Raw genomic sequence first — 131,755 nt, 5'->3', positions numbered from 1 at the left:
AATCAACAATATAATCATTTATACAAGAAAATGATGCATAAGCCCTACCAATTCAAGGTATACTTTATATTGAAGAATCCTTCATATTCTATCATCAACATTCATGAGTGTCAAATTGAGAAATAATCTTTCAATAGCAACACCTTTACGTTCATAACATGATCACATTATCTTCATTGAATTCTCATTCATATAATGTCATGATAACACTCCAATTTCTCATACTATGCCTTTAAGGCCCTAAGCCTCACATACCCATACACCAACAATACACCATAAAATAAGCATGGGTAATGACATACTTCAACAATCTAAAGACCTTTAAACAAGTTTGATTCATATACATTCATTATCTAGCAACCCACTTCATAAAGGCATAAACTAGGAATAAAGAGAAATCATGGGTTCATGGAGTATTTTCATCTTAAATCGTCAATACAACAACAATATAACCATAAAGTGCCATTAGAAACCTTTTAAAACCATTTGGTGGAAGAACCCATGAGATTGAGTGAAAACCTAGATTTTTCATACTTGAAATAACTTTGGATTTGGCTCCTTGAATGGAAATTTAGACAAGGATCAAGACCACCATACATTTGCTATGATATCCCACGAAATTTGATGAAGAAAGCCTTGAATCCAAAGCCCTGGCTCCCACTTTTTCTTCTTCTTAATGGAGGATTGTAGAGAGGGAAATGTTTTAGGGATATGAATTGAACTAATGGTATCTAGGAAATAATATATGTCCTTTGGAAGAATGGTCCAACACTTAGAAAAAAAATGAGGCGTGTGAACAGTAACCACGCCTACTGGAAATTGTCTTTTCCTGCCGAACAGATTTTACGAAAATGGGCATAACTTTTTCGTTCGAACTCCGAATGAGATGAAACGAAGTGCGTTAGGTAGCTAACTCAAAGGGCTTTCCATGGATATATTATTGGCCACCCAAATAATTTGTGTGCTAGGATATATGACCCTCCAAAGTAGACCCTCGAAAAAGGCTTCACTTGGAAATTTCGGATTTTGATACGGTTGCTCTAAAATTTGGGTTAGACCCATTTCCCACTCAATTTGATGCCCTAAACAAGAATATGAAGTCGAATTTTCGAAAAACAAAACGGATCTTTTTATATACAGCTAAACAAGTTTCCGGTAACTTCCGAAGCACATTTTTAAGAACTTTTTGGGTCAAATTCAAATATAATCATTTCATTAAATTCTCGACTCCAAACTCACATGTGAGGCTCTAGTTTCACTCTATCATTTTCTGGGTCGTTACATGGGTATCCAAGAATCTTCATTCTAGACGTGTTTAATGACAGTTTCTATCATACCCACTTGATGGAAACACTTGTTGGTATTGAATTCTATCTCATTTTCATGTCTAGCTAAAACCCCAATTCTTGGGGTGTGATTTTGTGAATATGGGTTAATTTCTTGTTGGGTATTGCTTATTGTTAGTCTATTTGTTGTTTAAATGTGATTTCATTTAGTAGTTGTGTTTGAACTTAATGGGATTGTAGTTGCAAATACGATTTCATCTTAGTATTTTTGGCTTGCTAAAGAGAGGTTTTAAAACTAAGACTACTAAATCGATAGCCGGTGGTTATTAGATTATCGTGGGTTCAACTCGAGAGAGTGAATCCTAGACCTTTTCCCACATATTCAGCTCGAGAAAGTGAATGGGTTAAGGCGGGGGATGTGCTTAAGTGTTGCAACTCGGTGTTCAAGAGAAATCGAGTTGATTCGGGGTCGAGAGAGAATTTACCCCCCACTAAAGTATAGCCTGGTTACAAATATTCAGCGATTTACTATCAATAGCATTTACCCAATAGTATATTTGTCTCATATTCCTATCACATCCCAAGATTCCCGTCTCCCTATCTCGTATCTTTATATATTTTGCTATTTTTGTCATTAGTTGAATATAAACCCCCCATTGATAATTGACATTCGTGTCACCTTTAAATTTAGTATGTTTTTAGTCGTTAATGTTTATAGCTATGATTGATTAGAACTTGATTTTACTTTTCTATTAATTCTTGCAACTACTCCCTTGGGACTCGACCCTAACCCATTCGGCTGAGTTATATTGCTGCACGTGATCATTGACATATGAATTGGAAGTCGTGTCTTTGATTACGCGTTAAACAAATCACTTACTCGTCTCTGAACTCAATATCTTAAGTGATATGATAAAATACACTTTTAACTCTATTTGAGAGATTCTTTAACCGACAACCATCACTATAAGCAACCTGAGGATACAACGTTTCGCCCACTATCTCATACCTTATCGGTATATATGACATCTTAACTAAGTAGATCCACTAAAGCTTTGCTCGAAAGAAATAATGAGTCGTTTAAAAATTTACCCATGTTGGCTACATGGTTTATAAGGAATGTGAGTTTTCTAAACTCATCCCCATATCGGTGCTCAATATTACTCCTAATAAATATATACTCATGCTCAAATGTATAAAACATACCCTTTCTCAGCTTGAGGTAATTGCTCAAAATATCCTCTTAAAAGAGGTAACTGCTCTGAAATATCCCTGAACTAATTAACTCTCTTAGAAATCAAAATTTCTCTTTTCTCAATGTAGAAAGTGATACCTTTGGGAATACTTAGTTCCCTTATATTTTTACTCAAATCATGTTTAAGACTTTTTCTCAGATCTCATTTTTTTCTTTCTAAAAAAACAGTTTAACACAAAAAGATTTACTTAAAAGGATTTTCAATACTAACTCAGTAATAACTCAATAATATGGTTCATGCTAAAAAATAGACATGAACAACCAACTCAAGAATCTCAATGCAAGATATAGTAACTCAATAATCAGAAAATAGAATTCAGAACTCAAAAAAGAAACTCATCCCAAGAATTATCAAAACTAAGGATGTAACACTGGATTATTCTTTACTTATACAAAGTAGATATAGTGTGTGAGGATGAACTCAGTCCATCACTATGATAGTCCTACATACTTGGAAGAACAAAGTTCTTGGCGAAATCGGTGAAAACTCGAAGAACACTCAAAACCCTAGATTTCTCCTTTTGGATACTTGCTCTAAGACTTGGAAGCATTAATGAATGTAAAATGATTGATTAACATTGTTTAAATCCTTAACTAGGTGTAAAAACGTTGTGGTTTAGATTTAGAAAGAGTGAAAAAAGATTATATTACCCCTCTTAAGAATTGAGGAAAACCTTATATGAGTCTATCTACGGTTCGTGGTTTGTTCTACGGACCGTAGATCACATCCATGAAATTTATATTAAATTTTATGGCTCAAAATATCATTATATGCCAACCAACAACCCGTAGAAGTTCCTACGACCCATAGAATGGAACCATAGGGGTTGGACCCCAAAATCTGACTTCTCTCAAGTTTTTGGCGAGTTGACAGTACGGGTCGTCGAAATTTCCACGACCCGTAGAAGCAAGTCGTAGTAACTATGTTCAGGAAACTCTGATATGATAGTCTCTAGTAAAACAATCATAACCTTTTACTCTGAACTTGAAATAATCCATACTTGGTGTCGTTGGAAAAAGGACTCATAGATGTTTATTTTGATAGGTCATGGGTCACCTAATTCATTATATTATGAGAGATATGATCATTTGAAGTTGACCTAAGTAGAATCTTATGTCAAAACTTAATCGTTTAGGAAGCTTTCAACTCAACTTTGTGCTAGGAGGTTCTAGTGACCCTAATTCATATCCAACTATGTTCTCATACCAAATAACTGACCTTAAAATATAAGAATAATTTAAGAATCACTTGATACAACCTTATACGCAAATAAAGAATGGTTTGGGTCTTAGCTTAGAAATTTTTGGGGTGTCACATGAAGATTCTTTAAATGAGTTAAAACTTGAATGAATTGAGATTGAATCCAATTCAAATTATCTTGAGCCCAACCATAAAATTCTAGACGGATTATCTATATTTAGGCTCATTTTGACACCCCTATCTATATGTAATAGAACAATCTTTGTTCTTGTTTTCCTCGAGTAATAGTTGGATGCACAATATTCTTGTAACATCTCGATATTAGAAAGAGTTAAATTTAGAAAGATCCAAATTGAGAATTTGGCAAGTTATGCTTAAGTTATGAGTTTTGGGTCAACTTCAAACAACCATAACTTTCAGTACATGATGAGTTAAGTGTCCCATAAGATATCAAATGAAAGGTATTTGAATCCTCTTTTCAACGCCACTGAGTTTTCTAAATTCTGAGATCGGATGAGGGAGATATACTTGTTTGAAGTCAGCATGTCCAGTTAAGGAAACTTACCCAATTTTTTCTTACCCCATCAGCTTTAAACGATTTTAGTATTATTTTAGGGGTCTAAACTGATTTGGGTCAGTTTTCACAATCCTAAAATACTCTTAGGGTTTTAAAGAGAAGTTGAAGAAGAGAAAAGAGGAGAAACTGAAGAAAGATCAAGATTTCTTGCGAATAGAGGATTTGTTTCGCTAGATTGAGGTATGTGAGTTCTCATAGTGTTGGGTTCGTTCACTACAGGCCAATCATGTGATTTTATCCGTAATTTTGTTCTTGAGGTTGAATGATTTGAGTTCTTGATGAGTTTTTCTTGAAGTTTCATTCTTAAATCGTTTATGATGGGTTTGATGAGTTCTTGAGATAATTGTTATGAGTTTGATAGTTATTTTTTGGTAGATTCTCGTGTACTTGTATTGGGTAATTGAATCTAAGGAAAATTTGAGGAAACCATTCGACTCTAGGCGAATAAGGGTCAGAAAACGAAAAACAAAATTCGTCAGGTTTTCTGGGCAGGGATTGGCGCGCCGTGCCAGAACTGCGCCTCTGAAGTTAAGGGTTGGCTCCCCGCGTCACTTAGTGCGCCAGAGTCACCTACCCCGTCCTGTTTTTAGTCGTTTTCTCCATCCAAGTTCTTTTACAGTGTACTTCACTCCCTTCTGATTCTAACTACTCTAAACTACATTTAAACATCGAGAGATCCTTCGTAACATGAATCATAACCCTTGAATTCATAATTCAAATTCAAGGTAGAGTTAAGAGTAAAGTCTTCAGAGTTCTTTCGAGTTATTTTGAGNTTCGTCAGATTTTCTGGGCAGGGATTGGCGCGCAGTGCCAGAACTGTGCCTCTAAAGTTAAGGGTTAGCTCCCCGCGCTACTCAGTGCGCCAGGGTCACCTGCCCCGTCCTGTTTTCAGTCATTTTCTCCATCCAAGTTCTTTTACAGTGTACCTTCACTCCCTTATGATTCTAACTACTCTAAACTACATCTAAACATCGAGAGATCCTTCGTAACATGAATCATAACCCTTGAATTCATAATTCAAATTCAAGGTAGAGTTAAGAGTAAAGTCTTCAGAGTTCTTTCGAGTTATTTTGAGAAGTCTTTTACAATCTTTTAAAACTTGTTTTTAAGACTTGAGTATGAGGATGAGTAGAGTTGAGTTTCATTTTTCAAAATGAATATATGGAAACTAAGTATTCCCAAGAGTAAATATTTTTACATTTAAAATGAAGAGAAACATCGATTTCCAAATGAGTTCATGAGGAGTTTTGAGTTCTATCTCTTTTAAGAGAAATATTTTGAGTAATAATCTCAAAGTTTGAGAATGAGGAAATGTTTTTTTAAACATATGAGCTGAGTTATATTTTGGGAGTCGTATTGAGCACCGATATAGGGACGAGTTCAAATAACTCAAAGTCCTCATAAATCATGTAGCCAACGTGGGTAGAAAGGGTCATACTTTTTAGATGATTCCTTATTGCTTTTAAGCACAACTTAGTGGATCCACTTAGTTGAGGATGTCTTATACTCCGGCAATGTATAGGATAGTTCTGGCAGCGTGGGCGAGACGTTGTATCATCACATAGCTCATAGTGATGGTTGTCGGTTAAAAAATCTCCCAAATAGAGTTATTTTGTATCTTTACATACAAATAAGAGTTATTATTGTATTTTTAAATACATTGAGTTGTTAGCTACTGTTTTAAATATTTTACATAAACTGCATCTTTATTGTTGTTTTTGTACTGTATTGAGTTGAGTATCCATGAGTTGAGGTGGGTATATTTCCTTTTTTCCAAGTTCAAGCTTTTATGTTATGTTCAGTGTTCCCCTTAAATGCTCGTACATTCAATGTATTGATGTCATTTGGCTTGCATCGTTTCATGATGCAAATACAGGAGATCATGGTCATCAACAAGCTTTGTTGATACCACTTCCAGTTCGAGTTTGCTTTGGTGAGCCTCCTTACTTCCAGAGGATTCCATTTAATTTTTAGTTTTGTTAGGATGCCATGGATCTTGTCCCGACTTCCATCTTTGTCATTTAGAGGCTTCATAGATAGATAGTAGAGTTTTGAGAAGTCTTTTCCATTTCTTTGTTAAATGTTTTAAAGACTTGAGTTGCTTATTTCTGGCTAGCTGAATATTCTATTATCTTCTGAGTTATTCATCTGAGACTTTTGAGTTAAAGCTTTACATTTGAGTTCATCTTGTATTGAGTAGGTCTTCCGCTGAGAGTTGAGCTAGGCCAAGGGTTCGCTTGAGGCAATAATGGTTCTCGAGTGTCGATCATGTCCAAGGTGTAGGCTCGGGGCGTGACAATTCTTGACAAAGATAAATATGTTTTGTATGCATAGTAAGTGTTTCATGTAGAGACACGTCATCACTTATCATGTAGGTTGAAGAAAGGCAAATGTAGGTTAAAGAAGAACTAGAGAGATGATAAAACAGAACATGACACAATTTTAGTCCACTGAGGACATGATTCTAGATAGAAAGGTGTGGAGGTCGGGAATAATAAGGTCAGAAGGTTAGTAGATATCAGAGTGTAGTTTCCTTTTCTTCAATAATGTGTATAACTTTTTCTGCTATTTCTTTTCTTCATTTGTTTTATACCTTACTATCTTTTTGTCATATTTTCTTGCTACCTGCATGTTTCAAATTCTTTTATTTCTTTCGAGCCTAGGGTCTTATCAAAAATAATTGTTCTATTCTACATCTTATCCTCCCCACGCCTCACTCATGAAATTACACTAGATACATTATTATTGTTTAATTTACAATCTACTAAAAATTTGTTATATAAATTATAAAATATTATGATTTTAAAGAAGTATAAAAAAAGATAAAGGCTAATAATGTAAGAATGGACATTTTAAAAAGCCGATTAGGGAAGAGGGGGAGAATGACTATTTCTCAAACTTGGGGTAGGGGAGTTTGATTTTTAAAGTAAGTTTGGGGAATGGAAATAATTTTCACCCTATTAAAAATGATGAATTATCTCGTGCATAGCAAACGTCATGATTGTAATTAAGGGGTGTCAACAATTATAATAATAATAAAAAATTATGAGGTTAATAAGACTAGAACACAAAATCTATAAGGAATTTTTGCAACGCATTAACCAATAGACTAAACCTATAACTTGTCTCAAAAGGTGTCAAAATTGTATATATATTTATTAAACCAAAATTTGACCTCTACATACAATATTATTTTCCGACTTGGCTAAGGGTGGGTCCGCCCCTGCCCTCGTGAAATGCTTTGGATCAAAAAAAGTTAATTATTGTCAATAAAATTTTAAATTTTAAATCTATTATAAGGAAAAGGGATAAAATTGGGAGATTTAAAGCAAATACACCATTTGTGGTCGTTTGATAGAGTGTATAAAAATAATGATAAATAGGGTGTATTAGTAATGCTTGCATTAGCAATGCATATTAGTTATGCTTGCATTAATTATACATAGATTATTTTTATGCATTGTTTGATTTGATGCATTAAAAATAGAATGCATTGCATTAAAAAAGTTATTTGCAAAAATACCCTTCACTATTATGGTGGAAAAGAAACAAAAAAGGTATTGAGGGGCAATTGGACCTTTAATTGAGTTGATGCATGCATTAAAACCATTACATTGCTAATACCTAGAAATCCATAATATTAGCAATACACACTTTAATACACAATAGGGTGGTTGAAAAAGAGTACCAAACAAGGTAATAGTAATACATAAGACTAATGCATGCATTATTTTTTTTAATACACTCTACCAAACGACCCCGGTGTGTATATACCCCGTCATCTAAAAAAATAGTGTGTGTTTATCATTTTCATTAACACAACTATACTCATTGAATTAATAAAAATCAATCAAAAATTTGTTAATAATTCCAAAAATTTCACGTGGTTTTAAAAAATTACCTCACCCTTTTTACTTATTCCTTCGAACCCGACCAAATGAAAAAAAAAAAAACTAATCTCCCTTCTACCCGATCATAAATGGATTTGAACCGTCGAATAAAAGAGAGATTCAATTATTATTTTTGTTTCATTGATTCAGGTCAGAGGAGTAAAAGAAATTAGTGTTGTGGTTTATTAAAGTTACGTGATATTTTTGGAATTTAAAATATAGTTCTACGTGTTAATAAAAAAAGATAAATTTATACCATTTGTAAAATTACAAAAATATATATGAATCATTTATTAAAGTGAAAAGGTACAAGTATCCACTAGACTATGACCGAAATTTTAGAGACACACATTAACTGAACTAAGGTTCTATTACCCTCTGAATCCATTTTTTGTAATTTTGTACCCCTCCTTTTTGGCTTACGTGACATTCAAATNTGGTGTCCACATGGCACTTAACACACCTCTGTTAATAGCAAGGGTAAAAGTGACCCAATACTTTAACGGAAGGGTATTTTTTAGCCAAAATATAGTTCAAGGGTAAATGTGAGCTATTTCCAATAGTTCAGGGGTATTTTTGAGCCTTTTCCGTAAAAATAATGATAAATAGGGTGTATTAGTAATGCTTGCATTAGCAATGCATGTTAGTTATGCTTGCATTAATTATACATATATTATTTTTATGCATTGTTTGATTTGATGCATTAAAAAAATTATTTACAAAGATACCTTTCACTATTACGGTGGAAAAGAAGCAAAAAAGGTATTGAGGGGCAATTGGGTCTTTAATTGAGTTGTTACATGCATTAAAACCATTACATTCCTAATACCTAGAAATTCATGGTATTAGCAATACACACCTTAATACACAATAGGGTGTATATACCCCGTCATCTAAAAAAATAGTGTGTGTTTATCATTTTCATTAACACAACTATACTCATTGAATTAATAAAAATCAATCAAAATTTTGTTAATAATTCCAAAAATTTCACGTGGTTTTAAAAAATTACCTCACCCTTTTTACTTATTCCTTCGAACCCGACCAAATGAAAAAAAAAAAAACTAATCTCCCTTCTACCCGATCATAAATGGATTTGAACCGTCGAATAAAAGAGAGATTCAATTATTATTTTTGTTTCATTGATTCAGGTCAGAGGAGTAAAAGAAATTAGTGTTGTGGTTTATTAAAGTTACGTGATATTTTTGGAATTTAAAATATAGTTCTACGTGTTAATAAAAAAAAGATAAATTTATGCCATTTGTAAAATTACAAAAATATATATGAATCATTTATTAAAGTGAAAAGGTACAAGTATCCACTAGACTATGATCGAAATTTTAGAGACACACCTTAACTGAACTAAGGTTCTATTACCCTCTGAATCCATTTTTTTGTAATTTTGTACCCCTTTTTGGCTTACGTGACATTCAAATATCTCTCACGCGCTTCAGTTGCGTGGAGTCACGAAGTGTGCTACGTAAGCCAAAAAGTGTACAAAATTTTAAAAAAAAATGAATTTGAGAATAATAAGGCCTTAGTTTAGTTAAGATATGTCTCTAGAATTTCGGTCATAATTTAAGGGTAATCGTCTTATCACTTTATTAAACAAAAAGTGTATATATATATATATATATATATATATATATATCACTGTGCGTTGGCAAGTGGAAACATTTGGTCCTCACAATTTCCTCCGGCAAGCTGTGGTTCTCAGTTCTGGATATTCCCACAATCGTTGGACCTTCCACATGTCACTAGACACGTGTCATCATCTTTCTTGTCTAGTTTTTTTTTTTTTCGTTCTAGTTAGTGATTGCAAATATTTCTACATAAAATTCATTACATTATTTTTACGATGCGTTTAATGCCCATTTTTGTTAGGATGTGATTACGTGCCTTCATTTTAAATTTGAATTTACCTTTCGTATTATATTTATTTCGTCAGAAACATTTATATGGCACACTTAGATATATGTGAGTTAACTTAGGTTTAATTTATGGGAATTTTACAAAAGAATCTTATTGGTGTTAAGAGCTAATTACATCACATCTCTATTTTTTTTCAAATTACAAAAATCCTTTAAATTTGATGGAGTCTGGATACATTCCAAAATGTCTTGATACATTGCGTTTCGATTTCGTACATCCATCAACGTCCCGATACATCACGTTTTGGTTTCCAATACATCGCTTAAAATGTTGTATCCGACTGATATATCGCGTAAAGTGATGTATATGAGAATAGGAAAGAGTAGGGATTTTTGTAATTTTTTCAAATGGTAGAGAATTTTAGAAATTATAGTAAAATAAGTTGTGTATTTAGGTAAATTTTTTTAAATTTATTCTAGATACATTGTATCCAATCGTGATCCATATGTATATGAGATACACTGATCTATCTCTCGCCTCTCTCCTTCTCTCAATTGTCATGTATCTGTCTTATATCAAAGATACATGTATCGAGTATCAAAAGATACATGTTGATTCTCTCACTATGTATTTGTATTTTATAATGTATCTGGTATCAAGGATGCATATATGTAGAATCTTTGACACATGTATCTGACTTGAAATCTATTACGAAACTATTAATCAACAAGACAATATATAATTATTTTCAAACTATAGAATGGATTAATATTTATGTAATTAGTTATTTTTTTCCGAAGAAATATTAAGTGATTTTTTTATGTTTATCCTAGCATTAGTGAACATATATAGTTTCTCGATATATTTATGTTAGTGAAAAATAACAAATACTCGTAGAACTAATTGAGGTGCGTGCTAATCTAAGTTGACATGCTTTGAGGACCAAAAACACTAGAAGAATAGGGGACATTTTTCTTCACAAACGCATAAAGTACATTGGTAGACGTGGTTGCTCTATAGACTCTCACTTTCTATCCACGATCAGTGATGATAATACAAAAGATCCCTAGCCTTAAAATTAATGGACACCATTCATTTTCTATAAAATACCACCATATCTTATAAGAAATTAATTGAAGTGAAATTCTCGTACATTTCTTCTTCTTTTTCATCAAAACTCAAAGGGAATTTTGAAGTTGTTAAGAATAAGCAATGGCTCAAACAATGTTGTTAACAGCCAATGCCAAAGTTGATTTGAGGAGTAAAGAATCTTTAGTTGAAAGACTAAAGCCTAAGCCTTTGTCTTCTTTATTCTTGCCTTCTCTTCCTTTGAGATTTTCTTCTTCTACTACTAATGCTTCTTCTTCAAAATTCACTAGTACTACTGTTGCTCTATTCAAGTCAAAAGCTAAAGCTCCTCCCAAAAAGGTAATACTCACTCTGTCCCAATTTATTTGACGTTTTAGTTTGACCGAACATGTACATATTTCAAAATTATCCTACACTTTTATAGATTTTTTGTCAAATAAGTGAGATTCAACGTGTATAAAATGTCGATAGCTATGTTAAATATTTATTTTTGAATTTCGACAGGTTGCACCACCAAAGGAAAAGCAAAAGGTGGAGGATGGGATTTTTGGTACCTCAGGAGGAATTGGTTTCACTAAGCAAAATGAGCTATTTGTTGGCCGTGTTGCTATGATTGGTTTTGCTGTAAGTATTACCATTAATTAAGTCCCTTAATTACTCTTAGAATAATTATTAATAATGATTTTCATAAATATGTATAATATAAAAAAATACTTTCATTATTCTATTAAAGGCTTAATATATTAAATGAAATTTAGTAGTACTACATAGATAGACAAATTGAGTCAAATCCCAAGGTCAATGTATTGTCCTATTGAACATGTATTGGATAATGCAACTCAATAATTTTTATGTAGATACTCTATTCATATTAGAGAATTCAGTAAATATGTATAAATATTTAATTAAAAAGCAATAACTATGATGATTATGAGTTTAGTAACAAATTAAGACTTGTACACTTTAAATTTGTGTTCCGCCTCTATCGTAACTAGTGGAAAAAAAATATACATATTAGTTAACAGTAATAGTTAAATGATAACACTGACATGTGTACTCTTTGTTACATAACAATTTTACCAGTTATAACGAGACTGATGTTTAATTTTGATGTATAGGCATCTTTGTTGGGAGAAGCAATAACAGGAAAGGGTATTTTGGCACAATTGAATCTTGAAACTGGAATTCCAATCTATGAAGCAGAGCCACTTCTATTGTTCTTCATCCTATTCAATCTTCTTGGAGCCATTGGAGCTTTGGGAGACAGAGGCAAATTTATTGATGACCCTGCCCCTGCTACTGGCCTTGAAAAGGCTGTCATCCCTCCTGGCAAATCCTTCAAGTCTGCTTTGGGACTCACTGAACGAGGTATTATAACTTTATATTTTTAAGTTCTACGCACTGTCGGTATAAAAAAAAAACATTTTATGTGACGTTGTTTGATTGGATATTGCAGGTCCACTTTTTGGATTCACAAAGGCAAATGAGTTGTTTGTAGGAAGATTGGCACAATTGGGAATTGCATTCTCCATTATAGGAGAAATTATCACAGGGAAAGGAGCATTGGCACAATTGAACTTTGAGACAGGTGTCCCAATCAATGAGATTGAGCCTCTTTTGTTGTTTAACATTGCTTTCTTCTTCTTTGCTGCTATTAATCCTGGTACTGGCAAATTTATCACCGATGAGGAAGAAGATTAGATATAGAGTACTAGTACTTTTTGTGTGTATCACTTATGTGTAGTTCTTCTTATAAGAATTCAAACCTCCTTTAAATTCCTTCAAAGTTGTTTGCACTCTCTTTAATTAATTTTATAAGTACACCCGATAAGGGGTGTGATGAAATGGTAACAGTTTACCTTACTCGCGATTTGAGCACTGAAATAAAGTCCTTTATGGGAGGACATAAAAACTTTTATATGGCGTAAATTCTTTGAAAACACTTGAACGAGGCTTTACACAAAATTTGAGACATTAATGGAGTGAAGTCAAAATTCAAAGAAAAGATCGACCTGGAAAACGTCAATGCGACAATGTATATCACTCTTCTATATGTGTATATCAATATATATCATGTACAGACTTTCATAGATATACAGGTATATGCATGATATACAATTGATACACATCTATACAAAAAAAAAAAGACACAAATATATAAGGGATATACACCACCTCGAAGACTAATTAATTTTCCTTGCATTTCACACATCATCCGCTTCATCAGAACCACAAAAATATCATACCTACCTACCATTTAACGTAACAATACAATTACTATTTCAATTAAACAAAAAAAAGCCCCTTCAATTAAAATTCGTAATTTAAATTGTATTGGGCTACAATATATAACTGCTAATTTAATTATCATCTCCAACTTCCAAACGTTTCTTATCCCATTAAGGCTATCTATAGCAGTTTCTTCTTGACAAACTTCGAATTAATGAACTTTTTTCATGGCGACCAACACCATTTTGATGTACCATATAATGTTAAAACAAAAAAAATACTATGCATTAAAGTATATATGAGACATGTATAATGAGAATCAAGGGGTTGGAGGCACCTTGGGTGTTCTTGCGGTATTGGTTGGGGGCCTAGGTGTCATGTCCCGCCACTCTAAATCCGTGACATAGGGCTCTCATACATTAGCGAAAAACATATCTATGTAATCTATTAAAGCACTATGGGTGGGCAGTATGGGCTAGGGGTGGCAGGGTGAACGATCAAGGGGAGGGTTTGGGGGGCATTGAATGGGTGAAGAAGATCGTGACAATAAACTTGAAATCTCACTTATGAAACTTGTTTCCCCTACTTTTATTATGAAAATCATTTTTCTCATTTTTAAGGAACATGTTTTACTAGGCAAAATATTTTAACCAACTAAATATTAGAAAGTTATAAACATTTTTCAGAAAGTATTTTCCTCCGGACCAAACACACCCTTAGTGCTTGCTCGTAGTATATGTGTTTATCAATGGTAATGTTTTGTAGTGAATAGTGATTGTTGGATGATGGTAGAAAAGGTATATGGTATGTTATTAAGGATTGTCCTTGTGAGACAACTCGCAATGTTTTTTTCTCGTGTGTCAAAGGTGATGCATGCCTAAATGGGAACTTGTAGAAATAAGTGATGTCTACATGCTCGTATCGCAGATAATATTTGGCGTGTATAATATACATACATACATATAACAAATAATCAGTGTTTGAGTTGTGAGTTATGCTTGAATCATTATTTAAACAGTGACATCCTACCCACTATCTCACAAGTGCAAGATAGCTTTTGTTTCAAGTTGGTTTCAAGGTATTGCATATCTAGAGTTTATCTATTAATCNGTTTTCCAGGAAAACATTTTATAGGAAAACATTTTCCTTCATACCAAACACACCCGTAATCTATTAAAGCACTATGGGTGGGCAATATGGGTTAGGGGTGGCAGGGTGAACGGTCAAGGGGAGGGTTTGGGGGGCATTGAATGGGTGAAGAAGATCGAGACAATAGACTTGAAATCTCACTTATGAAACTTGTTTCCCCTACTTTTATTATGAAAATCATTTTCCTCATTTTTAAGGAACATGTTTTACTAGACAAAATATTTTAACCAACTAAATATTAGAAAATTAAAAACATTTTTCAGAAAGTATTTTCCTCCGGACCAAAGACACCCTTAGTGCTTGCTCGTAGTATATGTGTTTATCGATGGTAATGTTTTGTAGTGAATAGTGATTGTTGGATGATGGTAGAAAAGGTATATTGTATGTTACTAAGGATTGTCCTTGTGAGACAACTCGCAATGTTTTTTTCTCGTGTGTCAAAAGTGATGCATGCCTAAATGGGAACTTGTAGAAATAAGTGATGTCTAGATGTTCGTATCGCAGATAATATTTGGCGTGTATAATATACATACATACGTATAATAAATAATCAGTGTTTGAGTTGTGAGTTATGCTTGAATCATTATTTAAACAGTGACATCCTACCCACTATCTCACAAGTGCAAGTTAGCTTTTGTTTCAAGTTGGTTTCAAGGTATTGCATATCTAGAGTTTATATATTAATCACGTAGAATCAATTCGTTTTTGCTTTTTATATCTTGCGAGGTGAGCAAAATGCACCAGTCTATTATTGTATGATTGATACAATTTTTTTTATTTTTTTTTAAACTATTAAGTTAATGGTAGCAAGTAGTTAGCTTTGTTAATAGTTAAAAATTGTCCAGATTTCTTTAAAAAAAGTGCTAATATATATCATAATTAATTGATTAATGCAGTTTAATTGAGCGCGGGAAATCTAAACGGAATGCCGAGTAAAATCGCGGGAAATAGCAACCACAGGTAACCTGTTACCGGCTATACCGGTTACCTAATCCTTTGTTTTCATATAACCAAGTGGGCCCCACAGCCTAGCAACAAAAGGTGAAAAAGAAAAAAAATAAGCAAAGGGGAAATTCTGGGGAGCCTTCTTCATTCAATTGGAATTCCCAATTTGCAAAAAACCCTAACCAAAGCTGATCCAATGGAGGATGTTGAAGCAGTGGAGGAAGGACTTCGTAGCAGGCGAAAGTTTGTTCAGTCGACGCTGTTTCCGAACAGTGCGAAGCAGATTCCAGTTAAAGGAGGAGCTGAGGAAGCTGAACAAAAGAGAGTAGATGAAGAAGAAGAAGATGAGGAGGAAGAGTGGTGTGCGAGCCAAGAAAACGGGAATAAAACGAAAGGAAAACAGAGAAAGACAAGAAATTCCAAGGCAACAACGCCGCAGACCAACTCAAGAGCTTCTAAGAAGGTGAGTTTTGTTGCTAGTTTATTACCTACAGTGCTAGTTAAGATACTTTTATGAGAATTGCGTTTGATTAGACCAATGTGATCGGATTAGCATTAGGATTTTGCAAGTGCTAGGTTTAAGAAAGGTGAACTCTCTTTAGAAGTTAGTTTTCTAGCTCGAATGTGGCTCTTAAGTAATGAAGTCCTGTTCCAAGTCCTTCAATCCCACCATTATTATATTGAAAAACGTATAATTCTGTATTATTTTTTGATGTTTGAGCTAGCTTGTTAACATATCGACCATTCCACTGGGTACCTACATCCTACCACCAATATGTGTATTGGTGTACTTCATCAACTAAGCAGATGGGATGAAATTACTTGGATTTTTTTACCACTACTCTGTCCTGCATATATTCATTCCAGCTTCATCAATTGTTAGGTCACACCCTTGGCCACATAAAGAATTTGTATTTCTTCTACATCTCTGCAACATGATCACAAAAAATAAATAAATCTTCCCCAGTAGTTGTGTCCTCCCAGTGACATATGCCTGTGTTGTCCATTTTTGTTTGCATATACTGGTCTCCTACTATCAACATTCCCTCTCTGCATCTACCTCTCTATATCAGTCTACCTATTTGTACAATTAAGTAGAGAGAAGAGAAAAATCTGGCATAGGAATAACATAGAAAGGGCTGTATGATACTGTAGATTTGATTTTATCTGTCTACTTTATAATTCAGGTTGCTCTAAACAGTAGAGAAACTTCAAGCAAGGACATGCCTGATGGAGACTCTTCAGTTGTTGTCAGTAAGTAAATTACTTAAAAAGATGTTCTTTGTCTTGTCCGTACTACAATAAAGTGGGTCTGGGAAGGGGAGAGAGGATTATAGATAATATATGGGGAAACAAAGAAAAAGTCAATTCTTTCTCCTTTGCTGAATTCTTGAATGCTGAAAGCAAAATAATGAGAGTTTTCTTGCTAATTAATGGAAAAATGATGCATTTTGTTGCTTATTTATACTTCTTTTTTCTGCAGAAAATGATTTCTTTCTAAAGCTTTCAGAGAGAAAGAATCAGAAAAGACAGCAAAATGAGCAGCTATACACTGAGTCACCTGAAAAGATCCAAACATCTTGTTCACCTCCTGAGTTTGCTGCAAGTATGCTTTATTCTTTTTTCCTTCAATCATGTCGTTTATAATTATTTTTCAGTCAACTAAGTCATCATATATTGATTTAGAAAAAGAAACTCTAGCATAATCTTGTGTCTATAATTTTTTAAAAAGAGGTATAGTTAGGGCTAAGGCCTGCGTACATCGTGCACTCCCCAAACATCACTTGTGGGATTACACTGGGTATGGTATGTTTTTCTTTTTAGGTATGAGATAGATAATGAAAAGGTAGTCCTTTAGAAAGTTGCATGTACTCTTGATGCTTCAATTCTCATTGTTCCTGTCAAATTCAAATGAAGTGCATAGGAGTACATTTAACATCATGTAATAATTTGGAATGAATTTTTCCTTGTCATATAAAGATGATATCGGACTGTAGATGCATCAATCCCATTTTAAAATCTTGTATAGAAGACTGAAGACATAGTCAGACGCTGTATGACAAGAAAACAAGGCAATAAGGGAAGTTTGAAGTATGCTTTTACCGTTTCATAAAATCTTATATTGTCTGCAACAGATCATTCTACAGAGTGCTAGAAGTTTATTCATTTATGGAAAAAGAAACCGGCAGTTTAGTATGAATTCTTTTAACCTTTCATAACTTGTGCAAACAGTTCTGCAAGCTCCCAGCTTCTGTTAGGATATGATAAAGTACTTTGCATTGACTTCTAATGTGTAGTTAATTGTTTTTCTATATTGTAGAGGCTTAAATCATTTGATACCCCTAATCAATAACTTAGCCACTTCCATGTCTTATACGAGAGAATACAAGATAATGATTCCACAACCTTCTCTTTGTTTCTCATTCTTTGGCCTCCTAGAAGGCTAGAACACCCACTTCTGCCAAATATCTGGAATTTTCTTTCCTCCCCTCTTTTTCCTGTTTTGTTTCTCTGAATAGTAAAAGATAAAAAATTATCCACTAATAACGTCATCTGCACAAGACAGGGAGGCCCTAAGGGTTTATACATATGATAGTCCAAAAGATCAGTTTCCTCATTCTTAATCTTATTGCTCCTTGTATGCTCACACATCCACCTTAACATCCTCATTTTCGCGACATACATATTTTGAACATGGGAGTTCTTGACTATACAACACTCCGCCCCATACAACAAAGTCTGTCTAACCACCACTTTATAAAACTTACCTTTAAGTTTGTTGGTTTCTTTTTATCACATAAGGCTCCGGATGCATGCCTCCACTTCATCCACGTTGCACCAATATCGTGTGTGTGATGTCATCATCGATGTCCCCACTTTCCGGTATTATAAACCCAGGTACTTGAAACTATCTTTCTTGGGGATAGCCTGAGTGCCAACCTTCACTTCCACACTTGCCTCTTGTATCAAATCACTGAATTTGCACTCCAAATACTCTAATTTGGTCTTGCTTAACCTGAATCCTTTAGACTCACAAGTTTGTCTCCACACCTCAACCTAGCATTTACACCGTTGCGCGTCTCATCAATCAGTATTATGTCATCAACAAATAACATATAACAAAGCACCTCATTCTGAATGGACTGCATCAATTCATCCATCACCAAGGCAAATAGGAATGGGCTAAGACCTAACCTTTGGTGCACTTCCATCTCAACTGTGAAGTGCTCAGAGTCTCCTCCCACCATTTGCACCCGTGTCTTAGCTCCATCATACATGTCTTTTATCCCTCTAGTGTAAGCTATCGTACCCCTCTAGCCTCCGGGCATCTAGAGGACGTCCCTTGGGACTTTGTCGTAGGCCTTTTTAAGGTCGATGAACACCATATGTAGGTCCCTTTTCCTTTCCCGGTATCTCTCCATCAATTCCTCACAAGATGGATGGCTTTTGTAGTCGTTCGCCCTGGCATGAATCCAAACTGATTCTTGTAAATGGACACACTCCTCCTCACTCACACCTCCATCACTCTCTCCCAAACTTCTATAGTATGGCTTAGCAACTTGATACCCTTGTAATACTTGTCCAAATCCTTATTGTTATCCACTTCACCCAACGAAATGGTCTCACACTTCTTGAGATTTATTTTGAGGCTGGACACTGCTTGGAGCCATGTAAAAACTTGTCTCAGTTAATTCAATGGGTAATAACTAATATCCGCATACAGAAAATTTAAAGTACTGTTTGGGAGCAAGAAACCTGAAACCCTCACTATATGTTGCTTTTGTTGCAAAAAAAGTCCGTCAAGTATTAGCATGCCTCAGATTTATCCATTATTCTGCTCAACCCGGCCATTACTAAAAGAAAGCGAATAGCATTGGGTTGCTCTATCTCAAGCCCCTTGAGTTGCAAAAGAACCACACAGATTGCCATTCACTAGGACTGCGAATTTGACTGTTATATTCGAACTTGATCCACTTCTGCCGCCTATCCTTGAATCCCCCATCTTCAACATTATAAAGTCCGGAAACTTCTTAATATCCAGTCTGTTTCTGAGGAACTTCCTAATCATATCTGATATTATGTGCTATTGAGATCAGTAAATTCATGTTTTCTATGTGAATGTACTTTGAAATTCTAGCTCTAAACTCAATAACCAGAAGGATTAAGGGTCTGGTCCTTTCATGAGACACTCGTGCTATAAACTTTTCTGTTTTCAGAGGTTTTGTCCTCAGATGGCCGTTTGGCCATGAGAATTATTCACTTTTTTCCGGATAATTTTTTTATTTTATTTCAAAGTCAGTGTTTGTTTTCCAACTATATCTTCATAAATTCCAAATAAAGTGCTCTCTTCTCTTCTTTGCAAAAAGTATAACCAAACAGAACTCCATCATCAACTCCAACTTCAAAAATTCCAAATAAAGTGAAACATATTTGGAATCTATGGCCAAACGCCTACTAATTTGTATGCTTTACATGTTACTGGAAATTTATTGCTTTTAATTGAACACTGTTTGGAAGATAAGAGGACTCCTCGGTCGAAGAAGAAGCTTGCTAGATCAACACCAGAGAAACGCCAACTGGATATTAAAGCAAGAAAAAACATGCTGATCAGTGGATCGACGGAAGCATGTTTGGTTCCACGCAACCTTATGGAGGATGAATCAATGTTACACTCAATTCCTGATCTCCGAATGGAGGCTAAAAAGACAGCTGAGGTTAATTGAAGTTCTTATATTTTGTTTACTTACAAAATGTGCATTACCTTGATTAAGTTAGAACTTTTTTTTTCTTTGTTTCTTCGGCGACACAAAAAGCACGATCCTTCTCAAAAAAACAAAAGCATGATGTTTTATGTGGTTGAGTTATGATGATTCTGATCCTTGAGATTCTTCATGTCTTTAGCACTTAATGCTGGATCCTGTTATGCTTCTTGTAAATGTTTTTCTTTTATTTTCTGTGATATTGGCATAGTTTTCCTTGATGTTGCTTTCTTCCAGATTTTGCAGAATAAGGTTCCTTTTCATTTCATAGTATCACACAACTGAAGCCACTGTTTTGTTTGGTTCTTTATAACTTTCTTTCCTTTCAACAGGAGGATTCCCGCAGATATGCAGGAAAACAAATACATCCTTTTTTTCAATCCTTGAAAATGGGTAAGAAGAGCCAAGAAGTGGTTGATGTGGAGAGTAACTGGTACTCTTCTGAGGGAGAGGGAAAAAGCCTTACTTTCAGCCCTATTCATGTATTTGAAATAGTTACGGTATGATGTTCTTCATTCTCAATTATACATTGTATTAACATGGTTGTCTCTTAAACTACTCTTCTAATAGTTTTGTCCACTTCTCTTGCTTGTATGATATATAAGACTTCCCTTTGCAGGAGGATGAAACTGCCTTTGATTGGGGTCATTGGATCTTTTCTGAAGCTTGTTTTCTCGATGCTGATGTTGTGCTAGAATGTGGAAGCTCTTCACTCTCTGATGGTTCCACCACCTCTCTACAATTTGACAACTTTTCTTACATCTCTTATCCGAAGAGAACATTGTCACAACTAAACAAGATGGCACTGAATCAACATGCTATTCCACAAGATGAAGTGGTCTCTGATCATTCATCTAGAGAAACAAAATTATATCATCCAGCATTATCTGTAGTTGCTGAGGAACAATTCAGCCACTCTGAGCAGCTAAAGAATGTGGGAGTGGTACGCTCTGACATAGCCTTGTTTTGAAATTTTACTGTTCGATGCTCATATTGATTATGATCCGAAGTGTGGAAAATATATCTCTTTCTAGCGAGCATTATAACTTTGAGTTGGCAATTATTTATAAGTGGGTATGTTGGTTTGACTTATTGTGTCATGCTACAATCCTGCTTTTAGAGATACGTAAAAAGTAAAAGGCTTTATGTTCTAGTCAATAAGTGAGCGTATGTTTCCTATCTTTTTTGTCTGATCATCAGATAATACCTTTGTGGATTGGATAATTGTAGGCAAATGTAGTGGACTCCCTCCAAAATAACCTTAGCAGTTCAGATACCAAGAAGCAAGGTCAATTTCTTCAAGAAAGGTGAGGATGTTTATGATATTGATGGAGCAAACAGTTGTGAAGCTTGTTAAAATTATGCTCCTGTCTGATGACTTTTGGTTTTCCAACTTGTTTTGTTACATGCAATATCACGCCTCTACTTTTCTATTAAGATTCTTCTGGGGCAAAGATAGTTTACTGTTTCAACTTCCATATTATTAAGACGAGATATCTCTAACTTTTTGGGACTTGCACCGTTTTGTCCGAAGTGACAAGATGGTTGAGGGGGTAAGTAGTGTAAATGAAAGCCGTTCTTTTTTTGTTTGATAATTGATATAATTTAAGTTGATAGATAGTATCCAGGAGGTACACATACCGAGTATGTACTAAAAGCTGGACTTAGCTCCTACTATATGCTAAGGAGACTATCAAGTGCAGAACATTCCCCATCTCATTTACAATGTTTTCCCTTGCTCCAAAGGTATAAATTATCAAGGCATCTGTATATATATACGTACTTTCCTCCCGTCAAGATGCATAATATTGTTGCATCCAAGGGTTCTAACTTACACCTGGCTAGCACTTTCTTAGTGCCTTGTTGTTTATTTCAATAATATACCTACCAGTTCAAAATACAAAATGTTGCATCCAAGGGTGTGTCCTAGTGGTCAATGAAGTGGTTGAAAATTTTGGACATCATAGTTCAAATACCAGCAGAGACAAAATATTAGGTGCTTTCTTCCCATCTGTCTAGGCCTTGGTACGCAGAGTAACCCGGTACCTTTTCTGGTGAGAAGTAACAGATACCTAGCTGAATAGTCAAGGTACATACAAGCTGGCCCCGACACCACTGATATTAAAAGAAAAAAAGACCTCAGATTGCTTTCTAACCATATTGTCCAAATTATGCACAAAAGCATACTTCTGCAAGTTTGTTTCTTCTTCCCCAATTCCTCTTCTTGCCAGCTATTGGGAGTTCACTTTGAATCTCCTAGCATTACCCATTCAAAAATATTCATAAACACCTCTGCGTTTTGACTCTGATGCCCACCTTCCGTTTTGCCTCAACAATTGTGGACCATCTCATGAAACATGTTCTCTTTCCTTCCCACAAGTCACTTCTTATTTTCTTCAACTTCAGAAGGGATGGATAACAAAAAACATCAGGTAGGTGGATGTCGGCATTCGCCAAAAATATATACTGCTTTTGGTCAGATTCATTTTGCCTTCAAGTGCTGCTTTTGGTCAGATTTAGGCTAGTAGTTTCACCTTTGAATGTAGCAATTGTTCCTCAACACTTTCATATAGTACTTAGGTATCATCAACATATAATAGGCGTGAAATTTCAGTATCATTCCCCTCTTTGTTTCCAGTTTGAATCCTTTAATCCATCCCAGTTTTGATGTCCTTAAAATTAGACTGAAAACTTCCATCACTAGCAAAAATAGGAAGGGAGAAAGGGATCTGTTTCAATCTTGTTTGAGGACTAAAAACCCTTCTAGAGAGCCATTTAATATTATTGAAAATTTTGCATTGGGGAAAACAGTGAGATACATCAAACAATATATAGTGAGAAACTGATTGACTAACAAACTGCAGTTGTGACTGTAATTCACGGGTATGGGATAGGAACCCAATATAAAGAAAGAGAAGAGAACCATACATGATGCTGATGGAGCTGAACCTGCCTACCTTTTTGGTCTCCTTGGCAATTACTTTCGCACGGCATATGCTATAGTAACTGCAATCCGTCCTTTTACTCCTTGACAAAAACTCTGGGAGTTGATAAAATGAACTTTTTTATATCGCAGTGCTGGTATGCGGTGTGTAGTTCAGGTCGTTTCCATCACATTCTGCAATTGTACATGGGTGCACATCATAGTTCTTTCCCTGAATACAGGATAAAAAAACTTTTTGATTGTTGATTTGAAATAGATGTTGCTTCTTGCCTGCTGTCTGAATTTTCCGTTATCACTATGGGTGCTGCTTTTTTATGTAATGCTGATTTACTCCCAACTATTTTTTCATGTTTAGGATAGTATTCGACTACCAGAACTGTCCCAGTCAGCCTAAAAGTTGTCTGTGGACTAACAAATATCAGCCGGAGAGAGCTTTTCAGGTGAATATCTCATTTTGGATACCAGGACTGTCAATATTTATGTGAAGACACGTCTTAACAGAGGGTTATTCATTCATATGTTGACATTTTCCATATGCAGTATGATAAATGTTCTCCAACATTTTGTTTGCAGGTGTGTGGTAATAGCAAGCCAGTAAAACTTTTAAGTGATTGGCTGCATCTTTGGCATGAAAAAGCTTCTCGCACAAGCAAGTCAAGCATTCAGAGTGATTGTGATACTCTTCAAGACTTCTCCGACAGCCTTTATGAAAGTGAAGCTGACTCTTCAAATGAAGAGCGGCTGAAGAATGTCCTGCTGGTATCTGGACCAGTTGGGGTATGTAGCTTGTTTCTACTCTTCTACAAGTTTAATTTTTTATTTTTTTAATTGTTTTTTAAAAAAAAATTGGTGGTGGGGTGGGGGTAGGGTGGGTGAATTTTTTTTGGATATTTTTTTTATAAAAGAATTGGGGGTGGTGGAGGCGTCGGGGGGGGGGGGGATGGAGGTACGGGGTAGAAAAATAATTAATGTTCTTTATTTGTATGAAAAATTATTTTCTAAAAAAATAATAATTTAGGGTGGGGGTGGTAGAGGTTGGGTTATTAACAATTTAGCTTTGAATTTTTTTGTTGTTGTAAGAGATTAAAGTGGGTTAGAACCATTTTACCCAAACCATATTTGACCAAATCCATATTTACCCATATTTTACATGGGTGGATTGTAATTCAATCCATTTTGACTCAATCCATATTCAATCCAAATCCGATCCAATCCAACCATTTGCCACCCCTAAGTGGAGGTAAGTAGAAAACCTGGTGATTAGAGGGTGGAGTACTTCCCAATAATATTAGGGTCAAATCATTCAGTTACACTTTCTAAGTAGGCGTTTGGCCATAGATTCCAAATACTTTTCACTTCATTTGGAATGTCTGAGTTGGAATTGAATATAGAGTGTTGTTTGGCTATACTTTTTGCAAAGAATCTTTGGAACAATGTTCATGCTTGAATGTATTTAAATACAACTTCAAAAGAGAAAAGTGAGTTGGAAAACAGGTTACAAGTTTTTTGTAAATTTGAAATACAACTTCCAGTTGGATTTGGAATTTTCATGGCCCAACGGGTTAAATCAATTTTCGGCATTTAGTTTCATAGTCATTTCAGTAGGAACTAGATACTTATCCTGACAAACTAAACACAAATAAGTTTTGCAGTTTCTTCTGCCATGGTTCTATTAATGTTGTCTTGACTAGGCTTAATCAGGCCTGCTTCAGTATATGTTGAAGTATCTCTTATTGGTGGTTTTTATTGTACTAACTGTTATTATGCAGAGCGGAAAGTCGGCTGCAATTTACGCTTGTGCCAAAGAACAGGGATTTCAAGTGATTGAGGTAAGGCTTTAAAAATTCACTATTTTATGGATGTTATGTTGCACTTGCACAATGTAGATGCATGTGTTACAGTATGAGTCTTGGAGCATTTTAAGATTTGATTTCAGACGTGTTCAGACCAAATTCTTAAAAAGAATTCTTCAAATTATCAAGAATCTATATAACTTATTTTTTGGTTTGTTGTCTTGTTAGGTTAATGCATCAGATTGGCGAAACGGAGCTCTTGTAAAACAGAGATTTGGGGAGGCTGTAGAATCCCACTGGCTTCAACGGTTTGTCTATGTCTGGATGCTAGTTTTCTTTTGTTTCTTGGACTTTTTTGTGATAAAATTTTATTATATGATTGTTCTTCTATTTTGACTTATTATTATAAAATTTTATCAAGATATAAAATCTAAATACTGAGAGCAGTTGCTGTTTTCTTTACTGTACCTTGTTGTTTGGTATACAGTTGAAGTATTTCCATTTACATTTAAAGAAAAAAACACATTCTCTTGTGATGGTTCGTGGTTTTACTTTTGGGTTCCCTTATCATATGATCTTTCACATTTAGTTCTGGCTTTCTTAAATTTGTACTACACATAAATTAAAGGACTAATTTAACATTCATCTAGAATTCTTAAGCCTCCAAGTCATGCATGCTGGCACACACTTCTGAGATTGGTCTTCCTTCAGGAAATGCATTTCATTAGTCAGTGATCAGGGAGGGAATACCTTAGGCTTTTTAGTGGCCTCTTAACATGTACTTTGACCATTTCTCGGTGTCTCATGCTTGTTCCAAGAAAAGTTAGCTGAATTACTCCACGAATGTTTATATTTGTTACCAATTTTCATATAGAAATTCGCTGCTCACAGAAGAATTGAGTGAAAATCGTGCAAAATGGCCTATTTATTTATTTCTTTTCTCTGTGATGGGATTTCACTTCATGTAAGCACCAAATTATGACTACAGTATATCTTAAATGAGTTGACTCACAATACTTCCCTTTTGTCTGTTCGATTCTTGTTTCAGGGTGCAAAAAGATCCAGTGTATTTGGAGGACAAACTAGTGTCTGGCGGTGGAGTTATTGAAGCAATACCTTTGTCTGATGAGGAAAATGCTCCAAATGCCACTGGAGTACAAAGAAAACAAGTCTTCAGGGAGGAGATAACTGCTAATTATCAGGGTGAAACTAAGACTCTAATTCTTTTTGAGGATGTGGATACCGCTCTTTGTGAAGACCGTGGTTTTGTCTCTACCATTCAACAGCTTGCAGAGACTGCAAAGCGGCCCATGATATTAACTAGCAACAGTAAGGGGGTTAAAAGGTTGAAATACAATAATTTGTCAAGCTTATGTTTCACAAGTTAAGTTTTATTCCTTGATGTGATAGGTGACAATCCGGTGCTCCCAAATAATTTAGATAGGCTACACGTGTGCTTTATGAGGCCATCTTTGGAGGAGCTCCTTGGGCTTGTGCACATGGTACAGCTTGTTTTGCTAGTTTCTCACTGAAATCTGTCTTAATCTGGCTAATCAAATAAATTCCTTTCTAGGTATGTGCTGGAGAACAAGTTAAAATTCACCCAATGCTAGTAGAGCGGTTTGTAGATCATTGCCATGGAGATATTCGTAAAACTATTTTGTATCTCCAGTTCTGGTGTCAAGGCCAAACTTTGGAGAAAGGTAATTCACCACATATCAACATTAATGCATGCTTCAGGATAGTTGATTGCGTGAATAATTTTTGCCATAGCAAAAGAGAATGCTAACTGAAAAAGTTCTTGTTAAGCAAAATTTTTGAAGCTTTCATGCTATTTTGTAAAGTGAATCTTCTAAAACGAATGCATTCATTTATTTCATCTTACTAATAACGAAATCATTGATAACCACAATATGCATATAGAGCATGCCGACATAGAAATTATTGTGTTATCTGTTTAGGATCTTGCTTAAGACTAAATTTTGGCCAATCAAAACTTCAAGCCTTTTATTATCGATGAAACCTTACATATCTTGAATGCAATGACAAGTGGAAAAGAAATTATGTTGATACAAGGGGGCAAAAACAAGAAAGGAAGATAGAGATAAAATCTTGGAAGAGAACAGAAGTTGGACCTTTTAAAGAATCTTAAACACAATTTTGAGTGTCGGACCCAAATCTTTGCTTGAGCCTTGGAGACCAAAGAACAACCTAGATTATCAAACTAAGTATCAACCCGTAAAGAAACATACCTCTACTGATTGAAGACAAGTTAACTAGAAGAGATAAGGTTAGTTTAAATCCTAGAGTTAATATGCCCAATGTTCACTCAACTAAGGAGTTTTATCACAGAAAGTCACTCAACTATATATGTTTTACTTTCAAAGTTACTTTGTCCAGGAAAAAGAAGTACAAGAACATAAAGCTCCCAGGCACGATGTTCGAGGTTTTCATCTGAGGTCCCTTCTGGGCCCTGGATTCCTATTCTGGTGGACTTCTTCCATCGGAATTCTCTCTCCTATCTATCAACCTTTCTTCTTCTATCCATCTCCTTCTCATCATGGGTAGCGATATCATCTATTTTGCGGTAGGTTTTAAATCATTTGACATTACAAGGAAGATCTCAAGGGGCTGAGATTTGGTATGAATGGGTGGAAAGAGGCCGGAACATGATGACTAGGGAGAGTTTCAGCCAGAAAACGATGGAGTCGATAGTTCACCTTTTGAAGGAAGCATTGAAGATGGAAAAATCACGACCATTATTCTGAGATTTTCTGCTCAAGAAATTTTAACAGATTTGGTCGCTATTTCAGTATCATTAATATGCAAGGAAAGAAGAAAACAATTATTATTATTCCAGAATGGTCATTTAATTCAGGGTGGTTGGATATTGCTACTAAGATAACCAACTTCATTAATGTCAAAACCACAAGGACAGTCAAGCTTTTACATCGTACGATGGAGGAAGGGCTCCTTTACGCAGAGGCTGTCAAGAATAATAAATGGTCAACCAGAGAGATGAATGATGCTGGGGTAAACAGGAAAGGAAATTCCCTATTTATTTCGGAAGATGCTAGGAAAACACAAAATGAACTTCTGGATAGGAGCGTGGTAGGAAGCCTATCAGAGGAGATCTTGAATGTCCATCTTGCTGAGATCCGTCGTTGGGCAAATAGTTCCTGGAAACACCACCATGGTATTTACATATATGAGATGGGACGCAACCAGTTTCTCTTTGAGTTCCCAACCAAGACAGCAGCAGACCATGTGGGGAAGGGAGAATGGTTCTGGAAATCTCACAAATTCCATCTAGATTGGTGGACGCCATGCTCAAACTCCATCGAGGAAAGCCTGAAGGAAGTTTGGATCAGACTGGTAGGTCTTCCACCCCAGTTTTGGTCCCAAAATATCCTTCGGGAGATCGGAAATCTGTGCGGTGGATGGATACAAACAGAAGAGGAAACAGAGCTCCGAAACCACCTAAAATGGGCTAGAATAGAGGTAAGAGGGGATGAAGAATCAGTCCCAAAGACGGTGGAACTGATACACGATGGATCTATCTTCAAGGTCCAAATTTGGATTGAAGCTCCGGCGAGGTTGGTGAACAGTGGACAAAGGGGGAAGAAGGGTATTACCCAGCAGTCTGAAGAAATCTTACTTTATAGAGGGTAAGGGGGGTTTTGAGTGCACCGAGGTGATGGGGCACGTGGGCACTTCGAACTCGCAGGAAAATTTGAATTTTACAGATGGGCAAGCATACCAGAGGTCACGTGAAAGGGATGAGGGTCTTGATACACGTGTGATAGCACGTGCAGGCAGTTTAAATGAGAAAAGGGAAATTTTGGGCTGGGGAAATTTGGGCCATGATCCAGTGGCCCAAATCGGTTTTAAAGAAAGGGAGGGGAAAAATGCAAAAGGTCTAGCAGACCCTTTTGTAGATGAAATAATAGCAAATAAGTGGAAAGAAGCGCAGGCCTCTCAACATATCAGAGGAGAAAATATTTTTGACACTTCATCAGGAGACTTACAAAGCGAGGGAGAAGAGCTGGATCAAGAGCTCCAGGATGCAACTCATAGGGATGATGACGCTATGTCAATCATTCAGATGGACAGTAGATTAGAGATTGACAGTTATGCAGAACAAGGAAATAAAGAACTTGGAGCCGTGAATGTTGAGGAAGCCACTCCATTAAATTACACCGAGTTACCAGAGAACTTCGAACCAACATCGGACTCTACAATTCCTTTATGGGTCCGACAGAACATCATTAATCTGGGAAAAGAATTTGGGATTCACTTTAATGGGTGCGAGGAAATCGCGGAGGAACTGTTTATAAAGATAGATGGGAAAAGGCAAAGAACCGGTGAAGCAGCAAAGGCTCTAATGTTGATGACACCAAAATCAAGTCTCAAAGGAATTAAAAAACCTGGAAGTGGGAACAAATTTTTTTAGCTATGGCACAAGAAGTAGGGGGGGGATGCAACATCGTGCAGTCTCATGAAGATTAACATAGTTTCATGGAATGTGAAGGGACTAAATGATGCCAGGAAAAGGCTGGTGATTAAAAGTCTAACAATTGGAAGGTTGATGTATTTTGTTTTCAGGAAACTAAATTGCAAGGGGATATAAACAACTTAGTGAGAGATTTATGGGCCAACAGATGGGTAAAACATGCTCAATTAGAGGCAAGCGGTACTAGAGGGGGAGTCATTCTAATGTGGGACAGCAGAATTTGGGAGGGGGGAGTATGTGAAACAGGTGCATATTGTATTACTTGCAAATTCACCGACAAATCTCCGGACTTCAGCTGGCACATGTCTGGAGTTTATTCCCCTAATAACAGAGAAGAGAGAGAGGAAGTCTTGTGGGAATTGTGCTCGGTGAGAGGTCTTTTTTCAGGACCTTGGGTGGTTTGGGGGGGGAGGGGGGACTTCAATATAGTCAGATTCCCTTCAGAGAAACGAAATTGTACCAGATTTAATAAGGCAATGACGGACTTCACAGATTTTATCGAAGATGCAGAGCTAGTTGACATCCAGCTAGCGGGAGATGTTTTTACATGGAAGAAAGAAGAAGGCCATGATCCTGTAGCCAGGCTGGATAGATTCCTGATTTCTGAGGAATGGGAGAACACTTTTAAGAACATCAAACAATCGACATTACAAAGGGTCATTTCAGATCATTGCCCTCTGATATTGGAATGTGGTAATTGGGAGAGACCAAACTCCTATTTCAAGTTTGAGAATTGGTGGCTTCAAACAGAAAATTTTTAAGGAGATGGTGAAGATTTGGTGGGACTCCAGTATTTTTAGGGGAAAACCTGACTTTATCCTGGCAAGTAAATTAAAATACTTGAAGGGTAAACTCAAAGAGTGGAGCAGAACAAGTCAGGGAAACTTGGGACTACAAAAACAGAGCATTCTTAATCAACTGGCTGACCTAGAGAGGATACAAGACCAAAGACAACTCACAGATGATGAATCCTATTTAAGAGCAGTTCTCGCCGTTGAATTTGAAGATAATGCAAAGAGAGAGGAAGTAGCTTGGAGACAAAGATCAGCCACAGGAGATACAACAACATTGATAAGATTTCTGTTAATGGAGAACCAGCAATAATCAAAGAAGAAATGTTGAAATTTTATCAGAATGTTTACACTGAGACAGAGAGGTGGAGACCTCAGTTCATTGCTAGAAATGGCAAGATGATTAGTGAAGGTGACAATATCATGCTGCAGAGTCAGTTTACTGGGGATGAAATAAAGGATTGTGTCATGGCATGTGCCAAGGACAAAGCTCCAGGCCCTGATGGGTACACTATAGCTTTCTTCATTACATGTTGGGAGGTAGTTAGAAAAGAGGTAGTTGCAGCTGTCCAAAACTTCCATGATCATGGTATTTTTTAGAGAAGTTTTAATGCTACCTTCATAGCATTGATTCCAAAAAAGATAGGGGCTAAGGAGTTGACAGATTTTAGACCTATTAGTCTAATAGGGAGCATATATAAGATCATTTCAAAAGTTTTAACTGAAAGACTTAAGAAAGTGGTCTATAATTTGGTGGATGCCCAACAAATGGCCTTCATAAAAGGTAGGCAGATCATGGATGCAATTTTGATTGCAAATGAATGTGTGGAGGAGAGAAAGAACAGTAAGGTGCCAGGCATTTTATGCAAATTGGATATTGAAAAAGCCTACGACCACTTGCATTGGGGCTTCCTCTGGAAGTCTTTGGAAAACATGGGCTTTGGAGGAAAATGGCTAAAATGGATTAAGTTTTGCACTACTACTGTGAAGTTCTCTATTTTGATAAATGGTGCCCCCTCTGTTTTTTTCTCATCAGAGAGAGGACTGAGACAAGGACATCCTTTATCTCCTTTCCTCTTTATCCTGGCGATGGAGGGCATAAATGACATGCTCAGAACAGCCCAAACAAGAGGATGGATAAGAGGATTCAATGCTAATATGAATAACAGACAAGTTTTGGCAATCTCCCACTTACAGTATGCTGATGACACATTGATATTTTGTGATGTAGACAGCTCTCAACTAAAGTACTTGAGAGTAATTCTGACCCTTTTTGAAGCCATCTCAGGCATACACATCAATTAGGGAAAGAGCTTCATCTTTCCTGTCAATGCCTAGGATAAACATGCTTGCAAATATTCTAGGGGGGAAGGTAGGGGATCTCCCCACAACATACCTTGGCATGCCTTTGGGTGACAAGAGCGGGTCAAAAGGTATATGGAACAACATTCTAGAAAAGTGTGAGAAGAAACTGGTGAACTGGAAGAGTCAATATTTGTCCTTGGGAGGAAGAGTCACTCATCAACAGTGTGTTAGATGCTCTACCCATATATATGATGTATGTTTTCCATATGCCTGCAAATGTGATTGACAGAATGGATGCAATTAGGAGGAATTTTTTGTGGCAAGGAAATTGTGATCCTAATAATCATAAATTCCATCTAGTGAAGTGGGACCAAGTCATTCTCAGCAAAAAGGAAGGAGGTTTGGGGATTAGGAATCTGAAAATCCAGAATCAAAGCTTACTTATGAAGTGGTTATGGAGATTTGCCTCACAAGAACAAGCTCTCTGGAAGGAAACAATAAAGGTTAGGTTTGGTATGGAGAATTTGTGGATCACCAACCTGTCCACACAACCCTATGGATCTGGAGTATGGAGATCCATCAGAAATTTATGTATCAAATTCTTTAACAAATGCAAAATCAAGGTAGGGAATGGTGGAAGGACTTTGTTCTAGGAAGACAAATGGGTGGATCAGGTGACTTTGAGAAATAGGTTCCCTATTTTGTTCAACATGAGCCTTCAAAAAGAGGCTACAATCAGAGAAATGAGAGATAATCAAGGGTGGGATCTAAGGTTTAGAAGACATCTAAATGATTGGGAGGTCAATAAAATAGTTGAGCTACTCAACATTCTAGGGCAGTGCAAAGATCTAAACACAAATGAGGACGATCTATTTCCGAATCCAGATGAGTAAGGCAGATTTTCAGTTGGCTCAGCTTATAGAAGCTCACAAAGACCTGGTACTCATATAGGTGGATGGCCTTGGAAGATGATTTGGAAAGTCAAGATACCATTCAAGATAGCATGTTTCACTTGGCTGTTAGCCAATCAGGCTGCACTCACTCAACACAACCTCATGAAAAGAGGCATGCAAATTTGCTCCAGGTGTTGGTTTTGTGAATGTGAGGTCGAGACAATAAATCATCTCTGTCTACATTGTAGAGAGGCTGCGAAGTTGTGGCAAATTTTCATCAACTTAAGGGGCATCAGTTGGACTATGCCAAGGAACATCAAAGAAGCTCTAGCTTGCTGGAAAAGAGATGGGAATCAGTCAGGACACAGGGAGAGATGGAAGATTGTCCCTGCCTGCATTTGGTGGTCTATATGGATGGAGAGGAACCAGAGATGTTTTAAAAACAAGAGCTGCTCTATGCAGAATTTGAAGCTGAATTGCCTGGTTCTTTTCTTTTTTTGGTGTAAACATGAATATCCTCAAGATGCAGAGGATATTCCTAGTATTTTAGAGTTCTTATGACCTCCATAGGAGTTCTTTGCTTTTTGTAACTTTTGGATGCAAGTATTACTAGAATACTCCTTATGTATTCTTTTGTTTATAATACAAGTTACCTTTCTCAAAAAAAAAAGTCACTCAACTTTGATTCTTACTTTAAAAGTCACTCAACTATAAATGTTTTACTTACAAAGTCACTCAATCTATTTAGTTGTTTTTTCATTGAAATTTCCTTGCATGAAATTTGTATTTAAAATCAAATTCTAAGTTAAAAAACACATAAACTTCTTTTAAAATGTTTACAATACATGAATTTAGTTATTTTATAAAATAAACCACTTTTAAAAAAATTACTTGTCAGTATTTTCCTTTAAAAACATTTGAGTTTTGATCACTAGAAAATATTAGCTTTTATTTAAAGAAATTACCTAATAATAAATAATGTTATTTAGTTATTTCAAAGTGTTTACAAATAATAATCAACCAAATGACTTTAAATGGATATTATTTTATTTTTTAGAATTTGATTTTAAATAAAAATTCCATATAAGCAAGTTTCAATGGAAAAAATAATTAAATAGGTTGAGTGACTTTGTAACTAAAACATTTAAAGTTACATGACTTTGTAAGTAAAACACTTATAGTTGAGTGTCTTTTGAAGTAAAAATCAAAGTTGAGTGGCTTTCTGTTTTAAAACTCCTCAGTTGAGTGACCATGGAGAATATTAACTCTTAAATTCTCTGAAGGGGAATGTTCATTAATCAATTGCCAAAATCTAATGGTATACACATTAAGGGAAGGTAAAAAGAAATTAAGTATGTAGGTACTTTAACTTTTATCAAAAAAAAGAAAAGAAATTAAGTATGTAGGAACAATCTCTCTCCATATCTGAACAGTTCTTGTTCTTCAATAGGTGCTGATGAAATTATGACTACACTGAATCTACAACCTATGTTTTCTTCATCCTAAAGTTTCATTAAACTCATTTAATTCCATGATGTGTTCTTGCTACGACCAGGTGATGACCTGAAGCTAAGATATTGTCCTCTTCAGTTTGATCTAGATGCTGGTCATCTGCTACTACCGAAAATTATCCCTTGCGATGATTTCCCAACTCCACTATCAGAACTTGTGGATGAGGAGATAACTAAGTCGATGAGAGTAGAAGAAGATAGCTACTTGATGAACGAGATAGCTGAGGAAGATGAGCTATACAATATTACAGGAAAGAACAATTCTAGGAATCACGATATGGGTGCAAACAATGTTAATGGAAAAAAGGATGCAATGTTGAGCTTGCTCTACTCATTTCAGGATCACAATGAGTGTACTATATTTGGTACTAACTCAGAATTTTCTGATGCCTCTGAATCACCAATTGCATTCACTCGAAGAAATACGCTGAGAAAACTTGATAGAGTCATGTCTTCAGATTCTGAGGAGGAATGCAGCAGAGTTCCCTTGTCTTTAGATCAACCTGATGCCATAAATGAAGAGATTGAAACAGCATGCAGTTCTCCCTCCCATTTTTCTGCTACTGAAATCTCCTGCAGTTTATTGACAGAGAATTTTCATTTCAAAGCTAAAAGGTTGAAAAGGAATTATTTGGAGACAACTGATTATTCTACTGTGAATGTCGTAAGTAAGTCTGTGAACATTTCATGTGTGCCAGAGTCATCATTCATCCCTGAGACTCTGCTTACTACTGGTTCAGAATTAATTTCAAATACGGAATCATATAATGATATTGATGTCAAAGTTGAGGCTGATTATTGTAGCAATCTGTCCCTTCCAAGTATGTATCCACTCAAGGTTGAGAAACTTGATGAAACTGTTCTTCTATCTTCCAAGTATCAGGAGTTGCAGGGTTGTAGTTCTGATAGAATAACAAAATCAATTCCTGGTGAGGTTGGTACTTCTGATAGAATATCAAAATCAATTCCTGGTGAGGTTGGTAGTTCTGATAGAATAACAAAATTAATTCCTGGTGAAGTTGGTAGTTCTGATAGAATAACAAAATCAATTCCTGGAGAGGTCATGGAGCATTTCAACGGACAATGCATGGAGGATGTTCCAAGTGGATATCGGGTGTTGGATGAGTGTAGCCGCATGGACTTCAATAAAAATTCTACATCCTCTAAGACTACTGTGCAGCTTAACCTGAATACTTCTGTTCAGGAAACATGGAGAAGACTTCGTGAAGGTTGCCTAGACCTGAAACAGTATATCACCCCAGAGCAGAAAGAGTCTTCTCAGATTCTTAATGTTGCTCATGAAATGAGTGATTTGATTTCAGTGGCTGATTTATTACTTACTGATTGCAAACACCTCCTACCTGTAAGTAGTTTATTAGACACAGGTGTTACCTTTATGTTACTGCAAGTGCAGTTTTTGATGATTGTAAGTGCTCATCCAGGATTCTCTGGAGGCTTCAATGATCCCTATCAAAGAATCTCATTCATACAATTGGCATGATGACCAGTTGAAGATGTTTTCAATTTTCGCTCAACATGGAGTTTGCTGTTTTGCGAAAGAAATTACTTCTCTCAGACCAAGCACCTCATCTGTGCATGAGGTGGACTTGACCTGGGAGATGTTGACATCCACAAACAGTACAATGGCACTGGGAAAGATGGTTGGACAGAGTAGGGGAAACCATGAGGGCTTGCATTTAAGGCTACCGAGAATTTGTCATTCCTTCAGAAGGTATAGGACCATATGCCCCTCTTCCCTTGTATTTTTGCTCATAAATTGCTTGTCCTAAGTAGTTGTGTATCTTCCAAGTAAATTGCATATAAAATTGAAAGGGTTCTTTAACTTTAGATGTATCTATTGCTTGTCACTGCTTAGATATGCTCAGCTTGGGGTTTATACCCACAGATGTTCAATCTGTTACCGTAGAGTTGTATGCTGTTTAAAAAGAGAGTGCAGGAAGAAACATGTAGAAACCACTAGAAGAGGACAAGAATTTGAGAACTGTAAACTTGCAAGGAGTTCTGCTTTCTCTGATAGAGAACTGCATAGAGTGAAAGGTCATGGATGATGAACCTCAGAAGAACGGAGGGGGTTTCTTTGAGGGAAATTGAGTCTCTATAGGTTATGTATTATATTAAACTTCAAATCTTCTCTTTCACAGAAGATTGGCGATTTTCAAGGAATTATTAACATGGTTAGTGAAAGATTTCCACTTTCGGTAGGGTTTTTGTATGGTTTTAAAATTGTTGGCTTTAACCACTACTAATTGTTCCCTATCCATGCTTTGAATTTGGCCATTTCTATTATTTATCTGAAATGTCCAAGATTGCTCAACACATGTAGCTGATCTGACTTCCTTTTAGGACTATATTTTTAGTTTAGCTACTATGTTCAGTTGAGAATTACTGTGATATTGCTAAGTTGCCTTGTATTGTTCCTGTGTTTCAGCAAAGTGGACCCTAAGGCATACAACTTACTTCAGTCTGTTGTTCCATTGCGCTCACACATTGCAATGAAAGGTGATTCATTTCATGAATATCTGTCTTCATTGAGCCAAATCTCAAGATTTGGAACCACTCAGTTATCAGAAAGCATCGATAGGAGAAGACAGAGAAGGTATGTTTCATATCCCACAATAAAACAGTTTGTGCATTTCTCGAAAGAACTTTTAACAGATTGGCAGCAGTTGAATTGATATGCTTAATTCTATCCAAATTGAAAATTGCAGGGCACGTGCTGGTCAACACTACCTTAGTTCTGGTAGATTAGGTTTGTCTCAAGATGATGTCTCATTACTGGGCCAATATAATTGCTACCAAAAGGATCTACCAGGGTCAGAGACTTGATGTATATAATTTAGAGATGGATCCCCCACCACCAAATGAAATGGGAGAGGGATGCAATGTATAATCAATTGTTGTTTATGGTAATAGCCACGGCCAGGCAGTAGTTAGTTTGCCTGAAACTGTGGACGACAAAGATATCGGTTAGGAATAGGCACACTAACTTAACTGGAGATGTAGTTAAGTTATTCCTTCATTTGAAGTCATACATAGTCATGTACCCTGTCAAAACTATACAGTTTTACAGTTGGTAAATTCAAAATAAAATGTTGGAAAAAAAGGTTTAAATCGAGTCCATTTTTTACACGAGTTTGACGTTCTTATCATTAGTTCTTGATGATGTATCAATGTCTATTAATTTGTAGTGATGTTTCATCCTTTTGTCTTAAGATTCTAATGTTCCAACGGCAATCCATTTTCTGTTCCCCTAATCCAATGTCCAAAGAAATAAAACAGGAAGTAAAGCACCAAAGTCAAGTGAGATGGGACAAAAGAAAGAACATTAGGTGTTTCTTTTGTTTCAGTTTTTTGTAAAAAACAAACATTATTAAGGTCCCAATATTTGCACATTTGAAATCGTTTCGTGACTTACTATATGATAATTCATGAGGAGACTTTCATATTATTCTCTCGAGGAAGAGACTTTAATGTGTGACAAATATGGTTGCTCTTAACGAGACGAACCCCATTTGAGCAGTGTCTTTTTTAAAGTGTAACTAACATTTTCATTTAACAAAAATTAACAGGTTATGTGCAAGCTATGTGACAAACTTGGACTCAGGCTCTCATCTCAATCGAGCCTCGAGGCGGGTTCACTATTATAATTTATAGTTACAGATTTGGTAAAATTTAGTAATTTTGATTCAAATTTTATATTTTTATAAACAAAAATAATGAATATAAATCATTTATCTAAAATTCAACAAAACAAAAAAGTACTAAAAAATTTTAATCAGCCTATCGATTCTCACTGCCATATTTACCAACATTATTTATACCATTGAATTTGTGATCAGAAAAAGCAACCAACTAGTGTTAATGATTGCATGCGGGGTCTTTAATTACTTGACACTACACTCACACAGGGGCGGATCTATAGTGTATCCAGGGGGTCATCCGACCCCCCTCGAAAAAAAAATTACACTATATATATAAGATCAATTTTTTTGTGTACGTGTATATATTTAAAATTGAACCCCCTGAGAATATGTCAAAGTAGTAGCTCAATGGTTTATGGGAGTTAGGATTCAGCCAATGTGAGCTTTGGGTCACGGGTTCAATTCCAGGCAACAACATTTTTTTTATTTGAACCCCCTTGATAGAATTCCTGCCTCCGCCACTGCGCTCACATGAGTCTCTTCTACAAAAGTTGTACTCACAGGCTATTTACTACTCTTACTCATTATCAGTACTCGTATACCGTCAAATCTCTTTATAATAATATTGCTTTGCCTCGATAATTATTAAGTATTACTATAATAAAGTTTGTTAAATGAAATATAGAGATTCAAATGCATTTGACATTCGGAAAAAAACAAAAAAAAATAATTTGAATTTTGATGGTGGGGACCCAAGAAAACATGAAATGTCATTCCCAAAGCGTAGCTAGGCTTTGGTTGCATGGCAAGAAGAACACAACACAACACAAGACTGAATAGTGAATGGTTCCCTAGAAATCAGTGTAAAGTTCACGAGAAGCAAGATTACTGTTTCTGAACACTATTTTGTCTCTTTCATTATAGGATTACTATGCCTCTTCTCTAAAACAGATTAATTACTTCCACCCTTTATTTTTAGTTGCCATTTATTTGAATTTTATTTTTATTTGTCATTTTGACATATTAAAAAAATATAATTATTTTTTTATATTTTATTCTTAATATTAAATATTTACTCTTCAAATTATTTTGCAACACCTAATACTCTCTCTCTGTCTAATAATAATTGTTCACTATTAACTTGACATACTCCTTAAGAAACAATAAATAATATGGAAAATATTATTAGGAAAAATCCTTTTGGCTAGAATGATATTTTACCTATATTATTTTACCCTTTTAACTTTAATACATTTTAATCAAAAAATGAAAAAAAGACCAGTTCATTTTAAAATTAAAAAAATATTATAATTTTTAAAAATTTCTGGCCAAATTTTGTTTTCTGGCCATTTAGCATTACCCATATTATTATATTATCCTTTGACTTTATTAAATTTAATGCTTTGAAAAACGTGTTAGATAATAAATAGTACTCCCTCCATTTCAAATTAGTTGAATTGTTGAGGTGTTTCACACCCTTTAAGACAAAAAAAAAAAGATTAAGACATAAATTAGGCATAACTTTCCATTTTTACCCTTATTAATTATTATCAAATTTATGATTAAAATAACTAAACATTAATAAATAACTAATTCCAATACTGACTAATGAAGGGTAAAATTGGAAGAACATTCTAAAAATAGTCTTGAAAATTGAACGATTAAGTTAATTTGATAAATAAAAAATGTCTCAACAATTCAATTAATATGAAATGGAGGAAGTATAGTAAGGGTAAAGCAGGTACAAAAGGTAAATTATCTCTTGATTTTTTAAATTGGATAAATATAAATAAATAATTATTTTTAATAGTGGACAACTATAGTTGGACGGATGAATTACTAAATATTAGTTAAAAGGAATAATGTGTAAAATACCTATATTAATACTTTTATGTAAGTTTAATGAATATAGTGACAAGTTAAAAGGGAGTAACTTTATGACTATGCTTCATTAATTGCTTTGTATGTACTCCCTTCGAATTCAGTTATGTAATCCCTTCGATTTTTATGAGACAGAAGATCAATAACTTTAATGTTTAAATTATATTTTAAGAGTAAACTATTAAGTTGACATTTAAAAAATAATAACTTTTCTGAAAGCAATATTTTATAGTTAATACGTATACAATTTTCATGTGTATATGGAAGAAAGGAAATGTGATACAATGAGATTCACGAATGGGATAAAAAGTGATTCAAATTGGAAAAAATATATTTAGATATGATTTGGTTTTATATTTTTTAAAAGTCGGCAATATTTAGTTTGGTTTTGATTTTATTAAAAAATCGTAGAAATAACTTAATCGAACCGATAAATTATATATACAATATATTTTATAATTATACATACATAATACATTAGTTTTTATGAACAATTATATATATCTCATATTTGTTTCCATCAAAATTTGTTTATAAATTATTTATGAAAGCATAACACCCAAAATGAAAGCATTTATCTTATTGCTTTCATTAATATGAATGTCTATGGCAGTTTTTGGTGGGATTAAGAATATCCTTGTCTAGGTCAAAGTGGTGAATTTTAAAACTTTATTATTTAGAAAAAATTCAGTGATCAGAACGCTGTCGGTTGTTCTAACCATTTTCTTTTTTAATGAATTGTTGTATTTTTTCCTCTTGAATGAATCATTTATTTTATATGTATATAATTAATAACTGAATCAAATCGAATCCAATAATAACTAAACCAATAAATATGTATTATATTTAATTGATTTTAATTATTTTAAAACTAACTGAATTGATTTGATTTTAATTTCAACCGATAACATATTCTAATGGCCAAACACATACACAACTCCTTAAACTTGCCCTCATTTCATTTTGGCACTCCAACTTAGCCTTGTTCCATTTTAACTCTTAAACTCAATATTTTTATGTACCATTTTAACATTTATACTAATTTTTATGATTTATTTTTATTTATGTTCTTCAATTGTAATTTCTTATTTTAAAAAAAAATAGACGTGTGCCTGTTAATTTTCGTAAAAAAATTAAACATTCGCGAACGAACATAAAATTTTTCAAACAATAATATTATTTTTTTGATATTTCTCTGTATTTTTGCATGAAAATAAATTGACGAAAGTTTTTTGATTTTGTTTCTTAAATATTCAAATAAATTAAATAACACTACTTATTTATTTTTTCTTATCATCTAGGCTATCTAAATTTAACGCAAATACTCACTTTTAATTTTTAATATAATCAATACGAATAAAAAAACTCATCTTCAAAAAGACTCGACTAACTTTGTTAATAACACTACTAAAAAAAGACTTTTGTTCATTGCTAATAACACTACTAAACAATGTTAAAACTCGACTGACTTTGTTAGGTTTGTCGTTGATTTTAAAGAAAGAAAATCAACACAATTTTGTAGGTTATTTTTCACACAAAAATTCGTAACACTCTTAAAAAGAAATTATTATTTTTTAAAAAGAATTATTTTTTGTTAATTTTTAATTTTTTAACTAAAATTAACTGACACGTGTCGATTTAATAAGAAGTTGCAATTGAAGAATATATATAAAAATAAAGAAACCATAAAAATAGTATTTTGTGTTAAAATGGTACATAAAAAATGGAGTTTAAGGGTTAAAATGGAACAAGACTAAGATAAAGTGTCAAAATAAAAAAGGCCAAATACATAAACAGATCCCTAAACTTGTTGGGTTTTTCCCCTCAGGTACCTCAACTATGCCATTTTCCTATTGAATCATTGAACCACCCATAATTTGTTCCTTTTAAACACCGTTAGCTAATGTGGAACCAAACGTGATCTCACGTCGCTTGAGCGCGTGAAGACGCTTTAAAGTCGCTGATGTGGATCCTGCACCACCCATCAACGATCTTCTTCCCCCTTTTAACCCTAATTTCTCCCCTTCTTCTCTTATTTCTCCACTTTTGTTTCTCTTCATCGTTATTTCTCCTCTTTAGCTCATTAGTCTTATTCATTGATTCTTCTTAATCATCAAGTTCCAATGTCGAAGTTATTTTTTTATCGATTTCTTCTTCTTCAACTGCAAATGTGCTATCGGGTTCACTCTCCTAAAACGCATGAAAACAATTAGAAATAATATTTTTTTCTTTTTCTTTCCAACTTATATAGCTAAATTAATAAATAATAATAATTAATATATTAAAAAAGAAGAAGGAAGGAACGTCTTTCTCATCTTCCTCTGCAATTATTCCATTTCTCTTTACACACCCCACCCCCTCCACCTCTCCCTCGCCCTCTTTAATTTGTCTACTACTTTTTCGTTCTATTTATGTTATTTTATGTAGATCAGATTAAAGTCTCAAATATTTTGGTGAAGCTCTATTGTTTCCAATGAAAATAATATTCCGGCGAATTGGGGGGAAATGAAGGGGCTTTAGTTTTTAGGTTTGATGATTGAATATGTGGCGCTAACGTGTAATTGGGTTGAAGTATGATTGGTTGGAATTTCCATGTGGGGAAGGTTGATCTCACGCGCACAATCACCAAAAAATATTTGTTGAAGTTTGGTTCCACATTAGCCAACGGTGTTTAAAAGAAACAAATTATGGGTGGTTCAATGATTCAATAGGAAAATAGCATAGTTGAGGTACCTGAGGGGAAAAACCCAACAAGTTTAAGATTTGTTTATGTATTTGGCCAATAAAAAATGTGAACAAGTTAGAGGGGCTATATATGTATTTGACCTATTCTAATCGACCCATAAATACCGCAATATCATACCTTCATACTTAACCAAAAAGCAGAAAAGGGAAACTGGAAGCTGGTTGAATTGGAACAAGACTGGAGAAAATGAAGAAAAAGGAAAATTGGAGAAAAGGACAAAAATGGTAATTTATTTCTGTGTAATAACAGTAGTTATAGAATTTAACAAAAAAATAATAATCATCCGTCCATTTTACTTGTCACGTATTTTTAAAATAAATTTTTCTTTACTTTTGATATATCATATTAAAAAATTTTAAAAAATCATATTTTACCTTTAACATTAAATAAATTTTTTTCAATATTTTTTTTCAAAATATCATTTAATAGAGATAGCTTGATAAAATACATATATTAATAATTATTTGTTCAATAAATATATCAAATCAAACATTGACAAATAAAAATAAACAAACGAATTAAAAAATAAAAAGTAGTAAAAGGAAGGACCGGGAACCTAAATAAGCCACAAAAACATAAAAGTGACCAAAATAAGCCACTACTTTAGGAAGTAACTAAAATAGGCTTAGTGGAAGAAAAAATTCCACTTTATCTAATATTCTAAACGTTTTCCGTTAGTCTCATAACGTGTATATTTTAATATATAACGGAATTATTTTCTACACTATATAAAATGGAACTATTTCTTCCACTTTATAAAGTGGAACTTTTTCTTACACTTTACAAAGTGGAAGAGAAAATTCCACTTTACAAAGAGGAATATTTTCACGTTTTTATCTCTTTTGCGGTGTTTGTCATACAATTATATTGATTTGACATATCATAAAAATGAAAAAAATTATTACACTATGTATTTTTATTTTTTTATTCTGAAAAATCCTCCAATCTCTATTTAAGGAGGACGTTCAAACATTAACTGGTAGCACCTACAACATACTTTCTATATTTGTTCATTTCAATCTAAAAAAAAAATGTCTTATAAACCAAAAGTTAGAGTTTTGATTTATTGGGATGGCAAAATTATATATGATGGAAATACCGTTTATTATAATTGTCCTCCCAAACACAATGCTAAATATTCAATTAATGTCCGATATCATAAATTTCTTTCATCAATTTATAAAAGAATGGGTATAAACAGTATTGTTTATAATTTGATTATAGTCGTAAAATACCCTACTTCATTTTTATCACAAGGACAAGTAAATTTTGGAGAGTGGATTATCTATAATGACGAATCGTTGACCAACTTTTTGAGGGTTCCAGATGACTACATAGATCAAATCAAGTTAACAATACTTGAAATCTATGTTAGGAAGGAGCCTAAGACTAGTCAACAACGTTCTCCTTTATCGGTCAATGTCCATCCACTTTATAAAAAGTGTAATAAAAAGTTCCACTTTATAATGTGTAAGAAAAAGTTTCACTTTATAAAGTGTAAGAAATAGTTTCATTTTATAAAGTGTAGAAAATAATTTTGTTATATATTAAAATATACACGTTATGAGGCTAACGGAAAACGTTTAGAATATTAGATAAAGTGGAATTTTTTCTTTCACTAAGCCTATTTTAGTTACTTTCTAAAATAATGACTTATTTTGATCACTTTTATATTTTTGTGGCTTATTTAGGTTCCCAGTTCTAAAAGGAAAGGAGTAGACCCAGCGAGTTCAGCGGGAGCAATTATTTGGAACTGCTCCTTATTGACCGCTATCTTCCAATATAAGCTCAATTCACGAGGGAACACTTTTTCACATTTCTTAGTAAAAGTAAAAATAAATATAATTACTTATTTTCTCTGTCCACTTTTATTTATTAAGCTGTATTTTTTGAAAATTAATTTAACTAATTTTTCAAGTTAAATTATATTATATTAATTTAATATTTTAGATTAAAAATTTAAATATTAAAAAATTATACAAAAATACTATAAATTATATTTTTTAGCATATCAATATGATGAAAGAATACATAGTGAAATGTTAGTCAATTTTTTTTATAGTTTAAGTTTAAAAAAAGAAAACTATGAAAATTAAAAGTGGACGGAGATAGTACTATTAGTGTACGTCTCCTATATCATTTTAACAGGTAGTTTTAATTTTTTTAAATCCCAAATAGAGTTAAAATATCGATTATGTGATTGTCTGAATTTAATGATTTTGATTCAAATTTTATATTTATCTCATACCCCCTTAAAACTAATTTCAATTCGAATTTTATTTAGACATACAATTTGAGTTTTGATTTTTGTACATTTTTCTTATGAATATGAAAATGTTATAATTTGTGAAAACTATTAAAAATTATTTGATTCTTATATAATTTTATCAAATGAATAAATTATAATCTAAAGATATGGTTTTAAAAAATTTTAAGACTACGAGTTAAAAACAGATGTCTTTAGGTTCTTTTTATAAATAAATGTTATTAATTACATATAACTTTCTCTATCTCAATTTGTGTTACAGTAACATCAGATGACTTGACACAAATTTTAAAAGAATAAATAAATTATTTTTTTTTCTAAAACACACATTGACATTTGCGTACCAATAAGCGATTCTATTAAGGATAAAATAAAAAACAATTAAAATTAGATTATTTTTAGTTATAGGAAAATGACAATTTTGGGGGCATGACCTAATAAATTAGGACAAAAAAAAGTATTATAAACTTTCGAATATACATTTGACAAAACATTATTGATCCAATAAATCAACTATAATGACTAAGTACTTTTTGATTAAAAAAATTCCCCCATGGATGATAGTCTTTTCACATAGAGCATGGTCTATTTGTTTATTTATTGCAAAATTTAAAATTATAATTTTTTTTTTTTTTTGTAAAATATAAACACATGATCAATTTTATATTTGAAAAAGAAATCGCAATTTAGAATTCAATTTATTTATTTTTTAGAGAAGTTGAGATTTCAAATCATGATTTGAAGTAAAAGTTGAAATTTTGTGCAAATTTTATAAACAAACGTTGCTATAAAATCAAAACTTGAAATCGTGCTTTCAACTTCTATGGTCAAACATCTACTTAAAAATCCATTGAATATATCTAAATTATTTAGACCTAAGTAAATTAAAAGAAAATCAATTCTGAACCCATAATTAAGCTTTAAATTCAGACCCCACCATTACTTTTCATGCCTATTATATTAAGAAAAAGAAAATAATAAACATAACGTTCAATTTATAAAATTACCTCTATTTACTAAGTATTCTTTAAAAATTCAAATTAAAAAAATCACTTCTTTAATATTAAAGGTGTATAGCTAGAAATAATTGCCTTCAATCTTAAATTTCTAAATTAACAATATTTTTGGAAGGGGACAAAGGGAGTAGTGAGGTAATTAGTTGCATTTACCAATAAGAAAATTTCTTAACTAAAGTTGAATTTCCCTGTTAAATTTTAGGCCAAGAACAAAAAAAAAGATAATTATAGTAGTAATATTTATCTTTTACAAAAAAAAAATAAATTATCAATGTACAATCAAAATTTATTGTTCACATTAATTTCTCAGTTTAATAATGGCCAAATTCACGAGGGTCCACTTCTGACAATTTTAGGTTAATGAGTAAATACTCACTCGGCCTTTTCAAATTTTACTGAGGAGATATAAGATAATTTAAACAAAGATTAAGATTACAAAAGTTAACGCTTTAAGGAGGATGTCGAATTCTTAAAATTACAATTCATTATTTTAAGTTTACGCACACTTATTTAAACCTACTGAAACTCAAAAGAGTTAACGAAATTTACCTTGAGTGAATTGAGTCAAGAATTTATCAGAATTAGTCTCTCGGATAAAAATAAAAGAGATGTATTGAGTATATGCTAAGTTTGACATGAATTGTTAGTTTCATCTTCAAATTATTGACAGTCTCAAAAATACTCTTTATTTTGACTAGTTAAACTTAAATACACGTCAAATGTTATAATATGAGTAAAATACACATTTAAATTCTTGTCAAATTTAAGAGTGTTTTCAATACTTTATTTAATCTTTTCCTAAGAACATCATGCTCCTACAAAAGTTTAAGACCACTTATTATGTCATGTGATATATTAGAAGTGTATTTAAATTTAGTTAATTAATTAAAAAATATTTTTACAATTACTAATAATTCATAAATAAAATTAATAATATACACAAATTTCAAAGATATTTTTTTGATACAAAATATTTGCGTACACTTCATCCCTTTGGACCACACTTGTGGTTGTGAAATTAATTAGATTATTGCTGTTGGTGTTTCGTAAGTAATATAAAAGTAAAAAATTCTGTGAGTAATTTTACTGAGTTAATTTGTTTTATTTATGTATTTAGTAAAAGGCTGGCATGGCAGTTTCCACACTCAAATGTCTGACTCAATAAATGAACAAGTTAAAACCAAAATCATCAATGACACATCAGATCATGCAACTTGTTGTTTCTTAATTGACACTTTTGCCCTTTTATTATCAAAAAATCAAAATCATGATTTTTTTAATTATTTTCTTTTATGAAAACAAAAATGACAAAAACATTAATCGAATATTTGTTTATCTTCTTTTTTCAAACCCCAAAAGTAAAATAAAATTACACATGAATTGGGGTGTTATAATTAGTGATTAGAAGTTAGAACTTCTAAAGAATAAGAAAATTCTTGTTAGAAGGGTCACTTTTTAAATGAACTCTATAATGAACGAATTCAAATCTTAATATAAATATCAAACACTACGTAAAAAAATAAATAAATTTAAATTTAATTAAATTCTAATATAAATATGGAACATCGCGTGAAAAAAGGGTTAATAAGAAATGCAAGAACATATGTTGGGTGCTAACCATATAAAATGTCTTCTCTAAGATTCTCTACTTTTATATAGCCTCGGTTAGTGAGAAAAAGCTCTTTTATTTTCTGAAAATTCCTCTATGCTTTATAATTAGATTCTCTCCTCCCATTTCAGTATAAATAGGCGTAATATATAAATATATTTTTAAATTTGGTCTTATATGTTATCTGTATTTTTTAATTTTGAATACTGGTATATATTTGAAGAAGTAGACATATAAATTTTACGTAGCATAATACACATTGGACATTCTAGAGGATCACAAATTGTCAGGTAGAATATCACCAAGATTGTGTGTGTTAACTCATTCAATTAAAGTTAAAGAATACAGTTATCAATTAAAGCTAAATTAAAGTATTTAAAAAAAATTGGCTGAAGTTCGGAGAAAAAAATATTTTTAAAAATTGAGTCGGACATGAATTTTATATGGAAAAAGGTTAGAAAGCAAAGTAAATTCTATTCTCAAATCAGATTTTCAACATTAAAGGTTGCATCAATAGACTAGATTATAAAACAAACACTTACATAATTAACTTTTTTCAAATATTATATTCATAAAACGAGCAAATATTAAATTATTGAACAAAAATATTGTGGGGGTGCTGTCGAAACATTGAATGTGGTAAACTGGTAATAGTGTTGACAATACTAATGTTAATTAATGACAATTAGCAAGGCAAAGACAAAAACGAAGCAGTAGAACATGATTTACGCATAATATGTATGCATAAATGAGGTACCTATGATATTATAGGTATTAATAAAATACAATTAGAATCTAATTACATTTGTTTAATTTGCAATTGGATCATTAAAGCCTAATGTTATAAGTATGAAAGTATGAACACCGAAGTAATGAAATAATTGTAGCTTTTAAAAAAAAAAAATTGCCTTAATTTTGTTTTTTCCACGTCAACAATATCTACGAAAATATGATTGCATTTTGGTAGAGTGACTCTTAGGTAAAATGATAAATGAGTGACTTTTCTGTTACCGAACAAAATTGAGTGATTTTTACATTGCAAAACAAAATTTAATGACTTTATGAAATAAAAATTACTCGGTGATCCATAAATTAAAACACACACAAAAAAAATGAACATTTTCTCATGTTATTCTCCCTATCAAACTACTTTAATTTTTAGATAATTAAACAATCGACTTGTTAAATTTTCTTATTGATGAGTGACTAAGGGAAAAGGGAAGATGGGCTATCATTCATGTAGCTCTTATTAGAATCAAATTCAACATTTGAACACAAAATGTTTGAATTTAAAAATTTATCATAGTTTATGTGATTTATAAAGTTTATAATCTATTATTTGCATACATTTATTTAAGAGAAAAGGGGAAAATATTTCAAACTATTCAAAATATGATAGCTATATCTTTTGTTATGTTTTTTTATTTAAAAATATATTTATAGTAAGTTAACTAGTTAAAAAAAAATCTCCAACTGATTAAATAGCTCAAAAATATACTCCCTACTAACGTTGTCTGTAAACCGATAAACCATGTGAGCTGGTTAGCCCTGACCCTAATTTTTACTGCTTTCTTTTGTAATTTTTTTTTAAAAAAATAAAAATTAAAAAGAATCAAAAATTAATTTCAATAATGCTTTTTCCCATTTATTGAAATGATTACGTTTTGAGATTTGATACAAAAAGTTAAATACTTGTACTACTTGCTTAACTATTTATGCAACTTTCTCAGTTTGCAATTAGCAAAGGCTGCAAACTATTTGAATTCTATTATATTCAGACTTGATAACATGGAAAAAGATATTTGGACGAGTCTAATCAGAATATAGTCAAGATAATCATTATCACAACAAGAAAATAAAAGGAACAAACAAACAAAAAAGAAAAGAATTATTTTTTGGATTTGTAAATAAGAACAAATCTGTACTTTCTTTTCTTATTGTTTTTTTAGAAAAATTTTGAAAAAGAAGAAGATTTTTTTTTTTGAAGAAGTAAAATTTGTCATAAATTCTTAAGATCCAATAGCATAAAATTAATTAAAGACATTTAATTTTGATTAACTATTTGGGAAAGAAAGGGCTATGATCTGGTGTTTGATTTAATTATGATACACAGAGGAATTATAATTTGTATTAATTGTTTTTAATTATTTATTAGATAACGATAATTTCATATGTTATTCATTGTGTTCTAAACGTAATATATTTATATATTTGATAAAATTCTTAATATAAATATAATGTTTAAGCAAAAATTACTAACTTCAGCTGGCTCGTACCTGAGATTCTTACTCCGCCCTTACTAGATGAAAATAAGAATTGAAAGGTACTCACTTACACATAATTGTGTACATTATTCAAGATTTGGTAACATGAAAAAATGATGTGATTTGATTAAATTGCACTATAATGTAAAATTATTGATTTAAACTTAAATAATAATTTTAGTTCCTAGTTGCAACTAAAACTAGTGCATAGTATTAATTGCAATATATTAGTACTTAGTAGCATTTAACTCATTAATTAAAATAATATTAGTTCGGTTCCTCTACAATCTCCAGGAAGGTGATATTCTAATTATATTAGATGGGATCATAATCCCTTTAAATTATAGATCTGACATCTACAAACCTTGACCAATTGAATCGATTATTGTCACTAACTCACAATTTCTAAGATTTACCTCTAAATTCGTGGCTTATTTTACATATTAGAAATGGGAATCCGTATCTGCATTGGTCCAATATATATTACTTTTTCTATTTTAATTTATGTGATACTGTTGTAATTCAGAGAAATCATTCTAATTTTATTATGATTTTTAAAATTTTCAAGTTATTAATCATGGTGATTTATAGTGTTTTTTATATAATTTTCAATAATATATATTACTTCGTATGTATCAATTTACATGGGTCAAATAGAATTTCAAGAGTCGATCAAATTTTTATTTCTTTCAAATATTTTAAGTTGTTTATTATTGTGATTTATAGTGTTGTTTTAGGTCAATTTCAAATTATATATGTTACTTTTTATGTCCTAGTTTAGGTGATATCGATAGAATTTCGAGAATCAATTAATAAATTTATGTCTTTTAGAATTAAAATATTTAAGTTGTTAGTTATCATAATTTAAATAATTTTCTTAATGAAATATTTAAAATACTAAAAAATTCAAAAAATATATTAAAATGAAATTGTACAAAAATAATAGAAATATCCTTGCTAGAAGCAGACGCGTCGAATGAGAGGTGTTCGCTTCTAGATTTATGTATATAATAAAAATCTATTTTCAAACTCCGTCTATGTGAGTATTATCGTATTATCAATTTCAATTTTGAAAAAATAAATAAATTAATGTTGAGCTAACAATTAATGCGACAAATCCTCGTAATATACTTCATGTCCATCAATAGTTGTCCACTATTAACTTGGCACACCCTCTTAAGAAACTATAAATAGAAGGGTAATTTTACTATATCACCCTTTGAATATAATAAATACATCATCTTGAAAAATGTAATAGAGAAATGACTATAATTAATGATAAAGGTAAATTAGAAATTAAGCGTAAAATTATTCATGAATTTTATAAAGTAGACAAGTATTGTTAGACATATTTTTAGTATAGTAGACAAATATTGATGAACGGACAACAAATTTTTTCTTATTATACCCTTATTTACACTTCTTGAAAATTGTAAAAGTGTATGTTGTTTCCCTCCAATTTATTTCACTTGAATTCAAATAAGTGGTTGTAATTTTGAAGTGAAAAGTTGTCATAAGGGTAAAATTGTAACTTCACTGTGCTAATCATTATTATCTTAATCTGTGTGTCATTTCTAAAGTGGACAACTAAAAAGGAACAGATGGAGTAGCACTTAAATATGTCCACCTAATCACGTATCACATCGACGCCCGAATATAATGTGGGTAACAAATAATATCATATCAACAGTCAACACTCAAATAATGCAAAATAATATAATGATATAAATTAAGCTAACTACCGATCTGATAATTGTTGTAATCACATATTTTTCTTAGTATTTTTTTTTATCTCTGACATTGTATTTAACATACGTAGTACTCCATATATTTGATGCTTTAATATATTTTTGACACTCCTCAACTTTAACCATATATTTTCGATCAAATTTGAAAATTTATTGGACTATAAAGTTTAGATCAAATTTTGAAAACTCATCTTCAAAAACTTCAAAATTTTCACTCACAAATTTTTCAAAAAAAAATTCAAGTATAATGCATATTTAAACGTAACTTCAAAAACTTAAATTTTAAGTTTCAACTTTAATAGCGTCTAAGGTTGGTCACCGGACCGGGTTGTACCGGTACCATTCCGATTCGTTTCGGTCCGGTAGTCTTCGGGACGGAATGGGACACCGTGAACCGGTACACGGGACGGAACGGTTTCATGATTTGATATTGGTGTACCGGTACCGGTTTATCCTGGTTTATTTCGGTTTTGTTCCAGTCCAGTCCGGTTCCGGTTAATTATTTTTTATTAATTAATTTATATATATATATATATATATATATAACTTTCCCAATGTTTGATATTTGAAATGTTTGAAAAAAAAATGTTGAATAGATTGCTACTATTTTACTAATTGAAGAAAAAATAATATTAGAAGATCAAGTTGATTATAAAATATTTATTTATAACTTCAGTTTTAAAAAGTTAGAAAACAGACTTTAAATAAAATTATACATATAATTTTTCTTTGAAAAAAATAAAATAAATTACAATTTGGCTTTAGATCATCAATGATATTGATCCGCCCTTACTTTTAATGAGTTTGTGCAATGTAAATTCAAATTAGTTGATATTTCAAAACACATATCGAATGCATTGAGTGAGAAACATGAAACAATATATTTGTTAAGTAGTACTTTCTACGTTTTAAAATGGCTTGTTTTTCTTTCCTTTAATGTTCTTGTTTTTAGCAAAAAATTGCGTATAACATATTTTAATATTAAAATGTATTTTGATATATTTTATATATCTTTAAATAAATTTATAAAAACAATTCATATGACACGTTTCAGACTATAAGATTAAAATGTGTTTTGATATATTCTATATATCATTAATTAAATCTACAAGATTCAATTTTTTTTTCTTAAAATTTGTGTGATTGTGTCATTGTTTTATCCTTATTTTTATTTATTTTTTTAAATTACAAACTTAAGTTATTTAAATTACAAGTTATAAATATAACTTATAAGTTATAACATATTAATAAGTAATAACTTATAAATTTCAAAAGATTCAAATCTTGAAATTTGAAAACTAAGCTAAATTTTTTTATTAAACTTAAACTTAATAGGTAAAAATTTTTAGAAAAATATCTTTAAAATAAACTTAAGTAAAATTACATTATAATTTATAAATTTCAAAACTATTAATTTAAAGTATAAACTTAAAAAAATAAAAAAAAACATTCATATTTTCGTAATTAAAAAAATCAAAATAACTAAAAAACTTTTTATCATTTTTTGAAATAGCTAGATGTGTAGTCCCGTTTATCCTATCCCATTTCATTCCGAACCGTTCCGGTCCATTCCGATTCCATCCCGGTATATAGTGGGACGGGACGGAACCGAGAATCCGTCCCAATAATTCCGATCCGGTCAACAAATTGGTCAAACCATCCCGTTTCGTTCCGGTCCATTGCGCAGCCTTATAATAGTGTCTATGATCAAACAAAATTTTAAAGTTTTTCATTCTTGTAGTTAATCAAACAATAACTACAGCTGACTTCTATTTACCAAACACATTTTGTTTTTCTTTAAAAATCTTATTAACTTGATTGATTGTTTATCTAAACTTCCATCTTATTATCGAAATCTGATTATCCATGTACCCTAATTTTGAGAACAAATAAAATATTTTGTTTTGTTTCTGAACACAAAAGTGAAACGGCCGAGAGAGTGGCAGTAGTAGTTGGGCCATTTGTACAAAAGATTCGACTTCAGGCCCCTTAAAGAATCGACCAATTTCATCATCAAAACTGTCAGCATCTTCAATAAAATAATATATCTCACCACTCACCAGTATACAGCCATAACTAGCTCAGTCATACCCGTGACCCCCATTTTTGCCCCCTTCCACTAAACTCTACACCTACAATAAATTAACATTAAAATCATCACCAAACGAAACCCCATTTCATTATTCTACTCTTTATAGCACTTTCTTGTGTTGAATGAACAAAAAAAAAAAGTTGATATACATGTTTTGAGGTTGAGTTTGTATACAGTGAAAAATGACTATGAGTTCGAGTTCATTTATGAGGCAACTGAGTGGGAAAGAAGGGTGGAAATCGACGTCGAAGAGATGGGGCGGTGGGGGTGGAGGAAATTGGAAGCAAATGGAAGCTGGTTTTAACAATATGTGTGGAGGAGGAAATGGGTATAATGGTGGGTTGGTTATGAGGAAGAGAGTAATGGTGGTGGTGGATCAAAGTTCACATACGAAGCATGCTATGATGTGGGCTCTTACACATGTTACTAATAAAGGAGATATACTCACTCTTCTTCACATTGTACCTCATTCTTCGTCTTCTTCGTCTTCTCATTGTGCTAATAATAAGGGCTTTTCTTCTGATTCATCTTCTTCATCTGCTGCTCATCTTGCTAGTTCCCTTGGATCTCTGTGCAAGGCTTGTAAACCTGAAGTAAGTTCCGCCGGTACACCTTTTTGGGTTTCTTCTCATTATGCGCTCAAATTGCATTTGTCATTCTGCAAATAGTATGCATCTCATCTTTATTTTTTTCTTTGCCTATATATTTTTTCATATATATAAAAGAAAATGTTTTCATATGCACGCTAAAGCATCCTTAAGGGCATCCATTTCTGTGAAAGGATGAAGGTTTTTCCATCGTTTATTTTCCGGTGGTTACGCGGAGTTAAGAAGGGTTCAGGGTTCATCTGAACTACCTTGACGGAAAATTACACTATTTTTTTAATGCTACATTGCAGATGCTGAAGCCCTTCAACTTCTTCATGTGTTTATTTTTTTTAATATTTTGAATATTTTTTGTAAAAATTTCTAACTCCACGCCTCTTTCGTGCTCACTGTTCAATGTATTGTCTGTTCCTTTCAGATGCACGCAATAATAAAGAGGGGAAATCATTACTAGTGACAGTTTCTTCTTTTCCTTTTCAGATCTTTTTTTTTTTGGCTCTCAACCAAACAAAATTGCAGTAGTTTCGTTTACTGGCTTTTACATTTCCCTATTTTTATTTTTTATTTTCCCATAAACCAAACAAATTCATTTTAGCATTTATGACCTTATTGACTTTTTGTTCTAAGGTTGATTTTTATTTTCCCATAAACAAAACAAATTCATTTTTAGCATTTATGACCTTATTGACTTTTTGTTCTAAGGTTGAAGTGGAAGCACTAGTAATACAAGGACCAAAAATGGCAACAGTAATGAGCCAAGTGAAGAAGCTGGAGGTGTCTGTGTTAGTCTTGGGTCAGAAAAAACCCTCTTCTCTCTTTAGCTGGTAACTACATTTTTCATATTTCTTTAATTTCGTGTTCAGTCAAACTACGAGGATTTTTCCATTTAATTAATTTTGCAACTCTGGTACTACTACTCTACAGTCTGTGTGGGAGGAGCAGTGAAGAGGAATTTGTGGAACAATGCATCAACACATTGGATTGTTTGACAATAGGAGTAAGGAAGCAAAGCCAGGGTATGGGAGGGTACCTTATCAGCACTAGATGGCAGAAGAATTTCTGGCTCTTGGCCTAAGTTTTTAATTTAGGTTAGGAATTAATATTACTCACATAATAATTTGTGTAGAGAGCTTTCAGTACTAGTATTTCCTATGTAGCATTCCCTAAAAAACAAAAAATTACTCTTATGGTGTGTAATTTTAAATATATAAATATATCTAAATGCTAACTGAGAAGTTGTTATTTGTGCTAAATACAATTCTTGTGTTGTGGAGTATTGTTTCCCCTATTTCTATCAGTTAATTAACCAAATTGTTATGTACCTTTGTTTATGCTCCTTGCTTAAATGCTTGTATCATGCTTTAGCTAAATGGCATGCCTGTTTGGTAAACAAATAATTCTGAATCTCTTGGCTGAATACTTAACACAGAGTATATGAGACAGTTATAGATTGGTGTTTTGGATGAAGGGAAAAGGGCATTTAGGGTGTGTTTGGTGTGAAGACCCAACACCCGCTCCCAACTTCGACATGGGACCTAACTCCTGAACTCAACTCTCTATCCCGACCCCAACCTAGAACACGACTTTTGATCTCGACTTGGGACTCAACTACTTGATTCTACCCCAACTTCATTGGCCCCTAAATCTTAACACCTAAGAGTCATTCTTCCTTGTGTATGGCAAGAGTGGGCATATTGCTCATTTTGGTATATCATATATGGGCTGGTCAAGTTTGAATCAAGTCAAAATCGTTAGACTTAAATCATAAAATGTAGGTAGTCCAAGAAGCAGAAGGCCCAGAACAAACAACGCACTAACAACAATGATCCACACCAGAAGTTGAGGTTGAGTGATCTATTTGCAAATTTTGCTTCTATAATTAAAAAGGAGTTATATCTAGCTTCAGAAAGATACATACAGTAAAAAGCTGTGGGCAACATAAGAACCCAAATACTAGCCAATTTGGAGTGTGGATGAAAGGCAAATAAAAGATTTTGGTATCGGAAGTATCTAAATGGTACTTTAGACCAAAGTCAACTGAAACATTTCTGTGTAATTCTCTTCTATAGGCAACATAAAAACCAAATCTAGCAGCAGGGGATGAAGGTAAAATAAATAAGTTAAATAAGAAATTCTCAATTCGATTTACCTAAACAGTAATTAGACAACAATGAACGGTTCGTTTCTTCTATACCAAACTTTTAGCCAGTTCATGTTTCGAGTACACCCAACATTAGACTTTATCCTCTAACTTCTCGTTTACTAGAGGGACAAACTCCATACTTTTTCTGGGGGTTCGAGGTGTACGGGGAGTGCCTGGTGTTTGTTGTGAGAGCATGTGCCTCACGTACCCATAGAATGTACATCCGACAAGTGTTATTGCACATCCAACTGCATTCATCATTGAGATTGGGTTTCGAAAGATAAGCCACGAACAAGTTACAGCAACGGCAACCTGCAAAGGTAATGAATCAAAATAAATCAAATGCAGAACTTCATAAATAAGAAATTAACACATCTAGATGTTGTTGTGACTAATTATAATAAGGAATAGAGTGACTATCATACAACAGAAGTGAACAAGTTAGGTGGGTAACTCGTGTTTGAAATGGTTCAGATTTAGCTGTGCACTCATAAGAGAGATTTGTTTGTATTGTCTTATTTCACATGCTATCAAGGCTATCTAAACATTAGCTTAATTTGAGAACATCAATCTGTAATTTCAACTTTCATATGTTGAAGTAATGAATCAAATATTTAGTTTGTCAACATCTGATTAAGCGTTAAGATCAGTTAAAAGCAAAATCCTATCAGATATGCTAACGTTGATTGCTGAGATAATTTGGCACATGTATACAATGCATATTTATTCACGATGAGATCTATAAATTGTGTTGCTTAACAATGTTAAGGCACCAAACCACCGAAATGCAATTGAACATGCCTAATCAATTGAGCTAACATATACCAAATTATTAGAAGTGTAAAATCACCGGCAACAAAAATTGTTGGCTCTGTATGCATGAATACCAGAAAATATATACAGCATTATTTTCATAACCATAGGCATTAGTAAACAAACTAAAAGCATCTCCTGTACCTTAAGGTTTCCAGCAACATTAAAGGTGACTGCAGTGGTAGAGTGAATGACGTAGAAGATAGAGAAATTGAGGCAGAAAGCCAACACACCAGAGCCAAAAATAATACAGAAGGATGAAAGAAATGGAGGATCCGTCTGTAGCCATGCCACTACTCCAGAGCCTTCCAGTAGTAAGGCTGGTAGCGCCAAGATCATTGTGGCAAAAGGTGCCATATAATATACCGTGTTTATGCTACAAAACATAAAAGTAATTCAACATTACGTGTAAAAATAATATTGCCGTAATTAAAAGCAGTGTCCAAAATAATACAATAATTTTGTTGATTATGAACACATACACAACTTTATCTCGGGGGCACATACGATCTTTTTCATAGGATTTCTGGAAAGATGAGGATTTAGGTTTAGGAGCACACATCTATATTCCATATGAATAGGAATATGAAACTTGAAAATAAACTATCACGATGGAAATGGAAAGATAAATGAAACACATAAATTAAGAATAACTGCAGACTCCCTGGTCTTTCCCTCGCAACTTTAAATTATAATCTTAAGTATTGCTATCATCAGTACAAATATTATCCTTAAAAGGGCAAGTAAAATAGACTAAGATGAGCAAATTGGATGAATTTGAGGGGAAAAAAGATAAGAAAAATCAAGAGCTTGAGTTCCTTTGTTGTTCCTTTTTATTTAATTTTCTTTTTCCTTGTAAAGGCAACATAATTTCTCTGATTATGAATTTCAAATTTTTATCCTGAGTTGTTACACTCTAAATTATGGCCTAAACTGGCCATAGAACCTATATCTTTGGTTCGAAACCAGATAGGAGGGAGTAAAATAGTTCTCTCCTCCTTTTTAGCTTCTTCACTATTTTGTGATGATATGCCAAGGTAAAACCATCAACAAGGTGAAGAACCCTGCAGAGGAATTATCATATTTAACTCTTCTTTCATGCTGACAATTGAGCTAGCAGGAACCACAGGAATCCCCACCTAAGCTGGTGGAAAAGGAAGTTAAAACTTGTTGCAAACCTCCTCTCACCCCAACCTTCTTAGCAAAACAAAGGGGGAAAGTACGTATATGAGAGAGAGAGAGATTGGGTGGGTGGGGGGGGGGGGGGTTACTACCTGTCAAATTTGTAACCATGCAGTAGAGACTCTGCAAGGATAGTCTTTGTCGATGTAGCCAGACAACCAAATAAGGCAGCACAAAATCCAAATGTGTTGAAACTTAGCTCTGTGATGGAGGTGAGGAGAATTCCTCCAACAATAGGTATCAAAGATGCCCAAATCCTCAAGTCAAAGTGCTTGCTCCAAACTAGCCACTGCAAAATAACTGTTACAAAGACATGGCAGTCAGATGTCCTCCATTGTTAAAGGAGAAAGAATTGAAAAAGCAGCACAATGAGATTAAAGAGTTTGTTAGTTGACTTGACAAAGAATAACACTAATCCATATCCCGAAACATATAAGCACACAGATGAAGATAAGGTCATGAAGAATTGCTAAGATGTTTTGTTGTGTGCTATTACATCCTTCGCAACAAGCTTGTCTCATAAATTCTCTATTACTCCCTCTGTTTGAATTTGTTTGTCTTACTTTCCTTTTTAATCCATTTCAAAAAGAATGTCTCTTTCCTTTTTTGACAACTCTTTAATTTAAACTTTCCACATGGCATGTTTAAGACCACAAGATTAAAGGAAATTTTGGTACATTCTACATATCTTTAGCTTCTTTTTTTTTTAAAACTGGAAACATTTGTATTTAAGATCGTGCTTAGGTGGTACTGAAAAAACACATTTACAAATAAGTATAAAGGAAGTATAATCTACCCCAAAGCCGAACCAAATCTAAATGGACCCTAAAACATCTATAATTGACTCAGTTTAATTGGAGTAGACATTTGTACACCAAAAACAGAACAACACAATACACTTAGGAGTCGTTTGGTTTGAATTCAAGTTATGATGGGATAAGTTATGATGTGATTAGTTATGATGGGATAAGTTATACTAAGATTATTTTTTATTGAGTGTTTGGTTTGTTGTATTCAAAATAATAAATCTTAAGAACAACATATAAGTTTACCAAAATATCCTTCATGGATGTGAAAAGTAATGTATAAAAAGTGTTTAAAGGGACATTTTTGTCATTTAGTCATTTTATCCCGGGATAAGTTATCCCGGGATTACTATACCACCCAAGGGAAGGGATAACTTATCCCGGTACTAATTATTAATCCCAGGATAAGTTATCCCAAATTTCCCAACCAAACACTAAATTAAGTGCCACAAAATAATTATCCCAGGACTATTTGTACCTATCCTTCACACCAAACGACCCCTTAAGCTTGACTTCCTGCAGGTTGTTGTTCCTATATATCTTTAGTATATATAGCATTCTACATACCTTTGTTCCTATATATCTTTAGTAATCTACATATCTTTAATTTAAGACCACAAATTCAAAAGTTTTTTTAACTTTCTTAAACTCTGTGTCAAGTCAAAACAAGACAATCCAATTGAAATGGAGGGAGTAATAAAATATAAAAGTTCTACCCAAAAATCACCTGTAGTTGCAGGGGTGAATGACTTTATCGTTTGCATAAATGAAACAGGGATGTAGCGCAGGCTGACATTGCCCAGCACTATGTTGATACAAAACACGAATGACATGGGGAAAATCCTTCTCCAGCGATCCTCAGGGTCAACCACAATAAGAGGTTTAAGCTTTAGCACTTTAATCACCGTGTATGCGCCAATAGCTGAGCAAATAAAGTGTATGCAAGACACTGTCAAAGGAAACTTAAAATCCATTTTCTGCAAAGGTATAAGATCAACAGAGTATTAGTTATTTGTAATAATAACTTCATACACTAAACAATGGAAGTGATAATAGAGATAACAATATCTCAAACAGCAGAAAGATAATTAAGTACAAATTACTGAACATGTAAAACATGCATCATCTCTAACTAACTTGAGATGAAGATAATTTGAATTTTATGTTACAACTTTTGGCATGGTTATAACAATGGGGAGCTTATGATAGAAACTGCCTTGGCATGTAGGAGATGTTCATCATGCAGGCAATACCTCTCTAAAATTATGTATTTCCATAACAAAGAAAAGTGGAAATATTCAAAGGAAGTATGCATTATCACAGGAAAGGCTTCTTTTCAAGTCCTTAATACCTGATTAGGAACAGTGCTTCACAACAAGCGACACAGTAAGAAGAAGGGGCAAGAAAAACAGATTGCTACTGCTGCAGTAGAATGAGTGCATGGAGGAAGACTTCACAGTTGCATATCAGTACTACAAGATAACCATAGCCTAAAAATAATCAGAACAAAATTCCCCTTTGAGACATTTGGCGTCGAATCTACAAGACCCTACCAGGAGACAGGTCCAGGAGTATCATAAATACAGCATAGAACATTCTTGAAATATCCACACTACAACATCAACTAAACCTCAATTCCAAGCTGATGGAGTCAACTACTATCGATGTAGCTCCATTTAGACTCATCCCATACCAATATACAATAATTTAGGTTCTCCAACCTAAAATTCTCTATGTTCATACCCATGTTGCTCGGACTCTCCAAAACTGATGCCACAATCGTGTCGGATTCTACAAAAATACACTATTTTTGGAGCATCCAACATGCACCCAACACAATTTTTAGAGAGTCCGAGCAACATAGGTTTATACTGACTTGCAAATTCCCCAACGAGATTAATACTCCTAGAAATTATTGGACTAATACAGACCCTTCAGGGTGGCCCAGTTGTTTGGGCTTGGGACTTCCATGTTGGAGGTCTCAAGTTCGAAACCTCTTACCAACGAAAGCAAGGGGTTTGCCTTCTGGGTCGAGCTCATCGCACCGGGCCTGCCTAGTGTAGGTTACCTCTCCTATGTGGTTTGCGAGCTATTGCATAGGAGCGGGGGTTTTACCCTGTGCGCACCCAAAGGGTAGCGGCTGCGGATTTCCCTTGTCATCAAATATATATATATATATATATATTGGACTAATGTAAGTGTGCCAACAAGACTAAGCGTATTCTCAACTAATTGGTACCACCTATATATAGATCTTCTTTTTTTTGCGTTGTTCCCTATATTTGGCTAAAGTCTGCATGGATTCCAAGCGATTTTAAATGCTTTCAGACAACTTCCTTCAGGGTGATTTTAGGTCTAATCCTTCTTTTAACATGTTCAATCATCATGGTTTGACATTATCGAACTGGTGCATCTCAATATTTGCATAGGACAAGATCAATCCATCTAAGCCGACAGTCTCTGATTTTATCCTTTTGATATGTTACTTGCACCTTTTGTCCAATGCAATCATTTTTAGCTTGTCTAATTTTGTATGACCGGACATGCATCTTAACATCGATAATTTTTTATTTTATTTTATTTCTGCGACACCATCTTGTGAACATGTTGGACCTTAGCGGCCCGACATTCTCTTTCAAAAATTTGTTAATGTACCAGTAGCAATGCTATCCAGGCATTCATGAAGCAAAGGACACAGAGAAAAAGCAAACAATAACTTTAGACAGAAAATGTGCCTTTCAATTTGACTTGAGTTATTCTTCAATTTGAGGGGACAATGATTATGGATATGATGTCAGGAAGTTCACTCCATGCCTCTGCCGTGCTTATTCCTTCAGGAGGATCAGATTTTTGTATTCCATTCCGGGGGAATGTAGTATATTATGTGTGCCTCTTTTGGTGCTAATCCCGAAAGTGCAGCTAATATAAGGTTTACACAATTCTTTGAATCACCAGAAGAATGAGGATGGCATGATAAAAGACAACCCTTAAGGAAACTCAATCCTATCTGTCACTCTAGATGTTGTAATGTGTTTGTCCTTCTTTTAATGTTTTAATCCTAGTCATGGTAAAATTATATACCACATTCAAGCACAAATCTCTACAAGTTAAATATTATTTGGAATTTGTTCTTGAATTCATACTTTCTTTTGTTTTTACTATCCCACCTCATCCTAATATTCATCTAGAGAGAAAGATACTTTCTTTAGCAAGCAAAGAGTAGAAATTTGCAGATAAGGGTCAAAAGTAGGTGGACTTTCTACCAACCACCAGCCACACTCAAGCAAATTCATCAATAAATAAATTTCAGATAGTCCACCACACAAAAAATGCTGAGGAGATCGCTCATCAACCTAAAATTGGCAGCACTTGAAATAAGGAAAGCAAGTTCAATGCACAATACAAACGACAAATAGAAGAATAACTTGTTTTGTAGCTAAAATTAGAAGAGATAAAGTTTGAAACTTGTTCAACAAAAGACATACAGACAAAAAAAAATATGCTAGCTACAGTTCAATCTCTACAGACAGACAAATTGCCAGCAAGGATCGTGCTACAATTTTCCTGTTTTGAACACCAAGGTACAACCCAAACCAAAAAACCACCATCCCGAGTCCAAATCCGGCCCACATGATTTTTTGTTGATATCAAATTGCAATTGAAAAAAAAAATACTTCTACCATAAGCTATATTGCTAGAACTCTTCAAATATGTTGAAAGATAATTGTAAAATACTCCAAAAGTAGTGTTTTTTGAAAAATACAACATGAGTGCGGCAACATTTTTGGAAATTCCGAACCATAAGTGAATGTTATTGGCATACAGAAATACAGACGGCATAATGAAATCAGATAATAACAGTGAAATTAATCAAAAAAAAAAAAAATAAACGAAGAAATCTACATATGTAAATAGAAATACGGAATATGTAAAGAACAAACCTGAAAGATCCACTTATTCATGATAATAACAGTGACATTAAAACCCCACCATTGAAGAATGGCGAGTACGGATCGAATCACAGTCCACTGACACAACCTGCTTTCCTCCATTTCTCTTCCTTAATAAATTACGCCTACTCTTTCACTAACTCCTTCTCTATAGCATCAATCAATGAACAACGAAGATCGATCTACAACAACAAATTGAAAGAGAGGAGACAGTGAAGCGAAAGCTAAGCTGAAAGCATAATTCGCTTTTGTGATTTCTGATTCCCAAAAACAAAATACTAAAAAAATAATGAGAACTCAGACAAGAGAGGCGTGATTTTGTTTGTTTTGAAGGTACTGGGGGAGGGGAGAGGGGTAGTGATTGTAATTTTACATCACACGCACCGTACCCGGTCCCCTCGCCTTCGCTCTATAGGAAACTATACTTTCCATAATTATTAAATGGGGAATCAGATCTCCCCAAATATTACTTACTCCTACTTTTCCATATTTAGCAAAATATTTATTTTTTTTAAGGAAAAAATACACTTTTAAAAACTGAAGAAAAATATTGTTTTATTAATGGTAATAGAAAAAACAAATTTTATAAGTAATTCTTGAATTTATTGTCTTCTTTTCAAGCCTGATCTCTTGACCATTCCACCCCTCTCCACCTTATTCTATCATGGTAATGTTTTAGTAGCTTAGGTACAAACGTTTTTGGAATATTATTTCTTTTCTTACTTACCAAATACTAGAAAATAAGTAAGAAATTCATTTGTTTTCGACAAAAAAAATATATCGTACACCAAACACATATTAGGATCTATTTGGTCATGATTTTATTTTTTTGAAACTGTATTTAGAATTTGGAAAGCAGCCAAAATTTGTTTTCACTTTTATGAAGTTTTCTTTCTAAAATTTAACATTTTATTTATATAAAAATGATCTTATTTAAATTAAATTTTAGGTTTAAATCATATTTTATGTATTTTAAATTTTTTTTATATAAATTCTAAATATTCTTTACAAAAAGTATGACCAAACATAATGTTAACTTCAACTCCAATTTCGAAAATTTTAAATAAAGTTAATTTTATTTATTTGTTTTCATGATCAAACACCCACTATTTGTTACAGATTTTAAGTAAAATTATATATTTTGATGATAATATATCTAGCAAATAATTAAAGATGCCATGGTTAAACGCCTGCTCAATTTTATTTCATAACCAAAAGTCATTCAATTATTGACATAAAAAAATCATTTTAAACATAAAAAAATATGTCTATTATTCGCCTCACTTGATAGACCCTACTAAAATTACATGAATTAAATATATAATTGCCAAGACTTTTTTTATTTTAAAAACGACTCATAATACTTCTCATACACGACATTTTTACATGATAGACTAGTAATGTTTGCATTAAAACAGGATTTGTGAAATAGACGGGTTGATTGCAAACTGCATTTAATTTCCAAAAATATTTTAGCAATATCCCAAGTTTTGGGGATCATCTTTTTTCTTTTATTTCATTAAAGTTTTCATTGATTATGCCATCAATCAAATAATCAAAAGCACGACAAGTCGACAACACATGGACCTATCAAGACAGAGGGTATCTTTATCCATGCATTTAAATTGGATGAATGACTTTAATTAAAATATCAATAGTTGAGTGATTTTTTTTGTTAAAAAATATAATGTAAATTGACTTTTTAAGATAACTAGTTAACTATCCTTAGTTGAGTAATTTTTAAATTATAAACTAAAATTGAGTTATTTTTAAGAAAATTATTGTTAGTGAAAAACTTACAAGATAACAAAAATACAAGATTACAATTGAAAATAAATATGAAGAAAAATAAATTTCTTCAGGCTGAGGCGCGGATATCTCGCTCTCTTTAAGGAGATTCAAGCCCACTACAGCAAATATTTTTCACCGATCCAGCAGTAGTCCTTCTTGACTTGTCCCCTCCAGGATACAACAACCTTCACAAAGTATAACTCAACAAATTTGGACAAGAGTTGAGTCCAAAGCTCCACAAAAAGAAACGCATCCCTTCAACTAATAAAAACTCTCTTTTTGACAAACTTTATGCACTCTATATTTTCCTTGTGTGTTCTATATCACAAACCAAATGAAGACCACCACTATTTATACTAGAAGAAGTCTTCCTAGAAATAAATAGGAATATAATGGAGTGGTAAATAGTAAAAATAAATGGCATAGGAGTTACATAGGTTACAATGTATAATGGAGAAATAAAGAATGGGATTTCAATATGGAGAAGTAATGGTCATAGTTGACCACTACTAGTTCTGCCAGAATAATACAACGGCAATAACAATTTTGTAACCATCACATAATTGCCAATAATGCCTATGGAAATTGATTAACAAAAATGAGTAATTAGTCACTAATGCCTAAAGTTCCAGCAATGAAAATTGTCCACTAACTGCTGAAACATTCATCATTCTTTCTAACTCCAAAATAAAGCAAATTAATATATTAAAAATATTAATATTAAAATGATAATAAACCAACAATTATATTATTAATTAAATAACCATCACAAATATTATCTTATTACTCCACCATAATCTTCTTAATATATTTGTGATTCATGGAGAGTTCACAAGCCAATACACTCCTTCCCTTTTCCTAGCAAATTTTAAGTTTCTTTTCAAATTAAAAGATTTTGCTTTTTCATTTGAATCCCACGATATAAAGATTTAAACTTGAGTTTGCTTTACTTTCATGGTTTGAAAGTTACTTAATGATGAATACTCTTAATTTATTAGCTGGTCTATAAAATTAGATCAAATTGATGAAATTAAATTATCTTGGTCTATGAATATCAATTCAAATTTTTGAAACCGGAAAAGGAATCAAAACTTCAAAAAATTTCTAAAAATATTTCAGAACTAATTTGTTAGAAACTAAAAGAAATAATCTTGTTGGTAAAATTTCTATCGAGTTGATATCTATCAGAAACAACCTCTTTGTCCCCATAAAGGTAGACATAAGATAACATTTATGTACATTGTACCCTCTTCCGTCTTCTCTTGTGGGATTAAACAAACGTTTACTCCCTCTATTCAATTTTACTAGTCGCATCTTCAAAACTAAATTGAATCAAATTAATTTAAAATTTGAAAATATTAATTTAGATGATCGAAAACTATATCAAAAATATTATAGGGTGCAGTTCTTCTATACATCTTAAAATATTGATCAAAATCCATACAGTTTGATTCTCGACAAGCGAAACGTGACAACTTAAAGTGAACAAAGGGAGTAATTATTGTTTGAAAAGTATTAATACTATTCCATAAACCACCCACACGGATTAATCAAGCCTAGGAATGAAAAAGAAAAACTCTAGCATAAAGCATTTTTCAGTGTTTTCAAAAGGGCGAGTCTTAGGGTGGGGCGTACCAAAAGCGCTTCAGGGCGCAAATTGAAGACGTAGATCCAAAAGGTGTAAGTCCTAGAATTTGGGGCGTAAGCCCCGAGCATAAAAATGTTAGTCTTGGGCGTAAAAATATACGCCCTGAGCGTTTTTTATTTTTTTTAAACCTTTTTTGCTTTATATCATATTTTTTATTATTGGTGTAATGATATTTCTCAAATAGTAATTATAATACTTTTTTTTTCTTCATTGTTGATTATTAATACCTATTTTAAATAAAATCATAATACTTTTTCTATATATTATAGGTTATTTATAAAAAAAATAGTTGTAAAATCATTGGAAGTTTCACTTTTGCTTATTTTCTTACTAAGAAAATTATAAAATTGAATATACATGAGGCTACACCCCGTAAACCCATAGAACTTACGCCCCGTATCTCAAGACTTACGCCTCACCCTGTACTGCTTAAAACGTATCGCCTCACGCCTCCGCCTTTTAAAACCTGACATTTTCCTTTAATGGGTCTTACATGATGTAAATATGATGTAGTAAGAACTCAAAACAACTATCAATAGGAAACAAACAAAAAAATAAAACGATTCTCCAAACCTATTCCTAGAGTTTCAAATATAATGACTTTAATTCCTTTCAAGTGAATTTTCTCTCTTTCTCTTCCCATTTTTTAAGAAAGAACTTTTAATTTGTTGTCCAAATTTCTGTTCGAAATGTTGCATTGTAACTACCTTCTCATCAAAGTGGGTTGTAATGTAGTGGTGAGATTGTTCCATCCTAAATCAGAGGTTTCGAGCTCAAGCCTCGAGTATGAACTTTTTTTTAGGTTTGGGAGTGTAGCCGAATGTGCCCTGCAATGTCAATCCAAATTTAGTCGGAAATTTAATGCGAATTTCAAACACCGAATGATAAATATAATTTTTTTAAAAAAACTACCTTCTCACGCCATCAGACTTCTTTAGCAGCAAGAGCCCCGGCTAAAAACACCCACACCATATTGCACGCCTATATGGCCTAATTAACGTGGAAAGTTGGGCACGCTCCCATTACAAACGATCCTTTTTGACTTCTCATTGTAACTTGTACTATTGGGAAAAAAAATTAAACTTTTTAAATTTCTTGGCCTCTAATTTAGGTGAAATGCCATGTTCATTCATATCACCTTTTTGTAAATATTACTCTTATTTATTTTTCGTACTTGAAATGAGATCTAGTTTAAATGGTATGTTCTTGGGTATTTGGATTGTTTGTAACTAATTTTTTTACATTGATCATCAAAGTAACTAGTACATGTTTAGCACAATAGCTAGGATTAAAGCATTTACACGTGGATACATTAAATCAAAGGCTTTATTGTAGTAGTTGTTGTAGTTAGGGTGGGCATTCGGATCATTCAGATTGGATATGAAAATTTATGTTTAGATTTTTATTTACAATTTAAATAAGCTCGGATAGGATTTGTTCTATTCATTTTTGGATTAATAGGCTTAAATATATTTTAATTTTAATTTTAATTTTGAATTTTTAAGGCATATCATTAATGGTCTGAGTTTACCTAATATATAATTTAATCATGTATGCATGACTATATAAAGCTTAAACTTGAGAAAAAATATAAAAAGATATTAACTGAGTTTGCTAGATTTGTTGTGTTTTTTATGAATTGTTGGCTGCGTTTTATTATTTATGATACATGAAATTTATATATCAAAGTTGAGTTTATTTAGAGTATATTTAAGTATTGAATCATGTGTTGAATTGTTGAAATTCGAAAAACAAATCATTACTTAAGTATTGTTTTTGTTTATATGCACATGTCTGGTCAACATATTTTTATTTGCATATCAGTCATCTATAACTAATGTGCAAACATACATGAAAAAAATGCAGACATACATGACTGAAAGTTTAATCAGTTTTTGCATATGCCCCAGTAAAAAATATTTAACTTTTACCTTTTCAGGTCATACTCGCCCTGCGGTGCGATTCAGATTTAATCGGAGCTTCAATGCAAATTCTGGACACCTAGTGAGAAATAAAAAAAAATAAAAAAATTGCCTGCCAAAGGACCCCCAAGTGCAGGGCCATCCATCTATTGGTCTAAACATACCCACAACCTAATATTTTGGCTTAAGAATACTTCTCAAACTAACACGTTAAAAAGGAAAGAAGTTTTTTACCCTTCCCCCTTAACTTTCATTTAATAGTTAATTTTATCATCCGTTATACTATCCGACCATTTATACCCCTATCATGCTAAACTTACCATCCATACTCCTCAACTGAATGGTTTCCCCCAAATTAACCAAAATTACCCGTTTCCCCTTAAAATTAACAATTTATCTGCATATCTCCTTGAGAAAATCACGTGACTTATCACAATTGGCTACATATATTCTTTAATAAAAAAATAATCCATCCACTTTTAATACACGATCATGTTAGAACATGTAAACTTATTGAAATTTAATTTGAGAAATATCTTTTGAAGCAGGAGCAAATATCCTCAAGCAAACTCACAAATCCGACTTTAGTTATGCAACCTTCTTCAATGATATCAAATCAACCATAGAATTTTTTCAATATTTGGGTGGGCAAAAATTGTAAAAAAAACTTATACCTTCTTCACGTCTGAAAGAATTCTATATACAATTTTTTCCCAATCCATAACCTAGATAAAAATCTTTCTTATCAAGAAATAAGATTTTAATTCCTAATTAAATATGCGCACAATATGGACCCCAAAAATAATTAATGAGGATCTCTATTATGTAGATAATTTGAAAATCTGATTTAAATTATTCTTACCATAATAAATTACAAATCATTTAACTATAAATTCGTAGTTGCATTTCTCCAATTATCGTTAAATTTCCATTAAACATTGATGTAATTTAATTTCCTACGTTGAGATTACATACAATGATCAATAAATTAAATTATTGATGAATGTAATTTAAACATTAATTGCCTTTAGAGCATTGTTTAACTTATTTCACGCGGTGAATTAATAAATTCACTTGTAATGTTCGACACAATAAAAACTTGTAAGCTTCTCAAAAAGACATATCATTAATCTCTATACTGAGACATGAATTTCATCAAATATCCTACTATCATCCAATCTAACAGACATGTTGATCCATATTAAAATCTCACATTTTAATACATCAAAACAATAATTAATGTATAAAACTCGTAATAGTTATATCAAAATTGAAAATATATATGCATTCAACATTTTAAAGAATATGTTTTTGACAGTCAGTCTAAAGCATCTATCTCTACTCGATCGTGTTCAATACATACAAAATAATGACACAAAAAATCAAAATAACATCATTTTCATAATCATGATAAATTATATTTAATCTTATAGTACAATTATATTGATAACTTGTCCAATTTCTATATTAAATCTTGAACAAAAAAAACTTCATTTTTATTAAAAAAAATAATAGAAAAGGGTCATATTTGCCCTTATACTCTTGGAAAAGGGTTTTATTCAATGGCGTAGCTAGAGCCACCCTAGGGTGTCCAATTATATATATGTATATGTAAATTCTACATTTAAAGGATATATATTTAAAGTTGGCACCCTTGACAAAATTTATGTTTTTTGGCTCAGTGGTAATATGTGTCCATTTGAATGAAGGAGTTCCGGGTTCAAACCCCAATAGCATATTATATTTACCCTTTGTTATACTTTTTGGTTATATTTGCCCCTAGTAGTCCCCTACCATCCAACATCAGGTTCATAACTACCCTTTGAGCTGTGAAGTTCCACGTCACCCCCTTTTATTATCCTACAGGGCTCTTACGTGATGTTAGTGTGGCATTTTAATAAGTTGAGAATATTTTTTTTTACTTTGCCACATAGTCGTTGCAGTTTCTGCCTGTTGGTGGACTTCTCTTGTGCAACATATTGTAATTGGGATAATGAAAAAGTTAATTGGTGCTGCATTACTCCATTGCATTACTCCATTTTGGAGTTAATGCATAGGTTACTAATTCTCTTTTGCATTACTCCATTTTTTGGAGTTACTGCAGAGGTTACTAATTCCTTCTTGTTGCAGCATGTCAACCGTTGGTGGCTATCCATTACTTCTTCATTCTTCATTCCTCCATTATTCTTTGTAACATATGTAATCTCTACGCCATTTATCTTCACTATTTACTACTCCATTATCTTCTTATTTATTGCTAGGAAGACTTCTTATAGTATAAATAGTAGTGGTCTTCATTTGGTTTAGAGACACAAGAAAAATATAGAGAGGAAAAAGTTAGTCAAAAAAGGGAGTTCTTATTAGTTGAAGGGAGGTGCTCATTTTGTGGAGCTTTGGACTCAACTTTTGTCCAGAGTTTGTTGAGTTACACTTTGTGATTAGACTGTTGTATCGTGGAGGGGACAAGTCAAGAGGACTACTGCTGGACCGGTGAAAAACATTTGCTGCAGCGGATTTGAATCTCCTTAAAGTGAGCTAGATATCCGCGCCTCAGCCTGATCATGAAGAGATTTTTTCAATTTATTTTCAATACAATTGTAATCTTGTATTTTTTGTTATCTTGTAATTTTTCACTTACACGTGACACCTACATAGATATAATCTTCTCTAATTTAATTATTATACCTCACCTCCAATATTATAACCACTTTACATAGAAATTGATTTTAAAAAATCATATGGTGATGCAAATTTGTACACAAACAACAATTATATTAGCTCCAACACTTGAAATATCAAAATGAAGCTACCACTAATAGCTTCTCAAATGTCTATCTCAAAGGCCTCAAGCAGAAATTGCTGCCTTCTTATTTGGAGCTGCTTCAGTACATTCTCTGAAATTGATCTTGAACCTGCGAGAGACGTTACAAATTAAGATACCTCATTTGGCCAATTCAAGTTATCTTTCTGCAAGTTGCCTTCACACTCCAGTTGTATGTCCTTTTATGTGCAACAGGGTAAGCACAAGCAGAAAGATGGCTTTTTGGAGATGGAAACTCCGTCTTCCACATCTCATACGTAGTGTGTGATATATCATGAGTTTACGGTATTTTTAATACATTTCACTTAAGAGTTGTGTGTGTCTAGGGCCATTTTGTATTGATATTAATGTATTTTTATCATGTTTGCAGAAAATAAGTTCGGACGTGGAAGTATGCAACACAACTGAAGAATTGTGTAGAAAAAGGCTTCTACGAAAGTGATTGACGGATCGTAGGTCCATTCATGTTCCATAGGTTGTGATCGTAGATGGGCAGGCAATGCATGAAGAAGAAATCAGGGAATTCTTGACTAAGTGTGGAACTACGAACTCAAACGACGGACCGTAGGTCTACTTACGGGTCGTCCTGCAAGTCCGTCAAATGCTTCAGAGTGGGGTTTCCAGTACCTAATTTTGAAGATTCTAAGTATGGAGCTACGGAGGAGGACCCACTGACCGTGGATCGATCCACGGTCCGTACTGTTGGTCCGTTGATTGAAGCTGAGAAGTGGAGATTTTGAAGTTGGAAAAAATGTCAAAGTCCTGAGTCACGGAAGGGTCCTACGGACCGTAGTCAGTGTCGTAGATCGAAATCGCGTCCTGAAACTTTATTTCCTTATTTCGTTTCCTTTTTAGTTGGGACTTATTTTTCTATATATATGGTATGTAAACCTCGTTTTTGGGGGTTAGACTTAATTACTTTTATTCTAGTTTTTGGCTTTGGAGATTGACTTGCAATTTTAGCAATTCTTGATTTCCTAAGTTTGTTTTGAAGATTTTGACTTTGAAATTCAAGTTGAGATTCTAGGTTTATTCTTCTCATTACATAAGTTCATGATTTCTTTATCTAAAAATATGAATTGTGTTCTTGTTATTATGGGTAACTAAATCCACAACTAGGGTTGTGGTAACCATAAGCGATTAACAAAGTATGAATAGTAACTAAGTAATTCTTGAATAGTGTTATTACATGCATTGATAATTCTTTCGTTTAGAAGTCTTTTTAGCGGTTGCAAACGTTAGAACTCGCCTCGTTGCTACTTGCCGGACCAAGGAGGTAGTTAATAAGAAAAGAATTATCAACATAGATTTAATGTGATACTATCTAATAGTCTAATGTCGATTGGTACGAGGGTAAAAACTAAGCCATACATAGATGTGATGTCTAATATGAGATAACGGTAAGTGTTAGTAAATTATACACACGTAGTCGGATCAAGGTGCGGGGTGAAATTCTCTAGTTGCCGGACCAAGAAATTAGAGATACATAACTTATCACTTTGCATGTAATACACTAGGAAAAGATTACTATTACTAGGATTACCGCGTTATGAGCTTATGGGGAACACATACACCCTAATTTTTTTCTCATCTTGATAACAACAAAAGTTTGAATCTTGTTCATTGATTGTTCACATAATTTTCAGAATTTGTTTCACAAATCCCCCCATTTTAATTACTTGTTTCGGAAATAAGTTGACTAAACGAATATAATCGTAATCTGAACTTAAGTCTAGACCATATTTCTCATGGGATTGACCCCAACCTCCAAGTTGGATTCTTTACTTGATAACGATTGCTTACGCTTCTTTAGGGAGGTGTAATTTAAGTGTATCAGTGTGTTGGTCTTGTTCCCTCTCTTACCAAAGTTTTCTATTCCCTTCCCCATTATGCTACAGTCGCAGTAACCTAGCAACCTCATTTTGAGCTTTCTCAACTCTAGATTTGGGTTTATAATATTGGGGGTGAAGTATAATAATCAAATTAGAGAAGATTGTATCCATGTAGGTGTCACGTAGGATAATAAAGGGGGTGATATGGAACTTAACCGCTCAAAGAGTAAATATGTATCCAAAGTTAGATAGTAGGGCAAATATAACCAAAAAGTATAACGAAGGATAAATATAACTCTTTTCTAAGAGAACAAGGTCAAATATGACCCTTGATTTATTCGTATGTGTATAAGCTAAAGGGAAAAGGGTAAAAAATACCCTTCAACTTTGATTTACTGGTTGACAATGCCCTTACCGTTAAAATAAAATTGTTCTTACCCCTACAGTTACAGAACTTATCATCCATTCCCCTCCTTGGATGGAAATTCCCAAATTAATCAAAATTAACCCGATTTTAAAGAAAATAATCCACCTTCCGAACATAACCCAAACCTACTTTACCTTTATCTCTAAAGCAAATCTCAAGAACTCAATCCCTTTATTTTTCGTAACCCAATAAAAATTAGCTACAAAATACAATTTCATTGAAAATGGATGAGTTGGTGCAAAAAATACTCTAGTTTCGTTAATATNTTAATAAGAAAAGAACTATCAACATAGATTTAGTGTGATACTATCTAATAGTCTAATGTCGATTGGTATGAGGGTGAAAACTAAGTCATACATCGATGTGATGTCTAATATGAGGTAACAGTAAAGGTTAGTAAATTATACACACGTAGCCGGACCAAGGTGCGGGGTGAAATTCTCTACTTGTCGGACCAAGAAATTAGAGATACCTAACTTATCACTTTGCATGTAATACACTAGGAAAAGATTACTATTACTAGGATTACCATGTTATGAGCTTATGAGAAACACGTACACCCTAGTTTTTCTCTTATCTTGATAACAACAAAAGTTTGAATCTTATTCATTGATTGTTCACATAATTTTTAGAATTTGTTTCACAAATCCCCCCTTTTAATTACTTATTTCGGAAATAGGTTGACTAAACGAATATAATTGTAAGCTGAACTTAAGTCTAGACCATATTTCTCGCGGGATCGACCCCAACCTCCAAGTTGGGTTCTTTACTTGATAACGATCGCTTATGCTTCTTTAGGAAGGTGTAATTTGAGCGTATCGGTGTGTTGGTCTTGTTCCTCCTCTTACCAAAGTTTTTCTAATCCCTTCCCTATTATGCTACAGTTGTAGAAACCTAGCAACCTCATTTTGAGCTTTCTCAACTCTGGATTTGGGTTTATAATATTGCGGGTGAAGTATAATAATCAAATTAGAGAAGACTGTATCCATGTAGGTGTCACGTAGGATAATAAAGGGGGGTGATGTGGAACTTAACCGCTCAAAGAGTAAATATGTATCCAAAGTTAGATAGTAGGGCAAATATAACCAAAAAGTATAACGAAGGATAAATATAACTCTTTTCTAAGAGAACAAGGTCAAATATGACCCTTGATTTATTCGTATGTGTATAAGCTAAAGGGAAAAGGGTAAAAATTACCCTTCAACTTTGATTTATTGGTTGACTATGCCCTTACCGTTAAAATAAAATTGTTCTTACCCTTACAGTTACAAAACTTATCATCCATGCCTCTCCTTGGTTAGAAATCCCCAAATTACCTTCCGAACATAACCCAAACCTACTTTACCTTTATCTCTCAAGCAAATCTCAAGAACTCAATCCCTTTATTTCTCGTAACCCAATAAAAATTAGCCACAAAATACAATTTCATCGAAAATAGATAGAGTTGGTACAAAAAATACTCTAGTTTCATTAATATCCGTTGAGTTATTTGCTAAATTTTGAAAATGATTTTGATGATGATGGAGAAAAAACACCTTTGAGGCAGAGGAACAAAGGCGAAATTTTCTTTCATTTTTATGATTTTCTTGTGAATTAGCTGTGAAAATAAATGTCCCTTGAGTTACTTTATGAACTGTTCGGTCTTGTTATTTGTTTGTGCATATGTATACTGATTTAATTCAATAGAACGAGAAAATATGAGTGTGATTTTCATAAACCCAATTTGAAAATTAGATTGAAACAAAATACTGTGGATTTGAAATCTGATTTTTCAAGAGAACATATGAATTTGTTACTGTGTTATTGAATCCATGGAAGTTTGTTCTTCCATGGATATGAATGTATGAATAGCTCTGTTGCGGAATAAAATAATTTTTATTATCAAGTGTTAAAGCTACAATGATGAAGGAATTCGTCCTTTTATAGACCACATACAGATCACACCTTTCATACGCTACATAGAGTTGGTTACATAACAACCTAACAAAATTTGTAACTAACTTGATTCTAGTACCTTCTAGAATCTTCAATATTCCCCCTCAAGCTTTAGTCTGAGTATATGTTGAAGACTCCAAGCTTGGATAACAACATATGATGAATAGCTGCTCCTATGCCTTTTGTTAGTATGTCTGTTGGTTGCTGCTTAGTATTAATGTATGTAGGTAGTATCAGTTCATTTTTATCCTTTCCCCTATAAAATGACAGTCAATTTCAATATTCTCTCATGGAAGATGGGATTGGTAGCTATTTGAAGTGCTGCTTTGCTGTCACAGTATAGCTTGATAGGAGTAGTGATATTCATATCCAGTTCCTTCAGCAGACCAACTGGCCATGTAACCTCAGCAACCACACCAACCATGCTCTTGTACTCAGCCTCTGCAGAACTCCTGCTCACTGTGTGTTGCTTCTTTGATTTCCAAGATATGAGTGAATTTCCTAGCTTAACCACATATTCAGTCACAGACCTTTTTATGTTGGGACAAGCAGCCTAATCTGCATCACAAAATGCTTCAAGTTGCGGGCTCCTCTTGCTGCTCATCAGTATGCCTTGACCAGGACTGCTCTTGATGTATCTAATCACCCTCATGGTTGCTTCCCAGTATGACTTCTTAGGATGCTGCATGAATTATGACAGGACCTGAACTGCAAAGCTAATGTCAGGTCTGGTCATGATGGTAAGATATAAGAGTCTCCAACCAACCTTTGATAGGTTGTGATGTCCCTGTGTATAGGATCAGTGTTATCTCCAATTAATTCATCATACTCTACAATAGTCAGCTTCACATTTGCCTCCAAAAGTGTGTTTACCGGTTTTGCACCACTAAGACCAGTGTCTGCAATCAATTCAAGAGCATACTTTCTTTGATTGAGTAATATACCAAACTTGGACCTCATAATTTCAATGCCTAGAAAGAATTTGAGATCATCAATGTCACGCCCCAAGCTACCCCCGAGACGTGGACACGGGACCTAGGACCACAAGTGATCCCAAGCTAACCCTACTGGCATGATCATGAGCATACTAAAGATAATAAACTGATGCGGAAGCTAATTCATAAATAAATCTGAAAGGATGGGGAATACCCATATACTATAACTGAATATATCAAATCTGAGAGTTTAATACAAAAGAAATATCAAACTCAAAACACTAAGCTGAATCTAACTATGTCTNNAGTTTTGCCGATTCAAGTCTTGGCCTAGAATTCCTCTTTTAGCATTTATAAAAAGAGCACCATTTCTTAGTTCTGCCCACTTCACACATTTATGCATTCAAGACTTTAAGTAACAAGGAGGGACACTTTAGTCTACCAACCAAGTCACAACATTTTCATTTAAGGATACTTCATAATCCAACATCATTTCATATATACATCATGAGAAGTCATACTTTAACTCACAATGCTATCCACTTTACATAGGATCATCACAAGATCACATAAAACTCATTCACATCATACCTTCACATATAACTTCATATAGGACTTGACATATAGTCTCATATGTGTATAATAATACAACAATATAATAACATTTATATAATGCCCTTTATGGCCTCAATTCACAATAATACAACAAATAACCACCTCCACCAAAGGTGGATCAAACCAATCAATAACAATTATATCAATACTAAGAGATTAAGCCATCTTACCATTCTCCAAAGCCATAACCAACATTACTCAATTCCCTATTAATTCAACATTATTCATAAAGTAGGTCAACTTACTATCCTTTCCAAGCCACCTTCACCATTCTCATGATCAAACAATTCACAATAGAAAGCATAGGTAATCATGGTATTCAACTATACCATTTAAGCTAAGCATAAGCCCATAATCAACATGAAGACAAATTCACAATTTTTGCCCATTCAAGGCCAACATCCCACATCCTTCAATTCAATAAAGATTCTTAACAATTCACATATATAATACCATATATGAACAGCCCATACCATACTAAACACAATTTTTATAATCATCTACTCAAAATCAATACACCCACTTTATGGTGAAATTTAGAGAATTTGAGAAAACATGGGTTCATGGGGATATCTTTCTAAACACCATTAATAATCATTAATAACAATGTAAATCATCATTTAAAACCCTTTTTATGCAAGAACCCATGCTAGAATCGAAATTAGGACTTTAGGATTTTTGAAGAACTTTGAAAATACTTTGAATTAGCTCTTTGATTGAAAAGGGATCAAAGATAAAGAGTCTCCATACCTTAATATTGAGAAAGCCCACAAAAATCGATGAAAGAAGCCTCCAATTGAAACCCTAGTTCTTCACCCTTCTTCTTCCTTGAACTTGAAAGAAATATATGAAAGGAGATGGGTTTCTTTTTAATTCTAAGAGGAGTGACTTAAATGAAAGGAATTAAGTCATAAAAAGGTCTTATAGTTGCTAGGAAAAGAATAAAATAGCATAGGGTCAATTTTGGAAAAGGACTAAGGATCCATAAAGTCTTAACTTAAAAATTCTGCCCCTTCCCGTCTTAGTTCGCCCTTTTCTTCAGCCTGACAGTGCTTCAATATTTCAGGCATAACTTTTTACTCCAAGGTCGGAATTGGGCAAACTCGGTGGCGTTGGAAAGAGGACTCAAAGACCTTTAATTGGATAGGTAAAGGTCCACCTAATTCATTTTGAGCTAAAAGATATGACCATTTAAAGTTGACCCATACAACTCACTAGTTCAAATGACTAGTTTCCGGACGTCACAGTTATTTCTCATCATTTCATCAAGTTCTCAACTCCAAACTCACATGTGAGGCTCTAGTTTCACTAGTTCGTTTTTAGGGTCGTTACACCAGTTCTTTCAGCAGACCAACTAGCCATGTAACCTCAGCAACCACACCATCCATGCTCTTGTACTCAGCCTCTGCAGAACTCCTGCTCACTGTGTATTGCTTCTTTGATTTCCAAGATATGAGTGAATCTCCTAGATTAACCAGATATCCAGTCACAGACCTTCTTGTGTTGGGACAAACAGCACAATCTGCATCACAAAATGCTTTAAGTTGCGGGCTCCTCTTGCTGCTCATCAGTATGCCTTGACTATGACTGCTCTTGATGTATCTAATCACTCTCATGGCTGCTTCCCAGTGTGACTTCTTAGGATGCTGCATGAATTGTGACAAGACCTGAACTACAAAGCTAATGTCAGGTCTGGTCATGATGGAAAGATATAAGAGTCTCACAACCAGCCTTTGATAGGCTGTGATGTCCCTGTGTATAGGTTCAGTGTTATCTCCAATTAATTCATCATACTCTACAGTAGTCAGCTTCACATTTGCCTCTAAAGGTGTGTTTACTGGTTTTGCACCACTAAGACCAGTGTCTGCAATCAATTCAAGAGCATACTTTCTTTGATTGAGTAATATACTAGACTTGGACCTCATAATTTCAATGCCTAGAAAGAATTTGAGATCACCAAGATCTTTCATTTTGAACTTGCTGTGAAGTGAGTCTTTCAGCTCCTGAATTAACTTGCTGCTATTTTCTGTTAATAACAAATCATCTATATAAATGAGGATTACAACTGTATTATGTCCATCCCTCTTTGTGAAAAGAGAGTGATCATATGAATTTTGAGAGTAACCAGTAGCTAAAAGAACTTCTGTGAGCTTTTGGTTCCATTGTCTTGATGTTTGCTTCAATCCATACAAAGATTTAAACAACTTGCATACCTTATATTCCCCTTGTTTTTGAAAATCTTGTGGCATTTCCATATAGGCATCCTCATTAAGATCTCCTTGCAAAAATGCATTATGCACATCCATTTGATAAATGGGCCAATCTTGAGAGGCTGCCACACTAATGGTGGTTCTAACTGTGACCATTTTTGCTACAGGTGAGAAGGTTTCATGGTAGTCTAGGCCCTCCTATTTACTATAACCCTTAGCAACCAATCTTGCCTTATACCTTTCAACCTGTCCATTAGCTTGAAGCTTAACTTTATATACCCATTTTGACCCAATGGCCTTCTTTCCAGGTGGGAGAGCAACCACAATCCAAGTTCCATTTTGCTCTAAGGCAGTAATTTTAACTTGCATAGCCATAATCCATTCTTTACATTCAGATGCCTCCTTGAAAGTATGAGGTTCAAATACTGATGACAACGCAGTTAGGAAGGACTTATAAGAAGGACTGATTATTGAATAAGCTGCATAGTTGGTAATGGGATAAATAATATCCTTATGAGCTAGCTTTGAGGACTTGGGAACCATATAATCTTTATGCCAAATGGGAGGTCTGAAAGACCTGTTTGGTCTGGTAGGTAGAGGTACAGTGGTCACAACAACATGAGTAGCTTCACTAGATGCTTCATCAGTTGATGCCTCATTTGGTATTCTTTCTTCTTCAGCAGTTAGTGGATTTGTGGATTCATTTGGAGCATCATGCATAATATCTCCTGTATTAGCATCATGTATAATATCTCTTGTATCATTATGAGGCATAGGAACATGTTCATCAGCACTAAATGTCTGCAACCAAAATGATTCCGTTGCTTCAAAATGTTGAGGAGTCAAGCTTGTCTTGAAAGAAAACTAGTCTTCTGTAAATGTGATATCCCTGTTGACCTGGAAGGAATTTGACTCCAAATCCAACACTCTATATCCTTTTTATGTTTTTGCATACCCCGTGAAAACTCATTTCTTTGCTCTAGCACCAAACTTATCAGACCTAAGAAGTATAGACATAAAACAAAGGCAACCAAACACTTTCAAGTGGTGTAGTACCATAGTGCATTTCATGTGGAGATTTCTTCTGCAATACTAATGAGGGTGTTCTATTTATCAAGTAGACTGCAGCCTTTACACAGTGTCCCCAATAAGAAATAGGAATGTTAACATTGATTCTAAGGGATCTAACAGTGTTTAGTATGTCTATGTGCTTTCTTTCTACCACCCCATTTTGTTGGGGTGTGTAGGAACAAGAACTTTGATGCACAATGCCAAGAGAACCAAACAACTCATGACATTTTAAATTCATAAACTTTGTCCCATTATCAGATCTCAACACCTTCACCTTCAGGCCAAATTGAGTGTTCATCATTAACAAAAAATCTTTGAGTACAGAGTACACTTTAGGTTTAGACTGAATCAAGCAGGCCCAAGTAAACCTACTTAATCATTTACAATGGTAACAAAGTATTGTTTCCTATCATAAGTGGGAGTCTTATAAAGACCCCATACATCTACATGAAGTAATTGGAAAATAGTGCTAGAACTATGAATATTATCATGAAAGACAGGTCTACTTTGTTTTGCTTAAGGACATGTATGACAACATGGTGATGAGTCCACAAATTTGACTCATTTAGGGCTATATTTTAATAGAAATTGTGTCCTCATATGCTTATTTTATCTCAATATCTGATGAAAACCTTTAAGTTTCAGGTATTTGGAGTTTAAAGGAAAGCATGGACACTACGTCGCAAAAGGAATGAAGAGGCTGAAAAGAACGAAGAAATGAAGGCCTGAGGATCGCTGAGTCCACTTGGCGAGTCGCCGAAGGGTCCTACTTCACCTTTTGTTCCAGTGTGCTGAGCCATGAAAGAAAGGATCAAGTCGGCGGAAAAAATGAGCAGTCGGCGAATCGCCGAAAAGCTCCGCGAAGCAGTACCATGTCTCCCAATGACCCAGAGCACGACGATGTTGAAGGCTGGTGCAAGACGGCGATGAACTACACCAAAGGGCGAATCGTCGAGTTGATCGGTGATTTCAACTAACGACGCCGAATGATTCGCTGCAGCACAAATTTGTGACAACTATAAATACTAGTTAGAGTTGTAGTTTTAAGTGTCGAACAATTATTATAATTTTCATATAGAATAGTACTTTTTGATATTTTTGCTCTAACCTTAAGAAGGTTTTGAAGACTTGAAGATCCAAAGGGTTTCATCTTCAAGATTTGGGTTTGGGTCTCTTGGATTCTTCACTTTTGACCTGTATCAAGACTTAAATCTTCATACCCAGTTAAATGCAAGCTCTATATAGTATAAATTTCTATCTCTTATACACGTGTGGCTAAAAATCCCAATTCTTGGAGTGTTATTTAATGAATATGGGTTAAGATAATTGTTGGGTCTTGCTTGCTGATAGTTTAATCATAGTTTAATTGTGATTTCGTTTAGTGGTTGTGGATGAACTTAATGAGGTTGTAGTTGCAAATATAATCTCATATATGTGTTTTCGGCTTGCTCGAGAGATAGGTCGTAAAACTAAGACCACTAAATTGATGGCCAGTGCGAGTGGGTCGACATGAGGTTCAGCTCGAGAGAGTGAACCCTAGTCCCATGTCCACACACTCAACTCGAGAGAGTGAGTGGGTTAAGACGGAGGTTGTTCTTCATGCGGCAAGTGGGTGTCCGAGAGGAACCCGTTTGAAACGGGGGTAAGTTGCTCGAGAGAGAGCTTATCCCCCTTAAAGTCTAGCCTAGTCATAATTATTCTATGAATCTTCTATCGAAATTATGTACCCAATAATCTAGCTTAACTCGTATTCCCGTCACATCCCAAGGATCCCCTCTCATTACTTAGAAACCCTAATTTATTTTGATGTTTTTACTTACTAGTGACAAAACCCCTCATTGTTAATTGACACTCTTGTATCCCCCTTTAATTTGCAATATTTTTAATCGTTAATGTCTTTAGCTACGACTAGTTAGAACTAAATTTTATTTTTCTATTAATTCTCAAAACCACTCTCTTGGAAACGATCCCAACCCTTGGTTGGGTTACTAAACTATTGTACGATCGTAGACACTTGCATCAGAAGTTGTGTCTTGATTACACAAACATCACACGGTAAATGAGTCAAGTTTTCCTTGATAGCTGAAATATGTTGCATAGCAACAAGAGAAGGATGACCAAGTCTGAAATGTCACAATAATGTAGTAGTATTGTTATCTCTTATGGTAGCATTGACTACCGCTTTAACTGAATTGTTTAGCAAGTATAATCCATCATGTTATCTACCAATCCCAATCACCTTGCCATTTGAGAGAGCCTGCATCACACAAAAATTAGGAAAGAAACTGATACTACACAACAGGTCCTTAGTCAACCTTGTAAATGGCAACAAGTTAAACTTGAAGTCAGGTACATGTAATACATTCTTCACTTTATAACAACCCATAATAACAGTATTCCTAGTGTTCATAACATGATCTCTATTTCCTGTTGGAAGCTGGACAATATTGGACTTCTGATCACTTAGACTACTGAATTCAACTAACATTTGTTTACAGAATGTAATGTGGTGAGTGGCACCCAAATCAATTATCCAATGATGATCATAAGCATCAGATAATAAAGACACATTACCTGCCAGATTTGCCTTGCAATCATTGTTATCACCAACACCTGCACAACTGGTGTTGCTGTGTCTGAGATTCCTCACATGATTGTATTCCTCCTCAGTGAGCTCAATATTCTGTCTATCAGCAGCATCATAGTTTGCATAGGATTTGAATCCTGAATCAATATGCTGATTGTGGTTGAAGTTGTTGAACCTGTGACCATTGCCATTGTTATTATTTTGAGAATCACCATAACTTTTGAATCTTGTGTTGTTACCATAAGCATCTCCTTGTCCCTTCTTCATCTTGCTTTTGAAATCTGTAGGATATCCAACGACCTTATATCAATCTTTAGTGAGATGATTTTTGTAACCACAATGCTCACAAGTAGTATCAAAGAGCTTCATTCCTATAAAACCTTGCTTCATGCTAACCATCATTGTTAGAGGTTCCTTGTTGACATCCATAACACCTAGTAACCTTTGACTTTCTTCATGTATTACAGTGGCATATGCCTGATTAACAATAGGAACAACTACTTTAAGCAAGATGTCACTTCTAACATGACTTTATGATTCATTGAGGCCCATGAGGAACATTAACCTCTGCTGACTTAAGTGTTCAATATAGGGCTTAACCTCATCACAATTATACAAAGAAGCTGGTACTAAGACATCTAATTCATCCCATAGATCCCTCAATTTCGAATAGTAGGTTGTAACAGAGTCAGTTCCTTGTTTTAGAGAAGAAACTTCTGCCCATAACTGATACACTCTAGTGAGATTGGATTTGCCAAACCTTTCCTTGAAGTCATCCCATACACGCTTGACATTTGAGGCATAAACAATTGTTGTGAGTAATTCCTGAGCCGCGGTGCTACTGATCCATGAGAGCACCACAATATTACATCTTTCCCACTGAGTTGCTAGATCCCCTTTGTACGAACTCTTTAGACAGGTTCCATCTACAAAACAAAGTTTGTTCTTAACCAATAGCGCAAGTCGTAACGACCTACTCCACAATCCATAGTTGGCTGGGCCTGTGAGCTTGATTGCAATCAAAGTTGTACCTGGCGTATCTGATACATGAAAGTAGAGAGGATGAGAGTGTCCAAGAGAATCCACTGTTAGATCTGCCATAACAGAGACGATTTGATCTCTCATAACCAAAATTTATGCAGTGTGATCTGATCGTGAAACCAATACGCAGCTCGAGATTGAATCCCAATGTCGCTGCTCTGATACCATATGAATTTGTTACTGTGCTCTTGGATCCATGAAATCTTGTTCTTCCATGGATATGAATGTATGAATAGCTCTGTTGCGGAAGATTTTTTTTTAATTATCAAGTGTTAAAGCTACAATGATGAATGAATTCATCCTTTTATATACCACATACAAATCACACCTTTCACACCTTTCATACGCTACATAGAGTTGGTTACATAACAACCTAACAGAATTTGTAACTAACTTGATTCTAGTAGCTTCTAGAATCTTCAATAGAACACTACACTTGTTTTGTTGTAGAAATAGAGGAACAAGACAAAGAAGAAGATTGGAGAACAGTAATCAATGAAGATTGGAGGAACTGAATTACAAATTCTCCATTGCGTTTGAACACAACACACCATGGTTACAATTGACTTCCATCTAAGATATCTCATATACATCTACTATTTATCAAATAATTTATGTATATGAATGTGAAAGGAAGCAACACTGGTGATATGGAAGAAGTTTACAATTATAGAGCTTCCTTCTATTAAGTTGAATAACGCTAGAAGATCTGTAATGATGATGAGTTTGAACTACTTTGGCGAAAGAGCTGAAAAACATATATTTTTTTCCAGAGGGCTTACATGCTCAAACCTGAAGGAAGTGATTGCTTCAACTTATCAGTCTTCTCAAAGTCAGATACACACCGTGTAAGAAGATACATAAAAAAACAAACCTTGAACTTGGCCATATCCTTGTTCTTCTTGATCTTGATAGTTCGTCATCAGCCATTCGATTTGTCACAAGGAATTTTATGATCTCATGGATTTGCTTAGCATTTTTGGGAGGGGAAATTGGTGCTAAGTAGGAGAAACAACGAACTCAAAGAGAGGTTTGGAGATTCAATTGCTATCAGTTTATTCTTTTAATATAGTGGGTTAGATTTAGATTAAAATAGATAATAGGATAATTTCAATTGAAATCAGATTAATTTTTGTTGATTTGGGGATTTCAGTCTAAGGAGGGATATTGATGATAAATTTTGTAATAGTAAGGGTAAAAATTTTATGTTTGCTATAGAGCTTTTGATTTGTATAATTCGTTACAAACATCCAATTTTATACAAATTGTTCAGTTTTGTATAAATTTATTTATACATTGTAATTTGTATAATAAGATCTGTATTTGTATAATTATAAGTGTATATGACGAAAATATATGTATTTGTATTTACATATACACTTTTCTCTCGCTTTATACAAATACAAACACATTTTATATATTTTATATCGAAATGTATAAAATGGCTAATTGTATACCGAATCAGATGAGACAAAAAGGGATGTTTGCTACGAATTACAATTAAAATAAATTATGAATATAACATTTAATTTAAATTAATAGTTTGATACTTCATACAATTTATTCAACAAATAAATCAGAGTTGAGAGATTTTTTTGTCCATTTTCCCTTGAGCTAAAACTCGGAAGTAAAAAATGTAAAAAGAGAAACTTTGTCAAAAGTTATCCGCAACTGCTTTTGTCGTGTACCGCTCGCTCATCACCAAGGGCATGAGGCGGGAAAACTCACACTCCAAACTCTCCTCACTGCGCACCCTCTTTAACACGCGCTTCCTTCCATTTGTTCAGAAAATCTGAGGAAGCTTCTTAGGGTTTTTGCGAAAGGTCTGCAATGGCGGACTCAGAGAAGGAGGCAGTGAAGGTCATATCCCGAATCGGAAAACAACTGGGTGCATACAAAACTTGTCCCAATAAAGATACTCTTGTCAATTTGTTAAAAGTAATACCTCACTCTCAACTCTCAACTACTGATTGTGTTTTCTGTATCTTCTTTTAAAGTAATTTATTGGAAACAGTTCACTGGATTTTTTTATTGGCTGGTGTTTCTCTAATTTTCTGACATGCCTTGCGACTGAAGATATGTTAGTTTGGACTACAGTCTACATTTGCTCCTTCGAACTAATTATTGATGACTTCTTTTTTCCAATTCTGTTATTGCTTACTGTGTTGGAGATTTTTGCTCTTTTTCAGTACGTGCTCTTCATTTTGGGAGGTTAGTAAGCTTGTTAAGGTTTTAATTTTTTGGACTTATTTGAATTAAGATCTCACTCTCAACTATCTTTGCTCGTTACTACAGTTTCTTAAATGTGTTTTCTGAATCTTCTTCGCCTGTTATTAGTAGTTTAAAGACACTACGTAGTATGAATAACATAGGGAGGGTTCACACTCTTTTGTGTAATCAAAATGGAATAGAGAACCTGGTGAGTTTTGAGCTCCTTTAGAAATGTGTGTATATTTTTGGTGAGGAAAATGTTACACCTTCTTGGTACATTTGTAAGTAAAATACTTTTAAAAGAAAAGTATTTATACCCTCGGAGCTTTGGGTTTGTGGTAAGGGGGCAATGCGGAATGTATGGGTAAGGCGCAAGTCATAAATTCTAACCCAGCTTCTAACTGAAGCCTTGTGTTTAATTGGTAGCAGGTAGAGGGGACATACTTTCCTGAGTTTCAAAGCTGTTGTTAATTGGGTTGAACCCACCATAGATTTCTCGGTTATAAAAAAATATGGTTATTAACATCTAGGCCATGTTTTCTTGACCTTTAAGAATCATTGTGCTATTTTGTTCTCAGATTTCATATTATTTCAAAGTTCTTTGCATGACAAGATTTATTTCTTCTGCAGCATGCCACTCGTGCTTTTGAAGGGTTAAAACAGTCAAGTTCACTGAAATCTGTCATTAAACCCTTGAGCAGTTCTCTTGTTAAGCATAATTTGCTTGCTCACAAGGACAAAGATATCCGACTTCTGGTTGGCATCTGCTTCTGCGAAATTGTCCGTGTGCTGGCACCAAATCCTGAATTTACTGATGCAGTGTCTAGGGTAAAGTTTGACTTTATGCAGTTGTTTCTGTTATATGGTCCTGTCCATGCTACCTTCTTCTTTACCCCCTATTCCTGTTCGTAATTGGTAGTAGCTGTAATACTATCGATGCGATTGCTGATTTTCGAAATTTGTAACAGGATATATTTGGACTTCTTGTCAATATCTTCTCAGAGCTTGAAGATACCATGAATCCTTACTTCAGCATGAGGGTACAACTGTTAGATACTGTTGCAAAACTGAGGTTTTGTTTGCTAATGCTAGATATTGGCTGCGAAGAGTTGGTTAAAAAAATGTTCAAGAACTTTTTCGCCATCTTGAGGTGAAATTCTTCATTCTCGTTTTATTAATCTTTTGTCCTGATTGATTATGAGGGCTTTCATGCCCCCCTCCCACCAATTTCCTCGTCCTTTAAATTCCTTTAGTTGTCTAATCATTGAATGCATCAAGAAACACTGCATGAAGAAAACCGGTTGATAATAAGCACCGACAAAAAGGGAGGGCTGGAGTAGGGGTAAACAGGGGTACCTATGTGACATTTCATATAGAAGAAAGCCAATATGCTGCTGATATGTCTTCTTGTTCTTAGGTTAACCTTTTGGAATTTATTTGAATTTTTGCTTGGTAACCCATGAAGTTCTTGGGGAAAATGAAGGTGAAAAGTGTTTCACTTCTTCAAGTTGGCTCTTTTCAAGCTGGAGACCGAAAAACTTTATTAGAGACAAGTGTTTCACTTTTTCAAGAACTGAAATGCATATGTTTCTCCAAAAGTTGGAATTTTTTTTCAGAACAGAGTTTTCACCATTTTTTAAAACAAGTGCAGTCAAAATCTATGTTCAAGCCACATGAGAAAACAAACCCTAGAATGTCCCCAAACTTACTAATATTTGGCAAGAGAAGTGGTGAAAGTCCTTCTTGAATTGCTAAAAGAATACCCAAACAACATTGCTAAGCTTAGAGAAAGCTGATCTAATGAAGGACTCTGTCAGAGAAGACCTAGGTGACTGGAAAGGGCAAAGTCAGTAGTAAATGATGATTATGTAAGGCTAGAGAAAGCTAGTAGACCATAGTCGAACCTTTATTCAAACTCAGCCCATCTGCAGCACGTTCAGGGAGATCGTGAAGTCTCAGATGTGGATAAAGAGAAAGAAGTATTGTTACACAAGAATCTTTCTGTGCATGCTACAAGTGGCCAATCTGAATCTAGCATCATGTTGCTCAATTTTCTTCATGAGAGAATTCTGTTCTTTGTTTTGGTTGAAGTGGGAATTGATGCTCAACGACACAAAAGCTTAATATAAGATCTTTCATTGCTATAAAAAGAAAAACAAGAGGGGAAAAAAGGAGCCGAAGTGAAGGAAAGAGGTGTGGAAGTAACTAAACCCTTATTGATTTTCTTAATATTCAATTTAGCGTCACAAGATTTCCTAACTCGGGTGAAGTTCCTAACATCAGATAAATTTACCCCTAACTTATTCATTCCTCTGCAAAATCACAAAAAAGTTCATTCAATGAAAGGATAAAGTAGGATTATATAATTAAAAAGAAAAGAGGGCTGAAAAGTGTTTACAGTGTGATGTCTCATCTTAATAATTTTACATACATTTTTTTCCTACGGGTTACATGTGGCAACTCTCTTGAAAATTAGTCTTATTATCTGTGGTGCTAACTTTTCTTGTAGGGAACATCACCCTCCAAGTATGGTTTCTGCAGCAGTATCAATAATGACACAAATTTTGGAGGAGAAAATGCAAGAGAAAGAGAAGACCAGTTCCGAGCTGCTCACTTTTGAAAAAGAAGAATCTGAGCCCCTTTTAGATGTGATTTTGCAGAACCTTTTGAAAGAAGCAAAGGTAGATATGGTGATCTATAACATAATAATAAGATTAAAGCTAAAAGTAGTTGCTGCATTAACAGTTTCAGGTGTACTTTCAACTTTGTTTTGAGAAAGATGTAGTACTTTCATCCCTTTTATCTATGTAAAACATAATTTTTTGATCTTCTTTCATCCCTTCTCCAAGATGAAATTAACAGTAGTACTTCATACTGTAATCTCTACTCATTGAATGCTGTCTTAAAGCCAAGAAATGGAGTTCCTTTTGGTGTTTGAGTTCTCTTTGCTGTCACCTTTCTCACCGGAAACAGTAGGAGAGGTAGGGAAGTTTTGAAGAGGATGTTCTATTTTATGTGTCGTCCTTTCTGCACTTATAAAGCTTTAAATTAAGGACTTAAGCACACCTAAGTCTTCAGAGTTAAACTGCTTCCATTTCCTGTAAATAATCACCCATTATAAATTTTTCCCTCTTTGTTTATCCTCTCTAGCTAATTTCTTATTCAATTGTATAGTTTTCCATCTATAGATCAATTTATCTATATTGCGTTGTGTAATTTTATTTAATTCACGGACTTCCTCTTTTTCAATTTAAATGACATAGTTTCAGATGATTTGTCCTCAAGCATTGTAAACTTTCTCTGATGAACAAAATTTCCTGAAGCAATGTATACTTTGAAATACAGAACTTCTTGTGCCTCTACATAAATTCATGGATCAACTCTTACACTCTTTTTATTGAAATAAACCAAAGAAGTGATCTCTCCCCACTCCCTGTAAATTGCCAAGATAATCTTTTGGATTTTATCAGCATTCAGCTCCCTACCTTTAGTATATTCTCTGCATGAAGCTTATTAATATTTCTTAGCAGTTTGTACTTTTCATTTTCTGCATCTACTGGATCCCATCAATGAAACAAATTACTTCATATGAAAAAGGTAATCTTACCCCAAATTGGCACATCTGTATATATATATATATATATATATATATGTCTGCATGTGTTTGTGTATATATTATATCATTATATGCATGTATGTATATAAATTGGTCGCTCACATATTATACTCCAGTTCAAAATTATTTTAAGTTGACATCTTTAAAGTCAAGCAAACATTCAAATGCCAAAGATGGTGTAAGAGAAATTAAAGAAAGGTTGCATGCACATCGGGTGTTGTGCTTGTTCATTTTTTCACATCTGAGTGTCTGTGAGTAACTCCGCATTTGCGAGCTTGCTCACATTGGTTGTCCCAGGCCTAGATAAGGGAGGTGGCTTGTGAAAACAGGGCAACGGAAGAAAGAGATCCGTACAGATGATACCAATTATTTGGGATTAAATTTCAGTCAGATTGGTGCATTTACTTTAGGCCTAATATTCACTAGGAGTGGGTTAGTTTTGTTATTAATGCTGGTAATAGAGAATCTCTAGTACCCTAGTACCTGAATTTTAAGATATTGGATTGAGATGTTGTATTAAGGAGCAATGTGAAATGGGAAAATATATATAGCTGCCAACAACTAGCTTGGGATTGAGACAATTGTTATTGTTGTCAGTGTCTGTCAGTGTCAGCAGCATATGGACTAGTTCCATATCCATGATGTCTGAAAATTACTCTCCACTTGGTATGAGTCTATAGTTGCAGCTCCTATCTCTTCTTAGGTTCACCTCATGTGAATCTTTTTTGCTTGTAGATAAATTTGCTGCCGCCTCAGAAGTTATAGCTTTTAATCTTTCTTCTTTTCTTTTTGTTGGTTGCACAAATGATGGTAGGAATCCTGCTATTTTTTTTAGATTAGGGTACATTTCCGTGGGTGCGAATGGAGACTTGTCATTTGCTCAACTACTTTCTCTGGGTGTCTGGGATAAGGTGAGAAAGACATTTTTTTTTTGGGTCCTTGAATACCCATTTATTTGATTGATTGTAGAAAAGTGGTAATACATGTTGGGATGATGAGAGACTATTGGGAGGAGGATTCATCAATTTGTGATCATTAGTAATGCCCTGAATATATCATTTAGTGTTGAATTTTTGATCTTTAATTTTGGGTGGTGAGTCAGGTCTTTTTTCTTTTTGATCAAGTGTAGAGTCATATCTTTTTAGATGGAACCTTCCGAATGACTCATCAAATTGCAGTAGTAGTGCATCTTATTTGAAGTTGCTCATAGACTTGTGCTTTTAAGCTTGCTTCTAGTTATGGCTTCTTGAGATTACCTTCTTCCTAGTCATGCTAAGCGTTCTTGTTGTTGATGGAGGACAACGCAATATATATGTGTCAAGTTTACGAATGATATGCAATATAGAAACTTTTTACATTTATTAAGTGGTTCTTGTTTGCAAAGATGAAATTAATTGACACCACTCTCTTAGTTTTGCAATTTATCTTTCCTGCTATGGAAATTTCTGCCTAATTGTCTTTTAAAACTGGAATTCTTTATGAATTTTGTTCCAGGGTGCATCTCGTGCGTCTCACCAGCTTGCTGTCTCTGTCATTCAAAATTTCAGTGAAAAGATTGAAGATACTGTTTCAAGGTTTTTAAGGTCTTGCATTCTTAATAGAGACGCTGTGCAGAGTGAGATCAAGGAATATTACCACGAAATTATATATGAAATCTTTCAGTGTTCTCCTCAAATACTTCTTTCTGTCATACCTAGCCTGATCCACGAATTATTGGTGCGTCATTCTCCTGCCATTTAGTCTATTTATTGTATGACAATGTACTCTGTTAAATGTTAATTGTCTGGTCCAGTGAATGCAGAATAAATTTTGATTATCATTGTTATTGTTATTTTTCCTCATCTTCTCATTATTACTGCTGTTAAAGTTCTTCCATTGAAGTTTGGTTACTTTTCCCACTCCATTGCTCAAACTAGAAATGTAACTTCATTCACAGACAGATCAAGTGGATGTCCGGATAAAAGCTCTTGGCTTGATGAAAAAGGTCTTTTCATTGCCTGGAAACCATTTTGCCCGGGATTATCACCAGCTTTTTGTAGAATTTTTAAACAGAACCTGTGATAAATCTGCTGAAGTGAGACTAATTACACTTTCATGTGCTAAAGCGTTCTACATGACCAATCCATCTGGAAAAGAATCACTTGAAGTTCTTTGTAAGATCTCGAAACTCGAAAGCTTTTTCTTTTCTCTTCCTTTTTTTTTTCCTTTCAATATGCCCTTGATTTGTTGGTCTCCTGATTCAGCATTACATCTCACTATTTAACTCATGTGAACCGAGCAGCTGCTCTTCAAGGCCGGCTTTTGGATTCTGATGACAGAGTGAGATCAGAGGCAGTTACTGTGGTGTGCGACTTGGCAAGATATAAACTAAAATCTGTTCCCCTTGAACTTATCACATGTGTTGCAGAACGACTGAGAGACAAAAAGGTTGTAGTGGTGAACAACTTTCATAAGATAACATTGCTTTTTGTGCAATTCTTTAAAAAAGAACTCTGTTTGTACTTCCCGAAATATGCTTCCTTATGCTTCTTTTTCGTCTAAACATGTAGGTGTCTGTTAGAAAGAAAGCATTAAAGAAGTTATTAGAACTGTATCTGGAATATTGCACACAATGTGCCGCTGCCATCATGGATTTCAGTGATCATTTTGAACAGATCCCATGTAAAATTTTGATGCTATGCTATGACAGAGATTGTAAGGAGTTCAAGTATGCCCATTTTTCATGATGTGACTTCTAAATGAATGCATTTTCTAGTTGATGGAGATTTAATTATGATTCACCTTACACAGGCCTCAGCAAATGGAAATTCTGCTTACTGACACTCTGTTTCCTGCTTCTCTTTCGATTGAGGATAAAACCAGGCATTGGGTCTTCATGTTCTCACTTTTTACGCCTTGTCATCTGAAGGCCTTGAATGCAATTTTGTCTCAAAAGCTGAGGTATTTTGGTGAAATGTGGCTTTCATTAACTTTTCAGTTCTGCTTTGCTTCTTTTGCTTGAATTCACGGGGTTGTATTCGTCCAGGTTGCGAAATGAAATGCAAGTGTACTTAACTCTCCTCAACAAATACAAGGTATCACAAATAATATTCATCCATGAAATATTTTGATAATTCTCTTTGTTCACCCCGGTATAGCAGACAATTGAATTCGTTAAAGCTGAAGTTATAGATGCTTTTCTGATAGAATTTTGGATTGCTCAAAATTTCCAAAATTCCAGCTATGATTACGTCTTGAACTTTGGGGCACTTTTTACTTTAGGCTGAAGCCTTTCTGGTTTTGTCTTGAATGCCTTTTTTGTGGCATCAACTGCCCTTCTTGTTTCTAATCTCTTGATGTTGGCAAGATAGGTTGCTCTGTTGAAGAAATTCTAATTTACTAAGAATTTTGGTCCTCCTACATACTTTTGTCAAGACATTGTGCAGTGATTTTGCATCGGTTTTCTATCTATATTGTCCAGGAAGAAGTATCAGAAGAAGTAGAAAAGAAGTTGAAAATGTCCATTGTGAAAATGTCAGCATCTTTTGAGGATACTGCCAAAGCAGAAGACTGCTTCCGCAAACTGGATACGGTGAAAGACAGTCAAATCTTTGATCTGTTGGAGAAGTTATTATCTGAACAGAGCATTGAAGACGCCCAAACCACCAGGGTGAGCTTGTTTCACTTTCTTATAGTAGATCTTTTCTTATTTCACTTTTAACCTGTATATAGAGTGGCTTTCTTTTCATCGAAATTCAACCATGGAGCAAGATGCCTTCAGAGTTTCTAAAGAACTTTTGCTGGAGTAATCTTACGATAATTTCTTCTAACCTTCCTCTGTCTTTTGTGTTTTCTTGGTTTCATTCCCCAATAAATTACACTTATATTTTGTTGATGGTCATGGTCTAGAATAGAGAATGACCAGGGACCTGTACCAGTGGTTGGGCCTCTAAGTGGGGTATTTTTTGTATGAACTTGATTTTTAAGAAGTGCTAAGTGGCTCAACAAACTGAAAATTATGATATAACCAGAGGAGAAAATCTAAACAGGTTAAGGAGTGTGCCGAGAGTATAGAGTAGCTCAACTGTAAAATGTGGCTTGGAGTAGAGAGCAGGCTCAACAAGTTAAAGAGTGTGCCTGGAGTAGAGTTATTTTTGGAGTCTTTGGTTTTGGTCGGTATAAAGGAAGGAGGTTTTCTGGTATTGTTAAATGCTTGGAATTGCGTGGATTATTTGGAAAGAGACCTATATTTTGGCTTCCTTGATCAGACTGAACCTCGTATCTTTGGCAATGAGCTTACTAGAACTTCAAAGTGATTTCTTTTTGACGAGTGACTGCTGCATATATTATTTTAAGACATCTTGTTCTCCACATTATACACTTCTCTATCCTGAGAAAATTATCTTGCTTTGGCAACTTAGTGAAGACCACACTTCACATTCCTTTCATTCTGAGTACATTCTGTTGCCTTGGAAATTAAGTGAAGACCACACTTCACATTCCTTTCTTTGGGGACCTGGTGATGGGTGCTGGTATGCGGGTATTGAATGGGAGTAATTTTTACAGCAAATGCTATAAAGGATCTAGTTAGCTAGAGTTAAATGATGCAGTCGGGAGCATTTCATTATTTATGTTGTACACAACCTGAAGTTGCATAAATTCTTTAATGCATTTGAATTAGTCAGATTCACATTTGAAGTGTTGAAAAAGAAATTTCTATTGGGTTGGAGGTAAGAGTTTCATGATCACAGTAAGATGCAGAGTGTTTTGTGTGGTCATTCCCCATTGTATTTCTGGCTTCCCAACTCTTTGGTTTCATCTGGATTATAACACCTGATTTGGGTTGGCACATGTGCAAGTTCACGATAACATGGTAGTGCACTTTTTTGTGGATTAGAGTAAACTTATCTTTTTTTTTTCATCTTTAGATTTGAGTTATTGCACCATTATCAGTTCCTCTGCAGATTTAATGAAACTCTTGTCGCCCCTTTGCATTATCCAGGATAACCTTTTGAGGAAGACTGGCAACAAGAGTCTGCATACTGAGTTTCTGCAATTACTCTCCATGAAATGTTCATTTAATCTATTTGGTTTGGAGCATGTGCGCTGTATCTTTGATCATCTTTCAGGCGACAGATTTAGGAATAAGCATTTGGAGGATTCTTCTGTGCAACTCCTCTTGGTAAGAGATAATCACTTTAAGTTAAAAGAAGAATCCTGAAATTGGTGAATTTTGCCAACTTTCTTTATTTTTATTTTTTATTTTTTTTATCATCATCTTCAGTGCTTCTCCACACCCAATATTTGGGAACTTTGGGTACTGTTAGGTTGATTGCTCTGCAGATTATGCTATAATAGTCAAAATACATTCTTGTCTTTTCTTCCTCTCCTTCTCAGCGTTCAATTGAAATACTGACATCAGTTAGGTGCACCAAACTATGAGAGTTACTGTTGCAGTTCCACTTCTGCTGTTTTTTTTGGTTGATTTAAACATGTTATCATTCATAAACATGGCCAAAAATCTGGCCGTATACAAGGGTATACCAAAAGGTAAAGACTAAAGAATCTGCAAGAAGAAATGATTCTCTACAAACTCCACCCAATCTTCTATACAATAGGGAACTCTATGTGTGCACCAAAAGAATCTGCTGATTTCTAGAAAGTTAAACCTAGGTCGCTAGTAATATACTGTCACTATGTTAATTGAATAGGAGATCATAGAAGGCTTCAGATCTTTTTGCTGTTTGAGCATGACAGTTGTGAAAGTCGTGCTTAAAAAGATAACCTTTTGTTACAAAGTTATTTTTCATTGTTGCTTTGCGTAGGCATCTGCTGGGTGAGTTAAATCACTTCTTTTGAATGAAGTTCTCCAGCTCGGAAAAAGGCATAAGGAAACTTAAGCTTTATATATGCGCCACTTTGAACCTTTTATTCTCACTCATCTTGTGTGTTAGATTTTACTTCATACAGTATTCACATCCATTTCAATTGTATGCTATTGCTTCATCTTTATCCCTTTTTTCTTGCCAGACTATTCTCAGTGCATTCCCTTCACTCTTGAGAGGTTTGGAGACAGAATTTGAGAACTTGTTGTTGGAGGAGGTTATCCCATTCAACGAACAGCTGATCCAATTTCTTGCAAAAGAAGGATCCCACATGTCAATCAACCTTGGGTAATTTTTCGAATTCTAGGTTGTAGTATTGTGCATTTTTGTAGAAAACGGAGAGCAGGTTCCCTTCCCTAGTGGAAGCCCTCCCAGCCCAAAGGAAAATGTCCTTTTCTTTCTATAGCGACTGCAGTATACAAAAGAATGAGTCTGATAGATAGTATTGAGCTTTCACTAATTCTTTTGTTAAATGACTTTGTAGCCAACATTCTGATGAAAAATTTCACTCTGTTAGGTTGAGAATAGATTACTCTTTGGTTCAAGCACCATGCAGTATTTACTGTATAGTGTTGTATATATAACAAATTTCTCTTCTGATACCTCGGTTTGTGATGATGTGTGTAGTTTTTCATTTCGGGATTGAGCATTACCTTCCTCTGATTTGTTTTAGAATTAGTATCTCTCGGCATAAAGTATTTCATTTGGTGATTTAGTGAGAGCATGAACTTAAAAAACACAGCACTACTTTATATTGTAGTGTCATATTCAAGTAAATGTAGGTCTTAAGTTGATCATCTGATTCTTTTTGAAGTCTGCCCTTTGTTTCTATTGTATTTACATAAAGCCAAGGAGTGGTCCAGGGTTTTCACCATGTTAGCATCTCCTACTCCTGAAAAAATGGAGTCTTTTCTGCTATTAACTTCAATCTGGGGTATCCTTCTGACCATCAGCTTAACTTCTCTATTCTCTTTTCTGTATTTTATATGACAGGAGCTTCTTTCTAATTTGTATCAAAGCAAAGAATCTTTACCTTCAAACTGGAGGATAACATGGGTTTCATCTTTCTTGGTTGAAAGATTAGATTAGACATTCCGTGCTTGTTTTAACATAAATACTTTGATGGGTTGGCTTCTTGTAGAACTCTTCCTGCAGAACTGCTTACTTTTGTTTCCCATTTCCCCGCTTATTTTCTTTTTTATGTATAATTTTTATTTATCCTTTTGTTTTGCAGAAAAGTGGAATGTATTCTTCCTTGTTGTGTGTGTTCTGCTAAGTTACTACTCTCTTTTTTGTTCCGAGTTAGAGCAGTTGTATTTGCTTTTTTGCAGTGACATATACCCATTCTTGGAGAAGGTTTGCTTGGATGGCAATCGTGCTCAATCTAAATTGGCTGTTTCTGCAATTGCTGCACTAATGGGCCCTTCAGAGCTGTCCATTTTCTTAGATTTGTGCAAGGTGGCTAACTGTCATTTTCTTGGCATAGTGATGTAAAATGTCTGTTCATTTTCAGCATCTTTTGGAGTATGCCTGATTTCTTTTACGTTTTAATGATTGCAAACTAATGGGATCCGACTATAAACTTCTACTAACTGCTACTAACAAGCATGTCAAATTGAAAATTTTAATACTTCACTTAACTGTTTTGCCTTTGGTTCCTGTCTACTAGTTCAGCTGAGCAGGTACTGCTCTTAGCACTATGTTCACTTTTGCTACTGCTGTTACTACTTTAACTACCACCTCTACAACTGATAATAATAATAAAATTATACTTGTATGGTCATAATAATCATCAAAAATCAAAATGATAATAATAATGATAATCATAAGCATGATCATTCTTGTTATAATCATCATCATTACCACCACTACCACGACCACGACCACCATCAATTTTACAATCACACACTTCTTTATCTAGGACACCTTGTTTTCATTGTCACTATTTTGGTTTAATGTTCTAACCTCAACAGTTTACAGATTATACTTTCTTAAAAAGATGCTCTGTGCTATACCTGACTTGAATTTTTGCCCTTTTAGCAAAATGGGCTTTGTTGTGCTATAGTATGCTTCCATATTGATTGATCCATTGTTTTCTTTTCTCCTTTAGTCATTTAAATTAAATTTCCTACTTTTCCATTTTTACAATTTTACAGACATTATTTAGGCATAATACATAAACAAACATTCAAACTTGGCCTTAGCTGGCAAGTAAATACTCCAACTTTGAGAATGTACATCTAGACACCTCAGTTATCTCCGCTATTTCAGTTGAGCAGTCCAAAATTACAAAATGATCATCTAGACACCTCCAAAATTTATGTGTCATGTCTGCATCGGGTGTCCGCGGGACACTGTTGGGATGAGTTGGAGTGTTTAGTTGCTAGTTGAGACCAAGTTAAGATGTCTAGATATGCTCTCTCAAAGTTTGAGTGCTTACTTTCCAACTAAGGTCAAGTTTGAATGTCTGTTTTTACTTTACGTTTGTATTAATGGAGACACTATAAACTGAAAAGTGTTTTAACTTTCTAATTTTTTTTGTTTTGTGTCGTTAGTCTATCATTTTACTCCATGTATGAATTGATTCTAAGGTTCTCTCTCATCTGCATTTATTATATTTCTAGACACTTGTGGATTCTCTACATCTAGGGAAACAGCTTCCAACAGTTTTGCAGTCTTTGGGCTGTCTGGCACAACATTCTGTTTTAGCATTTCAAGAATATGAAGAGGTGGTGACCCGTTATATCATTGAGGAAATATTTCAGCTAACTGATGTGAGTTCGACTCTTCTGTTACTGACTAGCGACTACCTGTTCCCCTAAAAATGGAAAAAAATGAACTGCTTAAATTGGAAGGCATGATAACTGATAAGTTCTCTTTTAGCCTGTCCACTTTGATAGTTGTAATTGTTCTGTTCCTTCGCTACTGATGTAGACAATTTTTTTCCTAGCTGGCCGTGTTGGAGGATATGGATTTGTCAGAAAAGACTTCTGAATGTAGTGGTTTTTGCCAATTAAAGGTGAGTCCCATCCATCTTATTCTCACTTCTTTTTCCTATTTCATTTCTGTTCTACCAGTCTAGAATCCAGTCTACATCTCTCTGATCATTCAAAAGCTGTCAACTAACTGATCTGCACCTGCATCTTTTCCAATAATATTTATGTCTCCATTTGGGGATCCATCTTGTAAGAATGCACTCACAGATTGAAGTAGCTCTTCGTATTGACTAGCGGTACTCATGGATATGCACTTGAGCATTGTGCACTAGTTTTAGGAATGTGACGAGATCACTGAGAACTTATAACTTTACCAAGCATCTGTTTCCATCCCAAGTTGTTGGAGTCCCACATCGATGGGATAAGAGGTCCTTGGTCCTGGACAATCCTCCTTCATGAGCTAGCTTTTAGGATTGAGTTAGTATCTGTGCCTGACTCATCCCAATTCATTGTTTCTGATGTTGGGTCTCCCATCTTGTATTATCCACGCTCCAAATGTCCAGTCCTGGGCTTGCCATGAGGGTGGGTGTTGGAGTCCCACGTCGGTGGGATTAGAGGTCCTTGGTCTCCTTATATGGTCATGGAGAATCTTCCTCTCATGAGCTAGCTTTTGGGGTTGAGTAGGCTCAAGGTCCATTTCTTTAACACAAAGAAATTCTCCAAAGATAACATGCACAACGGAATGATCTTGATGCCCATTCCCTAAATAGAACCGTGGATTTTGGTGTCTTTGTTAATCAATTGGGGGTTTCAGTAACCGGATTGCATGTAGAACTCCTCACTCATATCTGCTGATTTTGAATTACAGTTTGGCTTCTCTTAATTAGTTCCTTCAAGAGATTTTGGGTGTGTTTAGTTTGGAGGAAAACATTTTCTTATATTTCCATGTTTGGTTGGACAATTTTTTTGGAAAACATTCTCTAGAAAATCAAGTTCCTACAAAATGAGGAAAATGACTTCCTTAGAAGTAGGAAAAAGAAGTTCTGTAAGCGACATTCTATGTTTATTATATCCTCCCCCACCTGCCCAACCCTACCCCTTGACCAACCCACCGCCACCCCCCATCCCTTTCCACTCCTATGGTGTTTTACTAGGTTACATATAAATGCCTTTGAGATAACATTTTTTTTGCTTACTGATCAAACACCAGAAAAGTAGGTAAGAAACCAACTTGTTTTCCAAGATATTTTTTTTTATAGGAAAATATTTTCCATGGAAAATATTCTACTTTGTACCAAACACACTTCTCACTTTATGTAGTTCGTACAAATATGCATATTATTCTATTCAAAATTCCACAAAGTTGCTAAACACATAGAGAAAATGTGAATTAACTCGAGATATAAGAAGGTGGAGGTAACATATAAACCCATTGATGGCGTGGAGGAGGCAAACATTGCTAAGCGATTTTTTTACATGTGCCTAAGCCTGGGTGGATAGAGTTATTAGTATATGTGTTGGTTGGAGAAATAACAAGATTCAAAGGAATAGTTGAGGTATGTCCAAGCTGCTTCAGACACCATCACCTCCACCACCAACATTAATGATGCCTCCGTCCCATCTTATTGAGGTTGCCTATATGAATCCCGACTAACCATGTTACTCATTTAAACTCATCTTTGATGAGTATTATTACATGTGTTGTGAGGATTCATCATGGAATTGACTAGTTTTATGCTAGTTGCAGGGGCGACTCTACAGCTTTGAAAAAGACAATTGTTGGGCCCCCAAATTTGAGGGGACTCATTTAAAAAAAAGAAAAGGTTATAAGTATTTTTTTAAAATAGAAATATGAAATATTATTTGTAGAAAATATAAACTTTTCATATAAGAGGAAAGAAGTAATAGAAGTTTGACAAATCTTGAATGAAGTAATAGAAGTTTGACAAATCTTGAATACTATATCTCAATAAAGATTAAATAATTGGCTATATCTCAATAAACTTCATAAAAAATATATATTAGAATTTAAGGCCTCCATTCGAATTTGGCTATAGGCCACCGATGTATTTGAGCCGCCCCCGGGCCTAGCTGCTGCCTGCCAGCCTACTACAACCCTCCTTTATTTGGACTTGGAACCGACAATCTGAGCAAATTGACCAATACACGCAAGATTTTTTTCTTGAGGTAACAAATGTCCTGAGGATGGTCTTAGAGGTTAATAATAACATATCACAACTGACAAAATCACATTCCCAAAATACAACTTATAAATCACATTCCTAAAATGCTATTTAAAAGTGCACTTCCTAAGTATCAAAATTCAAACTCTGAAATCTCAAAATACATAAGAACAGTATATACACCTAAACGTAATATAAAATGATAATCACTTTTAATCACAAACATATACATCAAAATGTGTCTTGTAGTTATACATGTTCACCATTATATAATCCTTTTGGGAATTTCATCACTCTAATTCTATGTTTCTCGGCCCTAAGGCTTTGCTATAGCGGTAACAGTGTAACGCATGATTGTTGGTTAGGCGCACATCATGAGTTTGGAACCTTCAGTCAGAAAAAGCCTAAACCTGGTAGTTTAGTGAAGGGTAGGGGGGCAAGCCAATTAACCACATAGTTTTGAACCTTGTGCTTCTGACCTTCGTGGATTTCTTGGTTATAAAAAGTGTTTCTTAGTGGATTGCTATAGCGGTAACAGTGTAACGCGTGATTGTTGGTTAGGCGCACATCATGAGTTTGGAACCTTCAGCCAGAAAAAGCCTATGCCTGGTAGTTTAGTGAAGGGTAGGGGGGCAAGCCAATCAACCACATAGTTTTGAACCTTGCGCTTCTGACCTTTGTGGATTTCTTGGATATAAAAAGTGTTTCTTGGTGATTTTTGTTCAAGTTCCTTGATAACATTTCACATCACCAAAAATACATTTCACATCGCCAAACTAGTTTTAGATGTACATGCAATCAAGTTTTTGTGTTAGTGCCAAATTGTTGGGGGAAATTTCATTGCAGAAACCTCTCCTTAGTTTCACCAGCAATGTTAATTTCCATTTTCATGCTTAGCATCATGTTTTAGCAGGGCTATTCCTCCAGCAAATCTTTTTGATCCATAATTTCTCATACTCCATCCCTGTGACTTGTGAATGGGTAACTGATTGTTATTTCTCTGTCTTAAAACTTGCCTTACCCAGTCCATCTTGAACTAAAATCCCCTTTGCACCTTAGTTTGCAAGATCTGTGTTTGAAATCCTCTGGACAATGTAAGACCACGTCCTCTTGGAAAGTGTATGACATGCACCGATCACAGAGTGACATGTCTCATAACGTAAAAAAAGGTCAAGTTCTTCCTCACACCTTTCCAGATCAATAACTTCTTAAAAGAATTTTAAACAATTCCCAAAAAAGATTTCCCCCCATTTCTTTTACAGTTCAACAACGCTAGTCAAACCAAATTACAATGATTAGAACAAGCCAAAATGTTATGCTGGAGGAAAAGAAGGTGTTGTGTAACTGTGGCATCCTATTCACTTGTCCCAAAAGGAAAGAAAATGGGCATGGCTGTAGAACCAGAGACACCCATAGGTTGACCTTGCAGCCAACAACAAAGTAAAGACCATTAATGCATATTAATTCGCTGGGTGGTGTCAAAACCAACTCTAACCCTCACATCCACTACAACCATTACAATCACAGCTGCAACCACCACCACGATCACCTCTGTACTGAAACAATCGTGGTCTGTAGCAACATCTGTGCTAGTGCTCCACAACTAAAACTGTTGCTATTAGCCTTACCCTTGGCACTTTATTCAGCACAGTCGTCGTCACCTCTGTACAGGGGACAGCAGCTCCAGTTGCACAACCCTATACCCGTCTATTAATTTGGGGACAAAACAACCTTCCCAATTCCGCTCTTCTAAGTCTCACTCCAGTTTAGATTCAGCCCAACTACAAAACATCCTTTTTTTTTTTGAAACAGTGACATGAAAACATCCTTTTCTTCCTCCATACCTTTCAGGCTTTCAGCCCAATTTTGTCTGAATCTACATAGAACCACACTGGAAGAGACCCATAATATTAATAAGGTGGGTTTTAGAGAAAGTTCTCTTGAAATATTTTTGATCAATAAGCTTAGAAAATCATCAATGTTGTAGGGTAAATATGAGGAACAAAGAGTAAATAAGACCTGTTAAAAAGAATGGGGAAGGAAACAGGACATGTGACACTCAAATAAATCTTCGAATACAATGTTTTTGCTCTTCATACGCTAGATTTGTTGGAAAAAGATGTGCTTTCCACGTGATAAATAGTGAAGGTGTGTAATAAGTTACTCATGAAGAAAAGGCGTAATTATTGTGCAAGTTGAGGAGGAAAGTATGTATTAAGCTTATCTCTTTAGTTATCTACCCTGGTAAATATTCTACACACTTACCTGAAACTTACTCCAAAGGGGGTGACCTAGATGTCAAAGAGCTGGCGTAACAACCTAAAGTTCTTCCCATCTGCTTAAGGTTTTGTGGTAGAGTTACCCAATATTTGTGCTAGTGAGACGTGACAGGTACGATATCTGAAAGTTATCCTTCATGGAGCTGACTGTGAGTTCATTGATTGGTTTATATGCTAATAATGTTCAAATTAGTTCTGAACTTCAGCAAGGGCCCAAAGGATGTTAGTGTGAAATAGTTTACCTTTCTAGTTAGGACTTCTTTCTATAGCTTCATCTGACTGTTCAGTTGATGCAGATTTTTGGGCTCAAGACACTAGTTCGGAGCTTTTTGCCCCATCGAAGTGCAACTGTCAGTTGTCAAATTAACTTTTTACTGGATATCATACTGGAAATGCTTCAGAAGGGTGATCATTATGATGGTATTAACTCAAGGTATCAATTATGTTTTCAAAATTCTTATTAAGATGTTTATCAGCATATGTGATTATGCTTCTTTGAGCGATTAGAGGGCTCTCGCTAGTTGGATAATTACGGTTCCTGGTGACTTGTGAATGAAATGATTTTTGTTAATGACTTGTATGTTAGACTGAAAAACTTGAGGAATTAGGCACTACCCTATACAGATACAGAAGGTGTAAGAAAAGTAGTGGTCTTAAAGATGTCTCCACTTAATGATGTGGAAGAGGGTCAATCTCCATGGTCATTAGGTCATGCACTGATGTTCTTGCAAGGCTCTTATATGCTCGGACATAAATTAACTGTAGTTTAGATTCATGGTTTATCTCCTAACATATGTTATGACTTAGGTTTAAAGCATTTCTAACATGGTGTCACATTCTATGAAGCACTGCACACAATTTACGTCCGTGACACTGTACACAATATTTATTTACTTATTGTTTTTTTTTTTTTGATGACAAGGGAAACCCGCAGCCGCTACCCTTTGGGTGCACACAGGGTAAAACCCCCGCTCCTATGCAATAGCTCGCAAACCACATAGGAGAGGTAAACCGCACTAGGCAAGCCCGGTGCGACAAGCTCTGCCCAGAAGCAAACCCCTTGCTTTCGCTGGCAAGGGGTTTCGAACTTGAGACCTCCAACATGGAAGTCCCAAGCCCAAACCACTGGGCCACCGCGAAGGGTTATTTATTTACTTATTGTTTTGGTGCCTGATATGGACATAGTACACTATTTTGGGACACCAGAATCCAAATCTATCGAAAAGTCTAGAGTAGTCATTTTGGGCCTTAGCATGAAAAATATTACTTGTAGAAATAAGAGGATGGCCCCAGAATATCGCATAAACTCTAGCCACCAGCCTAAGTCTCCGTTCTTCTTTTCTCTTTCATGTCTTTTGCCCCAAATATTTAACTTTTGTTCTGTTTCCAACTTTATCCTCTTGTCTGTTTATGCTACTTAGCTTACATTTGCCTAGAGTGTTCCTTGGCTAGTGTGGGGGAGAGAGGTGTATACTGTATGCAGTCTGCTCCTATTTTTTCTGCAAAGTGGCTATTTCCATACCTAGAACCTGTGACCTATACTCCAAGGGAGAAACTCTACCATTGTGCAAAGGCCTGCCCTTTTAGCTTACACTTGCCTACTGGCAGAAAATGTTTGAACCTACTTTACCAATTAGTAGATGCTATGCTGCTTATACTTCAGACCAGCATAAGGTATTGCAGGTCAATTGTGTATTTCCTGTAGATAATATGCTTACAAGTCACAGTATCATAACTTGTAAGAAAATCTAACAAGAACAAATGAATGCTGGAAAGTTAAAGGTATTCTCAGTTTAGCTTGAAGGAACATTGTTTGTGTAGGTGATATCTTTGTTGCATTTGTCACACTTGCAATGACTTAATCACTGAAAACCTTTTTTCTAGCAGTGATTCTGACAAGGCTCATATTAGATTAGCGGCTGCAAAATCTGTTCTTCAGCTCTCAAGAAGGTGGGATTCACTCATTTCGCCACAAATTTTCCGCTGCACAGTTTTGACGGCCAAGGTTAGAAGACCTCCACTGTCAAGTAATTTGTCAGTAAATGCCGACTAATTCTAGCAATTCATTGGCCAAAAAGATGCATTAGTTTGAGTTTCAACTACTTTAATATTCTTGTAGGTCTTCTTGTGGCCCATAATTGATTAATAACAGTTGGATTGGATACTATAGAATCGTTTTTCTTGTATAGTTCGTGCTGTTATCACATTTCAAGTATATAACCTTGTCACTGTTACAATCAGCAGAACTGTAGTCATTTCTCATGTTGTTTGTCTTATATGGTATTGACTAATGTATGTAAAGAGTAGAGTAATGGTCAGATCTGCAAATAGAACTCTTGCAATTTCATTTTCTCTGGTAGGAGGCCTATGATTTCAGACAGCCTTCATTGGAGATAAAGTAGCACGTCTTCCATAATTTACGAACTTTGCCATGTAAAACAGAAAATTAATACCATCATCGCGTAGTCCCATATTGATTACACAAAGTAACTACAAAGTTGATTATTTTTTTGAATGAAAAGAACTTAGATATAATATAAACAAGCATTTTTCACCCTCACAGTAAAGATCTAATACGGAGTTCTGAAATTCAACATTGTATTCGATCAGACAATATCATATTGATCTCTTTGCAATCCACCCGAAAGCTGTTTCAGTAATTTAAATGTGTATTCAGAGCTTGTGAATGGAGTACATATTATTAGTATTTGTTGACGATTTCTGAAGATGGAAGTGTTCTATTTTAAGCAGATGCCACTTCCATCTACAACGAATATTCCCGTAAATCTGACGTGCTTCCTTTTACCAATTCAGCATGCCATGAAACATGGGGACAAAAGATTACATTAATTTGGATTAAACATTCAAGAGCCAACTCTAAGTTGAATCAGCCAACAATTCTCTTCCGTGCCTCTTTAGACCCACAGTTTGAATCCCACCTACCTTTCTTTTGATGGTCATGGAATCATGGGATTTTCCTACTCAGACCTACGGTTTGACTTATTTATGTTTTTCTCTCTGTCATCTGAATATCCATTGTCTAGGACCTCTTCTTCTTCTTCTGAGTGACATCATTTCTTGCATAATGTGAGAATGGGAATAAGTGGTAGGAGCCTAGTTAGCCTCTTTTTTACTGGAACTCCAATCAGTTGAGAAATTAAGTAACCTCCTGCCTGTTAAATCAGCAGTCCTGTGCAGTTTGTTACTGCATGTAGATTAAAAAATGAATGAGAAAGAAAAGAGAGAAGAATATGTTAGGGAAGAGGATGAGTAGAATGAATGGGAAGCAAGTATAAAATTTCAAGCAGGAATTGAAGAACTCAAGAGTTACAAAGTTGATAGTTTTCTAAAGGGGAGCTCTTACACTGGTCAATTTGGACTATTATATGGCTTAAGTTGGGTTTCTTACTGTGGAAGTATGGCTTCTGAAAATGAGTTGACTAATGTTGAATATTTTATGCATTGTTGTTTGCTATATGATCACGTATTTTCTTTTTTGATAAGGTGAACATCTATTAAAAACAAAAAGTGGAAACACCGTCATTGACCTTGAAACCCCTGATCATGTTATTTAGCTGAGCGGTTTCAACATATCAGTTAATCCACCCATGCCAGGATAAATAGGAAAGGGGAAAGAGGGTCACCTTGTCTCAGTCCTTTCTCAGAAGGGAAAAAACCAGATGGTGAACCATTGATCTGAACAGAAAGAACTTCACTGTACTCGCAGAACTTTATTCAGTTTATCCATTTGCTGCCAAAACCCATCCTCTCAAGGGTCTTCCAAAGAAATTCCCAACTTAGATGATCCTAAGCCGTTTCTATGTCTAACTTGCGTATAATTCCTGGAGCTTTTGAAGTAATCCTCACATCCCCACATTCATTTGCTATTAAGATAGCATCCATAATTTGTCCTAAGGTAACCGGACTCTTCACTTTTGGTGCTGCACCCGTGTCGACACAACATGAGTGTGGGGGTGGGAACCATTCCCGGTCTAGTCAACAAATTGTGAGTACTTTGACCAAAATTGACGGAGAAATTTCAGACAGATTCAATGATTTCTGTAATCAAAACAAAAGCTAAAGTGAAATTGAAGAAAATGGTATATGTAATTTTCTATGTCACTCCTTTTTCTTTTATCCCCTTCCAAGTTTCTCCTCTTGTTCAATATTTTCTCCTCCAGTTTTCCACATATTATCTCATAATTTAGGTTTCATAACTTTATTTTTAGATATTTGAATTGCTTTTAGCTGAATCCTGAACCTGTATCTATCCCCAACTCTGGGAATTTAAATCATGAAGGTTCTGACGTCTTGATCCTCACCCGTATCCGACACCTGCACCCGAGTCCGAGCAACTTAGAGTTTGTCTACCCTTGATGAATGCCATTTGTTGGGCGTCATCAGTTTTGACATCACTTTTTTTAGCCTTTCTGTCAGAAGCTTGTAGATGACCTTGTATAAGGTGATAAGCTGCCATCAAGGCTGATGGGCCTAAAATCCTTTAGGGATCAAAGCTATGAAAGGCTATTACAGCTTTTTCCAAAGTAGCCTTGATCATGAAAATTCTGTACAACAGCTACCTTATCACATTTAACTACTTCCTAACATTGGATAAAGAAAGCCATGGAAAATCCATCTGGGCCAGGGGCTTATTCCCAGCACGTAAGAATACAAACTATTTTATTTCCTCCAGGGGATTTATCCCTGCACATAAGAATACAAACTATTTTATTTCCTCCTCTCCAAACTGGCTTTGGAGCAATAGATTATCTTCCTCATTGATCATAAGTCTTTCTCTGGGGTTGAACTGTGGTCTCCAATCTTCTGTTTCTGTGCATAAATTTTGATAAAAGCTTATAATCTGTTCTCGGATCTCTGCTGGTTCAGTTACACTGACCCCATTGATCAACAGATTATCAATGTTGTTGTACCTCTTTTGACAGGTTGCAGTTTTATGGAAAAACTTGGTGTTTCTGTCACCCTCTTTGAGCCATAGAACCCTGTATCTTTGCCTCCATGCCACTTCCTCCCTTTCTGCAATTTCTGCAAACTCTATATGGTCATGTATAAGGAAGCTAATCCAGACAATTCTCTTGATTCAGACTTTGCTATTAGTTGGACTAATTCTTTCTTTTCCTGAGTTCGATTTATATTTTCCAGTTTGACTTGTTTTATTTTCTTTTCTCCCATGCTTGCTAGAAAAAACTTTTGTTTAGGTCAAAGAGTCATCAATTTCCTGACATTCAGTTTAGCAGAATTTGACTTAGATGAATTGGAAGCCTATGTGTTTATCCTTATTAAGAAAAGGCCCATGTTTATTTAAGTTAACATTGGTAGCAGCTTGCATTGGGTTTAACTTTGTCATTTTTTGAAGTTTCTGATCATAGATTCCTATAACTTTTGATAGGATAATTCTCCTCTAGTACAGAGATTGTTTATTAAGAAGGTGCAAAAGCTTTTGAAGGAACATAAGATTCCTTGTAGATATGCATGTGCATTTCCATTTGCTGCCACAGACTCTTCAGAAGATCTCCAACAAATTGTAGGTTTTTATTAAAATTTTTGTTTCTTCTTACTTTGTCAGTTTTTTTCCTTCTTCTGACACCGTCCTTTTTTCCCTCTTTAAGTCTTTGAAATACATGGAAGAGTTTGTACATGTATATGGCAGTGCAGCAAGAATAAATCGAATGTCTACAATGCCTGGACATGTGACTGGTTTTCCTGTTTATATAGTGGTTTTCCTGATCCATGTCCTTGCTCATGATCCAAATTTTCCCACTGCCGATCACCATGATGCCAACTCCTGTGCGCAGTTTTTCAGGTTAGTGCTTACTCATCAGCTGTCTTTAAACACCTCATCTTTTACTTACTATCCTTTTGGGCCAGTCCACTTGTTTTCAGCTTGCGGGCATTGATTGATTTTAATTACTCTGATGGCACCGTGGACCTCATTAGCAAAGCTAGCTCATACTTGAGAAGTATCTTCCATGCAATAAAAAAGGCAGAGGATGCTGTTGATGCACAAATTACTCCTGTCAGTGTCTTCCTTGGTTTTGAAATTGATGCTAGTTCCTTATTCTTAAATATATTAATGTTGAACCATGAGGGTGATCATATTGCAGAATCTTCATATGTTGTCAGATATTGGGATTTCTTTGTTGGATGCAATATGCAACAGAGGTGTGTCTCATTCACATATCTCTGGACTTATTTTGCTGCCATCTTCACTCTATAAAGTGGGTCAAGAACATAATAGTCAGGCAAGTTCTTTTCACTTGATTGGCATTTGCTTTGTTTTTTTAATTTTTATTTACACTTCCTCTTTTCTTTTGCAGGGGAAAAGTGATCTTTTAATTCGTTATCACCAAGATGAAAATTTCATTAGGAGTTTACTTGATATTTCGAAAAAGAAAGTTCAGGTATATGCCTTTACCCCTGCATTGATTTTTATCAGTTTTCATGGAAGTGCCTAACTGATTTTGTTCCCGTTCTTCCTGTTTTATCTCAGACTGCTGGCATCATCAGTACACAATACCAAAAATCTCAAGATGGCATGAAGCGGTCTGGTAACAGTGGGGGCAGCACATTGGAAATGCAACTTTGCAAAAAGGGCCCTCTCCCATTGAGCATGTTAAAAAAGAACTGCGGTTATTCATATTCAGATAAGAAGGAGATAAGTGAAGCAAATCAGGAGCTCACTACTAGAGAAAGACAAAAAACATCTAAACCATTTTCAGCTTCTGTATCATTTGAATTACACAAGGAGTTTTCAATGGATGATGAACATGAAGATGATGCACATGGAACCATTGAGGCAGATATTAGAACTGAGCTGAGGCCATATTGTTCAAGAACTCTCAGGTTACGACCCTTGTCTGATCAGAAGAATGAAAATCCACGTTCCCTGAAAGAAAACGATACAATCTCAAGGTGTAAAACCATAATGCGTGAGCCTTCCAAATCCGTCAAAGGCAACAGCTCAGATATCTGCATCTCAAAGGTATATTCTATCATATCTTTCAGTTTTTTCAGTCAGAGTTTCTTGTTCCAACTCTTGAATGTGTAGGGAAGCAAAAATGATGCTGAAAAGTTAATTAGGCATCATAAAGAACTGTGCACTCCGGAAGATAAATGGTGAGAGTTTCTTTGATATTGGTATATTTAACAACATTCACTTTTAAATGACATGTCTGTTTTGATGATGCAGTTATTCTGGAAGCACAGAGGCTTTTGATTCTAGCAACAACTCCCTCAAGGTCTGTCAGAAGATTGCTAAATATAAGAGACGTGCTAAATAGTGTGTAGGAAATTTTCTATCTGTCTGTTACTTGTTACCCTGTAACAGAAATTGTGAAAAAATAAGGATCATTGCTGGGTATCTTAGGAGGAAAAGTTTCCTGGTTTAGTTCTGCATTCTTAGTTAGTGTCACTTCTGGTTCTGATCTGACCCTTTTAAGGAGGGCCTGCCATAACTGAGCTTTGCAAGTTTGCTGTCTCAACTGTTCTATTAAACAAATAGGAGGACTGAACGCCAATTAAAAAAGCCTAGAAGGATTTGCCTAAGCTTCTTAGCTATATAAGGTCTGGTACAGGGAGCCCTTGCTGATTTTGGTATTGGAGGGACCTGTACTTTTAGATGAATGCATATATCACAATATAATTGTTTTGAGCACAGATATTCAGTAGAGAAGACAATTAGCTAGACAAAAGATATTAGGTGAAAGCTGTGGGTGAAATTTATTCTGAATTGCATTTGGCGGAGGTGGCTCTGGGTTGTTTGCTATTGCTGGGGGTGCTAGGTTTGCTAGAGTTAGACAATTGATATAATCAAGGTTTAGATTTTTCTCAGAAACTATTAATTGGCTTCTTAGGCATTCCAATTGGAAAAACAAGAGAAAATCAGAAGTGCAAGTACGTCTGCATTCCCATCAACTTCCTTTTTGAAAGGAAACCATAGTGTCACCTGGAAAGTGGTATGTAGATCAATAATAGGCCCTCCTAGTCCTCACCTCTTCCCATACCCTTGTCACGGAGGTTGCCATCTTCTAGCCTCTTGGTCATCAAAGAAAAGGAAAACTGAAATAATAAAGAAAAAAGAGAAGTTGGGCCATCTTTCACGAGAGAGACTGCCTTCTCTCTGGTCAGCATTCCTGTAATAACACTGGTTAGCTTCAGATGAAGATAAAAAAAAGTGACTCCCTAGCAAGCACTTGCTCCAACAGAAAAGCGAGACTTTACTAATCTACCAAAAAATAAATAAATCTCATTACTAAAGTGCTAACAAGCAAGAAAACAGATGCCATGGGTGTTGTTGGAAATAAGTATATTCTGCTTCACTACTCCTTGTGTATTAAAGAATTGATTTATTCAAAGTCAGAAGAAGGCTTTTTGGCTTATTAGTTTAGTAACTTGACATTGTTAAAGTTCTTCAAGACGAAACAATAGTATGTGTCGAAGCAGTGTTGTGCAATGCGCTTGCCTCTCGCTTTAAGCGCTGAGGCAAGGCGACCTGTTGTCACCTTTTTGCTTTCCGGCAAGAGACGATCTGTAAGGCAACGTCGAGGCAAGAAAAACAATGTTTTTATTTTAAAATGCAACTTGAAAGCTAGGTCTCTTTCGCACCTGACTTAGAGCACAGCTTCTTCCTCTGTTTTCTGGCAGCATCATCTCGTTTTCCGGTACTTGAGAGCTAGGGTTCAGCTGTTGAGATACCTGCTTCTCCTTTCTTCTGTTTTCTTCTTCTTTCTGCTTTCTCCTCTGTTTTCCAGTTGCTTCTTTCTTTTCTTTCTTTTTCTTGCTCAGCTTCTTCCTGCCACGGTTTTTGTACTCTGTTTACAAGCTTCTACCTCTGTTTCCCATTTTACTGCTCAGTGAAGAGGGCCTTCGACACCCCTCGCCTTCCAAAACACTGGATTGAAGTGCTTTTGCATTTTTTGCTGACACGGATAATGAGCTTATTGTGGTTGAATTATCAGAGTTGTATTGTATTTTTTTGTACGGTTTGTTGACTTATTCACAGATGTTGGGTTGCTTTCTCTTATGTAAAGCATTTTCCTGAAAAAATGAACTAATATTTGCCATCCAGATATAGTTACAAACAATTTATTTGCTGTTGGTTAACAATGGAAATTTTGCACATGTAGATCACCTGTGACAGCAGGGAAGCTGAGGTTCTCAGTTTGGATAGTGAGATTTGGGGGACTTTAAGTAACCATTCCTTTCTTGACCAGGTAATGCTAGCATTACTATATACTAAACTTATCTAGCCAGCAGAATTAGGTTTCACGTTTTTTGTTGTTATGAGTCAAACCTCCAATAGAAGATCTAAGATTCAATATCTTATGCAACAGCGTATAATTAGCTATAACCATCTATTTGATCCTTTCCTAACTTTGAACAAGTAGGTTAATATGCATGATTCGTTCATATTTATCACGTTCCATCATATACTTGAACTGCATTGAATATAGTAAAGGTTTTCTGTAGGGTTAATGTAAGGTAGACCTGCAAAGTGGTGCATTAACATGCTATTTAAGACATTGAAATTGGAAAATGGTAAGGCTTTTGATGACTATCTAATCTGCTAAATACAATATACAATGCTACTCAAAAAATAAATACAATATAAAATGCTATTGATTTTGTTTGTGAATGTTTCCTTTGTGTTTAAACCTTTGGATTTGGCTATAAACTTGTGTCCGTAACTCATTTGATCTTAAGCTCCAACATCCTAATTGCAATATTTTCTTTTTTTTTTCTTTTCTGAAAATTGGTAATTTGTATTCCTCAGCATTAAGGGCTATGCTGACCACCTCCAAAAAAATAATCAACAATGAGCCTAGGAAATTCAAACTAATTACAAGGATCCTAAGAAATCTAACAACTGAATTGCGTCATCTGTATGCCCTTCTTTACACCAAAAATGGAAGTTTGTAATACAGTTCTCCTTAATCTTCTGCATGGAGTTAAATCTGTCCTCAAAGCACCTTCCATTCCTTTCCTTCCAAACTGTCCACCAGATGCAGGAAGGAATTACTCTCCACCATCACTTCTGTGTTTTGCTACCTTCTCTTCTGATCCAACAGCTGAGTAGGTCTGATGTATGTTCAGTCATGGTCCATGTGACTCCTGTGAGGTTAAAGAAAAGGGACCACAATTGAACAGTCACCTTGCAAATGCAGAAAAAGGTGGTTGTTTGTCTTTTCTTCCTCATTACCGAGGAAGCATCATGAGGCTATCTGAAACTTTCTCTTCTGTAAAGCTTCATGTGTTAGGCAGGCTTTCTTGATCACTTGCCAGGAGAAGCATTTAACCTTAGTTGGAGCCAAGCATTTCCACACCTTTGTCCCTGGGCCTGTGCTGCCTCCCTAATTGCAATATTTCCTACCTAACAGTATCCTGAAATTAGGGAGCACAAGAGTTAAAAAAATTGATAACTTTTGATGTCAAATTCAAAAGCAATGGTGATAGAAGGAAGGGGAAGGGGAAATCACATAATACTCCATGAAGATAAAATTAATCTCATGGAATGTTAGGGGGCTGAATGAACAGGGAAAGAGAAGGGTGGTACAAAACCTGTTGCAGGACTGGAAAGCAGACATTGTCTGCCTCCAGGAAACTAAATTAGAAGGCGATGTACAGGACTTAGTTAAACAAATTTGGGCAGGGAGATGGATTAAATATGCTTGTTTAGAGGCCAGTGGAACCAGAGGAGGAATCCTGATGTTATGGGATTCCAGAATGTGGGAAGGGGAAATTATGCAAGTTGGAGCCTATACTCTCTCTTGTAAATTCAAAGCTCAGACAAGCAATTTTGAATGTCATATAACCGGAATGTATGCTCCGAATAGTAGAGTGGAGAGGAGGTTTGTATGGGAAGAACTGGCTGATGTAAGAGGCTTGATGGATGGTCCATGGGCTGTTTGTGGTGACTTTAATGTCTGTAGATTTCCTTATGAAAAAAGGGAGTGCAACAGGTTAAACTCAGCAATGAGAGAGTTCTCAGAATGCATTGAAGACATGGACCTCATTCATCTGCAATTAAGTGGTGGAAGGTATACCTGGTACAAGGGTGATAACCATATCACAGCATCCAGGATAGACAGGATTATGGTCTCCACAGAATGGAATAATCTTTTCACCAACATAAAGCAAACCACTATGCAAAGAGTGACTTCTGATCATGTTCCTATAGCCTTGTTGTGTGGACATTGGGAACAATCTAAATCCTATTTTAAGTTCGAAAATTGGTGGCTGAACCAAGAAGGATTTGTTGAAAGAATTAAGGTCTGGTGGAATGATTTTGAGTTCTATGGGAAGCCGGATTACATCTTAGCATGCAAACTCAAAGCCCTCAAAGGGAAATTGAAAGAATGGAGCAGATATGAACAAGGTAATCTGAAATTGCAAAAGAACAACCTTCTCAATCAGATGGCTGAGTTAGAATCACATCAGAGCAACAGAATTTTAACTGAGGAGGAGATAGCAAAAAAAGCCACACTTTTCATGGAGTACGAGGGGTGTTTGAAGAATGAGGAAGTGGCCTGGAGACAGAGATCAAGGGCTTTGTGGCTCAAGGAAGGGGATAGGAATACAAAGTTTTTCCGCCAAACAGCTAATGCCCACAAGAGATACAACCATATTGATCAACTGGAAGTACAGGGAGAGACTATAACAGAGCCAGACAGAATTAAGGAAGAAATTATTTCTTTCTACAAAAAGATGTATATAGAACCTGAAGGTTGGAGACCCTCTGTAAATATAAGCAACCATCCTACCATTACAGAGGGTGAAAATGAAGCATTGCAGGCAGATTTTGAGGAACAAGAAGTACTTGAGTGTTTAAAAATGTGTGCTATAGACAAAGCCCCTGGTCCTGATGGATACACAATGGGATTCTTTCTAAAATGTTGGGAGATCATTAAACATGACATTATGGGGGCTCTCCACAATTTTTATTCAACTGGGATGTTTGAAAAGAGCTATAATGCAACATACATAGCACTGATTCCTAAAAAGATAGGAGCAAAGGAACTGAAGGACTTCAGACCCATCAGCTTAATTGGAAGCTTCTATAAGCTACTGTCCAAGGTTTTGACCGAAAGGTTGAAGAGAGTTGTGGATAAGCTGGTAGACAAACAACAGATGGCTTTTATTAGAGGAAGACAGATAATGGATGCAGTGCTTATAGCTAATGAAGCAATTGATTCTAGAGTGTCCCAGAAGAAACCTGGTATACTATGCAAACTTGATATTGAGAAAGCATATGACCATGTGAATTGGGATTTCATTCTAAGTATGCTGAGACAAATGGGATTTGATAGCAGATGGATCAGTTGGATCAAGTTTTGTATTTCAACTGTTAAGTTTTCAGTACTCGTCAATGGATCTCCTGAAGGCTTTTTCAGTGCACACAGAGGAATCAGGCAAGGGGATCCCTTATCACCCTTCCTGTTCATCATAGCTATGGAGGGACTTAACAATATGTTGAAGATAGCCAAGACAACAGGAAGAATACAGGGATTTGAAGTCAGTAAGGTCGCTGGGAATAGTATGGAGATCACACACCTACAGTATGCTGATGATACACTAATTTTTTGTGGGGCTGAGGAGGAGCAGTTGCTGATTTTGAGACTCGTACTAGTCTACTTTGAAGCCATATCTGGACTACATATAAACTGGAACAAAAGCCATTTGTATCCAATTAATGTGGTTTCGGATGTGGAACACCTCTCACAAACCTTGGGAGGAGTGACAGGTACTCTGCCATCAGTATACTTGGGCATGCCTTTGGGGGCAAAGTCTGGAGCCATAGACATTTGGAACCCAATATTGGAGAAATGTGAAAAGAAACTAGCCAGATGGAGATCACAGTACCTCTCCTTGGGAGGTAGATTAACTCTGATAAACTCTGTTCTAGATGCTCTCCCTACATATATGCTATCTATCTTCCATATTCCCCAATCAGTAGTTCAGAGTTTGGACAAAATTAGAAGAAACTTCTTGTGGCAAGGAAATAAGGAAAGAAAAGGCTTTCACTTAGTCAAGTGGAAGAACATCATCAGAAGTAAGATGCAAGGTGGATTAGGTATCAAGAATCTTAAAAACCATAGCAAAGCTCTGAAGGTGAAATGGCTATGGAGGTACCATCAGGAGGACCAAGCACTATGGTATAGGGTGATCAACAACAAGTATGAGGAGCTAAATAAATGGGTAACCAAAGAGGTAAATACCCCCAATGGGATTAGCCTTTGGAAATCCATCAGAATATTTTGGCCTTTTCTCAGTAATCAGTCTACTGTCAAGGTACAAAATGGAAGAAAAACTAGTTTTTGGTTTGATAAATGGTTGGGTGGTATGAGCCTCAAAGATCGTTTTCCTGACATCTTTACATTGGCTCAACACCAACAGAAGACTGTCGCTGAAATGTGGACACAACAAGGCTGGGATCTGATCCTCAGAAGAAATCTGAATGACTGGGAAATTCCCAGAATACTTGAATTGTTTAAGGTTCTGGAGAATTTTCAAGGTATACAAACAGGCGAGGATTATTTATGGTGGCAAGGGCACAACAAAGGTAGTTACAAAGTGAAAGAAGGATACAAACAGATAAGTCCTGGTGGCATTCAAGACTTCAAATGGCCTTGGAAGCAAATCTGGAGGACCAAAGTGGCATGCTTTACATGGCTACTAGCCAATAAAGCAGTTTTGACATTGGATAATGTGGCCAAGAGAGGAATCTCTCTATGTAACAGATGTTCCTTATGTGGTAAGGCTAATGAGACAATGAGACATCTCTTCTTACATTGCAACTTTACTGAGCAGCTGTGGCAGATTTTCCTTAATCTCAGAGGCATATCTTGGTGTATGCCTAGCAAGATTGATGAGACTCTATTCAGTTGGGAGATGGCTGGAGTTGGAGCTACAAACAGAGAAAGATGGAGGATGATCCCTGCTAGTATTTGGTGGACTATATGGAGGGAGAGAAACGAGAGATGTTTTGAGAATAGGAACAACAACTTGCAGGAAGTAAAGCTTAAGTGTGTTTTGTTGTTCTGCTTTTGGTGTACAAATGTCTACTCCAATGAAACTGAGTCAATCATAGATGGTTTAGGATCCATTTAGGTCTGGTTCAGTTTTTGGATAGATTATACTTCCTTTCTGCTTTTGTAAATATGGTTTTTCAGTACTACCTAAGTACTAAATGAAATACAAATGTTACCAGTTTCAAAAAAACAGTATCCTTAAATTAATTGATTTATACTTGTGAAATATTAGTTAAATACTTTGTCTTGCTTAACTCAATAGAGTTTCTGTTTAACACTCCGACATGAAGTAGAACCTTCACATTTTTGTTGTCCTTACTTCGATTTTGACAATGTGAATCTTTCTTGATTGTATTGCCTATCTTAAAGAAATTTCAACTTGCATTGTTGTCAACAAAATTAACTTTTGGTTGAGCTGTTAATATCAAAAGTAGTTTGCTTATTTGTGTTTAGTAAATCTCATATTTGCCTCTGCATAAAGATTTTGGAAAAAATTCTCCTTAAATCCATAACTGAATCAGAATTTTATTGACCTTCTCAATTGGACATTTCTTTTTTCTCCAATCACAGTAATCACATTGTCATTTCGAGTTCGTTCTCCATTTTCTGCACTTTATTTTTTTTAAGTAATAAGATCTGGTCAAATTTGGGTTAAATTTTTTCCTAACACTGAGTTAATATGCAGGATTCTTGTGGTCTGCAATCATTGTGCCGGTGAGCTATTACTTTTTTTCTGATTATTATGGGGAGAAGGATCAAGTGATGTTCTCTTATGAACTTTGACTGTTTTCAATTCACTGCAAAATTCTTCAAGATTCAAATATGGAATTTTTTTGTTTCAACTTGCAACCCATTTCCTGCTTGATAGTCAATTTAACTTGTAAGTGGTACTTTCCTTAATGTAGGTGTTCATTTTATGAAACCAGGTATATGAAGCATTTTTATGCGGTCACAATTTCCTTGGATTTGGATGTCCTGTAATGCATTTTGTGTAATCTTAATCTGGATTGCATTGGCATCTGCTTGTGCTTGTATGCTGGCTGGGTTGTTATATATATTACATAGAAGGGGTGAAAAATATATGAAACATAGACATTCTTATGTCCTCAGCTTTTTATGTCTGTTTCTTCCATGAGAAATGATATTTCATGAGTTCATCATGTAAATCATGTTCACCCATATTGCCATTCATGTAAGTGCCTGGACAGCATACATTGTTCTCATCATATGCTTGAATTCTGCTTTTTATTCTGTTGTGGATGCTATAACATGTCCTGTGAAAGATCTACTGTAGTTACAATGACAAATGCTCTTCATTTTATAGCCCAAGGAAAAATATAGATATGATTGGATCTGTCTCTCAACAAGAAGATGATTTGTCAGAAGATAAATCTAAGATTGGTAGTAAAAGGACTGCCTTAGCTGGTAAGATCTTCTATTAATCTATAAAAATGTTATTGCTGGTGTTTCGAGGAGTAAGTTTGTATTTACTCTTCTATGATTCTCTTTATTTTCTGCCTCAGAGTTAAAGAATCAGGAGAGTGTTCTTGTTGACTCATCAGCTTCTGAGGTCATCGATGTGAATGAGGATCTTGTAAGATTCACCTTTTTTCTCCTCTGTTTCCTTTCAGCTCGCTGTTTTTTAAGCTTCCTTTTAGCTCAGATGGTTGTCGCTATTTCTGAATGGAAAAACTAGTAAATCAAATTCTTGGATGGTATTTACTCTGCTTTAACAAAATCAACTTTTACCAACATTATTAGAAGAGCCACCCGGTCTCCCTCCACGCCCACCAACTTTTTATCTTTTTCTTTTTGTCCCTGTTTTTGTTGAAGCTTTGTGGATATTTATCAGGAAAAAAGAAAGAAAAGAAGTAGCTTTAGAGCTGGGTCCTGCTTCCTCGAATAATTGACAGAGCTATAGAGAGAGATGTCTTTGCAGAAGGCATGCTAGAACGTTCTAATAAATCACAGTTCAGACATTGTGACTTCTAAATTTTTATGTTTAATCTAGGAAGTTTTTTAGACAAGTTAATTTTTTCGGTTCATCTGTTCACTAAAGTTGTTTTTTGGGTGCACTACAGATTGCCAGAAGGACTCGAAGTAGAAGAGTTTGAATATACTTTTACAAAGATACACTAAAGGCTAACATGCTGAGTATTTTTGTTTTGAGCATTCTCCATCTCAGCGAAGGTGTGCATGTTTGACTGATTGCATCATAATTTTCAGCGATCCTCTAGCAAATAGCTGAGTCTTTGCAGAGGTGTTAACAATTGGCTGTTGTGAATAGATAGTTAAATGAGATGCTTTTATTAACCTAGTGTTTAGATGGTGAAACTACGCCCCCCTGCCCCGTGTATGATTTCTGTAAATAGTGAATATGTTGCTGTTGATGTGTTTATACAAGTGAGGAAACTCTTTGAACCCACATTTAAGTATATTTACCAAAGGCTATATTAATGTATGTCATCATAATGATTTCGAGAATACTAAATGATAGTCTTAGTCTGTAGATCTGTTATCTTGACTGAACTACTTTTCACTGGGTTAATGAAAAGATAGAAACTCCATTGAAGGGTATACGTTTGTTTATTTCACAAAATATAGTTACTTATTCATGTTTGCCTTCTGGGTCGAGTGCGGGTTACCTCTCCTATGTGGTTTGCGAGCTATTGCATAAGAGCAGGGGTTTTACCTGTGCGCATCCAAAGGATAGCGGCTGTGGGTTTCCCTTATTATAAAAAAGAAGTTAAAATCAACTAAAAAGTACAATTGATTTCCATTGGCCATCATGGTTGCTTCTCATTTTCAAGTAGCTCCCTCTAAGAACTAGTTTCTCCACAAAACCTTTACTGAAGTGACTTTTCTTATTTCTTAACCTACGAATCTAACGGTCAAGAATCTCAACTGGAATCTCTTCATAGATAGTTCATTGGCTGTTGTATTCTTTTCCTAATGCATCAAAACTTGAGGATGCATGGTTGTGTCAGATTATTTATTGTTGTATCAATTTATGCGCTTCACCTAATTTCTATATGTTTTACTTCAATCAGATAAAACGTACATTTAAATCCAATAATTGATTGAAGCTGATAGCTATATATTTCTACCTCGAGCAAATTTGTCTTTCTATAATTTGAAATTGAATAATTTTACTCAGCATTCTATTCGTTTTCGACCCTTCAAAGAATTTCAGAGGAACTTTAATTTGAAAATAACTTTAAGGGTGTGTTTAGTATGGAGAGCACAAATTTTTTAATAAATATTTTCTCTAGGAAAACAAGTTTCATAAATAACATTATATTTTCATTATACACTTAACACACCGAACCCCTGCATCTTGACTGGCCCACTCCCGCCATCCCTCAAGGTTCCACACCCACCCTCTCCCACTCTATGGGTTTTTTGCTAGAAAAAGTTTAAATACCCTTGAGCAAATATATATTTTTTGCTTATTTACCAAACAATAGAAAATAAGTAAAAAGTCAATGATATTATTTTTGTTGTTTGAATCCCATCTCTAATCCTACACTCTATTTTACTTTCCAAATATAGAGTTTTCTATTTTTTCAGACAACCAATTCTAACTCAATTATCTATTTTACTCTCTAAAAAAGAATCTTCTTCTCTCTCCTTAATATTATATTATTATTTCTATTTCTATTTCATAATATAAATACGTTTTTCTTTTTTCAAAATAATCACCCTATATAATTTTCATCTAATATAATTTTTTTTTTAAAAATCTTTATTAAATATAAAAATTATATTTTATTGTAAATTTTAAAGAACCAACTACGAAAAATTGAAAAAAGAAATCAACAAGCACAACCGCAATCACAAACATAACAATTCTCTAGATCATACACTATCTTTTTTCCGAATATTGTTAAATCTGAAAACGACCTATCGGATTACTAAATTATTATTGTGATTTTAAAAATCATTCTGTTATGTATTGTATTTTTATCTTGTATTTAAATTATTATGTCATGTATTGTATTTTTAAATTAAAATTTTCATTTTATCATTTAAATTTTGTGCATTCTCCATAGTGAAAATCAATAATAATATCAAATTATCTCTTAAAATGACGAAAATTGAAAAAAAATTATTTAAAATATTGTTAATTCGGGATGAAAGTAGTATATATTAAATAATATATTTTTTAAAATGTTGTTCTATATTTAAAAAGAATTACGAATATTAGAAATTTATTTAATAGCCTTATATGAAAAATAATTTGTTAGTTACAAATAATAGAAATAATATTAAAATAATAAAAAAGTGAAATAGAGAGGTGGATAGTAATTCTCCAAATTTGAAGAATTACTATTCACCTCTCCATAAATAAAGAATGAAGAGCTTTTTAGAGAGTGATTGGAGATGACATTCTCTATTTTACTCTCAAAATATAGAGAATGGAGAGTAAAATAGAGTAGGGTTAGAGATGGTTTAACACAAAATTCGTTAGCAATGATTAAAGTCTAATTAAATAAAAGAAAGAAAAAAAAAAGAGCAATTTCGGATGGCACATCAGTAAAATTTGACATTTTTCTTAGGGAGTAGGACTTGAAGTATACATTCTGGAGCTCTCAAGTTTCAAATCCGCACTCCGCAGAAGAAGATTTGTGATGGAGGAATTAGAGGAAGTGTTGAGTGATAAAGGGCTCACCGTCTCTTCTGTGCCGGAAAAGGGTCGCTGCCTTTTCACCACTCGGGATTTCTTTCCAGGTCTTACTTCCATTCAAATTTTCAATTACTTTGCAACTTATTTGTTTGCTAAAATTAGGAACAAAAACATCTAAATGGGATTTTTCGAATAATAACAGGGGAAGTGATTATATCAGAAGACCCATATGTTTCAGTTCCCAATAAATCAGCGAAATGTGAATGGTGTTTCACTTCAAATAACCTTAAGAGATGTTCTGCATGCCAAGTAGTTTGCTACTGTGGCAACACATGCCAGGTTCAATAAATTTTGCTCAATCCTCATTTCTAGATATTTGTAGACATAAATGAATATCAACAACTAAGGAGCTTTGATATTTGTCTGTTTAATTTTCCTTTGGGAAATTTATAATTATGGTGAAGCGAATTGCAGAAGTCGGATTGGAAGTTGCATAGGGTTGAATGCCAGGCCTTGTCAAAGGTTGACAAGGAGAGGGTAAAATCGATTACGCCAAGTATAAGATTGATGGTTAAGCTTTATCTGCGGAGGAAACTGCAAGATGAGAAGGTCAAGGTCCATCTACTTTCTTGTTTTTATAACTCAGTTGCTACTAAGTTAATATTCTCATTTAGTGAATGTTTGCTTGTCTGAAGTGAAATTTGACTTAATTTTAGAGTTTAATATGGTACTTGAATTTGGTGCAAGTGCTGTGTTTGTGCTTTAAATCCGATTCATTTGGGTGAGTGAGTGCATTGGAGTATAAGCAGCGAGCAAGACATGAAAGGGGAGGTATTGACATCCTTACAGGCAGTCTTAGAGTATGCTCCCTTGATTATGTATTAGTGTAGCATGTCGGAGAACTGTAGATATTTCAAGAAATGGGAGCATATGTAACATGGATAACGTTGATTTCACTAGATTTGATGCTTACACATATTTGTTTCCTGTTCTGAGTTAGTTTGATGATATTCTGTATGTGTAAGTCAAAATGAGGTATTTGCTTTATGGAATTACTTGGTAATTTATCTTGAAATGGGACGGAGTTGAAGGGTTTCCTGGGTTATAACACATGTGATAAAGTCAATCAAGAAGTCTGTCTGATTCTTTGGAGCCTTTCAATTCTTTATTAAAGTCTGCACCAGCTCCAAATCCATTAAGTAGTTGTAAGTTGTTTTGACAGAGAAAACAGCCTTGGTGCCGCCTATCCAAGTGAGAGAATCCTCCTCCTTTAGGCCTGAGAAACCTTCGAGTTTACCAAAGAGATCAGTAACTCTTGGGATCTCCCAATCATTAAGGAGCCTTCTGAATACAATATTCCACCCTTGTGGAGTCCAAAGTTCTTCAACTGTAGCATCAGGAAAGGAGGATAAAATGACAGATCATGAAATTGATCTATCAAAGGCCCATTCCCTAACCAGTCATCTCTCCAGACAGAGATTTTCTTCCCATTGCCCAACCTGACCCTTGTATTTGCTATAAACACCTCCCATAGATTCCTGATGGATTTCCAGTTTCCCACTCCATAGGTGGATGTCATTGGTTTGGTAGTCCAGTGGCCCATTTGTTCATGCCTGCACTGTATAACCTGTCTCCATTATGCTTGCTCTTCAGTGTTATATCTCCAAAGCCACTCAAATAATAGACTCATATTATGTATTCTCTTTTGGTACGAACTAAAAAAGAAAGCATGATAAATAAATTGGAACAAAGAGAGTACATAAAAGAAAACAGGGAGTCTGACATTTACTTTTAGAAAGTGAAAAGATTCTGACAGTTTGTTTTGTAAATGGGAATGAAAAGGGATGGAGGTTGTCTAAATAGGTGATTGGCCATGCATTTTGGAGCTCAAATTTGAGTTTTAATGTCAAATTTCAAACTCACCTAATAGGTAGGATTTCAATTTCAAGTTTGTGATTTTAAAAGTTTTAATATTTGAAACTTCGTACGTTTATAATTTGCCAAAAAGACCCATAATTTAATTTTTTACGAAAAAAGATCGATGCTCGACGTGGAGATATTGTTCGTACCTTATGGGAGGATTATATTAAAGAATAGCTAGTTACTATTATTGTTGATTTATTGGACTAATGGATCTTTGTTAAATTACATGTATTTGAAAGTTTGTAATAACATGCAAACGAGAACATTTATTTATAAAAAAAGGTACATGGAGATTTTTTATTTATTAATGAGACGCCACAGAATAATTCGATTACCTTGTTTATGAACTATGATTTTCTCATTTGGTAAGATTGTATAAGAGTTGAGAAAGTTTTGATAGCTTTCACAAATTGTGAGGTTTCCATGTACATTTTTGAGATCGAATTGCATGTCCAAACAAATTTCAACTTCAAATCAATTATTTCAAATTATAATATGAAATTATGGCCAAACAAGCCCTAAGTTTCCCATTTCCTAGTTTGGTTTGACAAAAGAAAAAATGAAGGAAATTGAAGTGAGAAAAAAAATATTTCTCTTCGGTCAGCTAATACCTCTCTTTCTTTTAGGAGGGAAGAGAATCTGTAGAGAATTGTGAAAGGAGAATCAATTTATGTCATCTCTTATATTTTACCTTTCTATACCTCCTTCCGTTAGTTTCCTTCAAAGTGTAAAATCTTTATATGTGCAGGGAAGTACCTAAACTTCCATCATCAAACTTTATGGAATAATTGATGGCTAGAAAACTCAAATAATTGTTTCAGAACCATGGAAACCTCAATATTTGCTAGATAGAAGTAGTTAAGTTTCCCAAGTAGCTGCAATATATGTGCAAGCAGGTTAATCACTTCAGACATTACAGTTCTGCGTAACTTGGTCCTAACCAACTCTAATTTATTGTCTTACCCTTGTTGGATCTGTCATTCTGGACCTCCAGCCTTGTCATGAAAAATAGGCTTGCTATTTGTAGTATATATTGGTTTTGCATGAAGCTCATAACTACTCTTTCACTGCCAGGTTATTCCAATTACAGTCATGGACAATTACAATCTGGTGGAATCCTTGGTTTCTCGTATCCTTGTGTAGCTTATACTTATGAGTTTCTGATATAATTTTGAATGCTGTATTAAGGTCTATATTAGCTAGTCTTTGACTTTGTTTTGTTCTTGACAAGTTTGTTTCCATAGATATGACTGATATTGATGAGAAGCAACTAGTTTTGTATGCTCAGATGGCAAACCTTGTCAGTCTGATTCTTCAATGGCCCGAGATCAATGTAAAGGAGATTGCAGAAAACTTTTCTAAGGTATAGATTGTGGAACAGATTTTCCCTTTTGATATGTCTCAAAACTATACAACGTTCCTCGCCCCGGGGAAAAAAAATGCTGCATAGGCCTGTTCCATGCATAATGTCTGGGCTATATTGTTTCTAATGTTCAAATACTTCTGTATAACTCACTCTTATTTCATGATAATTACAGGACAACGTGGTTAAAGTCTTCCCTCAATCACTTGTCTTGAAGTATCTAATCCTTTTTCTTACAAAATTCATTGTCTAACCTGGTGTTTCTCTGTTTTCTTTTCTGGGGATGTGCAGTTTTCATGTAATGCACATACAATTTGTGATGCTGAACTGAAACCCCTGGGGACAGGCCTTTATCCGGTGGTTTCTATAATCAACCACAGGTAATTATTGCAATAAATTTATGTCAGCTAGTATAACGTATTTCTCTAAGTGGACTTTTCGTGTTATAGTTGTTTGCCGAATTCGGTTCTAATATTTGAGGGAAGAATGGCTGTTGTCCGAGCTGTGCAGCATATACCCAAAGGTACTGAGGTAATACATTGTTTTCCAAATCATTTTGGTCAATTCACGAGTGTAAATTTTCACTAATTGAAAGTATGTGATCATTCTGAAAACTAAATTTGATGCAAATCAACCAACCACAGGTTGATATCTGGAAGTGCTTCCTTTGACCAATACCTCTAATTTTGAGCAAGGATTATGTTGACGAATTTAGTAAGAAGGATAATTGATAATGATATGCATGTAGTCATGATGATTTACATGATCAACAATCATTGAGATCTTTGTCGCTGACTCTTGAATATCTTTCAAGAAGCTAATTACTTTATGATTCTTATTTGCTCTTTTGAGCACTTAAACATCTACATGGAGTTCAATGAGATTGTAGAAATGTGGTGCACGTCATTGAAGGGGGATTATATGTTGCTTAGATTCCAATGGTTCTGTTGATCTTGTACGTCATAAGCAAAAGGTTTCCATCGGTTAATATTGGAAATTGACGCTCATTACTGTAGAAGTGTGTTAAATTTGACTGTATGTTATTTACTGATTTTTAAGCAGTAAATTAAAAACACAAGTAAAGTTATCGACATCTAGCAATCACTAACTTTCTGATTTACTTGATTGGCTTCCAAAAGGTATCAATAAGTTATATAGAAATGGCTGGAACCACTGCAACTCGTCAAAAGGCTCTTAAAGAACAGTACCTTTTCTCCTGCACTTGCATTCGCTGCATCAAGTTGGTATGTTCATTGCCTAGTCTAACTAGTGTTCATTAATAAGATTTCTCTGCTCACAAAATTATTAAACTACTGTAAGGGCCAAAATGATGATATCCAAGAAAGTGCAGTTCTGGAGGGTTATAAATGCAAGGACAAGAAATGCAGTGGTTTCCTGCTTCGTGACTCTGGTATATGATCCCTGTCTCAAACCTCATCTTAAACCTGCAAGATTGATCTTGATCTGGTTTACCAAGGACTTCTCCTTTTCTTGTTTTTGCAGGTAATAAAGGATTCACATGCCAATTATGTGGACTCGTTAGGGACAAGGAAGAAATAAAGAATACTGTTCATGAAATCCAATCACTGTCAGAAAAGGCTTCTTTTTCACTTTTATGTGGACGTATCCTCTGAAGTTAGCACTAAGAATGTCTAATCTATGTTACTATCTGTAAAATCTATATAATAGTCTTGTAGATATTCTACTAATGTTAGAATAATCATGTTAATACTACTTCTAACAATGTGTTGAGCTAATAATTTCCCCTCTAAGTCATCACGAGCTATATTACGCCATAAGAGGAGGCACTTTTGATCAGGCCACTTTAGTTGGTATAGAATTGGGGAAGTGACATGTTCCATCAATTACATTTAAAGTTTATATTTATTTTTTATTTTATTTGAGAACTCTTTGACAGAATACAGATAACAAAGATGCTCGTGTAATGTATAAGATGATTGAGAAACTTCAAGTGAAGCTGTACCATCCATTGTCGATCAATCTGATGCGCACACGGGAGAATCTCTTAAAGGTTTGATTACCTTTAATGTAATGTCTATTAGAAGAATGTTCTCCACTCATGTTGAATGGTGATTCTATTAATGAAATCTCTTTTTTGATTTCCTTTGAAGATATCGACATCAATCTTGTTCCAATCTTCTCTTGATATTTTATTGCACCTGATATATGGATATTTATTCATTTAGATATTGATGGAGCTGCAAGATTGGAAGGAGGCACTAAAGTATTGCAGATTAACTATTCCAGTTTATCAAAGTAAGTTGGCACTACTTAAAGGTTCATGATATTTCTATTCAGTAGTCACCATATCAATGCTTTCTCTTGGCATAATAATATAATAGTAAGTGAGGTTCATTTAAAATCTACTTTTTCTGAACCCTATATTCTTCAATACAAGTACTATGACATCATGCAGTTGGTACGGAGGAAAACATTTTCGATGGAAAACAAGTGGTTTATTACTTTTTTTCTTGTGTTCAGTGTGCAATTAAATATAGGTTGAGGAGGTGGGGTTGTGGTGGAGACCTGGGGGGTGGGGTAAGGGGTGCAGAAAACGCAAAATGCATGTCTGCACCAGTATTTTAAAAGGCAGGAGTGGGAGGTGAGGCGAGGCGTCAGCCCCATGGATAACTTTTTAATTTATAATGTAGTAAAATAGTATAACAACATAAAAGTTACAAAAAAATGCATTAATAATTTTAAAAAATTAAAAACATGATTAAATCAATTCATGGGGAATAAAACGACTAATGTAATTTTACAAGTATAAATAATCCAAGGATATAAAAGCTATTATGAGATACAAATTAACTCTTAACATCTTAACTTCCAAACAATCACAATTTCTAAAAATATATTACTATCAAACTATGCAATTTATCCCCTCTCCCCCTCCCCCCCCAAAAAAAATATATTAATAAATTTATTAGTATTATAATTAAAACATCACTTCTTCACGAATAAACACAAAATTACTTTTAAATACCAAAATAATAAAATATGATGATTTTAGACATAAGATAAAACATAAATTAGTAAGTGAGCAAATTAAGTGAACTTAGTCATGCTCTAATTTCATATTGTACCATTTCTTCTTTTAACAGGAGTTTATCCAGAATGTCATCCTTTACTCGGACTGCAATACTACACTTGTGGAAAACTTGAATGGTTAGACCTTTTGGCTTTTTCTATTTATTGTGTCGTATATTCTGCTTTGCTAGTTATCTTTTCTCTATTTCATATTTCATTATTTTGCTTGTCAGAGAAATATAGAGTTCGGGGCCAAAAGGGCAAAAAAATATTGACCAAAGATTCCAAAAGGGCAATAAAAATAAGTTTGAAACCAAAAGGGCAACATTTAAACGATAGATTGGATGTTGTTTAAATTAGGGTAGCCAAGGCGCAAACAGACACAGCCTTACAAGGCGCAAGTCAGACGCGCCTTGTAAGGCGCATAGGCCCTGCGCCTTTGACCTTACATAAAAAATAAAAAATAAAAACTTTTTTTACGTGCAATTTGCAATGTTCTTCAATTTAAATAGTGGGAAAAGATGTAATCAGCTAATCCAACATGCAATGTTCTTCTTAAATAAATAATTGAGTCAGTGGGACACCTAGCCACTTTGGCATGTAACCCTTTCGATCTCTACCTACAAATTAAAATATTCCCAAAATATCCTTCAATCAATTCTTGATTTGATTACTTGAAAATTACTCACTACTAATCATAATTATAATCAATTGTTTATTTCAAATAATTAATTAAGTGCTTCTTCCATGAACCTTCGTCTTATTTTTTCCTGTAATGTCATATTTCCATTTCCATCTACAGAACCCTTCTTCAACACAACCCTCTTTTTGTTATTACTCTATGTACTATATTGTTAGCATACATAATTAAATTAAATTACTTACTAATTTTGCTTAATTAGAGTTCAAATCAGTTCCATTAGCCGTCTTGTTAATTTTTTCTCTAGTAAATGTTCAATCTTTATGCTACTATTCTTTTTGTGGCTTGTCTCTGGTTATGCTTGCTTTTATGTTTTATGGCAAATCTTGATCTGGTCGGTCTCTCTGAATCAACTTCAACTTCAAACTTTTTTTTATTACATGCAATTTGCAATGTTCTTCAATATAAAAATTGCATGTAAAAAAAGTTTTTTCTTTTTTATGCAAGGACAAAGGCCCTGTCTATGCGCCTTACAAGGCACACATGCTTGCACCTTGTAAGACTCTATCTGTTTGCGCCTTGTAAGGCGCATAAGACCCCACGCTTTGCTACCATAATTTAAACGCCGTCCAGCCTACCTTTAAATGTTGCCCTTTTGATTTTAAACTTACTTTTGTTGCCTTTTTGAAATTTTTGGTCAATTTTTTTACCCTTTTGGCTCCGGACTCGAGAAATATGCTTAGATCTTGTATATCCTATTGCAATATTGCACAAGTATCTTGCAACAATAAATAAGAAAATCATTCAATAATGACACTACAATCGACAATACCACCTGAAATTGGACATAAAACGAGACAAGAAAACAGCTAAGAGAATGGTCGTAGATGGAGAACAAACATACCTACGAAGATCTCTACCCAATTCTTTGTTAGGTTGGGTATGAGTGTTAAATTATCCAGGTCATGGGTGGGTTTTAATTTGTAGGTGAAAATTAAAATAATTTCAGGTAGACTGTTTAGATGATGCTACGTGTCCCTCCGTCTGCCACAATGGTATACACATCCCAAAAGTTAGACAGTAAGGTTACGAGTAACCTAAAAGTATAATGGAGGATATTGAGGTACCATTTATTCAAGGGTATATTTATCCCTTTTTCAAACATTTGTCTTTATATACTTAGAAATTTATTTTATTGAATTTAAATACTTGGGGAGACGAAATTATGGGTGTTGCATTTTTGGTTGATTAAATATATTTTGCAACACTGCAATGATTTCGCGGTTCGGAGATTTGCTCCTCCTGGCATCTTTTGTTCTATTTTGTTAATCTTGGTTGCAGTACATGAACATCTAGAGAAGCCAAATCGTGTTATTTTTTGGTATATTCATCAACGATTTAGTGACCAAACATTTTCTTTATCGACAGCATGAAATTATGCTACTTTCAAAATGCCCTAAGGCTTTGGTCTGGTGCAACGTGATGTGTGTGTTAGGTGTGTGTCGTGGATCAACCCTACCGCAGACTTTGATATTTTAAGTGGAAAAGGGTAGAAATAAGTTTCAAATGTGCCATCGGTCACAGGGATTTTTAAGTTGACAAGTAAAACTACGTGACTTAAAAAACTATTAATGAAGTTAATAAACAGTTTCTCCGGTCAATAGGATTTCAAGAAAGTGGTGATTTCGTTAATGATCGTCCTGTGGTGCTGATATGTAATTTCAGGTGGCTTGGTGAGACTGAGGAAGCGTACAGGTCACTAGCCAAGACAGCAGAGGTACTGCGAATTACTCATGGAACAAACACCACTTTCATGAAGGAGCTTTTTGTGAAGTTAGAAGAAGCTCGTGCGGAGTTCTCTTACAAGATTTCATCCAAGGAAGAATGATTATTGAACTGCATCCACAGATGCATAAACTCTTAAAGAAGACAATTCTGCAACAAAGGGTGGGGATGCAGAAAGCCTTGTAGAACGACATATACAAAATTCTGCTATACCAGTTCAGCAAAGGACGGACCTTCTTTCCTGATTATTACAACGGATTTCTTGCTAGATACCTCCTTTAGCTGGGAATTGAACTATTATTGTAAGGGGAAATAGGCTATCTTGCAGTTTCTTCTATTATAAGATGCACTTGAGTATTGATACAAGGGGTATAAGGTACGTTTCTCCTTATGTAGAGTAGTAATTCATTTATATTTTTTTTAGACCATTTTCTGCCTAGGGCAACTATGTTACTAATTTTGGTTTTTGATAGAGGCTGACAAGTTGTGTTAGCTTGGCTACAGTTTTGTAATGGTCTCTTGGTGATTCTTACAATCAGTTTAGTTACCAAAACAAAGAACTACATCTAGCAGCATCTAAAATAACCAAATAAATATAACAGTATAGCATTATCATCTATCATCCATTGCACAAATTGAGCTGTTCTACCAAGTTTCTCAGAACTTGATTTCAAAAAAGAAAGGACTACTACAGTCGTGAACAATACAATAAGAAACTCTTGAAAAACTCTAAGCAGATCAACGATAACGGCGTAGAGACAGAGTCTGGTTCCTCTTCCAGGTTGCCCTTCTTGAAGGTCTTGCCTTGTGGTGCAAGTGTCCTCTTCCTCGGAGACCCCTGTATTTCTTCCCAGCTGAAGTCAGTCCACGAAGCTCTCTATGCTTGTGCACTGGGTTGCAGATCCAGTTGATTCTTGGGTCATTCCTTATAGCAGCATGGGCTGAATCAATCAGGATCACTTCAAAGTATTTATATGTGGAATCCTGCAATCAACAATGTCAATGTGCACATTATTTTAGTATTACTCAGTTCCATTGTCTTATTAGTCTGCAAGGCAAGAAGTTGATTTCTATGAAATGAGCCCAAAGAGACAGATACCTCATTGATCCAGTAAGAATTGAGGACCTTAAGACCACCCAATTTCCTACCAGCACGCTCCTCAGCAACAGATCGCTTACTACGCTGAAACTTCAATTGGGTGACTCCCTGGTTGGTAGGCTTGCCGTACACAATACCCTTGGATACAGGCCTCTTCCTTCCACCACGCTTCACACGAACACGGTAAACCACATAGCCCTGCGAGTATTATGGTACATGGATATAAATCAAAAGAAGAAATAGAAGGTACCAATGATGCAATGAAAATAAGTAATGACAATAAACTGTTAGTTCTAATTTAGAGATGTCATAAATAATTGCATGCACTACCAAGGAAAAAATTTGCAACTCATTTATTGGTCCCCATGCATCCAGAAATTTCATATAGTTGACAATGAATTTTCTTAGCAGAGACCAGTTATCAAAAATTACATATACTGCGCTACAATTATTTACAGGGGCAATAAGAAGAGACATTGAAAGGGAACACAGATTTAGGGTGTGTTCGGTAC

The 131,755-nt window shown here is 34.6% G+C and overlaps 7 protein-coding genes and 2 pseudogenes across 13 annotated transcripts in view; 5 read left to right on the top strand and 4 right to left on the bottom strand.

Annotated features, from left to right (window-relative positions):
- The first annotated feature begins 11,171 nt into the window (after positions 1–11,171).
- LOC125872612 (photosystem II 22 kDa protein, chloroplastic) lies at positions 11,172–12,949 on the top strand. The gene is made up of 4 exons (XM_049553361.1): positions 11,172–11,509; positions 11,675–11,794; positions 12,289–12,538; positions 12,627–12,949. The coding sequence occupies exons 1-4, from the start codon at positions 11,294–11,296 to the stop codon at positions 12,869–12,871; spliced, it is 831 nt and encodes a 276-aa protein (XP_049409318.1). The 5' UTR covers positions 11,172–11,293; the 3' UTR covers positions 12,872–12,949.
- Positions 12,950–15,598: 2,649 nt separating this feature from the next.
- LOC125872628 (uncharacterized) lies at positions 15,599–37,135 on the top strand. Of its 4 annotated transcripts, none has more exons than XM_049553385.1 (19): positions 15,599–15,956; positions 16,681–16,747; positions 16,977–17,099; positions 20,012–20,208; positions 20,586–20,753; positions 20,873–21,196; positions 21,484–21,560; positions 23,553–23,637; positions 23,771–23,974; positions 24,967–25,026; positions 25,219–25,298; positions 26,039–26,319; positions 26,401–26,492; positions 26,564–26,693; positions 34,048–34,937; positions 35,064–35,366; positions 35,446–35,735; positions 36,453–36,620; positions 36,733–37,135. In XM_049553385.1, exons 1-19 carry the CDS (start codon positions 15,690–15,692, stop codon positions 36,848–36,850), a joined length of 3,924 nt encoding a protein of 1,307 aa, XP_049409342.1. In that variant the 5' UTR covers positions 15,599–15,689; the 3' UTR covers positions 36,851–37,135. The 4 variants fall into 4 exon arrangements, with proteins under 4 accessions (XP_049409342.1, XP_049409341.1, XP_049409340.1 ...); XM_049553384.1 differs by having other exon boundaries at positions 34,980–35,366; XM_049553383.1 differs by having other exon boundaries at positions 34,048–35,366.
- A 16,145-nt stretch (positions 37,136–53,280) lies between these two features.
- LOC125875024 (uncharacterized) lies at positions 53,281–55,125 on the top strand. The gene is made up of 3 exons (XM_049556078.1): positions 53,281–53,880; positions 54,595–54,716; positions 54,817–55,125. Exons 1-3 carry the CDS (start codon positions 53,470–53,472, stop codon positions 54,965–54,967), a joined length of 684 nt encoding a protein of 227 aa, XP_049412035.1. The 5' UTR covers positions 53,281–53,469; the 3' UTR covers positions 54,968–55,125.
- Positions 55,126–55,993: 868 nt separating this feature from the next.
- On the bottom strand, positions 55,994–63,124 carry LOC125874210 (UDP-galactose transporter 1). Its single transcript, XM_049555054.1, has 5 exons — positions 62,778–63,124; positions 59,564–59,813; positions 58,123–58,330; positions 56,993–57,224; positions 55,994–56,347 (listed from the first exon to the last, which is right to left on the bottom strand). The coding sequence occupies exons 1-5, from the start codon at positions 62,886–62,888 to the stop codon at positions 56,126–56,128; spliced, it is 1,023 nt and encodes a 340-aa protein (XP_049411011.1). The 5' UTR covers positions 62,889–63,124; the 3' UTR covers positions 55,994–56,125.
- A 7,868-nt stretch (positions 63,125–70,992) lies between these two features.
- LOC125874379 (60S ribosomal protein L37-3-like) lies at positions 70,993–72,856 on the bottom strand (annotated as a pseudogene).
- Positions 72,857–84,399: 11,543 nt separating this feature from the next.
- LOC125873538 (60S ribosomal protein L38-like) lies at positions 84,400–85,400 on the bottom strand (annotated as a pseudogene).
- Positions 85,300–119,219, top strand: LOC125872625 (sister chromatid cohesion protein PDS5 homolog B). Of its 3 annotated transcripts, none has more exons than XM_049553377.1 (31): positions 85,300–85,559; positions 86,463–86,660; positions 86,801–86,982; positions 88,342–88,513; positions 90,943–91,164; positions 91,385–91,601; positions 91,730–91,875; positions 91,998–92,155; positions 92,239–92,388; positions 92,474–92,522; positions 92,909–93,097; positions 94,430–94,609; positions 95,458–95,600; positions 96,644–96,770; positions 97,937–98,086; positions 98,263–98,331; positions 103,007–103,143; positions 104,595–104,715; positions 108,118–108,252; positions 108,338–108,531; positions 108,597–108,744; positions 108,833–108,970; positions 109,046–109,129; positions 109,219–109,710; positions 109,777–109,844; positions 109,918–109,966; positions 111,854–111,940; positions 117,441–117,469; positions 118,080–118,180; positions 118,279–118,349; positions 118,837–119,219. In XM_049553377.1, exons 1-31 carry the CDS (start codon positions 85,452–85,454, stop codon positions 118,867–118,869), a joined length of 4,347 nt encoding a protein of 1,448 aa, XP_049409334.1. In that variant the 5' UTR covers positions 85,300–85,451; the 3' UTR covers positions 118,870–119,219. The 3 variants fall into 3 exon arrangements, with proteins under 3 accessions (XP_049409334.1, XP_049409336.1, XP_049409335.1); XM_049553378.1 differs by having other exon boundaries at positions 85,301–85,559; positions 104,598–104,715; XM_049553379.1 differs by lacking the exons at positions 109,777–109,844; positions 109,918–109,966.
- A 2,086-nt stretch (positions 119,220–121,305) lies between these two features.
- LOC125872812 (histone-lysine N-methyltransferase ASHR1) lies at positions 121,306–130,568 on the top strand. Of its 2 annotated transcripts, none has more exons than XM_049553610.1 (14): positions 121,306–121,486; positions 121,585–121,721; positions 121,857–121,997; positions 124,380–124,434; positions 124,550–124,668; positions 124,960–125,048; positions 125,118–125,199; positions 125,808–125,912; positions 125,989–126,079; positions 126,172–126,291; positions 126,594–126,700; positions 126,876–126,945; positions 127,794–127,857; positions 130,085–130,568. In XM_049553610.1, the coding sequence occupies exons 1-14, from the start codon at positions 121,387–121,389 to the stop codon at positions 130,245–130,247; spliced, it is 1,443 nt and encodes a 480-aa protein (XP_049409567.1). In that variant the 5' UTR covers positions 121,306–121,386; the 3' UTR covers positions 130,248–130,568. The 2 variants fall into 2 exon arrangements, with proteins under 2 accessions (XP_049409567.1, XP_049409568.1); XM_049553611.1 differs by having other exon boundaries at positions 121,308–121,486; positions 121,857–121,991; positions 130,085–130,566.
- A 194-nt stretch (positions 130,569–130,762) lies between these two features.
- The window catches only part of LOC125872813 (60S ribosomal protein L15-like), a 2,125-nt gene continuing 1,132 nt past the window's right edge, over positions 130,763–131,755 (bottom strand). The window contains exons 3-4 of the mRNA XM_049553612.1: positions 131,244–131,441; positions 130,763–131,128 (exon numbers count right to left, since the gene is read on the bottom strand). Coding sequence (XP_049409569.1) covers positions 130,883–131,128; positions 131,244–131,441 — 444 coding nt within the window. The 3' untranslated portion in view covers positions 130,763–130,882. The remainder of the gene's footprint in view (positions 131,129–131,243; positions 131,442–131,755) is intronic.

Source organism: Solanum stenotomum, chromosome 8, assembly GCF_019186545.1.
Source record: "Solanum stenotomum isolate F172 chromosome 8, ASM1918654v1, whole genome shotgun sequence".
Classification (NCBI taxonomy): domain Eukaryota; kingdom Viridiplantae; phylum Streptophyta; class Magnoliopsida; order Solanales; family Solanaceae; genus Solanum; species Solanum stenotomum.
This window is presented reverse-complemented; position numbering and strand designations above follow the sequence as displayed.

Excerpts from the sequence above, each read along its gene's own strand:
- LOC125872612 (XM_049553361.1), top strand. The coding sequence starts at position 11,294 with ATGGCTCAAACAATGTTGTTAACAGCCAATGCCAAAGTTGATTTGAGG. Across the intron at positions 11,510-11,674 it reads CTAAAGCTCCTCCCAAAAAG|GTTGCACCACCAAAGGAAAA; the intron begins GTAATACTCACT and ends GAATTTCGACAG. Across the intron at positions 12,539-12,626 it reads TTTGGGACTCACTGAACGAG|GTCCACTTTTTGGATTCACA; the intron begins GTATTATAACTT and ends TGGATATTGCAG.
- LOC125872628 (XM_049553383.1), top strand. The coding sequence starts at position 15,690 with ATGGAGGATGTTGAAGCAGTGGAGGAAGGACTTCGTAGCAGGCGAAAG. Across the intron at positions 17,100-20,011 it reads ACCTCCTGAGTTTGCTGCAA|ATAAGAGGACTCCTCGGTCG; the intron begins GTATGCTTTATT and ends ACTGTTTGGAAG. Across the intron at positions 21,197-21,483 it reads AGCTAAAGAATGTGGGAGTG|GCAAATGTAGTGGACTCCCT; the intron begins GTACGCTCTGAC and ends GGATAATTGTAG.
- LOC125875024 (XM_049556078.1), top strand. The coding sequence starts at position 53,470 with ATGACTATGAGTTCGAGTTCATTTATGAGGCAACTGAGTGGGAAAGAA. Across the intron at positions 53,881-54,594 it reads GCAAGGCTTGTAAACCTGAA|GTTGAAGTGGAAGCACTAGT; the intron begins GTAAGTTCCGCC and ends TTTTGTTCTAAG. Across the intron at positions 54,717-54,816 it reads CCCTCTTCTCTCTTTAGCTG|TCTGTGTGGGAGGAGCAGTG; the intron begins GTAACTACATTT and ends ACTACTCTACAG.
- LOC125874210 (XM_049555054.1), bottom strand. The coding sequence starts at position 62,888 with ATGGAGGAAAGCAGGTTGTGTCAGTGGACTGTGATTCGATCCGTACTC. Across the intron at positions 59,814-62,777 it reads TGAATAAGTGGATCTTTCAG|AAAATGGATTTTAAGTTTCC; the intron begins GTTTGTTCTTTA and ends ATACCTTTGCAG. Across the intron at positions 56,348-56,992 it reads ATGTTGCTGGAAACCTTAAG|GTTGCCGTTGCTGTAACTTG; the intron begins GTACAGGAGATG and ends TTACCTTTGCAG.
- LOC125872625 (XM_049553377.1), top strand. The coding sequence starts at position 85,452 with ATGGCGGACTCAGAGAAGGAGGCAGTGAAGGTCATATCCCGAATCGGA. Across the intron at positions 93,098-94,429 it reads AAGACGCCCAAACCACCAGG|GATAACCTTTTGAGGAAGAC; the intron begins GTGAGCTTGTTT and ends TGCATTATCCAG. Across the intron at positions 94,610-95,457 it reads CTTCTGTGCAACTCCTCTTG|ACTATTCTCAGTGCATTCCC; the intron begins GTAAGAGATAAT and ends TTTTCTTGCCAG.
- LOC125872812 (XM_049553610.1), top strand. The coding sequence starts at position 121,387 with ATGGAGGAATTAGAGGAAGTGTTGAGTGATAAAGGGCTCACCGTCTCT. Across the intron at positions 124,669-124,959 it reads TTGCAGAAAACTTTTCTAAG|TTTTCATGTAATGCACATAC; the intron begins GTATAGATTGTG and ends GGGGATGTGCAG. Across the intron at positions 126,946-127,793 it reads AACTATTCCAGTTTATCAAA|GAGTTTATCCAGAATGTCAT; the intron begins GTAAGTTGGCAC and ends TTCTTTTAACAG.